Source organism: Patagioenas fasciata, chromosome 3, assembly GCF_037038585.1.
Source record: "Patagioenas fasciata isolate bPatFas1 chromosome 3, bPatFas1.hap1, whole genome shotgun sequence".
Taxonomy (NCBI): Eukaryota; Metazoa; Chordata; class Aves; order Columbiformes; family Columbidae; genus Patagioenas; species Patagioenas fasciata.
In genome coordinates, this window is record NC_092522.1 from 29,390,880 (window position 1) to 29,534,338 (window position 143,459).

The 143,459-nt window shown below is 40.8% G+C and overlaps 4 protein-coding genes and 1 long non-coding RNA gene across 14 annotated transcripts; 3 read left to right on the forward strand and 2 right to left on the reverse strand.

Moving 5' to 3' along the window:
* Positions 1-5,910: 5,910 nt before the first annotated feature.
* Positions 5,911-8,165, reverse strand: LOC139827675 (uncharacterized). Its single transcript, XM_071807276.1, has 3 exons — positions 8,111-8,165; positions 7,277-7,865; positions 5,911-6,929 (listed from the first exon to the last, which is right to left on the reverse strand). Exons 1-3 carry the CDS (start codon positions 8,163-8,165, stop codon positions 6,872-6,874), a joined length of 702 nt encoding a protein of 233 aa, XP_071663377.1. The 3' UTR covers positions 5,911-6,871.
* LPGAT1 (lysophosphatidylglycerol acyltransferase 1) lies at positions 7,465-74,768 on the forward strand. Its single transcript, XM_065833845.2, has 9 exons — positions 7,465-7,581; positions 7,896-8,061; positions 8,425-8,683; positions 37,161-37,279; positions 43,995-44,090; positions 47,142-47,415; positions 55,476-55,602; positions 64,689-64,795; positions 70,003-74,768. Exons 3-9 carry the CDS (start codon positions 8,446-8,448, stop codon positions 70,152-70,154), a joined length of 1,113 nt encoding a protein of 370 aa, XP_065689917.1. The 5' UTR covers positions 7,465-7,581; positions 7,896-8,061; positions 8,425-8,445; the 3' UTR covers positions 70,155-74,768.
* Positions 74,769-82,029: 7,261 nt separating this feature from the next.
* LOC136099848 (uncharacterized) lies at positions 82,030-104,869 on the reverse strand. 9 transcript variants are annotated; one of them, XR_011738209.1, is made up of 8 exons: positions 104,694-104,869; positions 102,791-102,837; positions 102,368-102,462; positions 98,906-99,370; positions 90,451-90,513; positions 88,066-88,205; positions 84,627-84,723; positions 82,030-84,300 (listed from the first exon to the last, which is right to left on the reverse strand). It is a non-coding gene; the product is annotated as an uncharacterized lncRNA (long non-coding RNA). The 9 variants fall into 9 exon arrangements; XR_011738203.1 differs by having other exon boundaries at positions 104,530-104,869; XR_011738207.1 differs by lacking the exon at positions 102,791-102,837.
* Positions 104,870-104,981: 112 nt separating this feature from the next.
* Positions 104,982-113,230, forward strand: NEK2 (NIMA related kinase 2). Of its 2 annotated transcripts, none has more exons than XM_065834440.2 (9): positions 104,982-105,152; positions 105,798-106,015; positions 107,129-107,366; positions 108,069-108,151; positions 108,397-108,523; positions 109,301-109,520; positions 110,497-110,551; positions 110,634-110,704; positions 112,566-113,230. In XM_065834440.2, exons 1-9 carry the CDS (start codon positions 105,057-105,059, stop codon positions 112,787-112,789), a joined length of 1,332 nt encoding a protein of 443 aa, XP_065690512.1. In that variant the 5' UTR covers positions 104,982-105,056; the 3' UTR covers positions 112,790-113,230. The 2 variants fall into 2 exon arrangements, with proteins under 2 accessions (XP_065690512.1, XP_071662106.1); XM_071806005.1 differs by lacking the exon at positions 104,982-105,152 and adding an exon at positions 105,195-105,281.
* Positions 113,231-132,657: 19,427 nt separating this feature from the next.
* SLC30A1 (solute carrier family 30 member 1) lies at positions 132,658-140,227 on the forward strand. The gene is made up of 2 exons (XM_065835610.2): positions 132,658-133,488; positions 136,844-140,227. The coding sequence occupies exons 1-2, from the start codon at positions 132,858-132,860 to the stop codon at positions 137,752-137,754; spliced, it is 1,542 nt and encodes a 513-aa protein (XP_065691682.1). The 5' UTR covers positions 132,658-132,857; the 3' UTR covers positions 137,755-140,227.
* The last annotated feature ends 3,232 nt before the right edge of the window (positions 140,228-143,459 follow it).

Consider the following 143,459-nt stretch of genomic DNA (forward strand, 5'->3'; position numbering starts at 1 on the left):
CAGAACACTTTAGCAGATGCTTGAAAGTGTTTTTTCTTTCCCCTTGTATCACTTCTGTGTAGTAAAGGGAGTCTTTCATTTAGAGTTTCTGTTGGGTTTTTATGTTTTTCAACCATTTTTTTCCTAAAGACATAGTAGATGAATAAATCTAAGCAAAAGTAGCATTAGTTATGTCTTGATCATTTTGAAACTTTCATTTTGTTTCCCTTTGCCTTTTGTTATGAGTGTTAGGCTGAGCAAATCAAGCTATGTAATCCCCCGTGGTCTGCCTGGGTTCATCCACGCCCTGAGGATTGCTTTTCTTAGCCACAGTTTAAAATGGTCTAACAGCTTTTATTACATTTTATTAAGTTGGAATGCATCAATAGCACTAACGAAAAACAACTGTGGTATTTTAGGAAGAACAATTTCCACCACAGTGGACATGCCAGCCAATGGAGCTTTTGGGCAGCGCTTGACTATGGCATTGGAATTACGGAGTATTTGTCCCTTACAAACATGTTTGTGCTGTGGCACAGACTTAAGGAAACTGGTCTTGGGGGTCTCTAGTAAGAAGTACATAAAAGCATTACTCTCATATCTCTGGATTAAAATTTCTCTTTGATTGATGGCGACTGTTGCTTAAGTGTTTGCTGCTGGATAGTACAAACCAGGATGAAGTGGCCTACCTTGGATTTACTGTGAGGAGGACGGGAAAGGGCCTTCTTGTTGATGCCAGTTACGTAACGTGGCAGTTGTAATGCAGCCTCCTCCCCTCTGCTCCCTCTGATTCACCCTGGGACTGTCCCTGGTTTAGGATGATAAACTTAATGTGAAACTGCAACTAAGATGCGTAAAGGTGTTCTGGAATTCAGCTTCCTCCTACATCTTTCATTCTGGAGAGGGGAAAAAAAAAGAAAAAGCAGGCTACCTTTTAATTCCTAACTAATAGTGTTGTCTAATTTAATTAATGATTACTGATTAACCAATGCCAACAATAGCTTTAACTGAATTTTACCCAAAGAAATGATTAATTGCTGTAAACAACAGACAACAGTACTTTACTACAGTCAGCAGAGACAGCAATAGTGTTTCTCAGGCATGAAACAAGCAGGTAGTGAGATTGCAGAGGATGTGGGTGAGCATGGCTTAAATGTGCATTACAATGTGACTTCTCCTTTTAGATTTCCCAGTGTTGCACTATTTCTTCACTTGGCTTCAGCTTGTGCAAAAACTGCATAACTTGCTTGCAGCATGGACATACTCATCATTACATTCTTTCAGTAACCAAGTTAAACATAGTAACCAAGTTAAACATAGTCTTGAGAAAGCAAAGCTGCATATGACATCATAAGACAAGGAGTTTGTATGCTGTGGTAAATGGCACTACATTGCGGGAGGGAAGATGAGGGGTGGGTTTAATAGACCTTGGTCCTGAACAAATTTCAGTGATGGTATTTATTGTACAATACCTACTTCCTAGAAATGCTCAGTGGACCTTGGATCGGACCTGATTAGTTTGTTCCCAGTTCCTCAGTCAGCTGAAGTGGAATAGATCTTTGCACTTCGCACAGTGCTGTTCGAAGTCACCAGAATTCAGCACATGGACAACTACATTACCCCACAGAGGCAGCTGTCATTGTTACATTGGACTATTTACTTCCTTTTTCAACTAGAAAAACATCACTTTTCAGCAATAAGTATTTATTTTGGTCTCTTGTTGTATTTGCAGTTTGATCTACAAACATTGACTGGATGTCGATAAGAGTTTACCAAAACCCAAGTCAGTCAGGCTGGTAAATGTTGACTGAAAATGAACTTGAATGAGTTTGAAGAAAATAGGGGCTTCATCTGAGGACTGACCTCACAGCATGTGATCTTTATGATCAGGACCATGCAGTGTAGTGCTTAATTTGCCAGTACCAATAGAGAAAAATATTAGAGATTAATTCACTGCAGTCGAGTCCCTGTTTTTACTACTTTTTTTTTTTTTTTTTGTAAATGGCTAATTGCCAAACAGTGTAACAGCTAGAAAATGTTAGGAACCCCATCTGCCTGAAAACAGGTTGGCTTCATCTTTGTACTACACTTCCATACACAAACTTTATGGGCTTACAAAAATTGTGCATAGTGCAAGCTTTCAGTCATCATTGCCTGAAGTAATATGATTCTGTAGATATGACTGAACTAAATCAATGTGTTGTAGATAAAAGATTTCATAACCAAGCTGACACAGAGGTTAAAGATTCAGTAAGAAGTTGGCATGAAGTCTAGAGCTCCTTTCTTTCAACAAAAACCCAAATGAGCCCTGGACAAACTAAAAGCAAAAGTTAACCCTGAGCTCAAACTTACCTTGGTGACAGTGGTGTTAATGGGTGAAAAACACCCATGTAACTGAGATGAGAACCCAGCTTTGTTGTGCTCTATTTAAGCCACCCATTGATTGACACACACAGTATGGCAGAAACCCATTACATACAGTAGAAATGAAAGTGTCGCTCATTGACCGTCTGGCTGCGTTGTGGTATATCCCTTATCCATCTTTAATAAGTGGTCTCTGTCCAAGACTCTGGTTTAATTTTAATGAGAAACTAAACACCTCAAAACATCTGAATTATTCAGCTCACAGTTACAGGTGTTGATATGGAAAAATGTATTATGGTAAGAAATGGTATTGTACTATCAGGAACAACAGCTCTTGTCCTGTTGGGAGATATACCTGTATATACATCTCTCTCTATATAGATATACGGTGACTGTGACATTGAGAGTCACATCAAAATGTGTATTTTGTTGAAACAAAGAGTCACAAATCTGAGACTCAAGGCATTGTCCCTCTATAGTTAATACTAAATTCTTGCTTATCTTATAATCTTAAGAAAATTGTAGCCAGGAAAGGGAACCTCAGGTTAACTTCTGCATGTTTAAAGAGATTGAAATTTTTGGTCATGCTTGTGACATATTTTCTCTGAGGCCCATAGTATTTAACACAAAAGAAAATTTAGGCCCTCATCCAAGATCTTAAAATACTAGAAAAAAATGAGCAAAAATGAGAACCCTGTATGCTAGAACTGTAGGAACTGGCAAGAGCAAGTTGTTTGCAGCTGGCTGGTCTTGAGGAGGGATACTGCATGTGGGATCTGGAGGGGTGGGTGAGGAACAGGAGCTCCTGTCAGCTAAAGCCTTTTTACATAAATACAGGAATGTAACAATGCCACAATTTACTTCAATTTTAACAGTTCCTTCATGTTACCTTAAGTGTCCTTAAAAGAATTAAGATGAAAATGCAACTATAAAAGCATCTTGGACCAAAAGCCTGATAACATTTCCCAGAGAAAAATCAGAAAATAAAAATAGCCTGGTTTTTGCATTTGGTGTATAATGAATGGATGTGAGTCTTCGAAAGAAACATGTTTCTACAAAATTACTGACAGTAGAGCTTTTAAAAACCGTGGCCTGCTGTTGGTTGAGGGAAAGGACCTAAGAACAGCTCGCCACTGCAGATCAAGGGACTTGAACAAACATCTTGCCTCTATTCCTCCTGAGGTACATTTGGGCAGGGATGGAGTGACTGATGGTGTCCTTTACATTTAAGAATTTACTTGGAGAATGGAGATGGTTTTGCCTCTCATACAGAGAATATAATAGAAGCTATTGTTATAGAATTTTTTGGAAGGTTTAATTGTTGGGTTATTTTGTTTGGGTGTGTTTTGGTGTTGTGTGTGTGGTGTTTTTTGGGTTTTGTGTGGTGTTGGCAGGGTTATTTTTGTTTGTTTTGGTTTTTTGTTTGTTTTTGTTTGTTTGTTTTTGTGGTTTTGTTGTTCTTTGTTGCTGTGTGTTTTTTTTTTCTTTTCCTTTTTCCCCCAATTCTTTTCCCTTCTTTCTTTATTGCAGCCTATGGTAAACATAGTTGTTAAATTCTTCTTGATGCTTCTTTAAATGTTTATTTTTACAAATCCAAGGCTAGCTGCTTAATTCACTCAAGATGGCTTCTGGATTTATGCTCCCTTGAGTGTATGCCCTATTTCATGTTATGCAGCTTCGAGCAGTCTGTCCTCTGCACATGCTCCCATCTTTGTAGTTTCTCATGGCAATTTTCTCTACTTTCATCTTTTCTGTCATGCTATTTTTTAATAAAGTTTTATACAATTTCCCAAGAAGCAAGTTGCTCTTTTTGAGAAGTTGGAAACAGTAGTTATTTTCTGCTCTGTAAAATTTCTGAGATTTCTCAGGCTATTTTCTTGTCCCTTCTGTCTGTATGACAGACCTTTGTGATTTTTAATGGCAATTTTGGTTTTAGTGTCATGAGCACGAGTGCATCTTCCTAACCCCTTTTGTCTCCAGCCACACGGCACCTGTGACTTCATTTTGCTACAAGGAAAGCAAGCAGGCAGATATCATTGAAACTGATTGGGACAAATGAGAACTTTTTTCTTTCTTAATCTTCGACCCAGACAGAGGTTCAAAAGCATTTCAAAACTTGCAGTTTCTAAGCTCCAGAAACACACCTTTTAGCTGTTTTGGTGTTTACAGCTTTGAACCTGGATTTCATGATGGTTTTCCATGCCTCTGTGACTTGTGGACTACTTGAACGTGCAACGCATTCCCTCCTCGCAGCTACGCTTGGAGGCAGCGCTAATGCTACGGCAAAGTTGGAATGCAAATACGTGGCACTGAGCGGTTCTGTGGGAGAATGACAGTAGCTAATCACCCAGAGACAAACATTATCTGCTTCAAAAGTCTTTCAAGGAGTTGATGACTAAAACCTGACTTGAATCTTGGAGCCAGATCCAACCTGCATGAATTGAGAATCTTCCAGACTGTGCAGGTCCCATGCAGTAATCTATGTGCTGTTAGGATAACTTTTTCAAGTAACTGATTATATCAGATGTGTTTATTACTGTGTAACATCCCCACCTCAGTAATAACATGTTTTTAGGCAGGAATAAGTCTAACCTCCTTTTTCTTTTTGATCTATAGGGTTTTTTTTTTTTTGGAGGTGAATGGAAGACAACTCCACTATTTAATTATCTGCCCCAGCAATCCTTGACATCACTTAATCACTTAATATTACCCATGCTAGTATCAGTATCTACAGTTAATAAGCACATTAAAATGTATTATTACAATGATCACTAGGGACATCCCTGTCATTATTCCCATGGGGCTGAAAAGACATAGTTACGGGGGGTAATCACTAAAAAAATCTATAAACTTTAGAGAAATTGTTAAAAAGGCCATAAACCGACAGTCACTTTTATTAATCTCTTGCCTTTTTTTGCCTTTATAATAGTAAAATGACAAACATATATAATGAAATTTCATGAAGCTCAGAGATTAATGAGGAACTGCAACAGTTATTGACCAAAGTAAGAAAGAAAAAAATCTACTGCTTAGTTGTTTCCTTCTTTTTGTTTGCAGTAATGGCATATTTTAGATATATACATATATATATATATATATATATGTATGCACACCTGTATGTGTTACTTTATACTAGAAAGGATTCTTCAGAGGCTCAGGCTGGGTGTCATACAGCAGGCTTCTCAAGATGTGTAAGGGGTATTTCATTGTGCACACTTCCTAGGACTTGGGTTGTCCATGGGAAGGCCAGGAAATGAGGAATAGGGGTGGGTCTTTCCTACCAGCTCATTCAGCAAAATGCTAAACCACAGCTTCCGAAGCTGTAAGGCACTCACTCTGACAAAGAATGCTTTGTATGCCTGCTTCCCCACGTGCGATTCCTTTCTGCAATATAAATTGCCTAATTCATTAGTTGTCTAACATAATTTCTGAAATCCCTCATTTTTATGCATCAGATTTAAGAATATCATTCCAAATTGTACAGTGAGAATAAAATCAAGAGGTACCAAATTTTATAAAAATCACATATTATTCCAAGGTGAAAAATTATAATTAATCGAGGCTTCGTTTTGCTGTTGGGATGTAAACATTAAAATGTAATTTTAATAATGGCCTCAAAATTGACTTTCTTTTACCTGAGGATTTTGGAGCAAAATTTTGCTGCAAGTCCAAGTGTATGTCTGGAGTTGTTTGCATGAGATATTGAAAAAAAAAAAAAAAAAAAAAAAAAGATGGTAACACTTCAAAACAGCTCAAACTGATTCCATAATGATTACTAAGTGCAACTGTCAGATTTAACCTAGTAATAAAAATAACATAGAAAAACACTCTGACTTGGAAACACTTACGCAAGATATGTCCATTTTGTCAAGGAAGTCAACAGTTTTGTTTTGGTTTGTTTTGCTCAAATAGAACACGATGGCATTATCTGGTTGTTCGCATTTCTAGATTCTCAAATGAAATTTATCTGCAATAACAACTTTGTTTTCTTCCTGGAATGGAGGTTGGGATTTAATTTTGTTGACTGTACAGTCATCTCAGAAGACTCATTGTCTAGGAAACAGTGGACTAGCTTTACACATGGTGTGGTTTGTGTGCGAAAGTGATATGTTTTGCTGTCTAAGTATTACAATTTGAAAACAGACCACTTTTTTTTCCAGCACAGAAGACCTTTTAGCATGTCTCCTTCTTTAACTGTTGTTGTTCTTTAGCTGCTTCTATTCCTTAAGAACTCAAACCAAGTCAAAATCACTTGCGTGATCCATTCTGCTCAGTGTAGATGCTATAGAGGTTGAACTAAGCTGCAGAAGCTGGCCCTGGTGAGTCCGGGGAGGGCTGGCAGTGCTCTTCCAAGGCCTGGACAGGAGTTACATAGACAACAGGAGCAGGTTTGTGTCTGACAGGCGGAGTGAGAGGCAACAGTGCTGTGTAGCTGCAGGGGATGTCAGAGTCACCCAGAATGCTGCAATTCCTCACCCTGGAGAGGTTTTGTGGGGGTGCAGGTTGTTTGGAGGGGGCTGTGGAGTCACTACTGTAGATAGCTCATCTCTGCAGAGGTTCTCTGTAAGTAGAAACGGTGTTTCTGGCTGTAGGAGAGGGATGAGAGAGACGGAAAAAGCTGGTGAAGTTGAAATACAAAAAGCACGTGAAAGGGACTTGTGGCTACAGAGATGAAAAAAAATGTGGTGTTGTTATCTGGGCCAGATGACTGTTTCTAGTGGTGCCGAGGGGGCCTGTGATGGAGTCCCCCCTTTCCCCAACTTCAACCAAAACCGCTGCGAAGGGGGATTAGAGCGGTAGGTGGTAAAAGCGAGGCGGGGGGGCGGGCCGTGCTGCTCCTCGGCCGTCGCGGCCTCTGGGGCGCGAGCAGAAGCCTCGGGGCGCCGCCGTAGGGGCAGCCCCTGCTTCACCCTCCCCAGCGGAACGACCTTACCCTGCGGGCCGCTTTCGGGAGGCGCTCCCGAGAGCCGGGGGAGCTGCCGGAGCCGCCAGCCGGGCGGTGGGGCCCACTCTGCTGAGCGCTGCCGGGCGTGTGTGAGGGGGCGGGGGGCGCAGCCGCCCGCGCTCTCCGGCGGGGGGCGGCGCTCGCTGCAGCGCCAGCCCCGCTTCTGGGCTGCGAGCGGGCGGGCAGGCGGTCACGGCGGACACGCAGCCGACGGGGGCGGGGGGCGCGGCCTCAGCGGCCGGCATGAACCCCCGGCGGCCCGCGCTGTTCGCCGCGGGGACGGAGGCGCTGAGGTACAGACCCCCACCCCCAACAGGTGCAGGGTCCTCCCGCGGCGCTCGCCTGTCCCTGTGGGGCCGGGGCTCGCCGCGGTCCCGCCTGCGGAGCGCCGAGCCGAGCGGGTAGAGGGGAAGGGTGAGGGTGAGGGAAGGGTGAGGGTGAGGGAAGGGAGGAGCGAAGCAGGGGTGCCAGGCCCGGTCCAGCTTGGCCACCGGCGCGGGAGAACCGTGGTGAACCCGTGGCCTGCGCCTGCCCGCCCGGCCCGGCGCTCCCGCCTCCCCGCCCGCCAGCCCCCGCGCTCACGCCGCCCGCCCCCCTCTCTCCGCAGGGAGCCGCAGGGCGAGTAGCGCTGCCGCGGCCGGGCCAGCCACCTCCGGGTCCATGCACCGCTGGCAGCCGCTGCCGCCAGCCGGGACTGCTGCTGCCGCCGCTGCCGGGCCCAGCTCCCCCAGCCCCGCCGCAGCTTCCGTCGCCGCTCCGCCGCCCTGCCGGAGGTGAGTCCCGCGGCCGGGCCCGCCGCCGGCCGCTCTCCTCAACGCCGACCGCGGGTGTCGGGTTCTGTCAGCCGCTCCGAGGCGGCGGGAGAGACCACCGGCATCCGCCTCAGCGCCCGCGACCTTTTTAGGGGGAAGATGAAGGCCGGCTGGGACGCGTCTGTGCCCTCTCATGGGAGCTGCGGGCAGGGAGCCTGGGGAGGGGAGGCGGCTCCGTTCAGGCCGCTTCCTTCGTGCCCCCTGGAGCGGGGTTCGTTTCCTTCCCCGGTGACCAACGGCGGGGGCAGGGGTGGGCGGGCACCGTCACCGCGCCCCGTCCCGCCCGGGGAGCGCTACCTGTGCCTTGTGCTTCTCTCCCCGCAGGACCGTCCCGCTGTGAAGAGAATGGCCATGACCCTGGAGCAGGCCCAGCAGGTGGGCTACACCTGTCTGAAAGCACTCCTCAGGTTCGCTTTTATGGTGGCCAATAACCTGGTTGCTATTCCGTCCTACGTCTTGTATTTAATTATGCTGCAGCCTCTCCGAATGCTGGACAGTAAAAGCTTCTGGTATATCGAAGGAGTATTATTTAAATGGCTTTTGGCTATGGTGGCTTCCTGGGGCTGGTGGGCAGGATATACAGGTAAGAATATCTTATTAATTTAAAATGTACAAATGCTAAGATGTAAATAAGTGTTAAAACACATCTGTGTTAGTATGGGAACATGTAGGGGAATAAGTAAATATAGTGGATATTTTGGATGTTTTTCTTTTGGGTTTTGTATACAAATGCTTTGTAGTTCTGGATTGAGGTGCTGAATATACTGTGCTGAATTTTTTGAAATTGTAGGTACAAACCTATTATGTGTGAAGTAAAATTTTCTCAAGCAGCATTTTGTCATAGTTTGATCAGAAGTATTACTTTTCTGTAGTATCCTAATCACTTTGTCTGGGTGTTAGATGAAAAAGATACATCTCCTCAAAACAGAGCTGATTTGCACTGTGTATGTAGGTGATAGCACCAAAATTTTTTTATTAAGTTTACGCCTCTCTAAATGATCTCCACTTGAAACTATCGGGACACAAGGCTAGGAAGTTTGACATGAAGCTCTTGTCAGAAGAGTAGAGCTTCTGTTCCGTGCCACAGTGTCTGCCTTTTCTGCTGCTTCAGAATAGAGGGAACCTCTTTCACACAAATAGTGATAACACAATGTTTCTCGACTGTATGGCTCTTCATTACTGTTAGCAGAGCTAATTACAGAATCTGTAGGGTTTTACCCATCAGTGTGCTTGTTTTGCAGTTATTATTGAACTTATTTTTGCTTGCTAGTGTTCATGGGCTCATCAAGGTGATGGACTGCACTGAATTATAAAGGAAGGCTGTGGTCTTGTCCTCAAATGCACTGATTTTCATCCTGGCTACTGCACTGTGTGCAAGAAAACAGCCATCAATTCTTTGTATGTGCTTAGACCTTGAAAAGGGGAGGGAATGAATCTACTGAGTGCAAAATACGAACAGCCCTTCTAAAATTCTTTCCCTCTCTTCTGCCCAGGCTGCACCTGCAGGTCTTGTCCACATAAAGATAAAAAGGAATCGCAGCACACAGCTCTGGAGTCTGCACAGACTCCAAATTAGTCAGAAAGTCAGTGATGACCCAGATGGAGTGCTCTTTTTGTTAGGCTACAAGAGCAGAAGCCACTGTAATAATGTCCGTTTTGGTACCCTGTCGTGTGCCTTTCTGAGATGCACAAAGTTTCTCTGGATCCTCTAGGTGAGCTTCCAGTTCATCTTAAGGGGATGGTGGCAGCAGCAAGCTAGATTCTGGTCTGTTGGGCTAGAACTGTCGCAGCGTTGTGCTGCTTCAAAGTTGCCTTGCCTGCTACAGCTCAAGCTTTTCCAGATGCGCTGTTTTAAAAATCTTTGTTTATATTTGCTCATTAAAAGAAGTCCACATAGTATTGGCAGTGGCAGGTATATTTTTTGAAGTCTGCTTTATGCCCTAAAGCACAAAGGCCTCCCAGAAGGGAGGATTGACTTCCAACGTGTCATGTGTATTATTAATTGGCAATTGCGAAGTTTATGGGCATAATGGTAATATTAAAGTCATATAGCATGTGATGCCGGGGATTCGTTGTGTATATTGAACATGCTAGTTAAAATTAAACCATTGTCACATGAGGATATGGTTGTCAATTTTTTTGGAAAGCAGTTTCCTTGGGATAGCTCTACTGCTGACTGCAGAACTGTGTGGTTTCTTTTGCCTGTTGCTTGGAAAGTGGTCTTAGCATGACCTGCATATCCTACAGTCTTCCTGAAGCATCTGCTGATTGGTGTTGCTGATGTATCTTGACAATTTGAAAACTTTTGTTTTACAATTTTGAAATGTCTGAGTATGTTTTTCTGAAATATAATTTACAAGTAGCTACATGGAAGTGTTTTCTAGTATGGTGTATGGGTAAGGGGGCCCTTTTCACTTTTCACTATGAAGCATGGCTTTTTTTGGGGGGAGTATTTTAAGCAGACGCTTTTACAAAGTCGGAGCTTAAATATATTCTGATATGAAGGCATTAACATGTCTATACTGAAAGCTACAAAATAGGAAGGACAGCTTATTTTTTGTCCTTTCTTTCTTAACCCTCATAAGCACTCACCACCACATTCAGGACAAACCTGGAAAGTGTATCTTTCTGGCTTTAATATGCTCGGGCAGAATAATTTATGTGTCTGTTTCCAGACTGATAGATTTATAAAAGACTGTCGCTAGGTCCCCTCTTCTTTTAGAGTACATCATAACTAATTCAGGACTGGAATACTACTTTATTATAGTTGGTGTCTAAGACCTGCAGTGGTGCATCTGAAAGAGCCATTGCAGAACAATTCTTCTGTTTGCAATTCCAAAAACTAAGTCAGAGATAGGCTTCAATATGTTCCATCTTTGCAAAAGTAAATACAAGAAAATAGGTATGTATGAGTTCTTTGAGAAGATTAAGGATTTTTCTTTTGAATAGCAGAGCAGTTGGTGAGTTGGTTTGTTTTTCTTCTTGATTGAGAGGGTAACCAGCTAAACAAGTTTACTTGCCTTTTAATTGGATGTAGCGTTCTGCAGTTGTGTTGAAGGTGTGTTTCAGTTTTAAAATGTATTTACTTTTTCCCCTTCCCAGCTTGGATCATCTGTTGAGCAAGAAGTGACATAAACGATGTGTAATTAGGGACTTAAACTCAGCCTGCAAAGTAGATTCAGGGCAGACATTTTTTTCCTGTGTAAGTTTGTATGTAATGTGTATGAGAGAACTCAACACCAAATGAAGAAATAAGGTGAGTGCTAGGTTTTCTTTCTGGGCTTTGCTGCTGTTGTGTAATTGTTGGCATATTTTATTGAATAAAGCTGGAAGAGCTGAGGAGAACTTATGAACTAGGTCTGCCCTTCTCCCCACCCACGCGTAAACCTGTGTTTTAGTGCTAGGATCCTAGAGGATTTGTCACAGAAAGTACATGATCAGTGTCTATATCAGCAGCTTTAATCTATGCTTTTTGATAAACGTAGGTGTTTCTGTTCGCAGATCCACTTGGTGTTATGTAAAGACAAGTATATAACTGGACAAGCAAAATAAAGGAAGGAACAGAAAGAGAAATTGTAAAGGTCACTCCCCCTAATCCTTTTATTCTTAAGATGCAAGTATGAGAGAGAAGTTGGGTATAATTGGTTGCCTTTGATTTTTTGAAGGGCAGAGTATGATAAATATCTGTGGTGTTCTCTTGAACTTCATAGCGTTTCTTATGAAAAGGGAAACCGAGTGTCTTATGAAGAACATTCAGGTAGTCTCGCAATGTTATTTTATTTTATATTCTTTTAGAAAGGCCGCCTTCTAATTCTTCTTAGCCTTTTTCTTTTTTTTAAGGCTTATTGTATAAACATATTGCTGTCCTTGTAGGAGCTGTTCACTTAGGACGCTCAGAATCTGCGTATTAGTGTGATTTGAAAGGCACCTTCACCTAACACTTCTAAATATTTTCCTGCATTTGTTGGAAGATGTGTTCTAAAAAAAGCAAACTCGAGAGTGCTTGATCCTTTGTTGGCAAGTACATTTTTCTCTGTGTAATATAATTCGTGATTTAATATAAAAGTAAACCAAAAACCACTAAGAAGTGCAGTAGATGTAATGGGAGGGAGATGGAACGTATCTGTGGTGGTGAATTTCTGATTACCTCCTGCTCTCCTATAATACTGGTTTAAAGCAACCATCTTCTAGATTTCGACTTCTTTGGGCAAGTAACTATTTCAGACTAAAGTTTAATATTCCTTTATATAATCAGGTTGCGGGAGAAAAGCTTGTGTTTCTAAAATGTGCTCAGACAAACCATTTTGTTGTCTCCTGCTGTTTGAATGCAGAGGTTAGCGTTAGCCCGTGATAGTGTCGTTGCGGTTTTGGAATTACAAGTCTCTCTGACAGCAGAGTAATCAGTTAGCAGTGCAGTCGCAATAAGTGACGGTGCTGGTCTTGTGCTTTGCTCTGCTCGACAGAGCCGGGTGCTGTGGGGAGCAGTGATTTGTACCCAATCTGTACTTCTGGCTGGGGCAGGGGGGCAGCTGGTGGAGGATGAGTGTCCTCTGCCTGCAGGAACCCTCAGTGCTCTTCTGCCTCTCAGAGCACCAGGGCAGAGAAGTGTTGCATGTGGTCACTGAGGTTGTGTGCATCTTGGGAGGGGGTTTCCTTGAGAGTTCTGCTTGGAGTGTTTTATCCTTCAGCAATGAAAAGAACAATTTGACAAAACCTTCTGTTTCAGGCTCTTGCCAATATGCACAATCTTGCAATGATGTTGGATGGGTTGGTGGGCTGATGAAAGGGAGAGTAATACACCTCTGTTACCACACATGGAAAAGTCTTAGTGCTGTGAGTATGCTTGCTGCTATAATGATGTACTGGTTAATAAAAAGCAAACTAATCCTATGGTATTGTTGGTTACTTTTCTGTGTCAGTTGGGAAGGTGACATTTAAATAGTGTCTGTAAGAATATTCTGGTTTTGTCAAATGAGGAGAATTTCTCTTTCTTCCTTCTTTTTTAATCAGCCAAGAAGAGTAAAATTGAGATTTGGAGTTTTAGTTGTGTCCTCCCTCCTCTTCCCTCAAGTGATTTAAAATTTATTGGCTGATTTGTACGTATGTTAAAGTAGAGACCACTCTATATTTTTTTCAGCAGTTATAAACTATTTTTTTGCCCGTCTAATTCAAAATCTTCTTTGCTTCCATTTTACCACTCAACAACCTCAACTCCTTTAATCTTCTTAGAACGTGAATATTTTTGTCTTCCAGAACTCTAAAAGATAGAGGTGGAGTTGCTGTGACAACACTTGCTCAGTGCAGACAGTGTGCGCTGTCTGCACTGCTTCTCATGACGAGTCGGCCCCTCTCCTCGGGCAGGAAGTACAGCAGATGAGATAAAGTAAATTTTTTACCCCAAATAAGGCAGGAGGTGTTACTTCAGGAGACCTACTGTGCATCTAACCCTGCCATTGTTTTCTACCCTCCTCTCTTCTTGCAGTATGATTTTAACTGGCAATATTTTGGTTTTGGAGACTGCTCACCGCTGAGGACTGAACAGGGAGAGTTGTGGGGGACGAGGTCATGATTTTGAGGTCAGACAGTGTATGAAATGGAGAAGCAAAATTGTTCTTGCTTTATGTTTTATTTGAATGTGTGAAAATACCTTATGTGACTCGGTAGATTAGGATAGCAGCGTACCCCACGGAACCTTTTCGTTTACACTATGCCTCTGTGTTGAGTTTCCAGATAATCCCTGATTTAAATGCTGATTTCTCTGATGCATATGATTTATGTGTAGGTTATGTTGAGATCAAACTGGGATCTTTGGATTTATTTTGCTGTTTGTAAGAGGAAGTTTGTGTGTAATTTGTGAACTGTCTTGATAAGAAAAGGTGAATGAACTGGGGACATTGGAGCTGTTTCTACCATGGCCTCAGAGCCAAGGTTCAATGTGCCTTTGCATAAGAGGAGGTAAGGAGTCAGTGAGCTTACTGTCAACTTTGTGCAGGTGATGTGTCTGTTTGTAAAGAGTGCTGTACAGTGACCTTTGTCCTATTGTAATAATAACATGTAAAATCACACCAGGAAATTCCCATCTCTTATTTTTGGAAAATTATTTATAGGCTTTACCATACTTCTTTGTAGTTCACGTAGTGTCAGCAACATGTCAAAAGCATCAAAGCTTGTCTTTTGTTTTCCTATTGTATCATTTAACTGTGAAGGATCATTCCAGAAGATTAGGTACTCAAATGCTCTCTGAATTATATTTTTTGAAAGCTGCTGCCTTCTGGAAGAAAACTTTGAGTAAAAGCACACATTGTTGGAGCTTTTTTGGTAGTGATTTTTTTGTTGTTGTTTGTTGCTATTTACATACGTTGTTTTTTATTTCCTGCTCCCAGAGTAGGTTAGACTCTGCTCTTATTTCACCTACTCTGAATAATACAAAAACAGTTGCAAGCGCACCAAATCAGTCATGTCTGCCTAAGGATAGTAAAGATGAAATTATTGAGGAATACCTATACAGAAAGGTGTGATTATTAATATTTATTTTAAGCCCAGGAATGGCTGTGGGATGCTTCTGAATTAACTTACATGCAAACAGTCAAATGAAGACAAAGTTTTGGGAACTCTGGGTTCTTTTCCTGGTTATGGCTGAGTTTGCTATTTTTAGAGGGTGTTTTTATCCCTCCTAGGTCTTCTGGGCCTTTGTTTTCAGTGTATCTATTCACACTGGTCATCTTACTTCTCCCTTCATTGCTGGTTGAGTACCTGAAAGGATGTGACTAAGAATACCTGAAAGATGTGTCTGTGTTCACTGTACCTTTTCTTATTCTTTTTTCTTGATGGTAGGCTATTAGGAACAGTCTGAAATAACTGCAGGAAGGCTTTTATCTAGCTCCGATTTGGAGAAGCAAAATCTTAGGGAGCTAAATTATTTGTCCGCAAATTCTTTGCAGAGTGTATGAAGGACGAATCTTTTTTCTGCTTCAACAGTGTGATCATGTCTGTATTGGAATGTGTCAGAGATGGTGCCTTTGTGTCAGAGATGCAATTTCTCATTCTCATTTTGTATAACTGTTCCAAAGCATAGAAATTTTAGAGCTTTTCAAGAAAACGGGAGAAAAAATTGGATGTTTAATGTGGACAAAACCTATTTTCTCTGTCATTTTGTTCTGAGCAATTACTTTTTTAGAATGAATCTGGAAACAAATGAACAGAATATATTCCTTTCCCTTTCTCTGTCAAGTGTGTGTGAGGAATGAAGAAGTCTTGCCAAAGGTTAGTTTGGCAAGGTTTTAAGTTGCTGAAAACAAGATCTTAAAAATGGTAGAGTTGTGCAACCTTAATTAGGCAGGGCAGTTAGTAAATCCTTTATGGAATATAAGCTTAGTGGTGTAACTTTCTAGTGTTAACTGAGCCAAAATACAGCTCCAAGATATGTAATCTGCTTGCTTTTATTAGAGTGGAATATAAACTCTAATGCTTAAGATGACATGTTAAACGCGGGATTGCGTAGGCATGTAGTTGTGCTGCTGTTGCAGTCACCACAGCCGAGATTATAGTCTGGCTATTTGTATATGCAGTTACTGAAATAAATAAGGCTCATGTGTTTGCATTCCTGAAAACGTTCCGTGACATCAGTGAGGTATTCTGCATATGAGACTGTATTTTTTTGTATTTTTCTTTTTTCTTTTTCTCCACAAGCATTTCAGGCAGGGAATGCCGCTGAAGAAAACCAGTCCCAGCCTTCCAGACTCATCCTAGCACCGCTGCTTTAGTTCTGTTGGCCAGATATTTCAATGATTGTGTGATCAATCACAATCACGACTGTGATCCATACTAAAACTACCCACCCACTTTTTTTGCTGGGTGACTTACAAAACACACCGAGTCCCTAACGCATTTCATTTTTCCTGTGTGGTGAAAGATGAAGATGGGAACAAGGAAGGAACTGCATCTTTTGGTTGGAAGTACCAGCTTTAAAGTATTTGTTGAACTACTGCTTATGACCCTAATTCAAGAGAACAGCCCTGTGCAGGATAGGGTTCTACTATGTGAATAAAATGACAGTGAAGTTAAGTGAACTTCGTCACCTTTTCTTACTGATTTGTTAACTGGTTAGTGTTGTTTAGACTGGAAAAGTGCCTTCTGCAAAGTTCCTTTGGAGAAGAAACCTAAGTGTAGGGCGAGAACAAAGGGTTATCATAAACTGAAAACTGGTTGATAAAAGAAGAAAAAGACCAGTGTTCATTTTGATGAAAGCTTAGCAGTGGGGTTGCTCTGAAGTTTTGTGTGCGTACTGTCTGAATTTATCAGCTACGGAGACAATTTCAAGGAACTTCAGAAGTACTTGAGCGGTATGAATAGCCAACAAAGTGCAGAAGTTGTTCAGCATTGAACAGTCCAAAGTAATAAACATTTACGTAAAGTAGCAGTTTAGGAAATAGATTAGTATCAGGGTGGAGAGCTTAGGGAAAGTTTTGGCTCAGTGCACAACTACACCTTCTGTTCTAAAATACATAAAGAACAGGATGGAGTATAATACTAAAAATATCAGTGGTTTGACTTCACACTTTGCTGGTTTTGTCTCAGTTGTTTTAAAGCTATTGAAGAATCCAGAAGGGCTCTAAGAGTGTCAGCAACTTCATTAGTGCAAGCTGAAATCAAATCAGAACAATTTCAGTCCCAACTGAACTTGCATGGGAACTGAATTGGACCACTCAGTGGTTCTGTTTCCTGGACAGAATAGAGCAGAAGAGATGCAATGTCCCCCTGCCTCTGTGTAAAGAAAATGGGGGATGGGGACTTTTAGTGTCAATGAAAGGTAGAAAATTGAAGTCTTCAAGACGTAGTAAGACAGGGGGTTTGTTTGATTGTTGTTTTTTTTCTTAAATATTTTCATTATGTCTTTACACAAATATTTACAGGCTAGTTCCAATGGTGTTATTTCTTTTGAGTCATATAATCTGAAAACTTCTTGTTTAAGTAGTCTAATGGTTTAAACTAGCTTAGAGATTCACCTCTGTTTTGTAATTTAAGTAAAGGGGGAGAGGAAAGATTAATAGCTTTATTACTGCATCTCACTTATGTAGAACTAAAAATAGAAATGGTGTTCTAAGAGCAAGGGCCAGTGCTGCTGCTGTTTGGGAGAACGTAGGTTCTGGAAAGTTGAATCATTAGCACAACATCATAAGTGCTTGTGGATGTGGGGGTTTTTTTTGGTGGCAAAAAGGAGGATTTTGTCTGAGATTTTTTTAAAAATTTTGTTTCATTTTTTTTTCTAGTATCCTAAAGTTAGAAGAATGTGCAGTTTCTGTGAAAGTCCACAGTGTCTGTGTTTGCTTGCCAAGAACTGGGGAGAAAATATTAAGAGTACCTTTTTTTGGTTAATTTAAACATCAGTTATGTTTCAGTGTGGTGGGCTCTTGAACACCAATTTAATGTAATTTGATGACTTAAATGTGACAGTGTGTTAAGCATCGTTTCCTGATGGAATTAAGATACTCATTTAACATCTATTCTTTCTCTCACCCCTCCCACACTTCTGATTTGCGTCCTTGCAAATTTGTCTGCGATTGACCAGATGGTTCAAATTTCCGACATAATGCTGTTCTCATGAGGTTTGTGAAAACTGGCAGCTGAGCGGAGGAGAGACCCAAGTTAGTGCCTCAGCTGAGGGTAGTGCAGGCAGATTTAGGCATTGTATGTCTTGTTTGACGTCTGCTGCACCTCCAACCAGTTTTGGGTTTGCCACAGTGCTGGCATATCTTGTCCAGCCTGTTGAGGAAAAGAAGGTTAGACAACAAGAAGTTTTAGGGAAACCAGGCTTTGTTATTTCTGCTGCTTCTAGAGTAACATGTTCATCTGGCAGTGGCAGATGGTGTGTGAAGCAGCGTCCTTTCTTTTAGATGATGTTTAGTCCACCTTGCTGATCATAGCCTTTTAGATCCAACAGACATATGCAGACAACTGTTTAGCCTTAATATAAGGAAAAAGGATAAGATGGTAAAAGAATTTAAAGTATTGTATTTTTGTAATATGACTTTCTACCATGTATATAAACCAGGAATTGGCATAGCCTCCTGAAAGGAGGACTGGAAGGTCATCAACCTGACTGAAACTCTCAGGAAAGGCCAGTGATGCTCAGATTACTGTAGGCAGGGCAGAGCCAAGGAGAAAGTAAGTCATGAATCTGACCCATGGACATGTAGAAACATGAGGTTGGAGGTGTATTTGAGTGTATTTGGGGAGACTTGCGAGAGAGCGGTGGTGTGGGTGGTAAGCAGCATGAGAGTCTGTCAAGAAGGGTTCTGTAGCACTCTGCAGCACGTGTGAAGACATTATGTTAGAAAGGTGGCCTCTTGAGGTTTGTACCTGAACCTGGTCTATTTTGATATGCATAAATATATATAGATGGCCTGGCAAAACTCCAAGTCCAGTAACTGCCAGTTTCCTTTCCAAATATATTCTTCCTTCAGATCGATTTTCATTTCCTGTGCTTGTCTCTGGCATAGAATTCAGTTGTTGTTCCTCTTAGCAACAGCTTTACTTGGAAATAAATATAATTGTAGCCTGTGTATACACTAATATAGCATGAAAGATCTATAAAGTTCAGTTTACATTTGTTAAAATGCTTTCAGATGCATGTACAGTTAATATAGATGTCTGTTGAGCCTCTTACATGTAGTGGATTACATGAAAACAAACAGATGAATTTTTTTTGTATTTGAGACTATTCTATTTGTATCATCAAACCTTAATACTTTGGTCTTCTCACCTAGTAACGTAGGAAAGGAATGTGACAACAGCAAGGCCTTTGCCCAGGTAATTCTGTTGTCTTAGATGTACTTAAAGATCATTTGATCCCTACCTTGGGCTTCTGGAGCCTGACAAGATTTTTACAGGCTAGAGAAGCAGTTTTGTCCCTCATCTGTTTCAGAGAGAGAAAATACTGACACATGTAGTTCCCCCCGTCCCGTATTGCTTAAGTCCTTTGCGACTGTTTTAACAGCCTACTGAACTTTAAAAGCTAAAATGCAAAGCTGAGTTCACGTAACCACGAGTGGCGTCACTGTGCGTCACTGCAGGGAGTCTAGGGGCTATTTAGGTGGCTGCTGTGGTGAAGAAAGTACCGTCACAGGTGGCCTGCTGCATCCTTTTTCAGTCCCAGTACCACTCTTCCCTGATAACTGGCCAAAACAATGTAGTAAATCTGAGTGTCTGGTCATTCGCTGGGTTTGCTTTGGGGCAGGGTTTCTTTGAGCAAAGTACGGAGGATTTAGTTGGATAAGTAGAATTTGATGTTTGAAGTGTATTGACCAACCCTCTTAACTCTGTGTGAGTGCTAGGCTTTTGTAGCCTGAATAAATTTATTTTTGCCTAGTTTATGTCTGAGGAAACAATAATTTGTTACACTTTTGACAAGTGCTTTGTGAGTAGCTCACTTGTAGCCACAAATCGTGACAAGCTGCATGTAAAGTGCTAACAGTGCCTGTTGCTACCGACAGACTTAGGAGTATTTGCATTAATCATTTAATTGTAAAGTGGAATTTCGAGATTTGTAGTACCTTGCTGTATTTGAAATGGAGAAGTCTGTTTCCACAGTCCCTTTCACAACTCTTTTGTTCAGCCCCTTTACTGATGCTCTCCAGAGTAGTTGCTCTGCAGTGAAGTACTGTTTTTAATTGAAGTACTCTGAAATAGGTTCTTTTTTTTTTTTTTGTTCCCCCAGCATTTGTCTGCTGTCATTTTTACCATTTGTTCCCAACATATAGGAAAACTTTTTGATCTAAGGTGATCTTTTTTTTTCAAAAGGAGGAGGGAGAAGCCTCAATTACTGTCATTGCAGCAGCGTATTTCAAAATTGGGACCTGAATATTTCATTGAAGGGTGCATTGAATATTAGTCTATGCGCTGAGGAGGGGTAGGTATTGGAAACAGCGATTCAGAATGTTTGAATAAATTTGTTTGTATAAAGTCCAACCATTTTACATCAGTAAAAAGTACTACTGAAACCCCCAGTGAGACTGTCAGCTGCAAATCCAAGGTATTTTTTACAGTTGTTAGAAGGTGTAAGAGGATTATTTGTTTTGTAATAGTAACAGATGCCAGAGAACTAAACTTTTTTTAAAATGAGGAACAGTAGGCTTTCTGCTTTGAGGTACATCAGCTGGAATAGTTTAATGAGAGAGGCTGTTTTTTCCTGCAAATTGCTTCAGTTGTGACAGACTGAGAGTACCATTAAAGGCATCGCTTCTGATTTTATGATAATGAACTTCTGCTTACTGGCAACTTGAAATGTGGCCACACAATTCTTAAGAGTCACTGAACTGGTGTAAGATAACTGGGGGTAAATTTAAATATGATAAGGTGCTTTGGCTAGAATAATATACTGCATCATACCAGCAAAAGTACTCGCTTAAGTTCTCGGCTAGGGTTATTGTCATACACTTTCCAGCATGCTGTCCAGACTTTGACCTCTTGTTTTATTAATGGGACTTGCATAAACGGAAACATAAAACTGAATATAACAATTTTCTGTTATGTTAATCTGCGTTATTAGATTCTTATTGTTTTATGATTAAATTATTTGACTGGCAAATGGGTAACAACAGACGAGGAGAAGGCTGAAGTACTCAACTTTTTTGCCTCAGTCTTCACTGGCAAGCTCTCTTCCCACACCTCTCAAGTGGATGAATTGCAAGATAGGAACTGGGGGTGCAAAGTCCCTTCCACTGTAAGAGATGATCAGGTTCATGACCACCTGAGGAACCTGAACACAGATAAATCTATGGGACCTGATGAGATGCATCCCAGAATCCTGAGGGAATAGGCTGATGTGGTTGCCAAGCCAACCTCCATGGTATCTGAGAAGTCAAGACCGTCAGGTGAAGTGCCTGGTGACTGGAAAAACGGAAACATCACATCTGTTTTTAAAAAGAGTAGAAAGGAGGAACCCAGGAACTACCAACCTGTCAGCCTGAACTCTGTGCCTGAGAAGATCATGGAACAGATCCTCCCAGAAAGCTGTGCTAAGGCACATGGGGGACAGGGAGATGATTTGAGACGGCCAGCACAGCTTCACTGGGGGCAAGTCCTGCCTGGCCAGCCTCATGGCCTTCTACGATGGGGTGACTACGTAGTGGACAAAGAAAGAGCTACAGATGTTGTTTACCTGGACTTCTCTAAAGCCTTTGACGTGGTCCCGCACAACATCCTTCTCTCTAAATCAGAGATACAGAGTTGATGGGTGGACTGTTTGATGATGAGGAGTTGGTTGGATGGTCACATCCAGAGGGTAGTGGCCAATGGCTCAATGTCTGGGTGGGCACCTGTGCCAAGTGTTGTCCCTCAGGGGTCCGTATTGGGACTAGTACTGTTTAATAGCTTTACCAGTGGCACAGACAGTGGGATTGAGGGCACCCTCAGCAAGTTTAGAGATGACACCAAACTGAGTGGTGTGGTTCACACACCTGAGGGACGGGATGCCATCCAGAGGGACCTGGACAAGCTCGAGAAGTGGGGCCATATGAACTTCCTGAGGTTCAACAAGGCCAGGAGAGAGGTCCTGTACATGGGTCAGGGCAAACACCGATATCTGTACAGGCTGGGGGATGGAGGGATTGAGAGCAGCCCTGTGGAGAAGGACTTGGGGGTGCTGGTGGATGAAAGATCAGACATGATCTGGCAATGAGCGCTTGCAGCCCAGAGGTGATTCTGTCCTGCATCCAGCTGTGAAGTCCTCAGCACAGGAATGACATGGGCCTGTTGGGGGGTCAGAGGAGGCCACAAAAATGGTCAGAGGGCTGGAACAGCTCTGCTGTGAGGGCAGATGGAGAGAGTTGAGGTTGTTCAGCCTGGAGAAGAGAAGGCTCTGGGGAGACTTTATTGCGTCCTTTCAGTACTTGAAAGGGGCCTATGAGAAAGATGGGGATGGACATTTTAGCAGGGCCTGTTATGACAGGACAAAGGGTGGTGGTTTTAAACCAAAGGCTAGATGTGAGGAAGAAACTTTTTACACTGAGGGTGGTGAAACACTGGCCCAGGTTGCCCAGAGAGGTGGCAGATGCCCCATCCCTGGAAAGATTCAAGGCCAGGCTGGACGGGGCTCTGAGCAACCTGATCTAGTTGAAGATGTGCCTGCTCATGGCAGGGAAGTTGGGCTGGATGAGCTTTGAAGGTCACTTCCAACCCTGACTGTTCTATGATTCTGTTTTGGTTAAATTTGTGGTAACTGAATATAGTTTTCTCCCTGGCCTTTATAAAATCCATTATTTGAATAAAGTGAGCATAGTATCTAAAAAGTCCAGGGGAAAATGCTTTTACAGTTCTTGTTCATGTTATAACTTCTTTCTTTTAAAGGCTGTTGTTTGTAGCATGGGTGAGAAGTTTAACAAAGTCCTTTAAACCTAAGAGTGCAAACATTTAAGGCTTCTTTTAAAAGGTTTGTCTGTCTGCTTCCTTGCATCTGTATTCAGTTATTTTTTGATTCTTTGCATGCCTCTCATTATTAAGTTTTCCTCTCCACACTGCAACTTAAATGTCCAATGACTTGGTTCTCTTTTGTGGTAAATGGCAACACTAACCCACTGGAATGGGAGAATAGTCCAGAGGTTAATGGGGGAAGAAAGGATCACGCTGCAGCTGTTTGATTAGCAGGCAGGTTTAGTGCTCGAGGGTATACACTGAATACATATTTCTGTTCTTATGATCATTCAGGCACTCAGTAGCTCTGTTTTTACTATCCAGAGTTGAAGAGATTTAAATGGTCAGTGTCCTTCAAGTGGAAACAAGCTCCTCAGTTCTGAGGTCACTGTAGGGAGACAGTAAATAAATGGACAAAATGGCCTTTTGCCTTTCCCCTGTAGGCCATTTAACAGAGCTAATATAAAGTAAAAGGTTTTCCAAATACATCTGGCACTACTTTTATGTGGTGTTTATTTGCAGTGTGTCATGAGATGGGCTGAAAAACATCAGCTGTATAACCAGGCAGCATCAACTTAGGCAAGACCTAAAGAATATGAAGAGGTCACTGTGAGGTGACTGAGCTCGATTTAAATAAGCAGAAGGTAATGACCAGAACTGGGATAGAGTAATGGTCTTACTGCATTCAGAATCATGATTTTCAGTAATAGTATTATTAGTTTTCTTGACTTGAGCCTTCTTGCCAGCGATTAAATTAATGTGATTTGCTTCTGTTAGGAGGAAAAATTGAAGATGTGGTATTTTTTGAATCAGTATGACTTATTTAAAGGATCTATGCAAAACCATGTTTTTCTGATCCCAGTTGGATCTGAACACTGGGAAAATGGTTTCCTTACTCAGTAGTGGAATTGTGTTTGTTGAGTTTTTTTAACCTAGCACATCTTCTGAAAAGCACAGTCTTAATTCTTACCTGTAATCACTCTGGCAGCTTTTCTTCATATGTACCCTCTTGGCTGCACTCAGTCCTGCTGGTAGACCTATATAGTTGAACATTTGAGGGCTGATCAGACTTATTCACCGTGCTATTTAATTAGACTTGGTATGTAGGGAGAGATGAATGCAAACTCTCTCTTGGAGTTTTAGGCAAGTTCTACATCTTTTTTTTTAAAGAAAAAGTAATGTTTGCTCACTTCCAGCCCTGTTGCAGTTTTCTAATTCCTGTATTTGATAAACATCAAGGCACTTCAGGGAATTTCATGGGTACCAGAAAACCCTTTGATAGTTAGCTTTCTAGCCATGATAAAAGTGCACTAGAATAATGTGCTTTATCAACTTCCTGTGAGAAGTCGCTCTCCCTTTTGGTGCAATCCAGTGTTTTGCATTCTGCATATCTTTTACCTGAAAGAGCCTCTTGTACAACACTCTGAAAAGTTTATGGTCCCAAGATATACAGTAACTTAAACCTGGCAGTTAAAATGGAAATGAGACTTCCAGCTCGTGTCTTTTCATTGCTCTTTAGCCCCTCTAGTCCCTTGTGCAGTAGGTAGTAACTAAATTCTGTTGAGTTCTTCCACTGTCTCCAGGAAGGCTTGGTATTCCATGGCCTTGGGATATTTGTTGTAAGATTGCTGAATAGGTCATGTTATTTCTGCAACTGTTTTTTTGGGGGAAAAACGTCTGAAAAGCTTCTAGATGGTCTGTTTTCCTTGAAATGATATAGGAAGCTTGCAATCTACAAATCTTAAAAGGAGAGGAAATGGGTGTCTCTTCTGGGCAGGTTGGTTGCTACACTATACCAGCTCTTCAAAGCCATATTTTCAGCTTGCCTGACTTGGAAATCTAGACTAAGTAGAAGCAGAATCTTCCATATGGCTAGAACTGTGGCTTTCCAAATATCTCTTTTTTGTTTGGTTGGGGTTTTTTTAAAAGAGCTAAACAGCCATTTTTTTGCAGAATTTTGTTGTAATAGGGCTTGCTCCCTGTTAAATAACAGTGAAAAATGTGTGCAGTCTTTGTTGGTAGTTCATTTTGGTCAGCTCAACAGTTACCACAGAATATACTTAAAATTTCAAATCTTACATATCACCATCCAGAAGCAGTAAGGACTTAAATCTGTCTATTTTGAAAGCAAAAGATCTATTTATGATAATCTATTTTTCTTTTAATTCTTTATAGCCGTAAGATTCTGCTCATGTCTTATTCTGTTCATGAAACAAGTACGTATTTTTCCCAAATTACCTATTTGAAGGCATGCTTCTGCCTTGTGGATGCTTTTTTTTTTTTTTTCCCAGTGGGGTGTTTGTCCAGTTTCCTCAGTATTCATAATATCCTGAGCCACACTGTGTAGACTCTGTTTCTGTTGTACAGAGAAGAAAGTTTGGTTCCCAGTGGAAAGTCCTGTGGTGTTGCAGCGTGGCGTAAGCAGCCGAGTGGTTGAATGGAAACTACGGGAGCACTGTGGTCCTGCACTACGGCTTGTTGGGTGTTAGTCTGCTTGCGCCAGACCAACCAGTTCGTTTCTTGTGTTTTTTCTGTTTGTCTTTTGATCAGGATCCTCAGAGTTAAACCTGCTTTGCAGCCCCAGCTGTTCAGCTATTCCCCCTGCTTTGAAAGAGGTAGTCCTTTCTCTGAAGGAAACAGGACTGCTATTTCACAAGTCATTGGCTTTGCATAGACCATTACCCTAATGGGATTTTTCACACAGTTGGTTTGGATATACTGGGGGGTTTTTTGGTGTTGATTACACATTCTGAAAAGTATCCCATTACTTAGGGCTGTGAACAGGGTGTATTCTCTGGGCATTGTCTCCCCTGAAACCTGACTGGGAAGATCTGCTTTCATCCTGTACCTGTTAGCTTTTTAAGGCTCTATGGTATGGTAGCTCTACTTTTTGAGCCACCTTAACAGTTGAGGGAAGTGAAGAATCACGGAATCACAGAATGTTAGGGATTGGAAGGGACCTCGAAAGATCATCCAGTCCAATCCCCGTGACGGAGCAGGAACACCCAGATGAGGTTACACAGGAAGGCACTCAGGTGGGTTTTGAATGTCTCCAGAGAAGGAGACTCCACAACCTCCCTGGGCAGCCTGTTCCAGTGTTCTGTTACACACACTGAGAAGTAGTTTCTTCTCATATTCAAGTGGAACCTCTTGTGTTCCAGTTTGTACCCGTTGCCCCTTGTTCTGTCATTGGTTGTCACTGAGAAGAGCCTGGCTCCATCCTTGTGACACTCACCTTTACACATTTATAAACATTAATGAGGTCACCCCTCAGTCTCCTCTTCCCCAAGCTAAAGAGACCCAGCTCCCTCAGCCTTTCCTCATGAGGGAGATGCTCCACTCCCTTCATCATCTTTGTTGCCCTGCGCTGGACTCTCTCCAGCAGTTCCCTGTCCTTCTTGAACTGAGGGGCCCAGAACTGGACACAATATTCCAGGTATGGTCTCGACATGGCAGAGTAGAGGGGTGGAGAACCTCTGTCTCAACCTAGTAACCAAGAACCGTATGAATGATGCTTTGGCATGACAGGGGATTTCACATCTGGAAAGGCAAGCAACAGGATCAAATTAGTAATGCATACCGTTGACAGTGACTCAAAAGGAAATTGTAGTAGTAGTATTGTAGTTGGTGATACTGCCCCAGGTAGATTCTGCTGCCTAGATATTTGACTCTGGAAAGGCAGCTCAGGTTATTGTTATGATTTAGTACTTGAGCTGTGACAGAGGGTGTGCCTTCAGAGTGCTCTGTTGGGGAGAAAATATTTAATTTCTGTTCTCCAAACAAATCCAAAGCCCACAAAAAAATGAAAGAGCGTTAACCCTCTTCCTGCCTAAATAGTGGTTCTGTAGTGTCTGTGGCACATGGGTATGAAATTTTTATAACAAGGACATTTATTTTTCCCTTTTGTACTTAGGCTTATGGGGAAAAGGGGGTAGGGGGTGTGCATGTTTTTAATCTGTTCTTTAAAAGAACAGAATTCAATGTCTGCTATGTTCTAAAGACCACAGCATGCCTAACAAATTTGTCTGTTTTAAAAAGAAATTCATAGCTATTTTGAAGGTAACTTAGGTGACTCATGCTGGTTATGCTTTGCACATTGGGTCAACCAGGCTTTCCCAGCAGGTCTTCCACTGCAGCAGACCACAGTTCCATAAGGATTCATTCTGGTCAAACTGGTGCTTATTGCCCCATAATCCTGTCGTCCTCTGATAGCTCTGATTGTTCTGGCTTGCCACCCCCCCCCCCTTTTTCTTTTTTCACCAACACAGATGCTCATATGATGTTTCAGTGGCTCTTTGTTGCTTCTCAGCTATAAAAGAAACTTGCCTAAAATAGGAAAAATAAGGAATATCTTAGATAAAAATAGTAGGGGAAATAACTGAGGCCTTTACATGTTGGGTTTTTTAAAATTATTTACTTGTTACTACTCTAATCTCTAAGTTCTATGTTTTAAATAGATGTCAGTAGCTAAAACTGAGTGCAAAGTAGTAATTTGAATGTCTTGGTGTGTGAGTAACTAAAAGTAGCTCTATTTGAATGTAGCTGCTTGTATACTTCATGTTTGACATGCAGACAAAACAGTCTCCATAGAGTAGGTTACTTTGCCATAATATTTCATAATATAGCTGAAGATACAGATAAAGATATAAATGAAGATCTGAAGATCTCTGTCTTTGGATTAAGATCTCAAGACCTTATAGCAGTGAACATAATGGTTTGTTCTGATTAAAATGCATTGTTGCCTCAAGTTTGTGGTGTTGGTTACTGGTCCCACATTTTTGCCTGAGTCTGATGATCCCAGGTGAATCATATTCTGCTTCTTCCATATTAAGGTTTGAACTATCCTTCAAATTCATGTCTTTACTGCAGTTCTGCAGGAAAACCTTGCCAGTTCATATTTGCTACATGTGACTGTAAATGCTGTTCCTTCTCATGCCGCAGGATGAAATTGTAGCTTTTGTTGTACTTGAAGGTATCCACTAAAAAAGAATTCTGTTAACACAGTGTTTTTCCTCCTGGTGTCAGGCTGTAAATCACAGGATCACAAAATTGTTTAGGTTGGACGGGACCTCTGAGGGTCATACGGTTAACTCCCTGCTCAAAGCAAGATCAGTCAGAGCAGGTTGCCCAGGTCCATGTCCAGTCAGGTTTTGAATAGGTTCAAGGTTGAACACTCCACAGCCTCACTGTGCAACCTGTGCCAGTGTTTGACCAATCTTTAATCTTGTAATAAACTTTTTTTTTTTTCCTTTTTTCCCCTTGTGTTGGAGTGAAGTATCCTGTATTTCAATTTATGCCCATTGCCTCTCAGCCAGACTGTTTCCTGCAGTATCCAGTGACAGTCTAAGTGGTCTTTGCTCCTCTTCCTGCAGCCCCATCAGGTACTTAGATATGGGTAAGATTTCCACCCCAGCACCTTTTATTCTCCAGGCTGAGCAGTCTCAGCTCCCTTAGCCTCTCCTCATATAAAAGATGCTCTGGTCCCCTAGTAATCTTTGTTGGACTCATTCCGGTTAAGTCTGCATGTTACATTATACTGAGTCGTCCAGAACTGGACCCAGCCCTCCAGATGTGGCCTCCTCAGCGTGGAGCAGAGGGGAACGACCATGTCCGTCCACCTGCTGACAGTGCTTTTCCTAATGCAGCCCGGGATACTATTTGCCAGGCCACGAGGATGCATTTCTGGCTCGTGGTCAGCTTGATCCAGCAGGACCCCATGGCTATTCCTGCAGAGCTTCTTCCCAGGTGTGGGACTGGGCACTTCCCAGTGTTGAACCCCCTGAGTTTCTTCTTGGTTCGTTTCTCCAGCCTGTCTCACATCCCTCCAAATGGCAGCAAAACCATATGGCGTATCATCCACTACTCCCTCTTCTGCGTTCTCTGCAGGCTTGCCCCAAATTTGCAGAGGGTTCACTCTGTCTTACTGGTCAGGCTGCTAATGAGGGTGTTGAACAGCACTGGTTTCAGTATTGACCCTGGAGTACAGCCCTAGTAACTGACCTCCAGCTGGACTTCATGCTGCTGGAGGTGATGATTCTCTCTCCTGCAACTTTCTTTCTGAAAACTCAAGTCCCACTGTTGACATACTGGATTTCAGACTACCTTATCCCTTTTTTGTGCTATAAATGATATTTTTCCTCTTTCCTCCAATTTTATTTTTCATTCTTTTCAGAAATATATAGAGGGGAGGCCAGCCTCTAACTCGCTCTCACTTGAGCCCAGGAAGGAACTACTTCTGCAGCTTGAGAGATGAGAATTTTTGTGAAGATACCTGTAATTTTTAAAGGAGGGGAGCCATGGAGCTTATATTCAGTTGTTCCTGTTTGTCAGCTCTGTTCATGCTTGATTAGTTGCTCAGCAGTATTGATGGGGCAGATTAATATGGGTAAAGTACTGTAGTATCCTGCTGAGTTCAAGCTATTAAAAGTACAGCGCTGCAGCCAACTGTTCATTGCTTGCGAGGTTGATAAGGGTAACAATAATAGCAAACTGTATTTGTAGCATTTTGTAGTTACCCAGCTGCACTGGTATGTTTTTCAATGAGGAAAGAAACACTCTTTCCTCTTCTCACTGCTCTTCTGTGGTACTTAAACTTTTATGAAGAGAGGATTACTTGAATTGTTGTAATGGTGGTGTATTCTGAAATTCCTGTTTTGAAAGTAACTTTTTAATTCTAGGAAAGCCAATCTTTTTTAAATAAAACTATCGTACAGATGTAACTTTCTTTAAGATGTATTCTGCATTGTAGCCATGCTTTCAGTACTGTAGTTTCAGTACACAGTACACTGAATATGATTTTTGAAACTGTAGTATCACATTATGCGAATTTGATTTTGGCTTGCCTTCTTGTTAATAGTGAACATCAGTGTTAGGGGTGAAACTGCAAGAGTTTGACTCTTAGAGTTTAAAAAAAAAAAAAAACAACAGGAAAAGTTCTGTGGATTTAGTATATGAAGTAATGTACTTGAGTGGTGAGAATCCTTTCTCATTTGTTAAAGTCATCCTTGTAGAGAAAGAAGCTAAAATGTAGGGCCCACAGCCTTGTCTGACAAAAAGAGTCTCTCTGAGCAAATGCTGGACCCTTTTGCATTGACTGTGGTGTTTCCATAATTGTCGCTGGCCTGAGGCTGAATGACAGAAAGTGCAAACTGGTACCTTGGTGGTTGTTCTTAAAATTTTCTGATTTGTAATATCTGTCTAGGAAGCAATAGAACAGGACATTTTTTCATACAGGTGAATGTATGGCCCTGTGACTGTCAAAGCAGGTTTCTCAACGCATAAAATTTTGCAGTCTTATTAAGCTGTATAACAACTTAGCTGAGATCCTTCTATTCAGAGTCTCTTCAATGCTTGTTTTGTGGGAATATGTTTCTTTGCTGCTGTCAGTTAATGATGTTACAGCTTTTCAGTCATCCCCAGATTGTTTAGAAGCTTTTAACCTGCAAAAAACAAAAGTTTAAGTTATACCTCTTCTTGGTTTATGGTCATCTTAAAGACAGTCCTGTAAACTTTGTTTGATGATATTGGAAATACAATTTTGAACATAGAGTGACAGTGTGTGTTTCCACCATGTAACTAGGAATGACCAAAATGGTACTGAATCTGAAGTGCTACTTGTTCTGATGTTTCATTTCCTAAGTATATTTAAAAATGAAAAAAAAGTATTCTTTAATGGTGAGAAAAAATGGTGAGATTGGCCCATTGTTTTGCTTCTCCTTCTGCAGGATTCAAACAAACTGATCTATTTTTTTTTTTCTGGCCATTGTAACATCTGCAGTAGGTAAGGTATTAGAGCTTTGGGATATTAGTTCATGAGTGCATTGATCTTCCTATGAGTAGTTAATGTATTTTATCTGTCACCATGGAGGAATGTGCTATACAGCTTGCTCCTTCTGCAAGCAGTCTGACTCATGAGCTTGAGGTACTTCAGAAGAATTCCAGCACTCCATCCTGTTCTTCAGACTTGCAGTTGATTTTCTAATAATAGAAGCACCAGAACAGACAGTGGAATTGCTTCTCGACTGCTACAGTTTATTACCAGTATAGTCATGAAAGCTGACATCAGCTGCAGTCTTCACATTTCAGGGCCCTCATTTCCCTGTGTGGCTGTGAACACCACATCTCTTCTACCACTCTCTGGAAGCAGTAACCACCATATACAGGTGGCGTTCCAGTTTGGATGATCAGAGCTATCAGCTGTGGGACTTTAGTCCTTCTAGAATTCAAGCAGTGTTGTGACAGCAGCATAAAATAGCTGCTGGAGACCTCCAGCAAAATTTGGAGGATGTGTCCAGTGAAAGATGTGTTCTTGTGAGACTTAACTTATATTGGAATATCTTAAATATCTATGGTGATTATAGCTTGTGTATCCTGACAGAATTTGTTAACTTTAAAAGTTTTCTTATCATATAAACTGCTTGCCTAGCATAATTGTGAGAGGCAAAGCTCTTGAAATGGTATTGCTTGTACTGAAGTCAGTGGAAGAAGTTTGCTTCACTGAAGGTGGGCTGAGGTTTCGCTTTTATTGATTCTCAATCACATAGAGGTAAGAGGAGCCCTCTCTTCAGCCACAAGCATCATCTCTTGTGCCAGTGCATTATAGAACTCAAGCAAACTGTGCCCATGAGGTCTTGAACCTGCACTCCAGAAAAATGAATTGGTTTTTCAGAAGTAGTCACCACTAGGCCCTATTTCCAAAAAGAACTGCTGTGCTTTAGGAAAAATGTGGTTCTTGGGTTGGTTAGGAAGGTGAAGGACTTAGAACATCTCTGTTGTAATTGTGTCTTGTTTTTAATGCCTCTTACTGCCAGTTAATTGAAGTAAGAGTGTGGATTGACTTAGGGCATAAATATTGTGACTGCTGAAGTCCTCTTCTCCACAAAGCAGCTCTGTAAACTGCAGAGGGGAGAGAGTGTGAGCTGAAAAGGATGGAACTGAAAGCAAAAAGAAATGTGTTGTTTCCTGCAATGAAGTGTAGAGGGGTGCAAAATGGTTTATCACAGAAAAAAGAAGATGGTGACTGGGATATATTAAACCCAGCCTTGGTTTATTAACATGTACCGTAGGAACTATCTCTGTTGGCAGGCTTCTCTTCCCCAGCTGCTGCTGCTTCTCTGAGTTCTCTAGGATAAGCGTTTTTCTTGATGGAAATAAAAGGAAAAAGTTGTTGGTACAGATCAGTTTATTGTCATCACAAAAATCTGAATCAAGTTAGCTGTGAAAGGTGATTTTTTTTTTTTAATTTTGGTACAAAAATCTTGTTTGAAGCTGAGTTTTTACAACCTTAAGATGTGTATATTGTAATAGCTTTGAAGCTGACAATGCTTTTGTTAGTAAAGGTACATTCTTGAAAAGAAAAATAACAGGTTAATTGAAGCTGTGTTTAATGACATAGGCATGTTCTTTCCCTCCTTTTCTGGATTGTGCTTTTTATTGTTCCACCTGTGTATCTCGTGTGTACTTGAGACAAGATATGAAGGTTTCCTTGGAAGTATGAATTTTGGAAGGAAATGGTGGGATAGGCAGAGCTATTTTTCTCTTTCCAATGTGTCTGATTTTTTTACGGGTGTTTTGAAATACCTTCTAACCCTAAAATATGTGCTTTAAAAGTGTGAAAAATTAATTATATGCTGTTTTGCTTAGTCCATGGTTTGTTGTGCCTTTTTTTTTTCCCCACTGGAGGCAACCAGTTCGCAGAGACAAATGCCTTTAACCTTTTTGTAAGGGGAAACAAACAAACCAAAACCTTCAGCATGTCTTCATCCGTGTTTATGTTGGTTTTTTTTAATGCAGTCTAGGCATGCTAAGTAATATTTAACCTCTGGCATCACTCCTGGGGTTTCTTAATGCCAGCTATCAAAGAATCCCGTCTATAAAGTAGTTTAACAACTGTACACAGCGGCTCTAGCTGAGACATGCTTTGATGAGCCATTTTTGAATAACTGTAAAGCAGAGTTTCAACTTGCCAGACACAAATGCTTGAGTGTGAGGTGGAATGTTTAATGCATAGAAACCTGGTTGTCATGAGTTACAGTCGCTACTGAACACCTAATAAAAGCGCTTCTCCTGTTAGAAAGCAGGGTGGCTTTTGATGAAGCAAAGGAAGCTGTCCATTAATACTGCTGTTTGTTACTAAAGGTTTCCAGGCAATTGGCAAAGGGTGGTTCTGTTCAAAGTACTGCCAACCTGCAGCTTCTTGGAACAGGTTTTCTTAAAGTCTTGCCTCATGTATGCAAGTGGTTACAGGTGATCAGAAGAAAAGTAAACTGAAGGCTGGGAAGTTCTTGAGTAAAAGTTCTTAACTTCTCCAGTTTCTAGAGGAAGTTGTGAATATTGTGTGTAGATTCAAAGCTAAATAGCAAATAAAGTGGATATACAAATCAAGTATACGTTCACATAAATCATAACTTTCAGGTGATTTACCTAAGTGCTTTACGGGTTTGGGGTTTTTAATGATTGTGATCAGAACACTTAAAGATTTTCCTTGACCTTGCCAAAAAGTATAAGTCTTTTAATGTTTTTTATTTATTTATGAGATTAATATGGTAGGTTTTAGATTTGAATGATGCTAGTGTTGGAATTGCATCTGGTTTCTTCACTAACCATTTCTTAATGGCTGTTGAAATTTCTGGCAGGAGGCTTTCATTTTTTTTTTCCTCTTTCCAATTCAGTGGAGAAATAAGAAGTTAAAACTCAATACATTTTTATATAATAATCCCAGGCATTTATTAGAATTCAAGTTAAGATGCCGATGACATTTATGCCAATTCTTATGGCACACAGTGTAGTGAAACTTCCAAAGTTCCTTAACTATAAGGAAGAAGAGATGGTAAAAAAAATCAGAACATTTTAGGTTTTAAAATGCAATATGTAAAATAAAGTAGTTAATATTAATTGCTAGGCAGCTTCACAGAACACTAGACCGCCATTCTTGCCAGGTATATTCAAAAGTATAAAAGAAATCTACTGAATTGTTAGTTAGCTGAGTAGTCATTTGCCCAGCCTAATGACATAATGCAATTAAAGAGCTTGAATATTTATTCATGACATTGCTTACATGCACAGAGTTACGTTAAGGGCATGATTACAAAACAGCCAAGTGTTCTAAGAACTCTCAGTAGCTATGTTTAGGTGTGTAATGGTTCAGTAAAAATGTGGAAAGAACTCTTACATTGCTTTTATTTTCTTCCTTACGCTCTGCAAGGATTAGATTGTAAAAAGCTCCCCTTGCAGCTCATTATATGAAATATTTTTTTGAGTTCTAGAGATTCATGTACATCTTGGACTTCTTGTTACAAGAGAAGGATAAATATCTCTCTGTCTTATGACACATGTAATTGCAAGTAGACTTGTCTTCATCCTTTCCTGGAGAAACTTTTTGCTTGCATCACTAAGTCACAAATGAAGTATCTCTTACAGCAAACCACCTCTGTCTCAGTCTTAAGGGTAAAAGATGTCATTACTAATCAGGGTTTCCAGATTTTCTTGGTACAGAGTTTGCCATGATTTCCAATTACCATGTTAAACTGATTTCATGCTCTTTCCTTCTTTTATATTATCTCACTATGTTAAGCTGCATTTGCAGAAATATAACTATTGAAGTCTGTAGACACAGAACCGGTATCCTTGTAAAATGCGCCCTGGCAATAGAAGGAAGCTGTGGAGGAACGTTTCCTGGTTTTCAGGCCTCTGAGTGACAAATATTTGTCTTTGAACTGTTTTTTTCTTTTGTTAGAGTGGAGCAAAGCAGTGTTCCTGGTTCTGCTGCCATGCAGCTGAGGTTTTGATTTGAATATTCCCAGCTGCAATGGAGGAATGTCAGAGCACAAGTACTTCTTAAAGCAAAAGGTGCTCCTTTTGAAAATTGCAGTGCAGTGAGAAAATTGAAGACAAGTTGGGATTAAAGGGACACTGTGAACTTAAAATTCTAGATATTTCAGGGGTTTTTTTCTTCTTTAGAAAACTGTGGTAATGGCAGTCATTTTTCTGCATGCTTTTCTGGTTTGCTGATCTGTTTCTGATCCAGAAATGCTCTGTGAAGGACTTGCACAAACTGATTCTTTTCTCCTTGATAATCAGGTCAATCAATTGACCATAAAGTGCTATTAAGCACAAGAGACAGCCTGATTGCCTGAGGAGAAGTGACCGAGTGAAAAGAAACTAGAGGACGTCCGTCCGGCTGAATCTCTGTGATTTAGTAACTTACTACCTGTCAGCTGAGCCACAGACATTGAGCTATTAGCCTGGCCAGCTGGTAGATAAAATGAATTTAGTAAATCAAAGAACAAAATCCAACTATTTTTACCTTGTATTTGGATTGGAATAAGAGAGCCCACCTGTTTACTGCTTCTCAGCTGAAACTTGTTAGTGTGTTGTAATCTGGTTGTGTGTTTTTACTCTCTGTTGTGTTTAACAAGAGTAGGTAAAATACTCTAGGTAACAGTAGGAGCTTTTTTCCTGTTTTTCTTTGCCCGGGGTCTCTCTGAAAGTTTCAGAATCAGTTGTTATTATTCACCTAGTTTGCTAAAATGTACTCTTTTCTAGCAAATTAAGCTTCAGAGTTCTCTTTAGTTGTTTTCAAGTGCACACTGTTTCTTATGGGTTACATTTTATTTTAATCCTTCCAAAAGTTAGATCTGTGAAAACTGAAGATTCAAAGTAGTTTATTTTTTAAATGCTTTGCTGTAGAAATCATTAGGAATATAAATTGATATGTTCTAGGGAAATACCTGTAGTAGTCAATTTTTTCTTTTAGTGATCTAGAAATGAAGTGTTTTTATTTTGAAATAATTAACTACTTGTGAGAAACCTTATTGTGTCAATACTTATTGTTTAGTACTTAGTTTTTATTACTTTTGGAAAGTTCAGTAGGACTATGGGTATATGGGATGCTTAATAAAGACAATGAAGTAAGAATTTAAAAATCAGCATGCAGTTGATTCATTTCCCTTTAAAACAATTCTCATTTCATCTTAAGTTTCTTGCGGGTACTGCCACAGGGTAGATTGGTGAAATACTTGCTAAGGAAGGTGCCCAGTCAGCTATGGCAACCATGTTCAGGCGTTTTCAGACTTACATGGAGTTTGAGGGGACATCAGAAGGAATTTGCAGGAGGGATAAAGGGGATCTTCCAAGTTTATATTGAGAAAAACAAGCAAGGATCTGTGCTTGGGGGAAAAGGAAGGAGGCTGAGCATTAGGGAATGAATAGTCCTCCCCACCTTTGTATCTCTAGTCTGTTTCTGTCTACTTGTGACCCAATACAGCATTTTATTTTTTTAACTTTGTGTTCAGGTCTCAATTCAGCACTGCTTTGGGAGCCGTGAGAAAGTAATAGAAGTGGCAATTTTCGAAGGTGTGGTGCTAATTGGATTTCTGCAAGGACATGAAAGTTCTGCATGGATTATTGCTTCTTGTCTTCAGTGTGTAGCCTCTTGCTTTTGCATCAGTTAAACCACTGCTTAAAAGACAGCAGTAATTAATTGTCTTGTGATGAGAGTTGTTCACTGACTGGAGACCTGTTAATAACAGTAATAAAGATTCAGTAGCGGAGGTGAAATATTTTCTTTGATGTCAGAAAGAAAATCCTAGTAAGAAGCACGTAAGAAATAAAACACAGAAAAATAATTGTATCCTGCACATGTGGGCAATGCATCTTACTTTTTCTTTCAAATTTGACAGAGCTCCTCTGCCTGCCCATCCTCTCCCTCACCCTGCACTGCAGTGAACGTCTCTTTTATCAACGAGGGCCGACTCCACTTGCTTGTCTCTTTGCCCCATATCAGCATTAGGTGTATTCTGGTCTTTGATTTACGGCAGACTTTTTCTAGTTTTCTGTCCCGTGTTCTTCTGTGGGAGGTAGTCTTCTCTTTCTCTATTTGGTTACTTTGTGATGATGGAACTAGCAATTTTAACTCCTTACGACAGCAAGTTTTTGGTGGTCAGTATAAATGTTGAGTGATTCAACAGCTGTAGCTTCCTCCTGACTTCATTCTTGCCACTGGAGTGTCTGGTTTCTGGTCTGCAAAATAGCAACTAATAGTTTCTGTCATCTGAGCAGCATTTTCTGAACTCACTTTCTTTCTTATAGCTAATTTGTTTACATTTGGATAGCTGAGTTGGCTTAATGTAGCATTTTAAACATCACGATCCAACTACAGATTTTTGGTTTTCTCTTGCTGGAGTAGTTTAATACTAGTAAGTGTAGAACTAAAACAAACTTGTGAACCTTAAAAAAACCCACAAAACCAAAAAGCTTTTTTGACAACATGATTTTTTTTTTTAAACTAATGAGGTGAGAGAATTGAATTTGAAAGCTGGGTCAGAGGCTTATGTAATTTTGAGACCTTAAATGTAGAATGGTGTAATGACACAAAAAGATCAATCTTGGTGCATATGTTCTGGTTGAATATTTTTTATTTTGTTCTTATTCTGCACGTGCAATTTAAGACGAAGCTGGATACCCTCTGCTTGGGAAAATGGTCTTGCTAATATTCCTTTCTCATGCTATGCGCCGGTTTAAATTGACATGTAGCGTGAAGGTTTCTTTATTATGATTGTCTGGGTGTGGGGTCTTCGGGGTTTTTGTTCTGATGACAGTAAAATTTCCATGTGGTCATTGTAAAATTTACCTTTTTTTCTTTTTTTTAATAGTAGTGGAATGGGGTGATGACGTTAAAGCACTGTCAGAAGATGAGGCCATGGTGCTGGTGAACCATCAAGCAACGGGTGACGTCTGCACTCTGATGATGTGCCTTCAGGACAAAGGCACGGTAGGCTACAGCCAGGGAGGGGGGCAGCCTCTGTGGCCTGGGATGCGCTTGCATCTGTGTGCTGTGTACTGATGACTGACTCTCCTGTGTTAATCCACCAAAAAATCCCAAGGCCCTGAATAGGAAACATTGTGTTTAGATTTGGTTTAATGTGACAGCCGGTAGCTTGGAGCTAGTTTTAGACTATAAATGTTGCCTTTGAAGGTCAAATACGGGCTGTGAGCCAGTGTGCATCCAGTCTAGGTTGACATAGAGGGTAACAGATCTCCTTGCACGTAATCATCTGCTTGACATTTTCCTCTCACCTTAGGCCCGTGCACGATTCATGCCAACTTTACTCAAGCCAACACAGCTCTAACTTCTTGGTTATGACTTCATTCCAGCACGGAATTTTTCTCAAAGTTAGAAGCAAGTAGTCTATGGGCTTTTGGTAGGAATTCTGAAACTGAAAGTCAGTTCCCTAAGAGGCCATGTCCAGCCTGAGGTGCCTAGCTAAGGTCAAAATTGCTTGAGCTCTTATTTCACAAACTCTTAAGCATTTCTTCTGGTGAGAAGTGCAACTGTTGTCAATTGTTTCATGTGTTGCTGTTCAGAAAATTCACATCTAGGGAGTGTGCTGCTGGAAACTAGAGTAAGGGATCTAAACAGGAAATTAAATTTATGAGCAAATCAGGAGGAAGGGGGTATGTATGGTTAGGCTACGAAGGGTGGGAGATGTACCAGGGAAACTGAAAAAATACACCAGCTGTGTCTGCTTTAGTGTTGTCTTCTTTCTTGCAACCTTAAGGTGAAGAAACAAGGAAAACAACTGCTTTTTGGTGTGTCTAAGTGTATGTAGGTTAATATAGATCGTGTATATGCTATATCTCTACCAGTGATTTAACATTTTTTACAAATTTTCCTAGATCCTATGACAGCCAAGCTGATTAAAAAAAAAAAAAAAAAAAAAGAGTAAAAGAACTCAAGCCAAACCCGAAAAAGAAAGTATGAAAATACTACTCCAGATTGGGCAGAGACTAATTTCTTTCTACTGTAGCCTAGAGAAGACTGTGTTTTAAAAGTACTTTTAATTGTTTTAATTTCTTTTGGATCTGAGGAAGTTAGATATATGTGGTATTCTGTGCTGTATCTCAATGAGAAGGGTGACAGAATAAAGACTCTTCAATTCCCTTCATCAAAATGATGCAAAGGACAATCTTGTGATAAAGATATGACTGTGAGGTTATAGTCCTGTGGATATGTATTGCATATAATCTTGACTATTCATGTCCCAGGTGTTTTAAATCTCACAGAGCTTCGTTGAATCATGCATGTAAATGTATATACAAATCTAAGCCATATTTATCCTGATTGGCTCCATAGCTAAGAAGTTTCAGGCAAGACACAGTAAGTTTCAGTGACTGTAGATGTTAAAAATGAAGGAAAACAATCTTCACCATGGAAACTGTTAGGTTTGTGGGTTTTCAGAACAGCAAAAAATCCTTAAAATCAGTATTTTTTGCCTTAAATAGTTGCAGTTACTGCTCTTGGAATAAGCATGCCTAGAGCCTAGTATGGCTTTAATGTTTTTAGCTAAGAAATTAAGAGTACAGGCTTCAGCATGCGCTTAAAATATAGCATGAGTAGAACTAGTGGCTAAAAATAATGAGAAAGATCACGGTAGTGTATCCTTGATAGAACTTGCTGCATCAGGTGTTTCTAAATAGCATGCTTCGTATTTCTCAACAGAAGAACAGAAGAGCATTGTCTTTGGGTGACTGTGAAACCACTGGAGGAAGGAAAAAAAAAAAAAACACACACAACACTATCTGTCCAAAAGAAATCATTATACAATAGACAACTGTATAAATTAGGCAATTTTCTTTAAATACAGTTTAAACCTAAGATGGAGTCCTTCACAGCTGTGATATTCATTTGTTAGTAACAAGATAGTAATTTCCAAGAATTGTTTCTATTTTGTAGGGGGGATGGGTAAGCTGCACTAATTCCTAAACACTTCTTACCACTCAGACAATACTTTTCAGCTCTCAAAGAACTTTGTGAAAGTGGAAGGCACCCTTCTGTTTCACGCAGAAGGGCACACAGAGAAGTGAAACCCCTCACTGTAGGTGGCACTGATGGTGCTGTGGCAGAACTAGGAAAAGACCTTACTTCTGTGGCAGTGTGAAGTGTCTTTTGCCAGCCAATAGGAACTGAAACCAGATGTAATCTGCAAGCACTTATTGCTTAATGCTGCTTTTTAATAGTCGGTAATTTAAGACATCAGAAGTGTTTGATTTAAAGTTCTGTGCTTTTCTGTGTAGTGAGGCACAATACTGAAATGTTCTTGCAACTGGACAATTTTTCCTACAGGCCATGTTGGGGTCTGTGATGGTGGGGGTATGTGTGTGTGTATATATATATATAAAAATTTTTTTTAGTGTTTTGTAAATTCTTACATACAAATGATAGTGTAGGCTATGTATTTTAAGCAAATTTAATCTGATTGAGCAGTAGGCTAAGAGACATAGGTTAAGATGTTTCTTGTCGTTCAGATGCACTTATGTGAATAAAGAGAACAGGATCTTTTATGATGGAAATAAAACTCCATTAAAAGTTATACTTTTAATGGGAGGACTGAACTGGTATTTTTTGACTAATACGTGTTACTGTAAGACAACCCACACAGAACAAGGTTTCAGCTGAATCTGAAGTGACCTAATTACACTTTTTATATAGTTCAAAAAATTGTTCAACTTTTTGAAAACAAGTGTTAAAACAAACTTAGTAAATTAGTTGAGGTCTCAAACATTAAAGGTTCTGTGTTTAACAAAGTGAAATAGTTTAAAATGTTGCTATTACTGCTTTCTAACTGGATTAGGCCTGATAAATGTGGCTATTTTTTATGATCTAGGGCAGAAAGCAGTGCCAGGAAGGGTACAGTGGAGAGAAAAAAGTAGAGCTTGCAGATGCTTGAGTGCCAGTTTCAAGATGTGTGTTCCCAGGTTTCATTGTTAAGTTTGAGCTGTTTGAAAGATGAAAATCAGCTATTCAGGCTGCTTTGTTATGAAATCTGTGTAGAGTGAAATGAAAGTGGGCCTGTGAATAGGATGCACCTAGATATTTTTTCTTTAATAAAACTCGTAAAAGCTTTTTCTACGTTCTTGAACTTAGTGGAGCAGGAAGGATAAAGCAAAAAGGACCTGAAACAGCATCCAAAAATTCTGTCCATAAACAACTATGATTCTGTGCTCAGACCACTTCTGAATGTCTTTGCTTAAACCTACTTGAAACCTGTGATGACTCGTCTGATAAGCATTGTTTTGTTCCTGAGGATACTAAATGGAAGAGTCACCACCATCATCTTGCAGTGTCCTCCGTTCTGCCCTTGCTAGCAGAACAGAATGAATATACATTAATCCAGTTTACCTTTTGATTGCAAACAAGATAACTGTGTTCTACTCTGAACTCCCCTGTTTTCATTTAATTTGTTAGAGTGTGTGTATATATTCATGAATTAATATACATAACAATACTTTTATTTTCTCTGGGTACTTCTTGCCATAGGCAGATTTGTAATCACTGAGCTCTGGAGTCTGCATCTTTGTAGCCTCCTTGCAGCAAACTGCTTGTATGTTTTGTCTTGTTTATAACTTGTATGTCACACTGATTGCATCCCTCCTCCTCACTCCTGAGGAATTCCAGGGATCCTAGTTAGAAGCTCTGTGTCACCTAAAAGATGGTGAGGTGGACTTCACACTCCGAACAGCAATGATCAGCTTTCAGGATAAAGCTACTGTCATCTAAGTGCCCATCTGGTACATGGCAAAAAAGTGGTGTGGGAGAAGCCCCCACATTGCTGAGCAATGTTCCTCTTCCAGAATTGCCATAGAACATCTAGAGACCAGTGTCTCCTCAGAAGACACGAAACTTTTCTTTTCAGGGAGGCAGATTATTAAGCTTCCTCATCTTCTCCAGTTGGCTTATCTTCTACTTGATATAACAGAACAAGATTTGGCAAAATGCCAAAGTAGTAGATGAACGCTGACAGCCATATGGGTACTGCTGTGGGCTGAACCATCATCCATGCAATTTTGGTGGTGTTTTTGTCAAAGGATATGGTTCCCTACACCATTTTGTTTCAGCTGATGTGCAGGCATGAACTTAGGATATAGTAGTGCCTTGAAGAGCTTTCTACTTTACTGAAATGAAAAGAATGCTAAGAAGAGATTTTACTTCAAGACCCTCTCTTTTATTTCACACAGGCCCAGGGACAGTTGTATGAGAAACCATTTCACCAATATTAGTCTCTAGTGGGGAGTTATATCTAGGATCTAATTTTTCTTTTATCACTCACAAGTGTGTCTTTGTTCCCTTGGGTGTGTAGCATCTTGTAAGAAATATGACTGGCAGACAGGCAAGGATACTAGAATGTCATAGAGAAGAAATGGATGCTTGTTTCTGAAGAAAGACTTTTTAATATCTTTAGGAGCTGCCCCTTTCTCTCACACATGGTTTCCTTTTCTGCTTCCAGTGATGCTAACGGGTCTAAAAACAGGTATTCTTGTATTGTCCAAGATCATCAACTAGAAAGTTTGCTGATATTAAGAAACCACAAAAGTTGAGGTCTTCCTGATATGCTCTTAGGCAAGGATAGGAAACTTCTAAACGTGACGTTCAAATTTTGCTGGGAAATGGGCTATGTGTCTAAGGCAATAAGGTGTCTTAAATGTTCTCTGGCAGGTGTGTTCTTGCAAGTGTGTTAAAACTTCACTTTGCTGAGTATCCAAGCACAGTTGTTTAGGGATAAGTAAAAGAAACAGGGTATGTGACAGTTACCTTTCTCCAAATATTATATAACCTAGGATTCATTTATAGCTTCTGTGGTCAAAAGGGAGAATAGGTAATCAGAGCACTCCAAGAGATACTTAGATTTCTTTGGAAGAAAGACTTACTGATACATGCAGGTCTAGATACAAATTGTGATTTATCAAGCTGCTTTTATGAAGCAGAATTCCTGCATGTAATATGAAACACTTCTGTCTACGAGTTCCGCACAGGCATATGAAGGTGTGAAAATGGTAAAAGCCACCATCTTTCACAGTATCAAACTATTTTGTTAGAAGCATTGTGGAAGGCATGGATGTGGATTCTATATATCACAGTTGCTGCGCAAGCCTCTGGTGTTTGGAGAGTAGTGTGGAGTACGCTTTAGCAGTAGATGGAGTCACCTAATACATGAACAATACACTGTTTTCTAGAGGAAGTCTTCATTTCATAGACTGCTTTCTTTCTGTCCTTGCCTCAAATTATGGATCTTGGATAACTGAAAGATGCCAAGCAGAAGGTGCCTGTTTAAGATTCAAAAAATTATCTTCTTACTAGCAGAGAAATGTCACGGTTCTCCGTATGCTTTTCTGGTAGTGATAGATGGAAGAGTACCGTGTTACATGACACTTAAGTTTCAGTGGACTTGCATCAGTCTTGGTGTGGCCTTATAACACAGGGAAGAATAAAGGTAGATGGCCTCGTATATGATTGACAGAATCTAGGAGACACCGGGTGTTCCAGTTTTGGAAAGCCAATTCCTACCCCTCTCAAAATCTACATGTAGGAGCTATAGAGGGGAGAGACTCTGTGAGAGAAGTAGCTTTTCCCTTCTGTACTCTTCGGGAGTGATTCTCCTATTTTTAATCTCAAAGGACTGAACAGCCATAGTATCTGCCTTCATTGTCCTACAAGAACTGATGGTCAAAGTGAATCTAATCGCTCAACTTCTGTCTTTACCTTTTCTTTGTGCTTCTTGGTCAGGACAAAGGGACATGGCTTAATGAAATTCTCTGGGATGCATGTGGCTACTCTGCAATGAAATAAATCGGTAACGGTATGGAGGCTGTACATAGGTCTCAGTGAATGCTGCTGTTCAAGGACAGAGTGAGCATGTGCACATCAGAAGCAGGAGAACAACATGATCTCACGGAATCACAGAATAGTTGGGGTTGGAAGGGACCTCTGGAGATCCTCTAGTCCAACCCACCTGCTAAAGCAGGTTCACCAGAGCAGATCACACAGGAATGCATCCAGGCAGGTTTTGAATGTCTCCAGAGAAGGAGACTCCACAACCTCTCTGGGCAGCCTGTTCCAGGGCTCTGGTTCCTTCAGAGTAATGAAGTTTCTCCTCATATTCAGATGGAACCTCCTGTGCTTCAGTCTGTGCCCCTCATCCTGTGGTTGGGCACCACTGAAAGGAGTCTGGTTCATCCTCTTGACATCCACCCCATCTCATCCCCAAAACTGCCAAGTACAAAAATAAATTAAGGAAGCACATTTTTGTTATAGACATAAAATAACTGGAGATTTCAAATACAGACCTCTGTTGTTTTGTGTACTTTAATAAACATTGAAAATTGTTTTAGTTTGCAACTGGCTTAAACTTGTGGTGGTACATCAATAAAAAGCAGCATTACATTACCTGTGTGAAAAGACAGAGTAGAAGGTACTCTAGCATATGGCTAATAGTGTAGAATTGTTTATTATATTACAAAAAGACAATCTGTTTAATCCTGCTCTTGAGGGAGAAGTGTAGCACCTGTGCTGCTTTATACTTTGGGTCATAAAGGGCTTTATTCCATGTATTTGCTTGTTTTATTGCTGTTGAGAGGGTGACAAGTTTGTGACCAGCATTTACATAATTCTCTGCAATTGATACTTACTAAACTTTTTTTTAACTTTGCAGGTTGTCCGTCAGATGATGTGGCTGATGGATCATATTTTTAAGTATACAAACTTTGGCATTGTGTCTCTAATCCATGGAGACTTCTTTATAAGACAGGTAAATGGAAACATGTAATGGTGCTTTGGTTTGTCCTTATATTTGGAACATTGTGGTGTTATGGGACTCACTCACTACCTTCTGGGTGATTTGCAGGATGAAATAACTCTGCTGTAATGTGTGTATTTGAGCAGAGCTTTGTTTTGAAACTACTTTGTTTCCAAGCTTGTTTTACTATTTGTCTAGACACAGGTGTTTATGGGACCTGGTTATGATGGGAGCCTTTTATGAGAGAGGTGTGTAAGCAAAGTTCCTGGGCAGTCCCCTTTGTCTCTCTGCTTCTGACTGCCTGTTGTTGGCACCTCTTTCCTTTCCTTAGTGACCTTGAAGCTGAGCAGTAAGCCCCGTTAGGTCACTGTTCTAACTGAATTTCTGATAAGGAGAAGCAGGACCACCCCTCTTGATGGTGACATGGTACAAGACCTGCATGGTGGTAGGCCTGTGTGAAGAGTAATCAATTGATTCTTGAAAGTTAGTTATTATTTGGGCATCAGGAAAGAACGTGTGTTGAGGCCAGCATCTCAAATGTTGAAGGAGTGAAAACCTCAGATTATTTCTTACAATTTGGGGGTTTTGTTTGGTAGCTGTTGATCAAAACTGCACTCTGAAAGTAAGAACTTAGCAGTACAATGGTAAGCATGAACCTGCTCTCAGTTATATGAACTGTGACATCCAGCATACGTGTTTCTTTCCTCTCCCTATTTTTTTGACTGGACTTAACGTATATGGGCAGCCAGAGAGAATTATGAATTTTCACTTTACAGAGAAAGAGAAGCTAATAAAGATAAATTAATACTTAATCACAGCTATGCACAGCTAAAGTGAGATTTCTTACTAAGGCCAGAGGCATGACTAGGAAGCCTCAGGCAAAATTAGGTAATAAAAGTCTCTAGAGATATACAATTGTATACTATTAGAGTATGGAAAGGAACAGTTTGACACTTGGTAAAATATAAAACTCTTTCAGTACTTAAAATTAACAAGATACACATTTTTGAGGTACAGGTGACTGTTAGCTTGTTAATTGTAGTTTCTGAATGTGGTGTTGCAATTCCAGTTAAAAAACCGAACCATTACTGAACTGCAAAAAGGAAAGCTTTTCCTCATTTTTGTCATCATGAGTATAAATATAAACCAATCAAAAATAAAATGTTTCTTGGATGTTAGTTAGCCTTTGGCTGTAGCAAAAATGCTTAAGGTGACTGAGTAATGATCCTTTGCCTAACTGTAGAAAGGCCCTAGTAATATTTGGATGAGCAAATGCTTCTTTTTTTTTTGCCTGTAAAATAATGTAATTTGATCATGGTGCAATACATCCTATTTGTTAAAAATGTACATTAACCTTTTGTTCATGTGCAGCACCATCAGCAGTTTTAGGAATGCTTCTGTGGTCTAGTAGAAGTTGACTAGTGTTTTCTGGTCTCCTGTTGAAGAGTTTACCGGCAACCAAGACTGTCAGTAGCTTGCCATATCAGCAATGCAAAGTGCACAGCATCCTAAAGAGCTTGCCAGCAGCCTGCTGCTACCCATTTAGTTTCCTTCAAAGAGAAGAAGGCTGAGCCCATCCCCTGTGATGGTGATCAACTGTGGTATTCAAGAATTGGTTGTATTAAGGAGCTGCTTCTGTATGATTTACATTCTCTTCGATCTGGAGAAATGTTAATTGTGTTTTGTCTTCCAGGATTCTTCAGTATTCCACTAGCCACAGTAGTTTTTAAACACTCCCCTCTTTCCCATTAGTCCAGTAGAGTTTTCTGATTGCAGCAGCATCTTAAACCTCACGGTATTTACTAAACTGCAATTTATCCACCAGTCATACTACTTAGGTTTGTTTAGGTATTGAAGAGTTCTAATATCTAACATGCAAAAAGTTTATTGTTTACTGTTCTTTCCTTAACTACTCTGCTATCCTGGAGTCCTGTGATCTGTTGAGAAAGGACTGGTTTAACTGAGAAACTTTTATATCACTCTTTAATTTCACTAATATGCGCTTTTTTCCTTCCCTTTCATGAGATAGGTTGGAAGTAATTGCAATAACGAGATTTCAAAATGTAGGAGAAACATTTTCACAAAATTAATCTTTAATAAAATATTGTTTCTCTTCATCTTCCACTCAACCCAACCCTTTCCCTCTTTCTCTCCCTGCCAAAAAAGAACAACCAACCACCAAACAGTGAAAGGTTCATGACAGTTTTGTTGATGTTTCTGAGAATTAAAATAATTTCTGCAGAAGAGAGCTTAAATTTTGGACTCCCATGTCTTTCGAGTTGCTTTGGAGCACTCAAAAATGCTAATTGATGTAAATTTCATTCCTGTGAAAATTTGAGTAGCTTGCTGTTGCTGTGCGCAGGGATGGGAAGAGAAGAGGTTGTTGTTGGAGATATCAAAGATATCTCTGCAGTAATTAAGGACAAAATTTACTGTCATCCGTGAAGAAGTCGTGCTAATATGTCAAAGAGGAGAAATGAATAAGTCATTTGAGCAACACAGGTTTGGGTGAAATCTGCAGTTCTGCTGCGGTAGCCCAGCTCAGGCTTGGTCTCGAGGTCCGTCTGATTCTGCTAGTACCTCTGCAGTTCTGATGCGGGATGGGGCTGGGGGCAGAGATGCGTAGAAGATGGTGTAAGTAAAGATACTTCTTGTCTTGCAGAGATTACTGGTGATACATAGACCTCAGAAATCATAGCTTGACCCCTAGACTGTGTTTGCAGAATTCAGTTTAGGAAATTTAACCCGGGACCCAATAACAACTAGAGAATTCTGCAAATACATCCTCCTGTTACGTGAAGTTCCCACTTACAGCCTGGACATCACTGTTGCAAAGAAGTTATCAAATCGGGAGCTTCTTCCTCAGTGTCAAAGGTTCTTTTTCAGCGTTTCTGTAAAGTGGCATTAACTCAGCCACCAGTAGTTACTCTGAGAACATTGTTTTTTTCTTCTCTTAGGGGCTTATTTGTATCTCTGAAAATAGAGAGATCTTAGAAATGTAATAATTGTCTCTTTAATGCTATCTCTTTTAAGCATTCGTTTTATTTACATAATGTTTTATAGGGAAGAACACACCGTGACCAGCAGCTTGTGTTACTCAAGGAGCATCTAGAAAAATATTACAGGAGCCGCAATCGGAAATGGATTGTTTTATTTCCAGAAGGTGGCTTTCTTAGGAAAAGGAGAGAAACGAGCCAGGCATTTGCCAAGAAAAACAATTTGCCATTTCTTAAACATGTCACCCTGCCGAGACTTGGGGCAACGCAAGTAATTCTGAAAACGCTTGTAGCACCACAAGAAAATGGAACTCCAGCAGGTAGAGACGCTGTGCTAAAAGGTAAAGACCACTTCACTCTTGTGGATAAAAAGCAAGTTGAATGTCCAAGATTTGAGTTAAGTGAAACTTCTTGTGTTGAATTGGTCTCTTTAAATGTCAACTACATCCATGATCATCATATTTATATAAATGTTTTGATATTTGCCTTTAGTTCCACTAAGTTTATTTTTTTATGTTGAGATACACAAAAAAGAAGACCTTAGTTTTAATTTGATTTAGTCTGCAGTGTGGCTGCACGAATGTTTGTCGTGGTACACGTGATAGTTAGAGTAGGTACTGGAATGGGCACCCAGAGTGGGCAAGAAGTCAGGCTGCTCCTTTCAGTATGATCACTGATTTACACTTGTTTATGGTCATATGAAACCATAGTAAAAGTATTTCTGGAAAATGGAAACTATGTTCAAGTTTAAAAGTTTCTTTGCATCCAATACTGTACACTTTGTTCCTTCACTTGAACTATTTTCTGTCAAGTTCAAACCTGTTCTTTACAGGTTTTTATGATGACTGTTCGCTTTATGCTGGAGTTAACTGTCACTGGCTAGATTTGAAGGATTTGTGTGACTGTTTGATATTGGAAGAGTTCTGAGGGAATAACAATATTCCTCCAGCATTATTGTTCTGGGACACCTGGAATGTTGGGGAGTGTGTAGCTGGGATATAAATAATGGCTGTAGTTACAGGAAATGGTGTTTTTAGTCTCTCAGTTTTTTAAATTAACTTTTTGGCATGTTCAGAGAGCGAGGTTAGATCTCATTTAACCTAGTTGTGGATTTCTGTTACTTATTACAGAAAAAATAGATTGGGGGCTTATGGTGTTTTGTCGCTAATGGGTGATGCTGGTATTTCCATAGCCAAATTATTATAACCATTTAGCAGTATGAACCAAAGATCCATCCTAATGAACCCACATATGCAGATGACTTTGGGTTTTTTCTGTGCTGAGGTTCACATTTCAGAGTTAGCAGGAACCCTCATACAGAAATTGCTTCCAGATTTTTAGTCTTGAAGTTAATCTTGTCAACATGTGAAATGAATGGAGATTATATTCTTGGAGAAGTCAAGGGAAGATTTTAAATGAACTGAAAATGAAGCTGTGGAATACATCAGAATATTTTCTTTCAGGCTACATTCAGAAAAGAAAGGCAGAAGAAAGCGTTGTTGTCTTAGAAGATTTTAGGTTTAAAATAGAAACAGAATACCCTAGTCCTTGTTAAAAGTTATTTTTTTTTTAAGGAGAAAAGTTTGGCCTGTTCCTGTTGTATTTTTTCCTGTCTCAAAGGCAAAAAAGTATGAGAAGTAAGAAGTTCCCAAACATGAATTACAGGCTGCTTAGGGTCTGGAAGGGGAACCAAAAGCGCTCATCAAATACCAATTTTATGTTTTCATACTCTTGGATTGCTATCAACTTAGCTGAAGATCAAACCCGACTTCTTATCTTTTTTTTTTTTTTTTTTTCTATGAGCAGCATTATTAAGACTCTGGAGAAACGAGCATTTGATAGTAGTTGACTTGATGGGGTACTAAAGTAAAGGAATTGTCTCAGAAATACAATGGAACCACATCTGTCCATCCTATTTAAAAGACTGAAGGAAAGATAAGTGGGCAAAAATAGGAGTAATGGATGTGAAAACATAAGAGGGATGAAAAAGAAAAGTGAAAGTAAATTTTATATGCTAGGAAAGAGTAATATTCGATACATACGAAGCTGAGGTGTTTTAAGTCCTCTCTTAAGCTCACAAAGATGCTTCTAGCATGGTAAAACTTCCCTTTCAGAGACATATGAAAGGTTAATTGTTGATTTATATCTTGTATAGAAGACTCTTCCTCTGATCTTCTGCCTCTCAAATGCATTTACTGTGCTCTTGCCTCTTCAGAAAATTTTTGAAGAATGTTGGTTCAGTTTATGAGATATAATTGTATATATTGCTAAGGTTATATTAGAAGCCTAACAAGTTAGTGATCATCTTTATGTTTTATCTCTTTTATCTTTCCCTTTTTTAACCACACAGCCTGTCTCGGTGGAATCAAACTTACCTGTATCCTCTTTAGGTTACCATTGTCAAGGTGCTGGAACTAGATGCTGGATATACAGTAAAGGTTTTGCTTGTGTCTTTGACAGAGATTGCGTGTAAACTTTTTGTACGGTACTACTGTACATTCTTTGCTTGGGGAGAGGCTTGTGTGTCAGCAGCATTGCACTTGAACTACATGGTTCACTGATGACATTTTTTCTCCGCGCCACTTCTTGTACTCTGTACTGTCTTATTTAACAGTGTTCCTGGTCTCCTGGGTTACCAAGTTAGTCAGCTTACTATAACAAGCTTTCTTCTCCATTATTTATCATTCTCTGAGTCTTTTTGTTACTGCCAAGCTTTGCTGGTAATGATGGGAGTTCATCTCCCTTGCACACTCAGTTTCAGTTAAATTGGATTATAGATTAGGAGTAACTCCTCCTCATCAAAAATTATGTCCCCTTGAAGTTTCCTGGGCAGTTATGTTGTGATGAGTCATGATACAGAGTCGCAGTGTCCTTGAGCGTTGTCATTTTCTTAGTTCTTAATTCATTTAAAGTGATTCTTGTAGCTTTTATACCATTCTGCTTTCTCAACTGAAAGGATGGATAATACTGGATGAAAAGGTGACAAACCAAGTTGCAAATGGTTGTTTCATCCTGTCACCTCCCCGCACCCCAGCCCACTGTCTTTTGTGCATCAAATGTCACTGAAGTGGTGGCCTTCAAATAGTAGTTCGAGAGTTGTACAACAGCAAAATGCTGTGTTGTCTGTGCTGCCTCTCTGAGGCCTCTGATTTCTGTCATCCTTTTAGTAGTGGTGGGTTTGTCTAGTGAAGTGTAAGGTTCAGTAGCCTTCCCAAAATTTCATTAGCTGTAATTATAACATTAGTATTCTTAATATCCAGTCCCATTTTCAGTTTATTTTTGTATTAGTTATTAATTTCCCACTGTTTATTACCTGATTCTTCCTCTGTAAAGTGACAGGAAGAACAAATGTTCCTGAGCTAGGTGACCAATACTATTTGATTATTTTTGTACTTAAACTGATCAGTTCCTTATAGGTTGCTTGTCCAAGGCAAGCAGCCTTGGTTTTCTTCATTTTCCAGCTGTTTTTCTTTCATGTTTGAAGTCCCAAGCACTAGCCTTCATCAGGGTGAAATTTAGCTTACTGCTGGTAAATACTAAATGAAATTACTAAATCAGTTGCTGTTCAATTTGACCAACATTGCACAATTTTATTCCTAAATAAATATGAGGGTGGAAAAAAAATAGGTTAAGTATTCCTATCGCTTGATGGCTTGAGTGCTTTTGAAGATGGAAAGTACAGCCAACGTAGTTAAGTGGTGTCTGTCCCTGAAAAAGATGGTTTAAGTTAATTCTGGTGTCTAATGAGAGCAGATGTGCTGTGCCCCCCCCAATGGAGTGCTGCTGCCAGCACCTCTGTTCCAGAAGGAGGTTTTAATATAGAATAGAAATATGAACAGCATAAAAATTCTTGGTGCAGCCATCATCACCTTAACCCTGAGGAGTGGATGGTTATTTTATGGTTTTGGTTTGTTTGTTTGTTTAATTTTTTGATGGAACACTTAATCTCTGACATAGTTGCAATTACATTGTTTCTTCACTTAAGAACTGATCATCTTGTGAGTTCTAGAACTAGCAAAATGTTCTCAGTGCTAAACAGCTGGCAGTTCAAAGGCCTTCGGGGCAATTGTTCACGGAAGATATGCATTCAAGAGCTTATTTTTGATCAGCCTTCTTCTACTGTGTTTTTTTAATTCTGCTTTTTTCTGCCATGCAGCAATTCTCTGTCTGATGAGAGGTTGCTATGAGCTTGGTTAGAACCACATTGAAATCTTATCTTACTGTTTTCAAATAGAGCACAGTACATTGAATTCTGATGCTTTTTCTCAGAGAAATTCAATTTTCCCTTCTGCAGAGCTGGACACTGGGCTTCATAATAGATTTTTTTTTTTTTTAATCGAACTTTTTGATTTGCTGTTATATGAGGAATGTGACTTGAATAACACGCAGGAAGGCTTTTTCTTTTATCCTTGAAAAGGAGCTTCTTGTTGGTGGCTTTATTCCAGGTGATTTGTTACGGAGAGATTTTGGGATAATGAGTTAGACATTCAGTCTGCGAACTGATCTTTGGGAAAACAGTTAGTTTTAAGGTCAGTGGTCCAGCTGATCACACAAGGACAAGTAGAGGACGAAAATGCATTGCTGTGCAGGGGCAGGCAACAGCCTCTTTTGGCTGCGCTTAGAGTAATGTAAGTGTTCAGGAAACCACACCTGAATACTGGTAAAGGCTGGTAAATACTTTTTTTTTCGAGCGGAAGGTGCTGTCCTCAGGTTCACGCCTGGCTGTGCATTCTTTTCCACTCCAGATACGATCCAGCAGCATCGCAGCACCCAAAGCTGGGTTGGAGGTGCTGCTTTCCTGCTCAAACCTGGCTTGGAAAATTACCTTTTTTCTCAGTGGTGGACGCTGACTGCTGGTGCGTTTCAAGAGTCCTGCATGTGGTCAAATCCAGATTTTAGCATTAATTGAGAGTAACCTGGGAGAGAACATAGAAGGGACTAAGAGAAGCTCTGAACTGCAGTAAATTTGTGATTGTAGGCAGTCAAGTATATGCAGTGAGAGGACCGTAGAGCACGATGGAGCACTGAATGTCTTGAAGATGCTGATGGTAAGTTACTTCATAACTAAACATAAAGCAACTTACTGAATCCACAGCCAGAATAAAAATAAGGAAGAAAATAATTATGAAAACTCGCTTCTGCTGGTGATTTAAAAAAAAAAAAAAAAAATGTTAGGAGGCCATTTAATTTATTTTTTTTAGGCCTGAAAGCAGCATCCTTGGGCTTGCTGAGGCCCTACCCCTTTGTCTTGTGTGCAGTTTTCTGTTTCTTTTCCTCAGGATCTGTTAGAACTTCGTGGATTTAAAATGAAGAAGCTCATGGGCAGGGCACAGCACTGGATAACCCTCCAAATAAGGACAGCAAGATTAATTTCAAAATTTAATTTTGTAAAATCCTTGTTGACTTAGGCTTTTTTGGCAGTGTGAGATCTTGGGTTATTATGTAAGGTTTCTTTTAAACCAGAGCATGCAGAAATTTGTCTGTGACTGTGATTTGGGAGTAGGTCTTGGTAACTGCACGTTGAGCAGTGCTAAGGCTCTCTTGCTCGAAAGGAGCATCTGTGGAGGCTGGAGTTATCTTCAGTGTTATTGGTTTTTTAACCTGGAGTTCCTAGTGGGCTGTCAGAGGCAGGTTTTTCTCCCCACTCCTGCCCTGGAAGGCATTTGAGACGAGGTTGGAGCTGGTCTGAGGAATCCTTGCAGCAGCTTTGCTCCACAGAAACAGAATGTAGGAAATCAGCATGGAAGAGGACTGCAGGAGTCTTCTCGTAATGAAGTTTGAACCATTATCCGCTTGAAAGTACAGCTTGAAGTACAAGTTAAATGTTTAATGAATGATTTTAAAACATTTTACTGTAAATAATAAGATAATGAGCCTGTATTTATCTGGCACTTTTTAAGTGTAATTAATGATCTTTGTTGCTTACTGTCTCAGATGATTTACTTGTCTTTGTCCATTCTTACTTTACTTCTGGGAAAATAATAAATTGAATGGCCTTGTTCCAAAATCCATTTCTAAATGAATACTTCTGTGGATTTACTATTCATTTTATATTGGCTTTTTTCTAATACATTGCTACTTTTAAAATTAAAGACTCTAGTTAGTGCTTTTCTTGAGAGACTTGACAGACTGGCAAACATGGAGCCTCTGATGGGACTTCGTGTTCCCATTTCACTTGTCTGTCAGGGTTTTTAAATACTGTATTTCCAGAAGGTGACACTGTGCATGTTTCAGCTTGACCTGTGTAGCTTGTACTTAGTCAAATTTTGGGATAGTACATTTCATGCTACTAATAATTCATAACATAAATATTAGGAAATACTGGCTAGTCATATTCATTACTGTATATGCATTTGTAATGAAGCAGTACAACTCCATTGTTGAGTAGACACCATGAAAACACAAGCTGATGGTTAAAATACATGATAGATATATGTGATAGTGTTGCTGTAATTGTCTTCTCTCAAATTAAGTGCAAATTAAATGAAATGAAACGCAGGTAGAAACTCACAAGTCAGTCCTTGCACGTTTGTTCTCCTTGGTGTTAGTAACTGTTTTTTAGGGTGTGCCTTGGGCTGTGTGTTGCAGGTTTCTTCATGTGTGTCGTAGCTCTTCTCTAAAATTAGAGTGGTGATTCTGGGCAAGACCAAACATCTCTCTAGCCCAACATCTTGTCTGTGACTCTCAGTGGATGTCAGAGGAAGCATGTGCCAGGAAGATGTGCCAGGGGAGGTTCAGGTTGGACATGAGGAAAAGGTTCTTCACCCAGAGGGTGGTGGACACTGGAACAGGCTCCCCAGGGAGGTGTCATAGCCCCAGGCCTGAAGAGACTGGACAACACCCTCAGACACATGGTGTGAACTGTGGGGTTGTCCTATGTAGGGACAGGAGGTGGACTCGATCCTTGTGGGTCCCTTCCAACTCAGGACATTCTATGATTCTATGTGAACACAGCAAACATGCATCATGCTTCTCCTGGACGCTCTCCCAGCTTCTCTTTTCAGCATGGTGGGTTTCTGCCGTTTAGTTAACCTTCCAACCGATTTCTTCCATGTAGTTGTCCCATTTCCTTTTGAACCCAGCTCTTGGCATCCTTGACATCCTTTGGCAAGGAGTTCCCCACAGTTTTATTCCCATCTGCACAAAGAATCATTTCTCTCTGTTTGCTTTGAAAACTTTTCCTCTTGGCTTCGTTTTTGATACATCTGTTCTTGTATGGAGAAAGGTGGTGAACAGTCCATCCCTGTGCACGTTCTTCAGCCTGTATCATATTTCCTTCATAGCTGTCTCAGCTGCAGGCTTGAAGAGTCTTACACTTTGTGCTAAGACCTCAGACCTCTTAGACACTTCTGGCAACAGGTGGCTGTTTTTAATAGTCAACTTTGTAAATGCTTTAAGATATTGCTGGCTATGATGTAAGCATATTACTATATTAGTGTATTAAGCATTAAGTAAGCATATTACTATAGTAGCCTGAACATAACGTGCCCTCAGATAGAAGGCAGCTCCAGTTCCACAGAACAGATATAAAATTGACAAGCTAAACTCGAAGTGTCCCCTTGGCTGCGTGCCCCTCCATCCTGATTTGCTTTCCAGATACACTGCTCTCCTTCTTTGCAAACCTGTGAGTTGAAGACATGCCAGAGAGAGGTCATGACTAGGTTGATATCTTGATCTTGACTATTGCTGGTAGTAACCTGTGTTCAGATTTAAATTGGAGTCTCCTGAATAAGCTTCATAGCAAATATTTTCTCCTTCCTTTGATCCTTTTCTCAGTTTCTAAATATGCCAAGCAGCACATGAACATGTGCTGGTATCAGTCTTTCTAGGACCTTGTGGGTGCAATCTCCTCTCCGTTGTAAAAACTGACTGTTCTGTTGGTTGCTTCTTTGCCTTTAATACACAATGTTACATATTTCCTCTTTATCCTGTAACTCACATTTTTAAGAACCTCTGAGGGATCTGCATGGCTGTGGCTTCATCAGTGAGCTGCAACTGCAAGCTCTAATGAAGGCCCAGTTGTAAATGCGCTTGAAGTGCAGACCAAGAAAACTGGATTTTTTTATTTTTGAAGTTTTCCTTTTGGTGAATGATGGGAATTACCTAACTTTTGGGCCAATGTCTTATGTATCTATACTCAGACCCAGTGAGTGAATTTGTTCTGTTCTGTGTACTATAATATGTAGGAACTACAGAAATAACCGTGAAAGTAAAATCTTGGTCTAGCTAAAGTGTGTAGGAGTATGTCTATATTCTGTAACAAAATCTGGAATTGATTTTTGGCTGTCTTATTTTATTTGTGCCTCATACCTCATGAAATTATATAAAAATGAAATAACAATCAAATAAGTGATGTGCACTTTCTGATTACTTCTAATACCATGTTTCTTTTTGTTTCTAGAGAGCAAATCAAAAGGCCTCCAGTGGGTGATAGATACAACCATTGCGTATCCCAAAGGTGACCCTATAGACATCCAAACTTGGATTCTTGGCTACCGACAACCAACAGTTACACATGTACATTACAGGTAGGAAATAAACCTACTCTTACATTGAGCTAAAATATTAAAAAACAAGTGTTCACGAATGAGTAACATCATGTTTCAGGATATGGGAAGTCATTAGCAATGTCTTTTTTAACGTGCATCTCACACAGGTGGGCAACTCATTATCTAAACACAACACAGTTTCATCTTGAAAAGTTCTGTGATCATTCCATATCTTAGCACATGTAAGTTTTTGCCTGATGTCCTGTGGTTTAATATAGTTATGGGGAATATATTTGATGGCTAGGTCTTCTTTTCCACTTTAATGTTAAGGTGCTGGTAAACCCAACCTGACTTTTCTCTATTTTTTAATAATGACAACAAATTAAAAATCACTATATTATTAAATAACAACTTTCTGACAAAGAAATGTCGGCTGTTTCACTCACAGCATACTGTTAATAGTTGAACAGAGCAACGTTCTGGAAATAGTAGCAAATCCCATTGACACCTGGGATGGGATACAATTAAAACTTTTCTCCTCAGCAGCTTTGTCTCAAGACCTAGTCTAATGGAGAGAGAAGCTGTGTTTTGCTTTTGGTTTGCAGTTAATTGCAAGTTTGAAATCTCTAGAAACATTTTAACAATTTTCCTATATCAAATAAGTTGATCGTGTTTTATCCCAAAGTTGCGTTATTTTGGTTTAATCCCCTTTTGCTGATTTGGGGAGCTTTTAGACTTTTATAGTGAGCTTTCAGATATCCTTGTGTGGATCCCCTGGGTGGCAGTTTAACTGGGAATGACTTTCCCCAGCGTCAGCGCTGTGTCAGTGCTGTGTGGTGCAGAGGACAGGCTGCTCGCTGGAGCTCCTCATCACAGCCAATTCATAAATCTGTCCCCTGCTTTTTATAGAAGTCTGCCTTCAGGTTTTTCTGAAGGTGAACATGCTTACATGCTAATTGATGTAAGATCTATCTATTGTGCTTTATTGAGGTCACCTTGGTACTCTCTTAGATCTCTGGGATAATTGCAAGTTGAATGTATTTAGAATTTTACTAAAGAGTATTTCCAAAAATACGTCCTTTAAAAAAGAAAGTTATCTTAAGTTTGAATTAACTTCCTGCTTCTAAATATGTATATTCAAAACCTATTTTTGAGCACGAGTCCGAAGATGATGTAACCTTCCTTGCATTGAACTTGAATGCTACAGTTCTGGTAGTACTTAAAATTCTATGGAAAAAATACTAGAAATTGTTTATTGTTGGGCGTAAGTTTGTTTTCTTCCGGAGGGTCTAGATCACTGGTTTAGACAGGGGCAAGCCTCTCTGAGTTTTTTTGTTTTGTTTTGTTTTTAAATAACCTCTAGTTGTTACGGCTGACCCTGTAAAAATGTTCAAAGTATGTCCCAAATGGAAAGTAACACAGTGGGATGCCTCTGAAGGCTGAGAGGTGAATGCAATACCTCTGAAATGAGAACTGAGTGTCTTGCCTTTAGCTGGGGCTTTGGCCCAGTACTTTGCAGGTCTGGTTAATTCTCAGACTGGCACGTCAGGTTCAGCCACGTGTCCTGCAAGGGCTTTAGTTGGGTGCAAAGCGGTGATTCTTAGAGACGTGTTTAACCCAAGCCCATGGCTGTGGCAGCGGTACAGGAAGACACCCGATCCCACAGAGAAGAAATATGCAGTGGCTGAACGTGTCCTGGGCACATCTGGGTCGCTTTTTCAGTAGGAGCTGATGGAGCTGATGAACTTGCTTAATAGCATTTTTCATCTGCTTGTACTTGGACTTCTACAATTTCCAATGACACAATATACATTTAACTGTTCTTGAAGGTGGCAGCGGGGGCCACCTCCTTTTTGCGTGTGTTAAGGTCTCCCCCCGGTGCTTTTCAGGGGTGCCCCTGCTCCCCATGTCCTGCTGGTGCTGGATCAGTGGTTCCTCAGTGCTGTTCTCCATGACCCATGATTTTACTGAGCTTTCTCATGTCCTGCCTTTGCTGCTCCCGTTCCCCTCCCAGCCCAACGAGTCTCCACCTGATGTTTCCTTACAGAAAAGTCTTTCCCTCATCTTGTTACTTTTGTCGGCGCCTTTTCTGATTCTGCTCTAGCTAGTTTGTGCGTTGAGTGACATCCTGAATTTCCCACAGTGGTTTCAGGATTGCTGACCGAGTAACAACAGCTCATCTTAGAGGCTGTGGCAGTGTACGTGTAGCTGCTGGTGCTCTTTCTTGCCCTGGTGCTCATTGCTTTGCATTTACTGGTATTTAAATTCATCTCCATCTATTGTCAGGACCTTCTACAACTCTTCTCTTTGACTACCCAGAATAATTCCATACCAAAAAAGGTCATATCACTTTTGTATCCTTTTTTTCCAGATCTAGCATATCATCTGCCTTTGATAGGCTAAGACCTTTCAATGTGTCTAGAATCAGACCTGTAGTTTGGAATTAATACAGTGAATTTTCACCTTCAGTGGTTTTGACAGTAAAATTTCTTTTTAGATGTTTTTCTGTGGCTTTAAAATATTATTCTGTTATAGGTAAAAGATATATTTATCCATGGCATGATTAGCAGAGAGCAACTGAACAGCATGTGTACATGAATTAATTCATGTTGCATCATCCTTGTCAATTGCTTATACAGAGTTTTTCCTGCTGAATTCCCTTCTGGGCATTACAGCAGTTGATTATTTCTATTTTTTTTTCCCCAGATCACCTGATTTTACTCATTAGGTGTTATTATTTTAGCAGAATGTTGTAATGTGATGGGCACCTTCATGGATTTGACAGCTGTAAGTCGTGTATTGATGATTTTACCAGAGCTGCTGATACCTCTGAGAACCTGTAAAGATGGAGTATGTGAGGATGGTGGACAGGGAAGAGTAGGGGACAGCTGTTTTCTCCCAAAATGTTTCTGGTGTTAAAGAAAACCTCACAGCTCTGGCTTGGTGCTGGTTAAACAGGGTATGCTACAAACAGCTGCCCTGCATGACCAACCAGCTGATATTTGCCACATCAGCCTCCTTCCTCTCATCCCTGGTGCTTCTGTTTGGCGATGCGGAGCAACCTTTCAATGTGCTGGAAAGTCTGCTGGGAGATTTCTGTGCTCCCTGAGGGCTGGTCAGGCTGCAGGGCAGCGGGTGACACTCCAGACCTGTGCAGCTGTACGGCTTGACTAGGAAACTCCTTTAGGTTCATCTTCCATGTGGAGACCAAAACCTTGCTGTAACAGAGCCATTTAGGATATTGGGGAATGCTGGTGCTTATTCTTCAGGTCACAAATCTGAGGTGGTTCCTCATTAATTCTTAATTTTTATAATAATTAGGTATTAACTGCTCTTAATAGTGTAGGCAAGGATTAAATCAGTGTCCAAGGTTTGAAAAAGCCAGTGCTGTGCTGAGCCCCCAGATGGCCCTTGTAAACCTGGTGCATTTCTTTAACTCTTTGAAATAAACCCAGTTGGCAAAGGAAGACACAAGGTAAAGTGGACTTCATCTTTAAAAAGACGGAAATGTCAGAAATGTCTTACAAAACTGGAAAATGTGAAAGGTATTTCTGGTTTTCTGCATTTGACATAGATATCTTCTGAAATTTTTAGGAGATTTATATCACGTGTGTCTGGACTGTTGTTATTTCCCACTTTTCATTTCGGGCAATACAATTTTGCTCGTTGCTTGCAATTTGGAATGTCTTGGGAGATTACATTTGAAATAAATTTCAAGGGTAATTTTGAAATAACTGGGGAGAGAGTTCTGCATGAGTCTGTGGGCTCTGGTGCGCTAGTTTCTCATGTACCATTTCTTTTAACTGAGTTATAGGAAAAATAATTACAAAGCCCCCTTAGTAAAAGTAAACAATATCTTTGACCAGATGCCATATCTGCTCTATGAGAGGAGAATAAGGATTTAAATGTGCTTTTTCCATCTTGGAATAATCCGGAGTGAAGAAGCAATGTATGACAGCAGTGGGGGGAAAAGCCACGTTTTCTGTGCTGCTGCGGTGGCTGCGGAGCCTCTTGGTGCTCAGCCGGCACTTTCTGCCCTTCCCCTTGGTCACAAGCCCTTCCTGCCTTATGATCGTTCAGATCTAGTGGTTTCCTTTTCTCATAGCCTGGCCTTTTACTGCAGGATTACTTCGCTTTCATCCTACTTAGGGAGCAACAGAGGAGTGTAGAGGACACAGCAGCTTTATGTTTTCATTTTGGATGCTTTTCTAGCTGATGGAAATGACAGAGAAGGTTCAGTTTAATCCAGTAATCTTTTTTGTTCGAAAGCTCAATTTTGATGATGAGTTGAAGCTTGCTTTTCAAACCTGAGTTTTCTGTACAAATGACATGTTTTTCAGGAGTTCATAATTAGGCTAAGTTGTGGCCTGGTTTTCCTCAGCATGTCAAAAGAAACTTCCCTAGAAAAAAGGACAGTTAGCAAGTTTCAGACTCTTCAAGACACAAAGGTGTGAGAATTTACCCTTTTATCTATAAAATAATTTTTTGCCCCCGACAGACTTGTCTCAAAACTCGTTGGGAAGTGCTGAAAAACTAGGTTTGCTCTCAGAAACATAATACTCAAGGAAAACGTCCAATTAACTTCCAGGATTTTTGGGGCAGATTTCAATCCATCTGTTAAAGCACTAAGCACCAAAACAAACAAACGAGCTGGAAGGTGCAAAGCGTCTCTCACTAGAGGCATTACTGTGAGACCTGCCTTTTAATGACTCCATTGGAAGGGATGGTGTGCTCTCCTCAGAATGGTTTAGCTTTATGCTTGGGTTATTTTGTGATGTGCATTGACCATAAACCCAGATTCACTGGAGTTACACTCAGCAGAAATTAGCCAAGTGTTTTGGTGTCTGTATTTCCCCACAATGAGTTGAGTTTTGGGATTATTTTTTTTTATTTTACACCAGCCACTTCTTTAGTCTGACTGACTTAGTTTCTCAGCTGGTCTCCAAGTTTCTCTAACAATAAGATTTCGCATGTGGTGCAGTTCTGTTGTCAAAACCCAAAAGTTAAAAACCCTGGGTATGAGGTTTGTTCGATGCTTAACTTCCTCTTACAGCTGTTTTTGTTCTGTGCTGCCATTGGAACGAGCTTTCAACTACTGAGGAAGGTCTTTTTTTGTGTGTCTATATTAATATTTACTGAAGCAAACTAGACTCGTGGCTATAAATAAGGTGGAATGCGTTGTGGTTGCTGAATGAGTTTTGCAGAAGCGCCTATGAAGGGCATCCAGTTTGGCAATATATTTTAATGTGCTTTTTTGTGCAAGTGATTTATTTTTGGTCATGCCTGTGATCTAACAACCACCTCTATCATACTTTATTTGCTGTTTCAATGACTCTTTAAATAAACAATATTATGATTTAGAAACAAATAGGGGTAATAAAAATCTTTAATTCATGGTAGGACAGATGATGAAAGGCAATTAGTACTTTAAGGTGGTATCTATGAACTTTAGAATTATAATACAGAATTAGAGGCTGTTTCTCCAATAAGGACCATTTAAAAGTGATTAAATGTTTCAGAAAATGCCGTATTTCTGAAATTTATTTGGTCTCTTTTGAGAAATGGCTTACCAGTAGGTAAGTGTCCATGATTTCTTATGTATGCCAACATGTCTTTGGCAGTTACATCTCCTTTTTTTGAAAACCCCCTCTTCTCTCCTGGCCTATCATTAATGCCAATATATCCTGGTTTGGGACACAGACACATTTAGAGTGGTTTAGGTGAAGCTGCCGTCCCTTGGTCAGCTCTGTGGAGTGTCCTGTGGCTGTTGTCACCTGGCAGCTGCAGACAGGTCATCTCCAGCTGGCAGGTTTTGCGTCATTGCGGAGGCTATTGCAGGCTGCCGTCAGAGTACACCTCTACTTCCACCACCACTTCTAGCTTCAGGGTGCGGCTTATGGTGGCACAAGTTTTACTGATGTTTAGCCCCCTGCCCACCTCCCCCTGATGACAGCCAAGTAGCTGGTCCCTTGGGAAGAAGTAAAAGGAGGCGGTATTTCCATTCTGCTTGGATTTTCTCATCAAATTATCTTATTAAATTCCTTGTTTTTCACGCCAGGGACAAAGACACTTATTTTCATGCCATTTGAGGTTAGTTTTGTCCAAAAGCCAGGAAGATTTGAGTGCCCAAGAGAATCTAGAATCTTCAGATATAACATGTTGACTTCATTCCTTGTCAGGACAGTTTATGTGGTGATAACATTTTAGTTTCCTGAGGAGATGAGCAAACTTAGCTTTCAGTGGCATTCCTGATGCTGGAAGCACAAAGGTGGGGTAGAGCCAAGATGGTGCTTGTGCTGCAAACACATTGATGTTCATGTATCTCGTTGCAAAGAATAAACTGTGTCCTGCATCTTTTAACACTTGACCTGGCAGACCTCGCTGCTCCTGGTCAGCGATGACCCTGCTCCAGTTAAAGGAGTGGTTTCCAGCCATTATTTTGGACCATCTGCGTAGAGACCTTTGTATCAGTAGACCTTCCCAGTTACCTTTCCTGAACCCAGTCTCCTTAAAGAGGGTCTTCTTTTAAAACTCAGGTGCCAGCTGAGCCATCTGATGGGCAGAGAACGATGAGAGTGACAGTACGTTTAGTATAAATGCAGGGGGGGTTATTTTCACTTTATCTACTACAGGAAGGGATTGTTCCACAGTTTAGGGATCGTTTTTAAAAACCTTTCTTCTCTAATTTAGCTCAGCCATTAATAAGAATGTTCCACATGTAAAAACAACTCTGGATAATCTGAAAATATGTTTGAAAATGCTTCTAAATACATGAGCACTTAGCATTGCTAAATTGTGGCAGCCAGTGTAGAGTTACAGGAAAACCGGTTGTTTTCAACTCTGCATTAATATTAATTCAAAATGGGTGTAACAGTGATTGCTTCTTAAACTTTTAAGAAGCAGAGCTTATATCCAGAGATTCAAGTATTCTGGTACCATATGGATTCCTGCAAGAACCTGGATGGATGCAAGCAGGAAAGTGGCATCCTGCGTTCCATTAGTCTCTCACAATATTGGTATCACTTACGCTACTCCATCAAAGTACCGGCTCATAAATCATTTTTAACGAGGATCTTGTAAGGTCTTGTGATAATATTTTCAGACTAGAAAGTACACTCTTGGAAAAATACCAGGTTTAACTGTGGGTTATAGAGCTGTTATGTGTTAGGTAGCTGAGCAGTGAACTTGGAGGTGAAGAATATCTACAGCTCACAATGGAAACGGCGTGTGAGGCCAGGTAACCTGAGACTGCTGTCCTGAGCCCACACGCGCCTTCTGCCCGTCCTGAACCATCTTCAGCCTTGCGTAAGCAAGCATCTGTCCTTCAGACACAGGCTGTGAAACACAATATTCCGTTGCCGAGTCCTTTTATCTCTTCGCAGCAGATAGGCAGAAGAGAGTAAAAATAGTGCTTGGCACCTCGGTTGTGTTCGGGGACAGAGAGTTAAGTCTTTCTTAGTCTTATGCTCTCAACAAAAATGGTCCTTTCTCTGTGGGTGTGTATTTTACTTGCCTCTGTGTAGTTTACTTTTAATCTGCTGTACAATGTCTGACTTCAAGATAAAGTAGTTCTTTATTATCTGTCTTCATCATTGTTCTTAATACGCACACTGAGGAGCTGAGCTATTTACTGGACCACAAGCTATTTCGTATTTTACCTGATATAACGGCTGCTTGTTTCTGGTTACTGAGCAAGGAGAACTCTGCAGCGTGAGAAAGATGCAGATAGAATCGCTACAAAGACTACAGAAATATCTTGAGTTTGTGTTGATGCCGTAGTTGGTAAATAGAACTGTTCATCTCCTTATATTGTTCTCTCTATATACCAGAGCACTATTATTTTTAATTCACTTATTAGCGTAATGTTTTGCTGCTTTTCTCCTCCACTTACGACTTACTTTTCCTTGTGTCAAACTGAAAGGAGGAGGTACAAATGACTTGGCAACAACACAAGCAAAGATGTTGAAAACAGTGACAAAAGCATTCTTCAGAAGTGTCTTATTTCTGTAGTCTGACATTCCCATATCTGTTCAGACAGTCCCCACATGATCGTGGTGTTACATCAGGTTCTTTTCAGTATAATCGGCCAAGACCAATGTTGAAAATGAAACGAAAAATCCACTAATGAACATAGAAGTCTGGCGCAGCTGGCGGGGTAAACGGGAGCTCATGGGAAAAGAGAAACCTACAGTAAAGCTCTTACGTTTCAGAGGATGAATTTTTCTGGCTGGCCCTGATGCACAAATCTCTTCTGCATTGGCCTCCCAGTGAAACGTAGTGGATATATAAGTTCCTGTATATGTTAAAAGGAATTTAGAGTCTACTGAGGAGATCTCACAATTACTGTAAGACTTGAAATTTTATTTAAATTTTTTTAAAAAAATACAGTGAGGTATGGTGAGCTATTTGGGGCTTTCTGTATGTGTATACCTCAGTGAATTCTGCCCTGGATATCTGATTTTCTAAGTAGACCTCGTATTTAGCGTAGAAGTACCAAAACATTGGTCATTCTTCCATTGGGGTTTTGAAAATGGAGCAGGAATATTGGAATACACTTACTTACACGGTCAGTTCTCAGTGTAAAACTTGCCTTAGAAATTTCAGACAAAGCTGCTGGCATCCTTTGAAAAGCACAGAAGACTCATTTTCTGGGATACAGAAGAGCTGTTGGTACTTAGCGATGTCTTTGTGTAGCTTCTGTCTGCTGGAGAACTGTTTCTTCAAAACTGTGGCTGAACCTTCTCAGTCTTTTATTTCTTTTGGTTTCAATGTGTACACTTCATTGCTTCTTGGTTTGCGTTTTTTTTTAAGGATAGTAATATAGTGTGGTGGTGTTATATTTAAAAAAAAAAAACCACAGCAACTTAGTAGCTTTTATCACATGCTGTAGTACAGCACAATAATGCCAACATCATCTGTGTGCCGCTGGCTGATGACCTGGAATATTCCAGTTTTGTATCTTTAATACCGATGCGATCAGTGAATGGGAGCGAGAATGAACCATGCAGTCAGATTCATACCAAAAGTCTTGTTCTCTATGTTTTGGCTGGGGCAGAAGAGAAGAGTTTTGTTCTTCACATACAGAATGCATTTCCTGGGGTTCATTATGTTTGTTTCTTTGATAGGATTTTTCCAGTTAAAGATGTACCTGCAGAGCCTGAAGCTCTTACACACTGGCTATATCAGCGATTCATTGAAAAGGAAGATCTCCTGACACATTTCTATGAAACAGGTAGGATGGTATCTAGCAAAGAGAACTGTGCTTTGTTACTGCTTTTTTTACAAGGATCTCCAAAAGATTTAAGAACACATATATATTCTTCACACAATACATAATAATAATAATTCATCCAGTAGAATTATTAATACTTTTTATGTGGCAAAAAGGTAGTATAAGAAATTATCTAGGAAAGGTAAATTACCCAGGTAGCATGAGAATATGGTCATGTTTAGGAGTTGGTACATTCAAAACAGATCTAAGGAAATCCTCTTTTTTTCTGCAATAACATATAGTTCAGCCATGAAACTTGCTCCTACAGGATTTCATTGGGTTAGAATAGTTTAGTAAGATTCAAAGATTATTCAGAGCTTATGTTCAGTTTGGAGGGAATATAAAACCTTCAGGATTTAAAACGAGCAAGTTCTTGACTAAAAGGGATTAAGACTCTTCTGTGAGGCGGGTTATTTTATCTGCCAAGCACAGCTATTTAGGATGTTCCTCTGGCACTTGTACTGGTAGAGAAGACAGGTCTAAGTAGCCTGGAGGCCTGATTCAAAACCAAAGTCCTCTTCTGTTTCCTGTCAGGCTAAAGAGCAAGTTGCTTTGATTGGAAGGATTCGTAAGAATTACTTACGTAGCTGAAAGTCTGGAGTCTCGATGTGCAGCGCTGTGCTGTCAGTCCTGGCCTCCTGGCTGTGAGGTGCTGCGGGTCACTTCCATCATCACGGACTTGCAATGCTAATGGATCAGAGGAGTGTAAATAAATTTAGGGCATTAATAACATTGCTGTAGGCTGGCAAATGGGATTTAAAGTATCAGGTAAATACTTTGAAGTTATATCTGGGGAGGTGTTTCCTTTGGGCTCTTTATTTTCCATCCAGTTGTCGATACTGAAGTTTGTCATCTGCCCTCCAGCGGAAGCGTGTGTGTGTGTGTGTGTGTGTGTGTGTGTGTGTGTGTGTGTGTGTGTGTTCAGAATACAAAACAGAGGAATTCATCATAATAAAAAAGGAAAAGAAAATCCAGAGAAGAAAAAATAGTTTTATTTAGACATACGGGAAAGGAAGTTTATCAAACATAGACGGAGTAGGAAGACTCCACATGAAATAATGCAGCTTGTCTCTGAAAAAAAAAATAATCTCTACATTAGCAAGCATCACTGTTTTTGAAGGGGGAAAAACATTCAGTCTCTCAAATCAACTGAGTTTATTATTCCAAAGTGACTGTTAAACAAAGACACTACTTCAAGTAGATGATTTATTTCAAAGACTGATTTAATTTGGTTTTGAGCACTTAATTTATCAATTGTAGTGCTTGAAAAGATTGATAGATTTCTGTAACAACCTGGAGCTGTATTTTGGTTTATGAAATCCTGCTGCCGCCCAGCCGTCATTGATGGCCAAAGTCAGGCTCTGCTGTAGAAATTGCATCCAAATGCATATATTGGACTTTATTAGACAAATAACTTTGTGGAAGTCTTTAAAAATACAAGTGTAGTCATCAGGATGCCAAGAACTCTTGTTATTGAGATGTTATTTCACAAATGCCATTAAAATACCTCATACCCAAAAAATCTAACTAGATCAGAAGTTCAGAGAGGATAATGAATATAATCAGGTTTATTCATTGAAATGTGCTTCCAAAATAGGCTAATTGCTTATAATTTGCCAGTGTAATCAGTATGAATTAATAAGACATGTTTTAAATGTAAATGCTATGACATAGGACCTTATTAGGCATAAATTGGCATAATTTAAAGTCACTACCATTTATACCAGTTGAGGTTTGTTGGTTTACTGCAGAAGTGCTGTTGGTGTTTTTGGAAACCTCCTGGAAAAGCCCTGAGGCCTAATTTGAGGGGAAGCCCGGAGGCTGCTCCAGAGCCGGTTTCCTGTTGACCTGTTACCTTGTCCCAACTTGGTCTGGTTTTAGGGCTTAAGGCTGTTTCAGCATTTTATTTTTTGTAATACTCACTGCTTAGGAACTTGTCTCAGTTCATAAAGGTTACTTCATAAAGCTGGAGTAACATTTAATGCTCCTTGAAACTTCAAAAGTTTGTATTGACAGTGTCATTGGTAGGAATACATTCTTTTGGCATATTTTTATTTTGGAACAGGAAGAACCAAAGCCTAAACCAGCTTTTTCCTTTTTGCTCTATTCCTAAGCGTTAAGGACTTAAATAGATCTGAGAAAATCTGTAATACCTCTTAAAAACAAACAAACAAAAAGTATCTGTCTAAAATTTGAGTATGAAACTGTCCCATCCTTTCTTACAGGTGCATTTTACACATTTGATTTATAAAATTATAACCACTTACAGTTAATATCCTCAAGTCTAAGCAACACCAGGACTCCTGTTTTAGCAGCTAGTAGAAAGTTTGTGTTATCCTGAAGCAGGATAAGCTCAAACACTGTGGTAACACAAATGAGATGACATTTACCAGGACAAAGGGACTCTGAGAATTATTTTAAAAAACCCTAGAAATAATTGCACACTGGAGTCGTCATGCTCCTCATTCACTCTCATCATAAGCCAACTGGTGTGATGCAACTAACAAAGTGAGCAATGTCATCACCCAGGGCACCAGGAGGGGGGTTTCACTGATGTTACGGGAGTACCCTAGTTATTGTACCAATCCGAAACCTCATCTGGAAATTCTGTGTCGAGATAACAGAATCATAGAATGTCCTGAGTTGGAAGGGACCCACAAGGATCACTGAGTCCAACTGCTGTCCCTGCACAGGACAACCCCACAGTTCACACCATGTGTCTGAGGGCTTGTCCAGTCTCTTCTTGAACACTGTCAGGCGTGGGGCCATGACTCCTCCCTGGGGAGCCTGTTCCAGTGTCCACCACCCTCTGGGTGAAGAACCTTTTCCTAATGTCCAACCTAAACCTCCCCTGGCACATCTTCCTGCCATTCCCTTGTGTTCTCTCACTGGTCACAGAAGAGTTCAGCACCTGCCCCTCCTCCTCCCCTTGTGAGGAAGCTGTAGCCGCCATGAGGTCTCCCCTCAGGCTCCTCTACCCCAGGCTGAACAAACCCAGTGACTTTAGCTGCTCCTCATACGCTTCCCTTCCAAACCCTTCACCAACTTTGTGTCCCTCTTCTGGACACTCTCCAGTAGCTTAATATCTTTTTTTATCCTGTGTTGCCCAGACCTGCACCCAGTGCTCCAGGTGAGGCCGCACCAGTGCAGAGCAGAGCAGGACATGGCAATGCTGTGCTGGATGCACCCAGGACACGGGTCCCTCTTGGCTGCCAGGGACACTGCTGGCTCATGTTCAACTTGCTGTCAACCAGAACCCCCAGATCCCTCTCTGCAGAGCTGCTTTCCAGCATCTTGTCCCCCAGTCTGAATGTATAGCCAGAGTTGCCATGTCCCGGGTGCAAAATCCAGCACTTGCCCCTGTAGAACTTCATGCGATTGGTGATTGCTTCATTCTGCAGTTTGTCCATTTACTAGAACCCTTTGAGCCTGGCCCATCAGTCAATTCCTCACCCACTGCACTGTGTGTTTACCCAGCTGTGTGTTGAACATGTTGTCCAGGAGAATACTGTGAGAAACAGTATCAGAGGCTTTACTGAAATCCAAAAAGATCCATCATCCCCATTCAAGAAATAGGAATTGAATTGGGAAGAGTGACAGATAATGGGTACCAGGATGGTTGAGGGGAAGGAGGAGTCGTTTCTGTGAAGGCCAACTACAAGTGCTAGGCTTGTCTCAGCGAGGAAAGGGAAGGAGCGTTTTCTCTGTAAGGCACAAGTTGCCTTAGGAGAGGAGGGAGGGTGAAGAGACAGCGGCTGTTAATGCCAAGGAGAAAGAAGTTATTTAAACCAAGGTCACTGATGGTTCTGGAAAACAAATGGACCATGGAAGAACAAATGCAGTGCCAAGTGGACAAAGAGGAGCTGAGGAGCTTAGCAGTGAGAATGGCTCAGGAATAAATGGTGTGGTAAATCTGCCCACTTGTGAAAATACGTCTCAGTGAGGAGGATGGGACTCGGCAAGTTGGTGTTTTGAGTTTGTTGTTTTTTGTTTTGTTTTGTTTTGTTTTTTTCTGTTTGTTGGTTTGGGTTTTTTTTAATTTAAGAGCATTCATACAGGAAGAAAAGCTTTGTCTTAAATGCTTGATTGCAATTCCTCCAGTGATTGCAAATGCAAAGCACAGAGATAAGTATCTGATGGTATCTAATTGCCCAAATTATGAGGTTTCTGAGATGCAGAACTGGCTCTGCTGTCTCTTTACTCTTTGAATCATTCACCTCTTGTTCTTCTGTGAGTAGCTGTGACTCCATAATGCTGCAGCAAGTACATCATCTTCTCTGGTATATTCAGTGTTTTTATACCCACTGCTCAGGATTATAGCAACAGCAACAACAAAGTGGTTTGTATCATCTAGGCTTTGTGCATTTCAGTAAAATGTAATGCAAATTATTTAACATGCTGATGTAAATATATGCCAACGATTTGCTTATGATCATAAAGCTTTGATGTATTCAGACACGTGCAATTTAGTGTTTTAAGTCAGAAAAGGTCAAAATAGGGAAATTTAGGGGTTTTTTTAATCATGTCAGGTGAATCTCCTGCCAGTCTGTCTCATCTAAAGAGATGTTTCAAAAGAAGTCTTTCCCCAAAACTGAATAATGAATTACAGTGCTTCCTTAGTCTATATAATTGACTGAGCAATGAATGTTCAAACAACATATGAAAATTATTGTTAAAAAAAAAGTATGTGTAGATGTATATAAAGATTCAAGAGGAACCTTGAGAGTTTATGTGTATTGACTCTTCACAGTATACAAAATCATTACCAAACTGCTGTAAAGTTTAATATGGAGTCCATTCAAGTTGATCATACAGACATTAACATAACTTCGAAATTAATACAGAAAACTTAGGTGACAGTCGGATCTCCCTGCAAAGGTTGAGGATGGCTGCTTTTAAGAAATGCTTTGAAGTTGATGCTTAAAGTTTATATCATAATGAAATAATAATTGTTCTTAATAATAAAGCAAAAGTTTGTTTTGGTTTTATTTTTAATGAAGATAACTGATAATGCTGCAGAATCTTTTGAAAATGTAACAGCATAATACAGAAGTAACCAATTGTTTGTGGGTGCTGTGGGTGGGACGAACAGCAGTGGTAAAGAATTGCGCATTAAGACTATCGTTCCTGCTGCAGAAGCATTAAATGTGTTTTCTTTTCTCTTTTAGGAGCTTTTCCTCCACTGCAGGGTCAAACAAAAGCTATTTCTCGGGAGATGACCCTCAGTAACCTGTGGCTAGTCGGCATACAATCACTTGCGTTTTTGTCAGGCGGTATGTGGTACTGCATCTTTCAGTATTTTTATCATTGCCTGTTTTAAAAGTGGAATGGGACCTGAGGACACAATGGGAATCCAGGCTCTTGCAAGTGAGTATCATGTTGTATGTGCAAATGTGAATATGCAAGAGTAAAGGAAAATACTGGACAGACTCTTACTTCTCTTTGGGGAAATTTTAAACTCCACTAAACGTGAAGATCAGCAACATAGTGACCTGATGATGTATTATTTTAAGAATTGTCTGTATTTTTAAAAAAATGTATACTCTCATCCACACTTAAGCAAATTCAGCATTTGGACAAAAGGTGCAATCGTTCATCCACCGTAGAAGAATGTCTGTGACAAGAAAGCTCTGTCACCACAAGTATTTCTTGGCATTGTAGTTAGAGCTCAGACAGCTCAGCAACTTGTCTCTTCAGTAGTCTGTACAACGTTGGTGTGGTAGAGATTCCTCATTTGCACAAACTTGTACTTTATTGCAACTTATTGTGCTGGAGTCAAAGATACTCGGCAGAGCTGGTGGCGGTATCTTTGCGGCTATGCACTCAGCAGCTGCTGTATTAGACACATCGATCTAAAACCAAGACCCAAATAAGATCCAGCATCAGGTGTGTTTTGTGAGGAATTGGTCCTCAAAAATGTGTCGCAGCATCATAGTGTGATTAAAAGCTGCCCCCATCCGACGAATCAGCCCATCCCTGCTGTGGTCTTAACCATCATCTTTGTGAATTCTGTGTGCTACCAGCATCTCACGTTATGAGGAAACTTGGAAAATAGAAAGTCACTTGATTTATTTTCCCTTCTGTTCAGAATGCATCTCAATGATCGTTGTCGGTTTTCAAAATGCACTTTTAAAGGTGAAAATACAGTGAAGGAAAGACATAAGACTTAGAGAATGGGGGAAAGCTTTATTTGTGAGGCACTGGAAGCCAGAGCAATTCTAGCTGTTTCTGAAGGTCTGATGGTGCTGCTGGTGATTTTTAGCCACCTTTGTATTTTGTATTCTGCAGTCCAACCAAGGTGACCTTGGAGTGGTTTATAGAGGCCTTTTTCTCCCCACTAGTTGCAACAGTGTTAAATATAGGCGGGGGAGAGTTTAAATAATCCAATGCCAACCATCTTAATGTTTTTCTAAGGAGTGATAGAAGATAAACTAGTTTCTTAAAAATTAAAAATAGGTATAATTGCTATCTTAAATCTGTAGGAAGACGCTACTGCAAACAAACAAACAAAAAGAATGGTAAATACTCTGAATAAATAACTACATGGAGGGCAGTATTAATAATTAGCTCTCCACTGTGCTGACATCTTACTGGAAGAAGGATGAGTTGAATTTAAAGGCAAACTGGAGTAGAAGACATTTCAGATGTGTACCATAGGATACTTTTGAAAGGATGTGGATGACGTACAGTCTTCTGGCAGGTCTAGTTGGCATCGTGTTTATGTGATTATACACAGATTTGAGAGAGCTGTTCCTAAAATAAAACTAATCTCTCTAAATACAGGCAGGATAGCCAGAACTTCGGATGTTGGCATACTGCCTTTTACAGAGTAATTTTACTGAGAACAAAATAAGCCCTCAGTAGTTTTGGCTCGGAGTTAGCAGTATTGATCCCCTTTCTCTCTCCCGCTCCTGCTACATGAATCGTGGTGGATGCTGTGCAGAATACAAAACTCAGTTCCCTTTGCAGGAAGAGCTAAGAGCACACCAAAATAGGAGGCAATGCCAGTTTCCCCAACTTAATGGCAAAATACCTAGGTAAATATGGCAATGCTGTCTCCCTGAAAGTAGCAGATTTATCCTCAGGTAGCTCAGTGGGGATGGTTGCAAAGTGATGCTCTGCAGTAAGTTCCACTGAACTATGAGGCCCCTCATTGACTTAGAAGAACCATGGCAGCTGGGAGGCAGAAGAGGGTGGTTGCCCACAGCTTCATCTTTTAGGTAAGATACTGTTTCTGAATCCCACCTCTTTCCACCCAGTCACACACCTGAATTCTGGTGCAACATAAAATCCATTTTGGAAGAGGCATGCCCCGACAGGGAGGCAGTCTTGGGAGGATTTTATTTTTTCTCCCGTTGCTCTTGCTGAAGTACAGCTGATGGAATGAATGTATTTAATCTGCCAGTTTACAGGAGGGTGTTGGGGCAGCCCAGCACCATCACCGTGTAAGTGGTTATGTCTGCAGCACGTGGGCGTAAACAGACTCTCCAAACTGCAAAATGCGGATGAGAAGCTCTCATTTCTGTTCTCCACCAGGTGGCTTGATCAGAGCCACAGAGATGCCCACAGTACAGCTGGTTTTATTTTGAGCTGGGACAGACTGGAGTGATATAAAAAGGGAAGTTTTGTATAAGCAGAAGATTGCACAGCAGTAGCTTCCATCAGGAGGTTGTTCTTTGTAGACCCTGTGAACTCCATGTCAGGGCACACTGTTTTTTCAAATGCAGTATATATTTTTTTTTCCAGTGGGTTGCAGTCAATAGCGAGTGTTCACATGCTGCCTAAAGAAATTAGTAATGCGCAATAATGTTTCAGATAATCATTTGATTTATCTGGTCCTGTTCATTTTCACTTTGTTCCTCCGTAGTTCTTAACTATTGTGAGATGTTTGTTTTTGAGCACTGATTGTTGTTTTGGTAGGGTGAGTAAATAGTTTTAGCTCTTGGGCTTCTTTCCTGCCTGCACTGGACAATGTGAAGAGCCCTACGTCGTGTCTCCTCACAGCTGAGGAGCTGTAGGTGACAGTGGAATGGACCTCTTGTTAAGAAACTCTGAAGTACCCTCCCAGCATGAACTTAGACGCTGCTTCATGAAAGAGAACAAATTGGATAAAAGAAGTTTTTCTATTAAGGGAAAAACATTAAAAGTATACAACATATAGGAAATTCTGTGCTAAAAATGCCATGCTGGTCAAGACTGTTTGGAGCTTAGCAGGCGAGTTTGTAAAACCTGAATTCCTGTTGGTTGCGGTTCGGTTCTGCCTTCTGGCCGGTGTTGGGGCTGCAGCGAGCACTTTGCTGCGATGCCCGTGGGCTTCCTCTTCAGAGTTCCAAATGCATTTGAAAGAAGATGGTGTTAATGAACCGTACAGTTGATCACAAAATGGTTAGTTAATATAACTTTGAATTTATATTAGGAGAAATGTAATAGAAGAATGTAGAAAGTGATACAGAATGAAAAATGACAGAAGAAATGCTCGCCAAAAGCTGTTGTGTACAGTAGTGAGAACACACCAATTTTAAGTGTATTGCCAGGGTTGCACACAAACCATCTGTACGTTTCTATGTTTAATTGTTCACAAACAAGTTGTTACAATTTAAACGATGCAAGTCTTAATGGTTTAGCATTACCGCTCTTGAAATCGCGTTACACGATGCATATCTGCCCATTCACAATGAGCAGTGGTTTTTTCAGTGCCCTTTGGCGCCTTCCCTGCAGGTTCTCTCGTATTTTCTGTGTGGTTCTGTCAAGCTTCTCAACAATGATGTCTCTTGCAGGAGGGATTTTTTTTTTAAGTTGTTCTCATCAGATTTCAAAAAGCAAGATTTCCATTTGCCGTGCTCACTGGCAAACTAAAAGCTTCCTTTTCCCTCTTCCCTCCCCCAGCATCAAAAATAAGATGCATCTTATTGCAGTAAAAATAAAATGATCACTGTGGTACTGTTCATTAGTCACTTGTTTTGCAAATGATGTAACTGATTTTTTTCTGTCCGACACTGCCATAAAGTGCTGTTAACTTTTTTCACCTGTTTGTACACGATAATACAGATACCGAACACTGTGTGTGACAGGATTCAACTGCTCCACTTTGCCTTGACATAAAATTTTGGGACCAAAGGTACTTAAAACTGGGATTTCCAAATCATGTGAGCGAGGTTGAATGCATTCTCTTGACAGTCAGCTGGAGATTTTGTGGTGATCTGCTACAATCACACAAAATAATTGTACACCTGGGGTACTGTGTTGTTTGGAAATAATGGAGCCATATGAAATAAAGGGTTATTTTGCAAAATTGCATATTTGATAGTTTTACACTCTTTTTTTTCAAAACAATTGGAAGAGCAAATGGAAACTGTACTCTGGTTTAAAATGTCTGCATACATTATGAACACTTCTGAGCAGCTTCATTTTTGCTGTAAAAACTGTAGACTGCCTGGCTATGATACAAAAAAAGAGTCTTTTAAAGGATTCTATGCATTTTAAAGTTAAACCTTTATCATTCATTATCATTGGATAATGAAGTAATGATACACTGACTGTCCTATTAAAGTGAGTTAGTTCCTTAAAATTACTCTACAATGGTGTTCATTTTGTATGATAAAATTCGTTTTCGTGATACCAGTTTTATCTCCAATCTTCTCCTTCCCTCCTGTGTTACCTGCATTTTTGTTTTGTTTGATAAAATGGATGTAGAAGCCTGTAGTGATCCTCAGTGATTTTGCAAAGGGCTGATTGCATTGGGAGTTATTTTACTGAATTTGTTTCATTGGATTTTTTTAATCAGATTTTTCCAACAGCCAAGATGTCTTTCAGAAATATAGACAGACACCAGAAGCAGCATTTCTTTACAGAGTTTATTAGGGGTCTTTTCCTTTTCTTTTTGTTTTGGGGGTGCATGTGTGTCAAAAATAAAGTTCATCTTTTTTCAAGTTCACTTCATGTGCTTCTAGTCCTTAGTAGACAAGATTATTTTCTTTGGTTATATTTATTATGCTTATATCCAGTAGACATACAGTCTCTATTGTGCTTACCATAAACACAACAAATAGTAAAATAACACTTCAGTTCACCGTACAGCTGCAGTGTTCATCTGTGAGAGATACCGTATGCTGCTTTATAGAGCTCTCGTCAGGAAGGACACAGAGACGAATGTTTGTATGCCGGCGGCAGTAAGGGGAGGAGCAGCGCAGCAGGGACGAGGGGGGGAAGCAGCTTCTGCCGCCCTCGCTCGCTCCAGCATCTGCTGGAAACTTTGCCAGCGCTCAGGCTGCAGCGTTTCTCCGCGGGGGGCTGCGCAGCCATGATCCCCCCACAGCCTCTGAGAGATGAGGGTGCCGAGAGCAGAAGCTGGGCCACCATCAACCGCAGATTGTCGCCGTCCCAGAAGGGCGTCAGTCCAGCCTTCTCCTGGGCAAGGCTGTCCTCATTTTGTAGATACATGCATTTGTTTCAGCGTGGTCTGTTTTTAAACAACTCCAGCTAGGCAGAGCAGTAATTTCATGGCCCCACCGGCTCATGCTCTCAGCTCTGTGTCACCTTCCATCTTCACTGCTGATACGTGATACCGCAATGTACAACAAAGGGAAAAGGAACGCCTTGGAGTGTCGTCAGGCATCTTGCACAACTTCCAAAACAGTGCCATGGTTGTAGTTACATCTACCTCTCTTTGTTTCCCTTCTGGGTTTTGTCTCGTGTTGCCATGTGGTGTTTTTCTGTGAGAAGTGGGGGGGAATCGGGGAGGGGGAGGGAGAAAAGTGGGGGGAAGACTTGAAATACAAATTTAAGACACTGGTGGGGGATCCAGTGCTTACCAGCTGTGTTGTCATATTGAAAAAGCCATTGTTTTTAATTCCTGCCTAGTATGAAATGTTTGTTTTTAAAAATCCTTCCTGCTGGAAAGAAAAATGTATTTTTAAAAGGAAAAAGAAAAATCCCTCTTTTGGCTATGAGAATGTCAGCTGTATGAGTTGTGACCATATCATGACATGCTGATCAGATATAAATAAATTTTTATCTCTCAGGACTCTGTCTTGTATTTTTACTTTTCTGGTAACTGTCACAGGTTTGCCAAAAGGATTCACTGCATTTTTAGGTATCCCTAATTTCAGCTGAGGCACTAAATAAAAAAGGTATGTGAATGCCATGTGTGCACACTCTGCTTTACAAAGAAACATCTCTTGTTGATGTAAAAAAATAAAAGTAATTCATCCAGTGCAATGTACTGAAAGGCTTTTGCTGCAGGTTAGTTCAGGGCATGGGAGAGTTGCTGCAGTCAGGTGCCAGTTCGTGGTGTTTCTCTCCCTCCTTCTCCCAGCTGCAGTGAGCTTCAAAAACGCAGAGAGCACCTCACTTTCTACCCGATTGTAAGTGGGCGCCTTCTTTTAAATGAAGCTGCAGGGTAATGGGTAGAGCTGTGAGAATGGGGCTCACAGCGGGCCGGGGCTCTGAAGTGTGGGCAAAAACGGGCGCCCAAGGTGCTGGGACACGTCGTGTCCTGTAGGTACCTCTACTTTTGAGATCACAGTAGCTCCTTCTGTAAAAAAATTCCTGTCAGTATCTTTATATAGATAGAATCCGTTAGTATGTAAATTTTCCATATATCCTTAAGTTCTCTGTGAAATAAGGAAGAGGTCTCTTCAGTTGGTTGTCAGTCTGGGTTTGTACCGAGTTAGTTGGTTAGTTTGATTGAGACTTCTCCATGAGGTTGGAGAAGCAATACATCCGAAACTTCAGAGCAGCTAGTGCAGCTCAATAAAGGTGCTTGCATTTTTACTGAAAAAGTTGTAGAATTTCTTGTAACTGATACTACTTCACAAGTCTTAAAGGCTGACAGGAATGGATGGGTTGATGCATGAGCATTAAAGCTGGCAAGGAGCTTGCTGAATTGTCATGTATGGATTTTTTGGAAAAGTGGGACAGTTCGAAGAAAGTGGATGTTGTGACAGTGATAAATAAGATAAAACTCCGGGTGTATGCAGTGAGTTAATAATAACCTTACATCAGTACGGCCAGTCAGTGCGGCTTTGAGGAAAAGCAACAATGCCTTTGCTAAGCAAAACTACAGGATTAAACTTGATGAGGTGACAAATATGGCTGAGTATTGTGTGACAGAATATAGTCGAGGTTTTGTAATCTCACTTGAGAATTTGAAGGAGAAACGGGGAAAAAAGGAGGTAAATTTATATTAGATCACCTTTGAAGAGAAAGATTTCCATTTGTGGTTAACTAGTGTAATTCTGTAGATCTGTTCAGAAATGTACAATATTTGCGTAAGTGATATGAAATAAAATACAAATTTTTGTTCTACCAATTTGTTGTTTATTAGTCAGTGAGTAGTCCAAATCACTTAGTAAAAACTGTGTGTGACAATAAGCAAAAGGAAGGTCATCTTAGCCCCAAGGAACAGATGAACAGTCTATGAGGAAGACAAATTATCCCAGAAGGCAATGACACTGAAAAGAGCTGCGAAACTCTGGCAACGGATGGTTGAATATGAGTTTTTATTGTAAATAAATACATGTGCATAAATAAAAGGGCAGATCTGAGCCTTTGAACAGATACCGGGAGAGAAGCTGAGGGCAGTAGGATTTCTGTTTGAAGCATTAGTGGGACTGTATGTTGAATATTGACTCAAAATGGCTGGAATTGCAGAATGCCCTGGGTTGGAAGGGCTAGGCAGCATAGAAAAGTTTCTAACCCAGTCTTTCCCTCCTCACAGTGTCCCTGTTTCTAGGTTAGGCATGGCTGGTTGACTTTGAGTTGAAAAATGCTGCTGTGGTGAGGTTTTCTTCAGCCCTGAGGGGTGGCTGCTGCTCACTGCTCCTCCAGCTGGCTGGTGAAACCACACACCCCCAGCTCTGGGCAATGCCGGCTCTCTAACTCATCTGCTTCTTACACCCTGGACCTTTTTTCCTCTTGCCCAGCAATCTTGGTTGCTTTTTAGGGAAGAATCGTTCCCCTTCACCTGCTGGCTCTCGCCTCAGAAGCAGCAGACTCCATCACACAAGAGGTTTGAAGCTGAAACTTCAGATTTGGGTGCAATGACGGGAGCGTATCTGCTGGTTGACTTCGGTCACACCCTCACCCACCACCAGCAAGTCCGGCCAGCAAGCCCCTTTCTTTTTTCTTGCATGTGTCTCCGTTCCTGAGGAGGAGGCGATGGGTGCTGCAGCGCTGTGAAAACCCCAGCCTCACAGTGCTTTTCCCCATGGTGAAGCTGCCGGATTTTCTTCTCCCTTCACACTTCAGAAAACGCTGAAGATGTTGCTGCTGTTGTTCTTGTTGCACTCTCTTATCTCTGTATTTCTCTTGGGCTGACACACTGGGTCCTCATTAGCATGTATTTCAAGGGGAGAAACCCAGACCTAGTAGGTAAGGGTGCACCTGCATAAGTGCACAAGATGTTCTGCATCCTTCCAAAAAATACAGAAAACTCCCTCCACTGGACACGACAGTAATTTTCCTGCATTGAAAATGCCAGACTTAAAATCCATAGAACAGAATTGATTGCTTGGTTGTTGGTGTTTGGGGTTTTTTTGCTGTTGCTTCGACTAAATACTCCCTTGCAGCTGGTAAAAGTAGGGAATGTTTTTAGTGAGGTGCTCTACTCTGGTACACCACACCGATGCCTTAGGGGGGCTGTGCTTGACAAGCACCCTTTTAAGAGCCTTCAGAGCTGAACCTCATTTGCTGTGATTAGGGTGGGGTTGTTTTTCCAGGAAGTTTCTTAGCTAAAACTGATGACAAAAATAAGTATAAATACTATTTTAATAGATCAGTAGAGTCTTCAAACTAAGTTCTGTTAATTGTCCCCAAGCTTGCAGTAATATTTGCTGAAACAGTGTTGATTACCCAGTGCTGGATTCATTTCTAGCATTTTTTTTTCTCCCACTTCTGTTTATTCCATTATTGGGTATTGATTCCTTCATCACTTAAAGTTGTAGCTGATGGGTTTTGTTACTCCAGCCATGGCCTAATAAGGTATGGTATGTGTTTGATGTTTGCAAGATACTTGTTATCTAACCTTTATAACTAGGGGTCAAGGACAGCAAGAAGAACTTTTTCAAATACATAGCAGATAAAACTAATACCAGAGGCAATGTAGGCCCACTGATGAATGAGGTGGGTGCCCTGGTGGCAGAAGACACAGAGAAGGCAGAATTGCTGAATGCCAATGCTGCCTTTGTCTCTGTCTACTCTGCTGGAGGCTGTCCTGGGGAGCCCTGTACCCCTGAGACACCGGATGAAGCCAGGTCAATGGAGGAGTTTGCTTTAGTCGATGAGGACTGGGTTAGGGAGCAATTAAATAGTCTGGACATCCATAAATCCATGGGTCCAGATGGGATGCATCCGCGGGTGCTGAGGGAGCTGGCTGAAGTCATTGCTAGACCGCTATCCATCATCTTTGCCAGGTCTTGGGAAACGGGAGAGGTGCCCGAGGATTGGAGGAAAGCAAATGTCACTCCAGTCTTCAAAAAGGGCAAGAAGGAGGACCCGGGTAATTATAGACCGGTCAGCCTCACCTCTGTCCCTGGGAAAGCAATGGAACAGCTTATCCTTGGTGTCATCTCAAGGCACATCAGGGATAAGAGGGTCATTAGGGGCAGTCAGCATGGCTTTACCAAGGGGAAGTCATGCTTGACCAACCTCATAGCCTTTTATGAGAATGTAACAAGGTGGATGGATGATGGCAGAGCGGTGGATGTGGTCTACCTTGACTTCAGTAAAGCCTTTGACACAGTCCCTCACAGCATCCTCACAGCTAAATTGAGGAGGTGTGGTCTAGACAATAGAGTAGTGAGGTGGGTTGCAAACTGGCTTAAAGAGAGAAGCCAGAGAATGGTGGTCAGTGGTGCGGAGTCCAGTTGGAGGCCAGTATCTAGTGGAGTGCCTCAGGGGTCAGTACTGGGGCCAATATTATTTAATATATTCATTAGCGATTTAGACGAGGGAATTGAGTGCACTGTCAGCAAGTTCACTGATGACACTAAGCTGGGAGGAGTGGCTGACTCGCCAGAAGGCTGTGCTGCCATCCAGCGGGACCTGGACAGGCTGGAGAGTTGGGCGGGGGATAACCTGATGGAATTTAACAAGGGAAAGTGTAGAGTCCTGCATCTGGGCAGGAACAACCCCAGGTTCCAGTATAGGTTGGGAAATTACGTATTAGAGAGCAGTGTAGGGGAAAGGGACCTGGGGGTCCTGGTGGACAACAGGATGACCATGAGCCAGCACTGTGCCCTTGTGGCCAGGAAGGCCAATGGCATCCTCGGGTGTATTACGAGGAGGGTGGTCAGTAGATCGAGAGAGGTCCTCCTTCCCCTCTACTCCGCCCTGGTGAGACCCCATCTGGAATATTGTGTCCAGTTCTGGGCCCCTCAGTTCAAGAAGGACAAGGACAGAGGGTCCAGCGCAGGGCAACAAAGATGATTAAGGGAGTGGAGCATCTCCCTTATGAAGAAAGGCTGAGGGAGGTGGGTCTCTTTAGTTTGGACAAGAGGAGACTGAGGGGTGACCTTATTAATGTTTATAAATATATAAAGGGTGAGTGCTGTGAGAATGGAGCCAGGCTCTTCTCAGTGGCAAACAATGATAGGACAAGGAGTAATGGGATCAAGCTGGAACACAAGAGGTTTCACTTAAACTTGAGAAAAAACTTATTCTCAGTGAGGGTGCCAGAGCACTGGAACAGGCTGCCCAGGGAGGTTGTGGAGTCTCCCTCCCTGGAGACATTCAAAGCCCGCCTGGACACCTTCCTGTGTGACCTCACCTAGGCGTTCCTGCTCCAGCAGGGGGATTCGACTAGATGATCTTTCGAGGTCCCTTCCAATCCCAAACATACTGTGATACTGTGAATATTTTATAGACATCAAAGCATTTGCTAAGCAGACAGAAGACAGTGTGTGGGAGGACAACCTCTAAGGGCTCCCTGTAACACCAACTACCATGTGCCCTTTACACAAGTCTCTCAGATGTGCTGAGAGAAGGATCTAGATCAAGATTGATTTTTAGCAGTAGTTCTTGAATAAACCATTTTTCCCCCCGAAATGAAGGTATACCACCTCGTGGCCGAAGAGACCCCAGACAGAGCCAATTAAAGCCACAAAGGTGATCTGGGAAAAACTTACTTTAGTGGAAGAAGAAAGTGTAGTGTGCTTAGTTTACCCAAGGGAAAGTAAAATACAATTCTATTATGTACAAATACTGGGCAGGTACTGCTGGTCGTGGACTCCAGGCTGGAAGAAAATATTTAAAAGGCAGCAGTTTGGTGCAGAATGTAGCCAAGTTAAGAATGAGGGAGTGAAAATAGCCCCAACTTGGATATGTGTTTGGTTCTCCATCCCTCAAGTCTTGAAATCAAAACCATTGTCTTAAATATTTTATTACAGAGCTGAAACAGAAGTAGGTACTGTTTAGCCTAATGACAGCGGGAGGTTGTGACCTACGTTATGCAGGTAACTACACTAGATAGTTGTCATTTGGTCTGAAAGCCTATGGAACTTGAAATTTTAGTAGTAGCTAGCTGGCCAGTTCTTTTTTTAGGCCTTTAACTTCTCAACACAATGTTTCCATTTTCTGCTTCAGGCTTGCAAAGACCCTGATTCTGCAAGAAACAGCAACAAATAAAATACTTATTTTTCAGACTACTCAATATATTATTTTCACGTTTGGAATAACTATTAAAATGCCTTCCTAGCGAACCAGGCCCCAGTTATGTCTGAGCCATTATCCTCACACCCAGAAGAGCCAGGACAAGTGCCTCAGGGAAAATTGTAAGGATCCCTGGAGTGGACAAGCATTGAACAACCTTGCTATATATCACAATTTTCTTCCTGACCCTTCCATTAGACGCTGGCTTATTTCCTGGCCCACTGAAATTTATACCCTATTTTGTTTTCCTTTTAGTTTGCCTCCTCAGTGCCAGTTTTCTTTTGTTGTCCTGATGCATTTTGGGGCTTGAGGAGGACTCATCAGTCCTGGACATCATTTACAATCTCTTTGAAGAGTTCACTTTGTTTCAGGAAAAGCTTAATTCATTAAAATTGATCTGTCTTTGCATTGGTTGTTTTTTCCCTCCTGTGTTATGAGAGGTTTAAACCAAAAAATCCCTGATGTATCTATTTTTCTCTGCCTTTCCTGATTCTATATACCTCTGTCAGTCTACCATTGTTAGCAAACGAAACACATAACCACAGACGTAGTTATATGCGGTGCTTTTATTTCAGCGCTGGGAAGCCAGGGGTTCACACTCAAAGCTGGTTTCAACAACTGTTTCAAACTCCACTACATTTATACCATTTGGTCACATACATATTCATTAGGTTTACAACGTATGTGTTGCGTATTCATTAGATTGCACAACTATTTCACAATCTCAATTACCACATCTTGGAACTACTCTAAGCATGCGCAGTGTCCTCTGGTGGTCGTTTAGGTGGTCTTCAGGATGAAGTAAGTAGGCTTCTTCACTCGTGTCCTTTTCACCTCTTGTCACAGCACATGCGCACTATCCATATGTTCATTATAAAATCATGTGAGATTCTTGGATGCACATCCTACACTTTCAAGATAAGATAAGGACTACCTTTCAGCTCTCTATTCTCAAACTAAGATAAGAACTTGAATACAACCTGCAAAGCTTCAAGATGAGGTAAGAATCTTGGACGTAGTTTACAAAACTGAGTACGGCTTACAAAAAAACAGTTCAACTGTAACACCATGACTGAGGATTTCTCTGAATTATTTAAATTTCCATTCTCAATCTGATAGATCCATCACCTGCATAGTTAGGTTCCTTCTCCTTTTTATTTTAACATTCAGAGAATTGATGGTCCTATCAGTATGATTTATTTAAATACTTATTTAAATACAGCTTGATGGTGAGAGGATTAGATTTATTAATGGATTTACAATTAGTAATTTCCTGACTCCAGTGAAACATCTATAAATCAAGCAGTAAATATGTTAGCAGCTACAGCAAAAAAAGAAATCTACTGCCAATAGTTTTTAATTTCCTGCACAAAAATGCACACATTTCACTTTACTGCACCGTGAAGCAGATCAAAAAGATAAAGCTGTTCTATAAGGTTAAGTCAACAAATGGGGCCTTCATTCTAGTCTGTCTTTAAAAAACAAAACAACACTCAAATGAGGTGAAGTTCAATAAGCATCTGCCTTTGTCTCCCTGAAATCTTTGAGACCCAAGCAGTTGTTTAGGAAAAACAACATGCTGCTCTGGGGAATGGCTCTGTCTCCCTAAAGGATCTATGAAAAGCTGGCCTCTGGTTTTTATTTGTGGCCCTTTAATTTATTATATGAAAATAAATCCAAAATATTCGACTAAGCCAAAGGGTGAGGATGTGGAAGAGCTATGTACTGCTATGCAAAAAGCTCTTGACCTTTATTTTCCGGTTTGCATGTATCTCTCTGGTACCTTGTTGTGTAAGGAGGTATTATATATATGCTGTGTATGGTAACGCAGGCAGCACAGCAAACCTGAGTGTATTAAGGGTAGATATCTCAAGGTCAGAAATGCCAGTTGCACTAATTAGTTCAATCCTGACTAAGAACAGTTGCATGACTTTATTTTTAATGAGCACAAGGATTATGGGAATTTAGATAGAACAATAATCTATTTTTATCTCGTATTTTGTAAGCTCAGAAGATGAGTCAGGAATAAGCTGTGTAGTAAGAAAGGCCAGAGCCATGACTAAATGAACAAAACTGCAGGAACACAAAGTTCCTTGCTTCACAGAGCTGCCTGGAAGTGTCCAGGTGATGGTAATAACCCTTACTTGATACGAAAAGTATGTGTTACAAGATAAAGGTAATGTACAAGCATGGCACCTACCTAGGAAATTCAGTATGACTGGGTTTTTTGTTTGTTTTGTGGGATATTTTGGTTTGGTTTTTGGGGTTTGTTTGTTGATTTGTTTTATAATATTTCAGTGTTTCCAAGTCAGAAGGGAGAGAAAACACATTTTGCTAACAGTTAATTAGACTCATTTCTTCTGATTGCTGCATCATCTGCTATTGAAGGTTAAGAAGGCTAAAACTTTAAAAAAAAAAAAAAAAAGGAGCTGTAGAAAACTGCAGCTTTTCAACTGATGGGTCTTCTTCTATGTCATAATCTGGCTAAATGTTTTAACTTCATCAGGGATTCTTTAAAGACTACAGGCTGAAAGTAAACCAGAACAAACTCAAACAAGAAGGCTTCTGTGCCTAAACCTGACAAGTGAATACGTTGTGTTGCAACTGAGAATCCATTTCTGGCTCTTTGTAATATGTCCTCTCATGCTTGAGGTTGCATTGATTTTTAATTAAGATTCTTATGATTTTAAATTAATTACTAAATAATTTTAAAGCATTGTGCTTTTGTGAAGGAGCTGAATTGTTGTTAATGCAAAATGCTTTATATTACAGCTGTATCTTCCAGAATCAGGATGCAAGATAGTACATAGACTTTCTTCCTAGAAAAAAACCCCATGTATTTCAATTAAAAAACAAAAGAGGGGGAAATAAAAGAAATAAACCCACCCCACATTTCTTTGAAATTGGAGCCTGTGTTCTTAGATCACTGCTGTCAATACACACCTCGAAGATAAAATTGGGTGTCAGTTACCCCAGAAGTGTTACTGTGGTGATAACTGTAGTTAAGACCAAGTTAATGAGCAAGCAGTAAGGTCTGTGCAGGAGCCTTAGCTATGTGTTTTCATAAAGACTAGGAGCTGACTTACATGCTTATGCAAAATCTATGTTCTCTGTATGGAAAGGCTCCGCAAGGAGACTGACTTACTCTCTTTCCTGTCTTGTGCACTGACAGCCAGTGATTCAATCAAATATCAAAGATGGTTTCTCCTTTTTGCCAGGAAGAGATTTGCATTTCTGAAAAGCTGGAGGCAGAAAAAAAGTCAAATCAGTGGAAAAGACAAAAGAATTTTATACATTTTGAGGAATGGGAAAGGGGACTCATAACTTTTAAGGGATCATTAAATCTCATTCAGAAAAGGACAAGGATAGAAAGCTAGCTTGCTTCTTCCACCTGGGGCCTCTCTTCAAATGCAGCCTGGCCCAGAAAATGTACACTAGGTTAAGTGGATAAGCCCAGCATCTACAGTTTGTTGGCTTAATATCTGCCCTAGAATGTTTTCAGGAAGGAGTTCAGAAAAGTAAACTGTGACTCTTTCTCCTGTCCTTATAAACCTTTATAAAACTTTGCAGTTTTCACACTTAATTTACTTTTATCCCTACCTGACCCAAGTTACGTGTGTTTTTAGGATGGCTAGCTCTCATGAGGGCACCATCTCCATGGATATGTGATTTTAAAAACTGGAGCACTCCGGTAGGTCCCTGTATTCCAGCACATTTTTCCAGGGGCTTGCAAGATAATGAAGTGCACCCCCACTATGCTACATGAGCTGCTTGAATCATTTGCAATACTAGCATTGGTGTGGCCAAACTATTTTCTGGTGATTAATCTTGGTTGGGAAAGCAGGGTGAATCCTGGTAGCCTACAAGGATTTATAATAACAGTTAGTAAATTAGTCTTTTTTATAAATTACTTTTTTTCAGATAAGACATAGGCCAGGATTTTGCCTATATCAGAATGTGGCATTAATCTCAGCAAAAGTTAAACTGTGTCTGATTTGAATTGTGATGCTCTTGCCTCAGTCAACCAAATCTCCATGGTGCTAAAACCAGGGTGGTTTAACATTTGGATTGCTATTTCATGCCCAGGATCCTCGTTTAGTTTGAAAACAAGCAGCTTAAGAGCATATGGAGAAACTAAAGTTTAGCATGAAGGATAAAATTATGGTTTCAGCTGTGCACAAGGCTGTGGTCCACTTGCTGGCTATTGTTTGTTCTTTGTACTCCAAACAAATAGTTGCTACAAACATATTTGCACAGGCCAACCTGCAGGAAAGTCTTGACTTTTGGCAAAGTCTACAACTTCTTTGAGATTATAATTGTCTCTGCTAAACACTTCCTAAATGTAAAATCCTTCCAGAAATTATCTGCTGCAGTTAGAGAGAAACCTGCTATTTCTGTCTAAGTTTCATTTGGAGGCTGGAGAAGGTTTCTAAAAGAAAAGCTAATAGCCACCAGCTGCACCTGGATCACTCGAGACCTTAGTGTCTGAATGACAGTATTGCCACCCCTGCTATGGCTCTGCAGAGGCTGTTACCTCAGTCCTTCAGGACACTCAGTCTCATTCTTCCAACTTGCATCACCAATGGAAGTTTCTAGTACTGAAATGTTAGAGTCCTTCATCCTCGCCAAAAGAAGAAGTATAAATAAGAGGATGATAACATCTGTGCTGAGATTTTGGACTGGACATACTTGTTCTTTTAAAAGATCTGGTTACTGTCATGTCTGGCGATGCAGCAGCTTACTAATTACATTTTGTTACATTATGTTCACCTGATCTGCAGTAGATACCAGGTATTTGCTAAACTAACTCTGAACCAGATTTACTAGGAAGGCCTGGGCTGCTGTGTCACTGGTTTAGCACCTGTACTGCTTGCTGTGCTGTCCCAAATAGGAATTTCTCAGACCAACAGCTGTGGGGTCTTGAGCCTGTGCTCAAGCAGTGGCTGAGAGATTTTACAATAAATGTTTCAGCTAAATAGCCAACAAGAAGCTGCTCTCTTATTAGCCTTACTTTCCCCCTGTCCTCATGCCATCCCAGACCTGAGGAAGAACTCTGATGACAATGTTCTCTCTGGATTTTTAGCAAAGTAGCAGCTCATATTTATGCTTCACATAACGAGAAAACTCACTTATTTCAGGACTGCACCATAGAACACAGACAGTGAAGAGGTGGGAAGGTACTTCTGTTTGGCCATGTGATAAACCTACAAGACTTAGAAGTATAGCTAGAGATTTAAATTTGCTTTAACTTTTGCATAAAACTGGAAGTTTTGCGGTAAGTGCAAGTGTGGCCAAATTAAAAAGAAGAGTGGTATTTACAGCTGCTTAAAGTGATGAATAAACATTATGTAAAGGACACATTATGGTTTTGCACTGTACTGGGAAGTCTTTTCTTCCAGCTTTATAAAACATTAATTTTTATGTTTTTATTTTAAGTCATTAGGAATCTAGGACTAGCATTAGTTGTGTATAGAGCAAATGTTTGGGCTAGCAAATGTATTGAGGTTTAATTCCTGTTTTATATTGTGTAGTGGCTTTTTCTCAACAAAAGATGTGTCAGGGAGGGAATGAATTTGAAAGTAAATGCCCAAGGCTGAAGCTGGGCCACCTGCTTGTCTAACTTGAGTGAGTGAGATGCCCTGTGGAAGAGTACTGCTCAGTCTCTCAAACCAAGTCGAGTCTACATCACTGTGTGATGTTTAAAACATGATTTGTGATCAGTTCCCAGTGACATGTGCAGTCAGTCAAAAGCAGCCTCTGCTGGTAGCAGTGCCTCTCTGATCTACAGTACGGGCTCGCCCCAGGTTCCCCAATGGAGGGGAACACTGAGGTCTTAATTCATGGTCTGAATTATCTGGGGCAGATGAAGAGCTCACTACTGCACCTTTCTGTTTCTCTGCTGGTGAGTTTTGGGCCTGTCCTATGCAGGGACAGAAGTTGGACTTGATGATCCTTATGGGTCCCTTCCAAATCAGGACATTCTATGATTCTACATTTAAAAGTTGTAGATGGGCAATATGTTACGTTCAGAATGTGGTGTAAAGATTTAAATGGGCCCTGATTTTGGTTTGTATTAACACAATGGCACAAGAGCTGAGGCAGCAGAGGGCTGACTAATAGTGCTTGTCAGATCTTGCTGCACTGGTCTGAGAGGTTACCAAACACAGAGCTAGAGGAGGAGAAAAAAGTTCAGGGAAGAATAAAAACAGACTTTAGGAGAAAGGCCTGGTCAGCTCACCACTGAAGACGAGGTTATAGGACAAATACTCAGTATTCACCTTTATGAGGGTTGGTTGCCTATTCAGCAGCAAATTAAAAGTTCTACCATGCCCTCTTTTGAACTGTTCCTTGCTAGGGGACCCATGGTATTTGTATTACAATGTGTCTCTTCCTGCCTTTTACTCTGTTCTGATATAAGTGCTTGACTTCTAGCTTGTTCTTTCCAAAAATCTGAAGAAAAATAATTACTTGACTGAAGCAGTTGATTTGAATGTAGGAGATAGGAAGCAGCTTTGTAGAAATAATTATGTACCATCTTACAATGGTTTAGTTAAACTGGCTCAAGCATGTGCAAGCACACGTACTTTGCTCTGAAACACAGCTCCCGCTGCAGGTCTCCAAATGCGCCAGTGATATTGTAAGTAGCACCTCTCTACTTGAACTGGTGCTGCTGTGCAGCTCTGCCTGGAGATCAGTCTCTCCCTTTTCTCTCCTGCATCTATTCCTGCAGAAAGAACACCCTGAGTTAAAAGCTATTATAATTGTAAAATAGCCTGCTCTGACAAATTGTATCAAGCTTTGAAAACAGATTAGCATAACCAAACAGAGATGATCACATTCCTACTTTTAGGAAGAATGAGAACGATGTCTTAAGAAAACCAGGTCACCCGCTCCTTGGGCCCATTTTCATGGGGGTGTCTGTTGATATCTCTGATCCAATGTGTTCACAGGAATGCTGATCCCTACAAACGTCTGCCTCTCATCCTTCTTGACTAACGCACGTGATCAGATCCTGTGGGTGAAGCACTGTTACGTAATTGTGCTTGTGTTGCAGACACTGAACCTCCCGTGACATAACAGATCCTGTACTAAAGACAGAAGCAGCTTTATCCTGAGTATTATTGCCAATGTGAACAAACCTAAAAACGAGCAGATGCACTGCTGCTACATGCAATGCCATGTCACTGGGCCATTAATAATCTTCAATTTTAAAAACATATACTGTTTAATCTGTTCATTGAGAGAAAACAGATCTTTGGGTTCTGAAGATTTTGTAGTTTAACATCTGTGGTGTTATAAAGTCAGTGTAAGATGCACATGAAGCAACATATTTTGACCTTGACTACTCAGACCTAAATTATTCAACCCTTATGGTTATTATGAAAGGTGTCAGGTCCTCTGATGTCTACTAATTAATTAAAAATGAAAATGTTCCAAATTTGTCTGAAACCTCGGAACACTTAGTGTACCAGCGGAGAGAAAGAGATTAAAAATGTGGAAGGGAGAGAGAAGAAAATGAAGGGCCCAATTCAGAATACTCTTGATTTTGACACTGAAACATTGGAGGCCATTTCAAATATTTGAAACAACACATGAAACCTTGTGGTTGGTCCACTGGGCTGGCACTGGAAGAGACTTGAAAGCCGTGCCCCTCTGGCCTACCAAGTGACTTTGCCTCCCTGTGCTTTTGAGTTCTGCACTGAAAAACACTGACAAAATCCTTATGTCCACCTAAAGCAAAACTAGCTATTTTCTGCCAGTACAATATGCTGAATTAGCTTCAGGAGGAATCAAACAAACACCAGACTCCATGATCCTGTCTGAAGTGAAACTACAGAGGCTGAGTAACAGGTTGGTGTTACCCGTTGGATGGGACCAATATGACTTTCACCTCAGAAACACAGGACTACCAACTCCATTTCACGAGAGGTTTAATCTGGATCCAGCACCTTGTGGTATGTCTTCTAGGCTTCCTCTTCCCTTGGTGCATGTCCCATGCAACCACAAACTGCGTACTCAGATCTTCTGGACACTGATACCTTATTTTCACTCAAAATTACAAATTATCTTACTCTGATGATCACTCCAGTACACCAGTACTATTCAGTCAATGAATATTAGAGGACATTGCTATTTTTTACAAGTAGTTGAATCACAGACAGCTAAAGCAGCAATCTTCACCTGAATTTTTCATTTAAAAAATGAAACCTTTCACAGAGCTGACTAAGCTGTCTGTGTGAGCCAACAGGCAACAGGATTGATTGATTGATTGATTGATTGATTGATTGATTGATTGATTGATTTCACAGGGACTGTGCAGAATTCAGCGATCTGTACCACTGAGAAGCACAGAGCAAATGGTCACACTGCTACTGAAGTTACTGAACTAAAGCTGAGGATTCAGTGCAGGCCAGCTGACACTAATCAGAAGAATTTGGAACCAATTCTCATTAATTGGGGATCACATGATAACTATATGGTATGGTTTTCCATTAAAGATATTAGGAAAGGCCTATTGAGAAAATGTATTTTACTAGACTGAATAATAAAAGATACTGTTTCTTCCTGCAACTCTGCTTGAGTCATATCCATGTAGTTGCAATGATCTATAAAAAGTTAAGAATCCATTTTTAGATTCTTTGACACAATATATAGCAGCAAAGCAAGCATGAAGCTTCCAGAAAGTGTGCTGCAGGCTATGTCTAAGCTGAACATGTAAGGAAGTGATTGAAAGGCAATTTCTAACAGACACATCAATGTAAGAGAAACAAGACATTATAGTGGTTTGTACCCCCAAAAGTTTGCGACAAAAGTCTAACATCCATTTAAATTGTACCCTTGCTCTAAAATGAATCATTACTTATATCCAGCTGGACACACCAACGTATCACTTAACCTTCATACACAACATTTGTACATTGACCGACATTAATTGAGATAATAAACACCTCTACTGCTATGGCACTTACCCAGTAACACTGCTTCCTTTCGGCACACATACAGCTGCAGGTCTTCCTGGCTCTCCCTGTTAGCTTAGAATAAAGCATTCTCATAAAAAATCCTGAACTTTCCTATGAGCTTCCTGTCAATGCTAACTTCGTAAGAACAAATGCACTACGCTATAATTCTCCTGAAGGGTAAGCTGTATTAAAATAATTATTGGGACTGTCTGCACTTAGCCAGGGCAAAGAACAGGGTGCTTCTTGTACTTTTACCTATACTTCTATCATCAGCCTGTGGCTTAATGGAATACTGATCTTAAGGCTGAAAAGCTAGATTCAATTGTAACAAAGGACAGCTCTAAAATTATGCTCACTTTATATTTTCAAGGCATTAGAACTGTAGGTTACCCATAGTTGACATTTGTCAAGACGAAATTTACAGACAAAATTATGTTCTCTATCCACTTCATCATATTAGCAATTTGCAATAAAATATGCTATCGGAATGTTGGATTATCCACAAACCAAAAGGTTTTAAAATCTAGAATGATTATAATATCACATTATTGAATGCTTATCTAAGACACGCAAAAGGATTCATCCCTGTCATGACAACATAGGGAAATTACCTTTCAAACATGAAAATGCCTTTAGAGTATCATATTACATTTTATTGCCATAAACCAGAAGGTTGTCTGGGGGGTTTTCACGTTGCATTTCCATCCCACACATTAGGGATGGGAGAAAAATCCTCAGTTTCCTAAGAAGATATGATTTTTGAGGCTGATCCATCTGTTGTTACCCTGCTCCATAGCTTTCAGGTCTACTGGCCATTCTCAGTTGTGTTTAAATAATACAGAAGTTTCAAATATGATTCTAAGAGGGTTTTTTACTGAAAAATTGATAGCTGTATGGAGGGCAGACTCCCCAGCTTAATGAGAAAAAAAAATCAGGCAGAATACAGGCATTTGCTAGAACCTGGCCATTTTATATAAACTGGCTGGCCTGTGGATGGCTGCACAGTAATTGCAGTATGTGCTGTCTGTGCCAGTGGGCATTTCAGGGGAACATGCAGCAGAGTTTGGGAGACAAAGAACTCGAATCTATAGGAATCCAGCAATCGTTGGCCCTCCTGCTCATGAAAGAGCTTGAGAGAATTTATCTTCTGCGTTTCTTTGAGGAATAGTTCTTGGTTTGTGCAATAAATTCGCACAGGATAAAAGCATGAGAATGTTAATTATGAAAGCATCTTGCTCTTCTACGCTACAACCAATCAAAAGAGCAAAATCTTGACCACTACCTGTGTGCTGTGACGTTGGTAGCAGAGCTCATCTCATTCCAGAGGAACACAAGTGACGCAGCCACGGTGCCTGAATTGCCTGTGGCCACACAGGAAAACCAGCAGGGTGGGTTTAGATAAAAACATGCCTCACAGTTTTTAACCACAACACGTGGATAACTGGCCTTCCTGTTGTCCTCGTTCAAAGGAAAGGAACGACTTAAACCTGGAGCTAGGTGGTTGTATTCAGGTTGTAGCCTACTGAAATACTCGCTACCTGCAAGTAGCAGAGACGTTACTCATTAGACCAAGTAGGCAAGTCTGTTATTCTTGTAGAAGTTATATTTAGAAAGCCCCCCTGAAATAATCTTGTTTCCTGAAGCTGTATAAATGTAACTACAGTCCTAAAATTACATTCGGCCCTTTGAAGGCAACCGCCAGGCTGATGTGGGCCCTGGTGAAAATGAGTTTGACACCCCTGCCCATGGACATTCATTATTTCAGGACTTTGCCCTCATTCTCACAGTTGCAAGACCTGAATTATTGTGTATACATAAATAAATCACATCATTGTAGATAGGGAGAAGATCCACTGATACTGTGTAGGGATTGTAGCCAGTAATGTCTGGTGTTATGACTACATCGGCCTCAACACTATTCATTGTGCATTGATACCAGTGCTAGAAAGAAAGGAATTGTGCATATTTTAAATTTAACCTCTACTGGTTTTCCTAGCTATGTACACAGAACGCATCCTTTTACCACCAGTTTGTTTTGCGCATTGTTAGTGGAAAAAGAGCCAGAAAGAAAATAAAATGTTCTACAGTTTCCTAATCGAAACAGCCTTAGATGTCCTATGATTTGAGCAAGGTGTTGGACCATGTGACCTCCAAAAACCCCTTCCAGCCAAAATCAGTCTATGATTCTATGCTGGTCTCCTGTTTAGAAGAAAGTGACACTTCCCATGGATCGGTGTGTGTTATGCACTTTGTAGCCCCATGCTGATTGTTTTCTATCTCCAAGTTAGAGTTGCAGTTTTGTGGGACTTTAGGGCTCTTGCACCCACAGAGGCCATCAAGTCCAAAGCGTTTGTTCTGCCTAGACAGTAATGTATATGAGTATGCATTGTATATGGGGTTGTCTGCTGTTCAGAGATTCCTTGTAACACCAAAACTTGTGAGTGGGGGTGGGGAGGGGGGTGAAATGAGGACAGGATGACAATGTTCATAGCAGAAATACCTCACAGTAATAGTTGCCATCTCCATTACTGTCAAATTAATTCTGAATTGTTGCCCATCATACATTGTTTAGCTTGAGGGAAGTGAAATGGTGGCTTTGCGTCCATGGCAGAAATGAGTAGTTCAGCCCTCTGAGCACCCTTGCAGAGTGGTGAAGGAAACGTCAAATATCATTTGGTCACAGAGCAATTTTGAAGTCCTCTGAGGAACAGTCCTGTGCTATACACTTTATCTCCGCTACATACATAGAATAGAGAAACAGAGGGAGCTTTTCATTTAGGAAGTATTAGCTTTCAGACAAAGCTGGGGACATTTGGAGTTGAGGCTATATTTGGACTGAGACTTCAGTTTTACAGACCACATCTGCACTTTCAAGCAGCTCTACTTCCATTTGAGAGCAGAAATGAGCAGCAGATGTGGCAACAGACTGAAACTCAGCATTAGCAGGTACAATTTCTGTATCAACAATTAATTGTCAATTAATGTGACACTAGGCAGGTCCATGGCACTATCAGCACTCCTCTAACGCAGCACAGTGAGAATCAGTTCAGCAAACCTACTGGTCCAAACTGTCTCAATATTTAAACTCTTAGACAAAATCCAGGCATACACTTAAGCACTCTGATAAGTGAGACTGCATGACAATGAATGTTAAGTATTTCAATAAATGAAAGAACACCTCTTTAGATGCCTAGCTAAAATTAAAATGCCCAAAGAGGCTTATTTCTACATTTGTAGTGTATATAAAGGAAAATATGATCATATGCTGAAGAGAAAACAAGGGAAACTGATCCCTCTGTAGACCTTAATCAGTTTTTCCCTGGATGTCTCTCTGTCAAGTTGCTGGTTCATTTAAGTTTTTTCTACCCTCATTTGAAGATCTACACAATCTCAGATCATCCAGGTTACCAAACTGAAATTTGGTGGGAACAATATGGAAAGAGAAAACAGGAAAATGCAGCACAAATCTTGTCTTTAAGAGTCAGTTAGAGGTCTTGAGAGAGAAGCTAATGGTGCTGAATGCATTTAATATGATGGTCTTGTCTAGAAAGCACTATGAAGCTGAGTGCTACCAGTACCTTAATACCAAAACTAAGGAGGGTGAGATAATGGTTAGGCCTTCTGGTCTATGATGCTACTGGTGTACTGTACTGAGAGAACTAAATGTTTAAAAGTTATATGCTTGGTGTGATTACACAAAACCTGGATTATTCTCTAGGGTCAAGCAAGTGTTATTGTTTCTTAAGACTTCATAGATTAATGGTCATCCTTCATCTTGCAAAGTGACCTTAAAATTGCAGTCTAAAAGGAACTTAGAATTATGATGACAGTCTGCACTACTTATTCTGTGCGCAAGTAGGTACAAGTAGTTTGCTACATATGCATTCTATATGCCCGGCTAAAAACAATGCAAGATTATCAGCAGGAGCTGGTGAGAAAACAGCTAATGGGAGCCCAGGTGCAACCAGTAAGGTCACTTCAAAGATACAGCAATCCCTGTAACTTGTGGCAGGGAGTTTAGAGACCCAGGGTTTGCCCTCTTCCCTGGGCTCACAGTGGTGGCTCCCTGGCTCCCTGTGGCCAGAGGGAGAATCACTTCTTCTGTGGCAAGCAACTCTGGTGAAGATTCTATTTGTGGTATCTCTTTCACATAACTCTAGGAGGTGGCTTTATAACTTTTGGCTGTTAAATGCTTCAGTCTATTCCATATAAAGCTTTGAAGCGTGACTAATTAATATGATAATCGCCTCTAGCAGAGAACACATTAACTGCCTGAACTCTCAGGACTTAGAAAATCAGAGAGAACAAGTTGGAATATGCTGAGAAATTGAATTAGTAGATTCTCAGGATGGCAGCCAGTAAGGGACATCATGCAGTCATGTGTGGCAAAGGATGAGCTCCGTGCCCTGGGGGCCCAGGCAAAACTGCTGTCTTCTCTGGGATTACACCAAGTGGGCACTTCCCTGAGGACAAAAGAGAATGAGCTCTGGAGCCCTCTGGAGCCCTGTATTTATTCAAACTAATATTCTGTGAATCAAATGATCTAATTACCTAAGCATGCATTTGACCACAAGAATGTTATGTTATTTTTAGCAAACATTGCAAACCTACATCAGGGTTGCTTCTTTTTTCTCACTGAAACTCTGCATCTATTGTCTACAAAATTGCCCGTTTTTTCTGATTTAAATAATCAGTAACCTGTGTGGCTGTTCTTGAATTTTGATTCTCAGAGCCTGTTATATCTCTTAATCCTTTTTAATGAAAAGATAGGCCTTTCATACAAAGACAGACAGAAATAATCAGGCTCTTCGAAACAAGTTGTAACCAACAACACAGGTATAAGTAAAGTTTTCTTTCTGTTTTCAAGTAGAAAAAGAGAGGGCAATTACAGATCAGCGTGATGCACAAAAACACATCCCAATCTGTATTTTTATTACTGATTTCCAGGCTTCAGGCTAAGCTTGAGATGATACTGAAATCACCAAAATGGAAACAAATAATCTAGTCTCAGGTTCTGAGCTTCAGCTCCTCCAAAACTGAATGAGGTATTGTAGAAATCAGACTTCACATTCAGAGAGAGAAAGTCTCAGTGGCCTTAAGTATTTGTCTGTTGCTCACTACAATTGTTATCATCTTAATTTTGCAGACTTGTGGACTGTGGGCTGTTTGAGGTGTCATCAGCCACTACTCTAAACTTTCTTTTGTATTTAGCCACTAACAATATATTGCCCTACTGTGTAACATCGCTACAATATTTTGTCTCATTTGCAGTTTCCAGGAGGAGGATGACAATCTGGAAGAAAAAAAATCAAGGGCTGCACAGATGGTTCTGTAACAGCTGATACATAGCTGTGGTTGTTGATGAGTATTTTGGAGGTGGCAAACAGCAAGGGCAAAGAATTACTGCCAGCATTTAAAGGGACTCTGACAGGTCACAAAATAATCCTGATGAAAGAAATGCTTAAAAAAATTTTCCAGCACTGAGGTTGCTTAAATGGGAATACATTCCCCAAAAGACAGGGACAACTCTCTCCCTTTTATTGTTTCATTTTTTAATCTTTTTTCCTTCCTTTTTTCTTTTTTTTTCCTTTCTTCTCTTTTTTTTTTTTTTCTTCTTTAAGACAATTTAAACCTGTGCTATGCAGTAGCTTTCAGAAAATGTGACCCTGGGGCAAAAATCTCTTAAGTGTCTTGCACACGCTGTTTGCTGTGTGCTACTGTGAAGAATTACAGAATTAACTTCTGTTGTAACATGCCATGTGCAGCATCTTGTAGGAAGGAGCTCAGGTTGTGACAATAAGAACCATGGTTCCTATCAAGTTGACTCTTGACAAGAGTACCAGTCACACATCACTGCAAAGTGCAGAAGGGGCTGACTAGGGAGACTGTTTGCCACAGAAGGCAGGTCTTCAGGGTCCTTCATTAAGAGTCCTGAGAGGCACCATGAGGCCAAATCCATCTGCTTAGTGACTCTGTTCATGCCCAGGAGTGCTCCTGGGTCAAGGCCCAGTCAGTCAGACTGGGACTGCAAGACATAAGTATGACCAGCAGCTGAGGACGGTGGCCAGGGCATCAGCACATCCGTGGCAGAGGCTCAGGAGCCTGCAGCTACCTGGAGTGTTACACAGCCATAGTCTGAGCCCGCAGATTGCACCTGTTTGCTACACTGCGTATAAAAACTCAGCCATGCAACTGTCCCATTTCCTATTGCAGTGCGTCTCAACAGCAGCAGGAGGGAAGCCATGTCCCACCTGGACATGCTAAACAGCCAGACCATCCCAGATTATTGGATGTATGACTGGACAGTTGTTGTGAAAGATGGAGCATGGTTTCAGTCTTGGATATGTGTGAAAAAAGTGAAGTTTGTGTAACTTCAACATGAGAACCTAGGACCTGGTTTACACATACGATGCCTCAACAGCTTGGAGGATTTCATGATGGCCCTTGGGGTCTTTCGGGTAGGTGAGTAATTCCATCAACTTTCATCTGTCTTGGGAGGAGATGGAGGAGTTCCTCCTTAGAAACAATCTCTGAACTCTGAGACAACATTAGAAGTGGGAGTGAAACACTGGTGAGTTGCTTTTCATATTTCTCACTCAGCAGTGGGTTTAGCACGATTTGACAAACAGACACGATTCTGAGATAATGCTCTCAAACATTACGCAATGAATGACAAGGACTGATGTTGGTTTAGGATGCTGTCTTAAGAGCAATTCCTCACTCCAAACTTCACAGTCATTCCTGGTGCATTTAGCCTCTTTAGACAGTTCTGCTCTTTTTACAGGCGCTGTTGCTTTCTTTGAGGGCCCACTCCATGCATAGACAATTGAAGCACAGCCATCTGCCAACTATTGGAAATATGTCCCTATTAGACACTTTACTTAAGTGCTCTGAGCTGCCTCTAATTTCTGATGGTGTAGTCCAGCCTTTCCAGGAAAGTCTGACAATAGATATTTTTATCTGGCTATAAAACTACCCTGTGCTGCAATGACTTTTTCCTGCCCTTGTGGTCTGTTACAGGGCTGAGGGCAAATAATCCTACTGAACAGGTAATCCCCTGGAAAGTGATATCAGCCTTGAGTAGAGACCTTTAATGCAGCAGGTTCTCCTTCTGGTCCCAGATATTTCCAGGTAGCTTTTGACATTTTCTGTTGTTGGATTTGCTGAGTGCCAAAATAATTTTCCTCTGAACATGACATGAACAGCTTCACTGACCTGGAAAATAACAACCTATTTCTTCTCTCCTACTTGAAAGATTAACCTTGAACTTCTGATGCCTGCAACCAGCAGCTAAGTCTCACTGTTTGGCAAGTTGTGGTGGGTAGCGTAAGTCACACTGCTGTAACCCTAGTGCTGAGCCTGCTTGATGCCCATGGCTGTACAGAAACTGCAAAAGTTCTCCCGTCTATGATCAAGGTATCCTTAGCTCACTCACTGAAGAATGACAGCATTCTGAGCTTGATTTCCCAGTCCTGGCCTCATACCTCTTCTCTGCAGTGAGCTTAATCTATGCCTAGGCGACACATAGGTATGGGCTCTGAGAGGCTAAAGCAGGCTGTTGCTACAGTATGGTATTCAGGATCACGGATGACTTACAGAAAAGTCAACTACACTGTATTGGAGAATCCTACATTAAGAGGCTGTGCTGGTTTTAAGAAACAGCCTGACTGACTCCCACTGAAAGCAACCAAATTTTTGGTTGCACACGAAAAATACATACTTTTGTTTTGAAGTGCTTCTTCTCAAAATATTTCTGTATAAACAAAATCTGAAGAGCAGGACAAGACATCATAAACCAGTATCAGTCCTGCAATATCTGGCTTCCTGTCTTCTCCAATTAACCTGAATGTATTATGTCTATCTTTTCAATAGTAAGTAGCACTCAGGACTTGGTGCTCCCTAGGCAAGAGTTCATATTGATGTTATTAAGCCTCTTCATGAAAGTCTCCTACAGTAATAAGGCTTAAAAATTGTGAGGAAAAAAGTGGCCCCACCTTGCTCTTTAAAGACTTATGTCTAACCAGTATATTTGTTGGTTGTTTCAAATGAGGACAACTGAAAATATTTAAATATATTTGAGCATGAAAACAAAATTTGTTAAACTGATCTGTCAGGTGCCAAATGTTCTACAGGCATCTAAAACAGATGCGCCCTGCCTCACCCGAAGGATATGCTGAGGCAGTGAGCTCTTTAGAGAGTTATATTCAGTCACGTTATTTCCCCTCTGTTATTTCTACTGATCACAGTGGGTCTCTCCTGCAAGCCTCACTGCCTACCTCTTGCTTTCTCATACAGTTTAAGACAGAAACGTGTTCCCATCTGGTCTAACTTCCTGAGTAGAAGATTTCAACCTGCTACTATGGAGAGAAATTAATAATCTCTATATGGTTAAACTACATATTTCAAAAAGAAAGATCTGATTTGTAAACATAAAAACATAAAAAATCAGAGAATTTCTGCTCACCTTAGTTGTCTGCTCCTAAGGTTATTTGCTCTCTCAGCTGAAAATGTGCACCTTTTCCTCTGATTTGTCTGACTTAATCTTCAAAAAATGAGTTTATGTTACACCTTTCTCCATTAGTGTACAGAGCTTTTAAATATCAGGCATTTTCTCCACGTGAAAGCACTTATTCACTATAATCTTATTGTAATATATGTAGGACTGGATTTCAGTTTGGTTTCAGAATAATACATGACAGGTTAAAAAAACATGTAGTTCAGTAAGCAGTGGAGCTAATGAAGTTTGTTTTCCTGTGGATTTGTATCTCACAGTTGCATTCTCTGGTGCCTCAAGAGCACACATCAGTCAAAGGTTTTCCTGGCAGTGAACCTATTCATCATCATCATCCATGTGGATCCTCTGGTTAAATAATGCAGGTGAGCAATTTAGGATGTTTCTTCCCTCTCTGCTGAGTTATTGTCTTGGATTCTGTAGGAGGGAAGGGATACAGACACTGATAGAAACATATTGGTAATATTGGGGAACAGTTAAGTTCTATTTCCATAAAGACCCAGACAAAAAAATCAGTTCTATGCAAAGTAAACACTGCCTTTTAAACCTTTGCAGTGGAAAATGCCACTCCAGATGGTTGCATTTGAACTGTCTTGGTTTTAACTACTTTTTTTTGTTGTTGTTATCACCATTGGGAAACCCGTTTATGAGGATCCCCACTAAATCAATGGGTGTTAGAGTTGCTCCAAAATTCAGATCTTTCCTGTTGAAAATCAGGCAGCCAGTTTCTTGTAACTTGAGAGTAGAGATACTAGGGAGTTCTTTACTATATAGTACCACAATATTTGCCTTCTGCCAAAAATTTCTGTCTCCCCATCCTCTACTCCAACCACATGGCCTTTTTTCCTTAACAGTCAATTACATCAGATATAACTGATATTCTTGGCACAGGAATTTATTCATAAAGGATTGTTATGAGGTTTCTGCATGTTTCTACAAGAGGCTAGAGTATGTCATGTAGTTGTACTGTCAAGAGTTCCAGCAGTGACAGGTGCCACCTATTAAAACACTGCTACAACTGTTTATGGATCTTGCTTCATGGAAAATACTGTGTCTAACCCATCTATCTAATGCCTTTGTAACCTTTGACATTACAAAATCTGAATGTATATTATGGGCAGTTCCCAAATAAGACTAGGCATTGTAATTTGATATCAGTATGATCTGCAAACTGATTTCTTAGATACCTGCTAGAAAAAAAAAAAATACCTGAAGCAGGTAATGAGCTTGTAATAGATAACTACAGTTTCCTCCATTTACTACTAAATAAGCAAAATGTAGGACTGGTGAGGACTAAACTCTGCCTTTATCTAAACAGAATAGGAATAGGGTTGGCACTGTGTCTCTGCTGACAGGCAGTTCTAAAATTTGGTGAGTGCATGCTTTAGCCAACAGAAGCGTGGTGAGAAGGGAGCTGGAGAGAGCTTGGCTGCACTCCAAGCTTAAAAGCTGAGTTATCAAGACTTTGCAAAAGTGGTTTGTGTCATTAAAGAATGCCCCAAGGTATACTGAAGCCTTCCACTTGAAGGCTCTGCTGCCTGTCTTTCCAGGCATGGTGCGTGGCTTGTAAGGCAGGACATACTTGGCAGCAACTGCACGCTATCTTACTGCCTTACTACCTTCTGAGTGTACAGAAAGGTAACAGATTCAGATTAAACCTGAACTGCATGACATTTTGCAGGTGCAATGACCTGGGAGAGAATTTGGAAGAGATTTTGCAATCATTACTAGTGATTTCACTTCAATGTTTAATGCGATTTCTGTGCATTTTTCTTGTACAGGAGAAACAAAGCAGAGGAAAACCTACTCTTTTTATGGCTAGCATGGTTCTATACACATGGGGGTTTGGAGAAATAGTGACTGGCCTGGTAATGAAAATATCTGTGATAATAATGGTGCGTTTACATCTGGTGATGACTGTACTTGAAAACGTTTCTCTCAATATATCTGAAGGGACTGTAAGTACAAATAAACTCATGAAAAAACATTTGAGACTGACCGTTCCACACTAAGAAACCCTAAAATTGCTTTTTTAAAAATTAGGCAGCTCGAGTCAGAAAAAGATGTATTTATTGTATCACTTAAAGTTTTTTTTGTCAAATATTTTGAGAGGTACTACCTACAAGAAGGTCAGTACACCACCTCCCTTTCAAAAGAGAAGAAATTGAGGCATAGATCCTAAACTTGCTTGCTTTCCTAGGAATGAATTAGTAAGTGAGCCCAGAGGAGAAATCAGATTGTCATACTAGAGTTCTTGCTTAGAGACAATTCCAATTCTTCAAATTTTGATGAATTTAGGATTTAAGATTACTCAGGAATTTCACTTTTAAAGTTCTATGCATCTCAAAAAATCAGTCTCTTAATCAGTGGTCTCAAAGATCAATTCAAGCACTTTCTGTTCTTAGGGTAAATGAATACTATTTTGAAAACTAGCACGTATATGAAGACATAATAGGCTGTTAGTTTCATTTCAAGAAACAGAGCTAAGTAACTACATACTTTCAAAATGTCCAGTCATGTATTTAAATATTTCTTTACAGAATACAGGGAATGGATAAAACAAATCTGGAGCTAGTAGAATATATATGCTCCCCTTTCTCTATGCAAAAACGTCTTTTCTATTCTCCTCAGTCTCCTCCTCATTAATTCCCATACTGTTAGCTTTTTGCTTGTTTTTCACTCCTTCATGTAAAATCTTAGCCTGCTGCTGAATTTATTTCATGTGGGTTTATGTTTTCCACATTTTAATGGTTTGTAATGCAAAAGCATAAAGGTGCAGCTGCTGCAGCAAACTCCCTTACTGAACCTCATCTGCTGCACACATTGCTTTTGGAGTCTAGCTTGGCTTTGAAGCCTAACATTAGATAAAATGAAAAGTAGCATGGTCTTACGCACTATAATTAATGCTTCTAAATTTTATTCTGTCCTGTCCACAGCTGTGTTGTGCAGATTTTCTTCAATGAACACATTCTTTGTTTCCCTCCCAAACCAGCAAGGGAAAAATACTAGGAAATTTTACCCTCTGGTACTTTTCAGATGGTGCTTCTAATATCTCAGCATTTTTTATGTTTTTGATAATCCTAGATACACATTTTGACAGTCAGCAACTAGAAAAATGGAAAAAAAATGGAGTAATCTGTGTACAGTAATCTGGGTAAATGTAAAATTCTTGTGCATGAGCCAAATGAGAGAAGGTGGAAAAAAACCCCAAACAATGTGCACGAAGACATGTTAGGACAAATGCGACAGAATATTAACAAAAACAACCAACCAACTAAAACAACACCACCACTAACAAACCAAACAACTACTTATGTGGTGAAAATGAACTAAAATAAACCACTCATGTTTCAGTCACTCCAATATTTAGAATTCCTCTTGTTGTAATTTAAAAGTGTTTTTAAGATCTCTTACCTTGCTAATATCAGATAAACAATTCCTCCTTTTTTGCTGGAAGACTCTGACACATTTCTGAGATCCTGGAATATGATTTTACATGTCTTTCACCTCTGAGGAGAAAAGACAAGATTTTTCTCAGATATTTTTCTAATTATTTTTATAAAGTGCATTCATTTTTCATTATTCATTCTCTGTGTTTATTTTCAGTAGTTTTCCCATTGAGCTTCTCTTCTGTTTCTCAACCTGCACTTCCATAAAATTTTCTCTGGTTGGCTAACAAAATGTTGCCAGAAACGTAATTTAATTTGCTACGGTACTTTAAAATACTTCATTGCTATTAATCTGCATAATTATACTGAGCTGAGCTCCCACAGCAAGTGCTACTTATTTCCATGTGCAAAAGAAGAAAATATCTAAGAGAAATATTAAATTACCTACCATATTATTTATCTTCAGCATGTAAGATTTTGCCAGATAACTAGGCCCTGGAATAAAGGAAAAGGTATTCCTTACAGGACAAATGACAGATGTCACCAAAATTGCCAGACTTTGGCAGTCAGCTACAGAAGATTTTTGTCTGTGTGGGTATGTAAATTTGGAAAAATTATTAGTGAGATTTGATGCAAAATAAAGCAGAATAAAATATTAGAAGGAATACAAAAAACAGATTATTGAAAACTGCTTGGTAGCTTTCAAAGACCTGAACTCAACATATATGTTTTCAAGACTAGAAATCTAACAGTTGCTCCTGAACTAGAGATCAGAGTTGAAAACACAATATATGGCAAAAGGGGCCCCCATTTCAAACTTCATATCTATTTTTGGAACCATTGGACTCTGGGTTCTCTTATATAGCCAGTGCAAAGATCAGACAGAAAGAAAACGGAGTGCCTGCTGAAAATTTTAATGACCACTTTTAGAAATGCCCTTTTCTCAAAATCACCAAGCTCTTAAAAAATAAATATAATTGTAAGTAAAATGACTGTGCTACTGGTTTTTGGAGCATGACATTTTGACATTTTTCTGATTCAAACCAACATCTCTAAAGAGAATTTCAAGATAGTCCCTAGAAAAAACACGGTGTTGAAAACCTGCTCTATTTCTTCTGAAATAGAAAAACTCCCATTGATAACAGTGGGAACGCATTATGACCTTTTGCTAATTAGAAAGTACAGAAGTCTCAAATGGAGATATTTGAAACTTGAAGCTCATGGCCTGAATAGTATGTACTGTACTTTTGGTCATTTTTTGCATAATGCCATAGCTTATTTACTATGCTAATGGTGTATGTGAGGGTTTTCTTTTAATAGGAATGAGCAATTTACAACACCCTGTTACTCAGTAACAAAACTGACATTACACTGTATAATTTATTTGCTTGTTTTTCCCTGTAGTGAATAGACATTACCTTCAGATAGAAAGCTACAGGATTTTTATAATGGAGATCAGGAGCTTTTGTGCCCCCTGGTGATCAAAGACTAAGAATATAAGAATATGCCATAAATACTTAGTAATAGTGTGCTACAATTCTTTGCTGAAGAACTAGGAGCTCTTGTTTCAGTAACTGCCACTTTCACACAGAGAGATTAAACTGAATCCAGAGCTGCACTTTGATATCACTCCAGAATGATCCTATATGATGCTGGAAAATACACTACACGTTTCTTAAAAGCTCTGTTATCCTGTATGTTGTGGTGTCATTTAGCTTAATTTAATGTAACCATAATAATTACTGGTTTGACTTTTGGATATGGACCCACGCATTCCTGTTTTCAAATTTACATTTTAAGTCATTTTCTTGTTTGTTTTCAAAAGCTGTTTATGTATGGTGTAACACAGGTGATCACTTATGGTGTAACAGTAAAGCTGCCATGACTTCTGGGGTTTTTAAGAATAATTTATTGAAGAATCATTAAGACTTGTCCTCATTGATTTTAAAAGGCAATTTTCCAGGGGGGTGGGGAAAAAAAAAAAAAAAAAAGTGTATTATTTTAAATAGCTTGAGGGGTCTGTTTTAAACACTTCTAACACTTCACAATATTAAAAGCCCCTTCATTAAGTTCTTTTAATTTTTTATTGTTCAACAGACTTAAGTATTTCGGCAAAGGGAATCATTAATAGTTATTTCTATGGGAAAAAATATGTCTCATCCTGAGGACTACGTTACTGATTTGTACCTCCAGGCACGATGCGGCGGCTGCCTGCGCTGACAGGGAGAGAGGAACCCCACAAGTCTTTCTGCTGGCAATATCAGAGCTTGTTCACCACAGAATACCGGACCGAAAGGGATTCAAAAGCTGCCGAACTCGCGGAACGCCGAGAGACCACGTTAGGGCCTCACCCGGTCTGCGGGGAAGCACGGACACCCGCTGTCCGCCTCGCTCTAGGGAATCGCTCGGGAAGCGGGCTGCTCGCCTCCGGGGCGCCTCCGGGGCGTCCCCGGCTGCGGTGCCCGGCCCCAGGGCTGAGGGCAGCCCGGGCGCGACGCAGCGCAGCTCTCACGATGTCTCCCTGACGCCACCACCCGGGGGGTTATAACGGCTGCGAAGTAAGGAACTGCTGTTTACGGCGGCGTAGCCAATGGAAAACCAGGGCGCATGGGTGGAGCTGCGGAAACCGGCCAATGGGAGGGAGGAGCGGTGCGTTTAAACGGCGCGGTTGGGGAAAACAGGGTCTGTGCGGCCGCTGCGTCGCTTATGTCGCCATGCCCGGCCGCGCAGACGACTACGATGTGCTGGTCACCATCGGCACCGGTTCCTACGGCAAGTGCCGCATGGTCCGCCGCAAGGCTGACGGCAAGGTGAGGCGGGGCGGTCTAGGCATGGCAGCGTGCCGTTGAGGCCGCTTCCAGCTGCGTGCGGGCGGCTTTCCCGGAAACGCGAGTGGCTTTGAGAGCCCCTATTTCCCCCTGCAGAACTCTGTCTCGTCTGTAAGTCATTAAGTTTTTCAGTTCAAGAAGGACAGGGAACTGCTCGAGAGAGTCCAGCGCAGAGCCATGAAGGTGATTAAGGGAGTGAAGCATCTCCCTTATGAGGAAAGGCTGAGGGAGCTGGGGCTCTTCAGCATGGCGGAGACTGAGGGGTGACCTCATTAATGTTTACAAATATGTGAAGGGTGAGTCTCACCAGGATGGAACCAGGCTCTTCTCCGTGAAAACCAATGATAGGGCAAGGGGTAGAAACTGGAACACAGGAGATTGCACTTAAATATGAAAATAAGCTAATTCTCGGTGATGATAACAGAGCACTGGAACAGGCTGCCCAGGGAGGTTGTGCAGTCTCCTTTGGAGACATTCAAAACCCACCTGGGCACATTCCTGTGTAAACTCATCTAGGTGTTCCTGCTCTGGCGTGGGGCTGGACTAGATTTTCTTTCGAGGTCCCTTCCAATCCCTAACATTCTGTGATTCTGTGAAGTTTTTGTTTTGTTTATTTTCCCTCCCTAGATCTTGGTATGGAAGGAGCTTGATTATGGCTTGATGACAGAGGCAGAGAAACAAATGCTTGTTTCAGAAGTGAATTTGCTTCGCGAGCTGAGGCATCCAAATATCGTCCGGTATTATGATCGGATCATTGACAGAAGCAGCACAACCCTGTACATAGTGATGGAGTACTGCGATGGGGGTGACCTGGCTACCCTGATTGCAAAGTGCACCAAAGAAAGGCATGTGAAAACTGTTAATGGCAAGTCTGGAGTGTCTAGTATGAAGTATCTCAGCTGGTCAAAAGAAAAGTTAAACATATATCTTAACTTCTGAACAACTTTTGAATCTAATTCTTTAGATCAAACAGCTTTTCTGAAATGTGAAAGGTTTTGTACAAAATTATAACACCTATGGGAATTGTCCTGATGAGTGCACCAACTGATTGGATGTTTATGTCCAAATAGTAAAAAAACTGAGCTCTCTTATGAGGCAGAAGCTGGTGAAGGATTTTTGGATGCAATGCTAGGCATGGGGTTGAAAATGTAAACCAGGAAGTCCTAGTTCTTGCATACAGGCAGTTTTATCTGTGGGTTCTTCTGACTTGCCCATTAGTAAAGCCACTTGTACCCTATTTTTCATTAGAACACTGAAATACATGAAAAAGTTATTTTGAACATTATGTTAATAGCTGGTTTATGTCTATAAAGCTTGTGGAGACATCAAGTTGATAAGACATCACCTTGGTCTAATCTTCGACTTAGCAGCCTATTTATTAAGTATATATAATATCAGTTTTCATATTCTTATGTTAAATAAGTACGTGACACCACATGTGTTATTTTGAGAATAGTCTAAAATGGTACTGCAGCTGCCCGCGGATATCAGTGTTTTCATTTAAGGACAGTTATATTAAAAATTAGGCCTGTCTTGACTCTGTATGTTGCTCATTGTAAACAGCTGGCAACATACTGTTGTCATACCTGATCAAAGTGACAGATCCCATCACAAAAGCATCAGATGGATGTTTGTGTTTGTAAGTAATGGGAATGCTATGTATATACTAGACTCTTGAAAAGAGGAAGGAAATATTACAGAGATTGTGCAACAAAAGTCCTAAATGTCTGAATGTTTGCCAACAAATTTAGAGTGTTTTGTTCTTTGTTATAATTTCAATTTTAAAATTGACATGTTAGATACCTGTTGATGTTAGTCTTCTATAAAGGTGCTAAGGTTGATTCAGTGATGTTTTATAACAGTAGTATTAAAAAAGTTATAGAACTAAAACTGCCAGCAACTACTTAAGCTAACATATGCCTAGAGAATACATTTGTTAAATAATGTATTTTTTTCAGGAGTCACTTGGAAGAAAGCTTTGTTCTCAGAGTATTGACTCAATTGACACTGGCCCTGAAAGAATGTCACAGGCGAAGTGATGGTGGAGTCACTGTGCACCGTGACCTAAAACCAGCAAATGTCTTTCTAGACAGCAAGCAGAATGTGAAACTTGGAGATTTTGGACTGGCTAGAATATTGCACCATGACACCAGCTTTGCCAAAACATTTGTTGGAACTCCATATTATATGTCTCCAGTAAGACCTCTCTTTTGTGCCTTATCTTCCCTTTTGTTCCTCTAAGGTCTGGTTTCTGCAGTGTTGGTCTCAGAGTCCACAAATGTTTGACAGGTTTTAATGAAGAGTTACTAGTATTAAATGAAGGTGACTTTTCTCATAGAGTCCATATCTTCTGGAGATAACTGCAAAACAATGTTATTTTCATCCCTTTCTTCCCCACACTGTCACTGCCTTCTACGTAAAGTTGCTCTTCGCTATGTCAGTTTTGATATGTATGTTCTTGGAATATTAGAGACATGTTGGAGTATGTTGTTCCTGAAAAGGAATAGGGAAGATAGAGCGCTTTTATGTTTCATAGGATTAACGTAAAGAGCTTACTAAATTACCTCTTGGTGATAGGACTTCAATTTGTAGTGGAAATGGGCAAGAATGATTTGTTTCCTTGATGTGGTGCGTTTTGTGTGAGAAAGATGAACACTGACTGAAATACGGAGTTGTATTGACTGAAGATTGTTGCAGCACTCCAGTCTTCTACAGTGTAGTACTGCCTTAACTTCTTAAAATCCTGGTAGTAAGAGTAGCTGTGGGGATTAATTCAGATGGAATCTTAAAAGTAACTCCAATAAGTAATGGTTTAGTTCAGGTTCGAATGGTAGCTGATTATCCTGCAATAGTAGAAGTGTCTTAATTAATAAACTTAAGATTGTTCTCTTTCTTTAGGAACAAATGAACCACATGTCATACAATGAAAAATCTGACATCTGGTCTCTAGGATGTCTCCTGTATGAATTGTGTGCTCTCTTGTAAGTATAGTAGTGTGGTAATGAAAGTGGAAACATAGCTGTTAATGCATGTATGATTAAATTTTATGTAGATGAAAGCTTAACTATTTCAGATATTAGTCTTAGATTTCTATTTCTGTATTGGTCTTGACATTAGGTAATCTAAAACAAACCTTTGACTGTAGCTTTTTTCTGAGTCTGATACTTTAATGAAAATGAGTCCTGTAAAACTAGTGAAAGAATCCAAGAAAAATGTTGTTCTTCAGGCCACCGTTTAGAGCTTACAACCAAAAGGAGTTGGCAGAAAAGATAAGGGAAGGGAAGTTCAGACGAATACCATATCGTTACTCGGAGCAGTTGAATGAACTTATCAAAGAGATGCTGAACGTAAAGGTAAGAACCAATTACCAATTTTTCTACCTATAATCTGAATTAATACTGAAATACTAGTTTTCCTTCTAAATTATGATACAAGCTGATCTGAAGTAGTGCTTCTTATCACCTTGTCACTGGCAATATCACTTGTAGGGAAGGAAGGAAGGAATTGAGCTTTGAGTCCACTAAACAGAGGCAGAAGCTCAAGTGTTACGCCAGATTCACAGGATGCAAGAAGGCTGCCTCAGTATTGGCTTATGCAAAATTTCTTGATAGTATGTTTAACAAGGTCTTATAACTGCGGGGTTAAAATTATTCCAGTGTATTTGGAAGTGGGAAGGAATTGTTTTGTCTTCATTTTGGATTTTACTTTGTGGCTAATGTATAGTTTGCTCCCATGGCTGGCATGCAGGTTTTAATGCATGGGACAACAAAGCTGTAACAAGGACCTAAGTCTCCAACAGGAATGGATCCTTCAGGACTCAGATGAGAGGTGGAGATGCAGAGTGTTAGCTTCACAACTTACTGACAATTGCCTCTGTAGGCTCACCACCCTATTCTAGCTCTGGAAGGAGTGGGTACCTGGGTTACGGGAGCCAGACTTGCAGCTTCTGGAGTTGAAGGCTGATAACAGCCTCCTTACTCAGTTTTTGTCATCTGGTTGTGCTGCCCCTTCCTAACTCCATTTTTCTGCAGCTTTTTAGCTGGTCTCCATCTGTGGTGGGTCTTGCTTGGGAATCCTTGGCCTTAATGTTTCTCAGTTACAGAGGAAACCTGTTGATGTCTTTCCTTTAGGATTATTGCCGGCCTTCTGTTGAAGATATTCTGCAGCACCCCTTGATAGCAGACTTGGTGACAGAACAACAAAGACAAAATTCTGACAAGAGAGGCCAGAGATCATGTGAGCCAGAAAGGCTGCAGCATTCAGATGCTGCAGTGAATGAGCTGAAATGGAAGGAACAACAATTACAGGAGCGAGAACAAGCCATTAAAGAGAGAGAACAACGTTTGGAGCGTATGATATTCCACTTTGGGAAGGGGATGGCAATGGTATTCTGATTTAAAAGAAGTGTGGAGGAAGGAAAGACAGACAGTTTTCAAAGCCCTCCCTTTAATGCATTAGAATTTCGTACTCCTGCATTCACTGATAGAATTCTGTCTAAAGACTAAACCAAGGATGGGCTTACTCATCTGTACTAGTTCTTGTTTTAAGTTACTAAGATATAACTGGCAGTTTGGATGTAGAAGTTTGATTTGTTAAGATTATTAAGCATAAGTGGCAATTAGGAAAATATACAGGAAGATAGGGTCTGAGTATATTGTTCCACACTGTGCAGTGTCAGTTGCTTTTCGCCTGCTCTACCTAATGTAACATTGGTTATACTAACGTGTAACCTAAGGCAAGCCTGATGTTGGAGAGAAATATACTTGAGTAAACAGTCAGCCACTTCTATAGAAGCTGCACCCTACAGGTAGCTTGCCTGTGAAACTGTTTAGATGGCTGGTCCTCAGGTATTAGGACTTCCTGCCCACATAAAATACCTCTTTGCATATTCAGTAGGCACTCTAATACAGATTTTAACCATATATATTGTTTTCTGAGCCTGAATAACAGCTGCCGCTGTAAATGTGGTGTTTGGTCATAATTGAATTATAGTATCTGGTATGTAAGTATTTATTCAGATCTGGCATTGTGTGTGCCATGAGTTAATGCACAGAATAGAAAGCTGTTATAGCTTCATTGTTGCAGATAAGGCAGAGTTTGAGGTGGTGGGAGAAAAAGGCATGTCTGGCATTTCAGGGTCCTTGTCCAGTGCTTTACTGCTACAAAGCAGTTGTCTTGCTTTGTTCAGAGCTATAGAAGCAGAAATATGGGTGCATCTGACAGGCTATTACTGGTGTCTTTTTCTGCAAGAAAATCTATCCTTCACAATCACTCCAACTTTAACATTCATGTATTAACACTGCATACTACCAATTTCTACTTCCAGAGAGAGAACGGGAACTCTGTGTTCGAGAGAGACTGGCAGAGGACAAACTTGCTAGGTATCTTACTAACCTATAATTACCTAGATCAGAAACTCTATAGTGTTACAACAAAAAACTTAAACTTCTCTTTTCAAAACAGAGCTGAAAACTTGATGAAGAACTGCAATCTACACAAACAGCAGAGGACATTATCTTGTGTGGATGGTCCAGGTATGAGAATATACAAGAAGCCACTTGTACTGACAAATGTAGGCTGGTATGACCAGAAGATTGCCCCTGATGGTCAGCATATTCTACCTGGTCCTATTGTAGTGATAAAAACCCAAATTACATCCACGTGGTTTAGAAAAGACTCTGTATTTTCTACTTTGCAAAGAGATGTCGTGAATGATGCTTAGCCATGAGTATGAGTGACCCCTGTCAGCACTGCAGTCTTGTGCTGTTTTGAAAATTAGGTTCTTGCTGTAAGCTAAGGGAAGTACTGATTTGTAACCCAAACTTTCTCAGAGCTGCACTCATTTGACTTATGGGTGTCTTTTTATAGACCTTTGATTTAGTTAATTTTAATAAAATTGAACATGTCTAATCACTTAAACTTTAGTTCAACTTAGAAAAACTTCAAGGTGGGAAATAATATTTGTTGCAAGTGACCTACCCATGACTGGTGTATCGTATAAGCTCTGAAGAATACAAACTGCTATTATTGTACTCCAGTTTAAGTCACTAGGAAAAAATAATTTCAAAATGTACTATAATACTTTCTGACTACCTTTAGTCCAGTCTGTTTTACAGTAGTTATTGCCCTATAAGTATTTGAGCCTCACCAATGTAAGAGGTAGTACCATCTGTTCACTGAACCCAACCTTCATAGTAAAAATGATTTGAGGATCTAAATCTGTTTTGAAATATTGGTGGAATATTAAATGGCTGGGTCCCAAGTACTAATCTAGATCAAAGAAATGTGCACACCATTTAACATGCAGCAACAGTGACTTCATTTAGTTTTGGTCAGATGAATAAAGATAAGCATGGCACTGCCTCTAATACAAATAGAACTGAAATTGCAATTTTTAATTTTCAAGAAATGCTTATCACAGCACAAAAGAACACAAGTAAAATGCTGCCAGAAGTCAGTGATACTTCAGCCATTTCTAGCATTTCTGTAAATTTTTGAGAATTCCACTTGTCTTTCAACATCTTACCTGACTTCGATACATTGAAGAATATAAAATAAAGAATAAACTTGCCTTAGCCTTGCTAGTTGTTCTTCTAGCACTGAATGACTGAAGGTAAATAAGCTTCAACACTTACTTCTGTTCTCTTTTGTATCTTCCCCCCGTTAAACAATATTTTGACCTTAACAGGGGTATTAATTTTTGGAGATGGGTGAAACCACTTTGAGTAATTAATACCTCAAGACAGACAATGCAGAAAAGTGATTATATTTATTAAAAGACTGACCACATCTTGCAATACCTGTAGATTACTTGATTAATCATTTGTCCCAATGTTTGACACTCTTCCACTTAATTCCATGATAGTCTTGCAATACTGCTTCTAAAATTATCTTCAGATATTGCTGTGTTTTTCACAACTGGACTGCATCTCACATTTTTTAGATTCCCCAATTTCTCATCAGTCAGTGCTGTGGTTTACTTCACCTTAAAATGTAATACCCAATATGCTGTTTTCTGAGACAGTGTCCTAGACCCTACCCTATTTTTGCAGGAATTTTCTGATTCTTAGGGAAGGATTTAATGTTAAAACAGATACAGCTCACTAATATGACACTACTAAATGCTGAGATATTCACTAGCCTCTTCAGTTTGGCTCTTCTTCTTTTATACTTATTGCATCCTTGCTTTAGTTTAGTAAACTGAAAATTGAGGCTTGTTTTCAATTTTTCTTCTGTAAATGGAAATGAATTGTTGCTATGAAAGGAAATGCATTTAATTAGTTGGCTTAAAGCCCTAGGTATATAATAAAATGGGTGACAGGGTTAAAAGACATAAGCTAAGCAATAAATGCTGCAAGATGCACTAATTCAGTACTTATTTTTGTGTTTCTTAAGAGAATGCACTCCTCCCCCTTTCTACAACCAAGAAGAAAGTACATTTTGGTGGAAGTGAAAAGAATGCTGTGCCACCTGCTAATTTGGAAAACCATCCCCTTCCAAAAGGGAAATGCTCTGATCTCAAAAAACGTCTATATGCTGCAAATCTACGGGCTCAAGCACTGTCTGAACTGGAAAAAAACTATCAACTAAAGAGCAGGCAGATCTTGGGCATGCGCTGAAACCATAGCATAGATGTACAGTATTTAACTTTTTACAGTTGATTAATGTATAAGAAGATATTTGTGACTCCTGCTTTAAAGTTGGAACCTACTAAAAATATATTTTAACAGTTGTTATATAAACTTAATCTATGACAGGTTTTTCATGATAAAGGCATAAGAAATTGTTAGGAAAACAGGTAGTTTTGATACCAAGCTAGACGAGCTGAATGATTGTATTAGTAAAGAAAAAAATCTTGGTCCTGCTTCTGTTTGCCATACTTTGCTCTTCTGAAAATGTATAGAATGAATATTGTAAAACAGATTTTTTATTTTTAATCTGTTGTGAAGAACTTTTTGATGAAAAATGTACAGACTTGCAATCTATATTTTAAAAAGATGCTGTATGTAATGTACAGTACTTGATTAAAGAAGTATTGATATTTTGTATATGTTGAAGAACAGTGGCTTTCTGTCTGTGCATGTAAATATTTTTTTAACTACTGAAAGAGCAAAAAGAGATTCTGTGCTCTCCATACTAATTAGGTGACCTATCAAAGCAGGTTACTTTTAGTTTAATGTCTTTGACTAATGAGTGGGGTGGGTCAGTTTGTCATAATTGCTGAGTTTATACTTCTTACTGTCTGGACAGCTGAATGGCTTGTCCATCAGCTCCTGAAAGGCCCACTTCAGGGCACAGCATTTGATATAACACCTTTGGTTTGCCTCAAAACTGTGTTATAAACTGATGCCCTGGGACTGCTGTCCTGGATGGGACACCATCCAGGGTATCAGCACCTGTGTTTTGGGAATGGGCAATTGTACTTCAAACAGCGAATCCTTATTTTTTTGGTGCTTATGACATATCTCCATCTTTCCCTTCACAATTTGCTGCCAGAGTAGGAGTTGCTCATTTAAGGTGATGTAAGTTTAATTAACTGACTCAGACTCATTAATTTAAAAAATCCTTTGGAACTCTAATGTCTGACATGTATTTTATATAGCTTTTCTGTCTCTGGGTTGAAATGCTGCAAAACACACATTCTTAGAAAAGAGCTGATTTTAAAGAGTTTCATTTACTTATTGGGCCATGAATATTATCTAAGGAGGTATTCTAGGTGCTTTTTGCTCAAAAAAAAGATAATTTATTTGAAATGTCAATTTCATTTGGTGTGTTTCCTGATTGACACTGAACAACAGTTCTACTCTAGCACTTTATTAACCACCCTACAGGGTTTATCATATTTGCCAGCACAGTAGTTCTGATTTTCACCACAGCCTTTCCTTAAAAGAACTAGAATGTGAGTATTTGGTTTGCCAGTCTAAAACTACTATGATTCTGATGGTCCTTACCTAGCACCAGGTGTGGCTGAAATATTTGGCAGAGTACCTGTGCCATACAGATCAGCGCAACTTTCCTGCTGCATTCTTTCATACTAGGCTCCTTACGCATCTTTGGAGGGTGAATCCCTACTTTCTCACCATGTTTGTATATTCAGATTTCTCTGTTCTCTGGCCCAACTAGAAGATCTGCAACGCAGTTCTACTGGCCTTCATGAGGATCTTTATTGTATAGCCCATAAAGTAGCAAAGGGTAGAACATGCAGTAGTGTTAATCTAATCTGAAAAAAATATGTAGGTTGCAAGAATTTCATTGTGTGCTTTGTTATCCTCAAAATGCAGGTACCAGTCAGTGAAAGGAAGAAACCAAGCAACCAAGAAAATAAAGTAGTAACTAATAATTTGGGAAAGACAGTATTGTGAAAGGGCTGGTGTTTGCAGATACTTCGCTTTCAACAAGACCAAACTAAGAAAACGGCGCAAGAGGATTTTTTTTTTTTTTTTCTTAGAACATAGAGATGGAACAAATAATTTCTGTATTTAAAAGTAAAATACCTTCAGAGCACTGCCTGCAGCTTTCCTCTTCCTTTAATTCTACACTGACCTCGAGATGGCACTGTTGCCCTGTAATTGTTGGGAATTTCCTTCAGCCTACTAATACACTCATACATTTCAGATCAGATGTAAATATTTTTTTACATGTTTTGTTTCAGAAAATTGTAAGTCTTTTACTGCAAGATACTGATTTTATTAGGCTATAGAGGCATTAGTACTTATTGGTGCAATTAATTGCAATTATCTCAGATTTGCAATTCAGCATGTTTTATGTGTGTTTTATATAAATAGTTCAGTCTAGTCTTAGTTAACAGTTACACTATTAGGAATAAGAAATGCTATGGAGAGTGCAAACTCTATCAATCACAATGAGAACAGCTTAAGTTACAGCTGTAGCACTGAGCTGCTTCAGCTGCTTTATTCACAATGTCTCATTGAGGTATTATCACTTGAATATGATAAATTCCGTGTCTCTTGAGGTTTTTGAAATAAGAACTTCCTATCAGTATGTGTCAAACATAGGGGAAGGCATTCCGGACATGGTCCCTCATTCTCTCTTAAGATTTGTGCTAGGGAATCCTGAAACTCACATTTACATACAAAGGCATAATTGTTTTTGCCAGACCACATGGGTGGCATTGGAATCACATTCAAGATGTAATTTTCAAGTTTATTCAGGAAAATAAATAGGCCATTTAGGGGAATAGTGACTGCTTACAGAGTGTTTGCAGAAACATTGCCATCATGCTGATAGATATATTTATCTCTTCAAAGTGAAGGTAAATTTGTACATATGTATATAGTACATCTTAAGCCTTACAGGATGACAATAATGCTGTACACTGTTGAATGCAGTGCAATAATTTCATTAATGTTTAACGCGGATATGAGGAATTTTAACAATATACATAGTTGTGGGCACACATATGACACATAGAAGTTACAGGAGTTTCACATGCGTAGAACATAATTTAGCTCAAGGATAGTTTGGAGGGAAAGTTGCATGGTCTTTGAAAAATACAGACCAGATCCCTGATTTTCAGTCTTTGTGTGTGACCTTGATCAAGTCCCTGTCCTGGGCATTAAGTTCCCATCTGTGACAGCTTATCACAGGGGTCTGCTCAGGGACTGCACAGGGACACCATCCAGTCTGTCTGCAATTTGGGCAGAATTCTGGTGGCAGTGGTGCAACCACTTCGGTCTCCAACTTTGGGCAGTTGTGCATGTACTAGAAACAGATTTTACTGCGAAAATAGCAGCGAGCTACCAAAGGAATTTATTTAATGATTAGCCTGGTCATCTGTCCCCTCTGCAGCCAGTTGACCAGGCCATTCCATGTGACTACAGCACTTAAACGGTGAGAAAGTGCTGGCTAGCTGGGCAGATAAAATGCTTAAAGGAAATCAGCTTAAACACAGCAGACCATCAATCTTCTTCCTAAACATAAATATCAATAGGTCATTTAATCCATCCTATATAATTGAACTGGTGGAGAGAGAAATCCCTCTGGAACAACTACTTATAAAACACTTTATCTTATGGAATTTCACATTTTTGCCTTTACTGCCAGCAAGTAACCCAGGAGGAAGTGATCTGGCCCTAATAATGGCACAAGCTGTTTCACAGGTGCTCGCTGCAATAATCACTCTCCTGCAGCTTCCCAAGTAGGGTCTGAGAAAGAGTGCGGAGAAACAGCTCCCTGCCATTACTCTTGTCTTCACCCAAAAAGAAGAGATTGCTCCTTACTTATGCTGCTCATCATCCTACTGCCTGTGTGTACTTCTTGCTGTGCTGACAGAGATGAATTCCATTTCCTGGCAAAAAAATGCTTCTAGCATTTGTGGTCTAAAATACAGTTGGAGGTGGCAATGGTACAGTGACAGCCTTTGGGCTGTGTCTTTGTCTTATTCTTCCCTTGTGAAACTTGTGTGAAACCAGAACCACCCTATAAAGTTGGTGTACAGGGTGTAGAAGCCGGAGCCTGCCCTGGGACCTGCTGAATAAGCATTTCAGCACTGGGGAAGACTTTGGCCTAATTAAGGCTACATAAAGTATAACCTACATTGGGTGTTAGAAGTGAGTTTTATTTATATATTTACCTTAAAAGTTAGCTAAAAGTTAAATATTAATCTTTACAACTTTAAAAAGCTCCACAGACTGATAGCATTAAAGTCACTTACTGTTGTACTGCTTTTCTGTTTATTTGTGCTTTCAGCCAGATCAGCAACACTGAGAAGTTACTATACTAGAGGTAACAGCACCTTTATCTGACACATTATTTTGAAGGCAAAGTGCACTTCTGAGTCTCAGCTGCCATGAAAGGTTGAATCTTTGTTGGAAAAACAAATCCTTTCTAGTCTACAAAATGGACTCATGCCAGAGTTTTATGATACAGAGGGAAAAGAAAGGCTACGGAGATACCTAGAATTAGCTAGCTACAGATAGTCTGATTTTTCAATGTAGGTTCTTTCCAGGTAAGAAAACATAACATATTTAGGAAATTGTTAGCTCATTAACTTTCATTTTTGACTAGTTTAATTTTTGTTGGATGATGCTAGTTGCTGGGCTACCTGGTTTGAGCAGAGGTTATTTATGGGCCCAGTTATTACTGCATTGTTCTCTACTGTGAATATATTATTGCTCTCAATGCATCATGCCTCCTTCCTTGGCAACTGCAACTCTGACTTGGACATGACATCCCGTGAGTAATAACCAATAATGCAGCTTCCGCTATCAACTTTCATATGTACTTTTTTAGTGGTAAAATTAATGCAACATGCAGATTTATGAGGAATATGGCAGGTACTTAAAAGGTGCTTGAATACTTGGCTAGAGCTAGTAACTTTTTCAATTATTCATACAAATTTGAAAACTTTTTTATTCGCAAGGATAGCTGCTAAAGACTTCTTTACTGTTTAATCAGCTCTTTTAGCAGGTCCTGCTCTTGCAAGGCCAGCAGAAGCAAGTGTATGCATAATGCAAATATTTTGCTCATGTTTGTTCCGTCAAAGTCTCAAGGACACAACAGAAGCCCAGTAAAACCAATGACAAGCTTTCCTTCAGATTCAGTGAACCCTTGGCTTGACTTCAACTTCATTAGCATTAGACAGACTAGACATTTGTAAATACTTACACTTGTTTGCTATTTGGGGAGGAAGATCATTGCAAAAGGCACAGCAGGAACAAACAGCTCATCTTCCCCAACAGAAATGAAGGCAAGCCACTTTGGGTAGAGCTCTTGAACTTGGCTTCTACCAAATCAGATTTTTCTTGAAGAGAGTTTGCATCAATAGCCATCTGGCAAGCTTGGGTATTGCACAAACCTCTCTGGAGTTGTACATAGTATTAGGGAACAGTGAATGCATTTTTTTTTCTTCTGCTCATAATGTGTTTTATCATCCAATTGCAAACAGAAGCAATATTATCTATCTGACCTCTCAGCTCTTCCTAGACCACCGGGGAGTGACCCCAAAGCTAGATGGCTATTTAGGTCACCCAGGAAGTTTAGAAAATCCTTCTTGACAGATACAAGGGTTAAAGTCACTGAGTGACTTGAGTGTTAATTGCCATGTAAAGTCTTTTCTGACAACTACTAATCAATCTTTAGATGCCAATAGAGAAAGATAATATGGACTTTCTGAGACCTGGATGATAACATAAGCAAAGCCATCAGGGCAAATGACAGATAATGATTTCCTGGGAGGTGAAGCAAATTCCTCCTATGGCAATGATCCACATAATTAGCTTGTCCTGGATTATAAGTACTTTGTGGTTGCAAATAAAAGCAGGAGGAAGCATTACCATTAAAGAAAATGATATCATCAAGGAAGTATTCAGTTGATTGGCAAAATAACATATTTTTATGAGAATTATCACAGACTTGCCTTTAGGGCACATTTTAAATATTTCTCCCCAAGTGAACTGAAAGCCTGGAAAATCCCACCACTGTGCCAGTTTCTGGAGGGACAAGTGTGATCAGAGAACTGCTGCTGTATCATTCAGTCAAAGCGACCTGTTTGGGGCCTCACTCTCATCAGACGTAAGATCATTTTTCACCCATCTTCATTCAGTCAGCTTCAGCAACGTGATGGGCACAGATCAACGATGTGATGGATACAGGTGGGCAACCAAGAATGTATCACTAGATCTCTGTGTGAGATGCAACAAGTAAAATTCCCTGCTCTACATTTCCCTCTCTTTTTCAAAGCAGATTTCCTGTCTCAGTGCTTGAGGTTTCAAGATGAAACTGGAGACTAGAGGGGGACCTTACGTCTGTGCAAAGCCCCATTCCGTGCAGCCCCACGTGTTATCAAAAGGGGAAAGGTCATGAAACTGTGTTTTCTAGTCACTGATCTTAAGTAATGGAGTGAGATCTAGACCCTGCATTGCTTAAGTTCAGGGAATTTCTCCAGGCAGAGCCCTAGAAGCCATGTTTCAGAGGCTTAGAATGGAATTTGTGTATGAACAACCACAGCCTTCACTTGTGCATGTTTTTAGCCTCCTTTCATGTTCATTTTGCCATCTTACTTTCTGGCTAAATGAATCTTGTAACTGCTGCTAATTTGCACTTGCTGCTGGCTTGGCTGTGGGTGCAGATCAGACAGTTCAGTGTTGGCAAGAAGCAGTGAGTTAATCACAGCCTTGGAAGCATGGTCTCTGCTTGTGCTCCAGGAAATGAGCTCAACTGAATGGCAGAGCCCAGCCAGGGAGCTCAGCCTTGGGTTTGTGCCAGGCAGGAACCATGAGCTTTGTTTTCAAATCTGGCTCCGCAATAACTTCTTACATAAAATCATAGACCCTGGCTCTAATTGACCAGATGGTCTGATGGCCACTTGCTTTTTTAATCCTATTTTTTTTTTTTTACAGTTTTGATTCCATCTTCAAAGCCACTTTCTGGAACTCGCTACAGAGGTCAATTCTAAGCTCAGCATTACTGCAAAGATTTGCAGTGTTTGTAAGTGGCCTGCCATATCCACATTGCCTCAGTTGCATGGAAAACTTCTTGTCAGAAATGAGAGTTGCTTCTAAAGGCTTGCTCCACGTCCTGCCCCTGCACCCCTTACCAAGCTGTTTCTCCACATCTTCAGCTTGGGCAAACAGCCAACTTTTTTTTTTTTTTTTTTAATAATCACGTTCATAACATGAGATTGAAGAAATTACTATGCTGTAGTGGAGTACTTCCAGATCTGTACATGCTGAATGATGCTATTTAACCCTTCATAACTTTGGAGTTATTAGTGGACATGCAAAGATGTACTGTACGTTACCGACTGGCATTGGTAAAAAGTTGGAGAAAAGCTGTGTATGTTTTGCATGGATTTATTATTGTTATTATCATATAAACATGTACTACCAAAGCTGCTGTCAGCTTTAGTCCTAATTCAGTATCCCACAATATCGGGCTTTGAATGAATAGTTTTTAGTGATCCTAGTAAAATCACCAGTTGTCCTCTTAGAGAAAATCACAAGCATCAACAAGAAAAGCATTGAATAAAATAAAATCTTTGCAATGGTAAGGACAACTTTCAGTCTATGGAAACACAGAATTGTCCTTTACTCTTCTTTTTACTAACCAAACACAAAACAATTAGCCCCTTCCCCCATTCACAGACTCATTTTCCCTTGTGACTCAGCCTGGAAGAATGGTGGCTGCTCACTTCTTTGATGCCAGGGGAAATACTTATCATGCTGTAAATCATTCTGTCCTGTTTCAGCCTCAGCAGCACTGAGAAACGACGTGTACCCTTTCTCAGCACCTCCCAGCGTCGCATATCCCTAACCTCACACAACACATTTAAGACCTCTGACTACCAGTGAAGTCCCTTCCTGCCTTTGATAAACAATAAATAAGAATAAATGCATGAAAAGAATACTAGACATTTCTCATCTCGGGATTTATTCTAAGGAAACTCGTATTTGGAACTTGCATCACCTGGCATTGAGGTTTTTGGCTTAAGGATGTAGCTAGTAAAAAAAACCCACGCTGATACATTGTTGGGTCCTGTTGTGTCCTATGTGGTCCTTCACAACACAGCAATGCAGTCCACTAGGTAAGCAGTAAATCTCTCCATGGCAACTTCTGCCTTTCTAATTCTATTAATTAATTTAACATCAGCCTTCTGACTGACAGCCCAGTAGCCTGACTTTCTCTCTTCACAGGAGAGGAAGTTCACTCTGAATTAAGAGGGTGAGACTGTCTACATGCGCTTGGTGTTCTGCGTTCTCATCAAGGTTGCTTAGATTTGTGTCACTCTTGCTTATTCGTTTTAGAAAGTGGTCACTTCTTCGAAAGAGGGGAAAGACAATTTTAGGTAACTTTATATAGATTACTGAGGACGTATCAGATGATAATATTTGATATCTTTCTCTCTTTTTTAATTTTCTCTGAGCTAATCCTCCTTTGGTATGGGAGTGAGAGTGGCTGTTTAAATAACAGTAGTTTATTTACAGTTAATTGGGGTTTCAATGTCATTTGTCTTGGATGGTAGAAATATTAACAGTAATTCAACATTGTTGGAATCAAAGGATTTCCATGTAATTTATTTTGCAAGATATCTGTTATGAAGGAGAATTCTCATTGAGGACCCATTTCACAATCACTCCTTCCTCTGCGAGTTATGGGAAAACTTTTAGCAAAATTTGAACCACAAAGTGGAATAAAAAGTCCATTGACCCTCCTCAGCTGTTGTTTTAGGGTCATCTCTTTGCAGTATATTACCTCTAGATTTTATCCTGTATTGATCCTCGTTAATGTTTGATTTTTCTATTTCCGAAACGTTCTCAATATCTGGACCTGAGTGATGGTGGCTGGTCTTGCCAGAAGACGTGGGCAGCCATGGGACAACCAGACTGTAGAGTTAAGATACTAGGAAATGAGACAGCTTCCCCATGACCCAAAACCTTTCCATCACTGCTGACTAGATTTCAAAAAGACACTATGCACTTTAGGTAGGAGTCTTTGTGAGAATCTCCGAGTCAGAGTTTGAAGTCATATCAATGCTACAGCTCCTAATGATCAACCTTTGAGCAACAACTTGAGAACTTGTCTTTGAGATTATCAGTAAATTTTTCTTCCATCTCCCTTAGAACATCTGTGAAGGACTGGGGTTTCTTAAAGAAAGCTGTGTTTTTTGGCAAAATACATCCCAATAAGAACTGTCTTACTAAAAACTCCAGATAAATGCTGAGCATTTCCCTTGCTGATATGTCTTTTATGTCTCAGGCCTGGGTGACCTCAGAAGGATGATAGTGTGGGTGCTCAGCAGCTCTGGGAGACATCTGCCATACATCAGATGCTGATGAACTGAGAGGTTTGCAAACAACCCAGGAAAGTTGCTGAAGCATGCAAAGCTAGGACAAGATTATCAGGCTTTGTCCTTCCACTGTAAATGCCCAGTGGGAGCCATTGATGCTATTGTGGCCTGGGTTGCATACAAAGTCCTGTCTTTTTGATTTAGAGTGTTTATTTGTTTCCAAACCTCTTTCCCCACCATCTCTCATTTCTGCTCTCTCTGGGGATAATTTAGGGGAATAAAGCCACATGAGTAGAACACCCACCCAGCAAAAACACTTGAGGACAGACTTTAAATTGAGAAAGCGTTTTATTACTTCCTGAAGAACAATGCTTTTCTAAAGTGATACCCTTATGTCTATTATAAATAATGTATCTTATTAATAAGTCCATTTTAGCTATGGAGAAACCTGCCCCCACTGTCCAACAATCAAGTGAGGCTGGCAGAAGGAAGCAAGAATTTTGAATTTAGTAAAAATGAATAACTCTGCCTATTTTTTCCCCCTCTTACTGTCTTTGCTCCATCTTGTCTGTCTCCTCCATTTCCTTTGTAATTTTTGGTGACACTCTGTTGTTCTGGTGGTGGTTTCTTTTTGCGGTGTTTTTGTGCATGTGTGGGGGTTGTTTTGTTTGCTTGTTTTTGTTTTGTTGTTTTAAAGGAACAAATACAGCCCAGGATATTACACTGCTTGTTTGACCACTGTACTAGTCTCCAGCACTTGGCAGCCAACTGTGTCTTCCCATGATTTAGGAAAGCAGGAATCTTTGCTCTTAACCTTCCTCCTGAACTGCATGCATTCTGTGTGTATACGTGTGGACTAAACTGATACCTCTAATAATCACTCAGAGGGAAGATGATCGCATTTGTAATTGCCAAGATTGTGTGCAAATAGATGCCTGTGCACATTTTATGTTACAGTTGTGGTCATTTGAAATTTTCCAAACTGAGACCATCTTGGAAATGCGACTACTTCCCCTTTCCACTTCAAAAGCAACAGCCCTGAGGACTGTTAAGAGGGCTGGAGAACTTGCTGATGTCACTCAGATTGTCAGGGGAAGCAGATAGCACAGAAATGAGCATGCTAAATGCAGGCCAGTATTTACCTTGGGTATCTGGATATTCTTTTGATGTAAAAGGAGTATTGTACTCTCCTTAGTGCTTTGCTGTAAAAGCATTTTCTTCAGCAGTAAAACCAAAAAAGCAGGTTTAATTATTAGCTGCTTTGTCACCTCGGTGGCTTCAGCAGGCTGGGTGCAGGCTTTGCAGATCATGGCACTCAGGCACACCCAGAGGCTGTGCAGGCAGTCTTGAAAGGACAAGCAGCAGGTGACCATTCCTCTCTGAAGGCTCCATCTCTCCCAGATAAACAGCTGTGCAGGAATGAGGTAAGGAGTGGGTCGCAGCACTGCTGCTCCTGTCAGCTCGCTGCAGGCCAGAGGGTCTCCAAGCACATGTGTACTATCCGGCCGGCCCAGAGGGATGGATATGTGCAGGGTTCCCTTGCTGGGTGGAGCAGATAATAAACATCAAACCCAGCTGCCTCCAAGTCTGGTGTTACACTGGGACATGTCAGTCAGAGGACAGGGCACTGAGCTCCAAGCTCAGTAGCCAGTTGCACTCTGCCCAAGTCAAGGAGCACTGAAGGCTGAGCTCCTGGCTGGGGACTAGAATGGCACAGCTCTGCTTGCAGCCCCCTTTGCTGCCCATGGCCCTGCCTTTCGGGCAGCCCTCAGGAGGCTGAACGTGATATGGGATCAACACTCGCTTGTTCACCTGTGGCTGGGTTAGGTGGCATGCAAACTGTTGGGTTTTGGCTGCCAAAGAGGGATGTCCATGTGCAAGGACCTGTATTATTGCCTCAACCAGCACAAGCAGGCTGAGTGACACAGTCACAGCAGGTGAAAGGGAAACTAAGGAGGTCAGAGGACACTGTGGTATGTGGGGCTAGGATGAATCACCCCAATAAAGAGAAAAGTCCGTGCTACGTGCCCTGGTAGGACATGCTTGTCCATGTAGCCCTGCCAGGCTGCCCTGACTGCCAGGAAAGCATCACATATGACCATGGTGAATTATGATGGCAGAGATCAAGCAGCTCCTCTTCTCCTTCCCGTAACCCTTCCCAACCTACATGCTGCCACACCAACCATTTCAGGAGGGCACACACATGTGCACACCCAATTCCTTGTTCACCCACACAGAGTGTCCAGGCGGGCAATCCACTGGTGTGGTTGCATCCCACAGAGGACTGTGTCAGCCCAGCCTGTTACGTCTCCTTGTGAAAACGTGAATGCATGAACACTATCAGCTGCCTTTCTGTGCACTTATAGGCTGCAATCAAGCCTCCAGGAACCTGAAATAACATGTGGGAAACATTTTTCCCATTTAGGATTAAACATAAAGATATTTGGTATCGTTATTAACAAGCATAGAAGCTCTGAAGACTATCTTGACAAAGATCTACTAATTCATTGATTTTTAAGAGTTAGTGTCTCTATATGTACTTTGATAGTGCACCACAGTGATATAAAATGCACACACCAGTGCATTAACAATGCCAGTGTGCTGTGATGCTGTTAATCAAATGAGCATATATTTTGCTTATTTATATATTCCTCTTTTTCCAAGAAGAATATCTTCCTATAGGGAAATTTCCAAGGAACAGATAGGCTCTGGTTTACCTAATTCGCAAAGGCACAAGGTATGCCCATTATATGTGGCTAATAAAAGGCTGAATAAACATATTCCTATATGTCTAGTTGGCACTGTTCACAATCCTAAGGTTATACAGAGTTCAACTGCAGGGTTTTTTGCACAAGAGCTTGACATAGAGTAGGAAAAAGACCTTTATCCCCACTGTTAACTAACCAGATAATATACATTGTTAGTCAATAAGGGAGACGAAGCATGTATTTCACAAACAGATTACTTGGAAACTTGATGGGTGAGTCCTTCGTGGGATGGCCATGGGAACTGCTGTATTTAATGTTTGCTTTGTCATCTTAGCACTGGTAGAAATGGGTTTCCTCCACTGTCTTTGCAGCTATTGTGGCTCATGATTTAATCCACACATGCTGATGTGAAATTTGTTTTCCCAAACATGCAGACAGAAACATCTGGCTAGATATAAAGCAGGTCAACACCAACAAAGCTTTCAAGCAGCAAAGTTCACAGTTGCTATTTTGCTAGGCAAAAGACCATTTGTAATAACTATATAGAATTATTAACAGCTTGTAAGAGATTTAGATGAAGGTTTTTGTAAACTCATGCCTGAAGTGAGGCTCCTCTGTACTTAATCACCTACATAAATGACCTGCTTTCCAAAGGCAGCCACCATTCCTGTTTGCCTCTGAAGGAACTGTTGGCTGCCCAGGACTGATTAAATCAAAATATCTCCCCTATGCCTGCAAATTTTGGCTTGGAGACACAGCTTTGAACATTACATTTCTAGTGTATTGGTACAAGCATTAGCACTAGCAGGAAAGCCCACTGAATTCTACTCTACCTTCTGACATTATTCAGTTTGAGGCATTAAAGAACTCACTTAACTCATGTTTTAATGCATGAATAAGAAAAACTCTTGTCTTATACTGGACAGAACTAACACTTGAAGGCAGGAGTCGTCTCATTAGCTGTTGACTTAATCTTTGATATCTTCGCACCAGGCTTTCTTTATAGTCAATGGACAGAAATGAGCACTCTAAGGATGAGATTCATCTAATCAATTACATGCTGCTGTAGGAGGAGATAAACCACACTGCAGGCTCCCGCTGACAAGGCTGATTAAATCTCCACTGACTCTAAAGGAAGACTCATGATTTGAAGATGTTTGTGTCAGCTACCAGTTCCCAGGCTTGAATCCCTCCCTTATTGTCCAGTTGAGACTGTGGTTTCATGATCAGCATCAGCAACTATGGGCTGTTGCCAGTATACAGTCACACACTTTTCCCTGCCCTGATCACACGGTCCTATGTGTCAGCTCTAGCAATCCTGCAGCCCTAGGTAAATAGGATTAACTTGCTGAACTGGCTGAAAACTAATGCTGAAGAAAAAGAATTTGGTTTTGGTTGCATGGGCAGAGAGAGCTGATGCCTCTCATGGCATCACATGCCCTAATTGCTAGATTTGAGGCCCGGTTAGGGGCAGAAATGTCATTTCTGAAAGGTGAATGTGACTGTCCTTTTTGGCACCAACTTTTAGTTGGACTGGCTTAAGTTGACCACAAAATGGCCTTCGGTAAATGCAGTTATGAAAATTAATAGATCCAGTTACAGTACATAAGTCAACATGTTTATTCTTACTGACTTGGGATATGATCTGACAAACATTAAACACAACTGATCTCTGAAAAAAAAGAGGTGATGAGACACAGCACAGACCTCCATGTCACCACCCCTATGTGAAGGCCATGTTTGGTGCCTAGGAAAAGGAGCAGCGTCCAGCAGGTCTCAGAGCTGGGATCGCACTATGTTCCAAATCACAGCATCATCCCTGAGGAGAGGCAATATTAAATGATCAGGACTGAAAAAAAAATGCTGCTTCTACTTTGGGCAAAGATGCTTTTCAAATAGGTCTCAAAATGGTTATCTGCAGAAGCTGTTTACGGTGGTTGCAAAGTTGCTTTTAGCAGATATCATTCATCATATGACATCATTGACTAGAAAGATGTCTTTCTAAATATCTGCAGCTTAGAAAGGGCAGTCTTTGTCATGAGCTTGGCTAACAGCTGATCAACAGATATCAACAGGACCTACAGACTTAAACAGGATTCTAACAAATGTACTTCAAGCAGCATAACAAACAGTGTTTTTCCACAGATACATCCATTTGTGTAACAATAGGACCTTCACCCATCTCAAGCTGATACAGTTAATATCTAATACGTAAACGGTAAAATAACGAGCACGCTTTAGCTCATAAGGACTTCACATGAAAAATACTTCACATCATCAAGATAGACATGTGCAGTTCTTGCCTGGTGTGTGTTGTGGGCAGCACAAGCAGCAGGGATGCGTGGGGAGACACCAGGTGTCCCTGGGCTACCTACTGAGGACCAGCCTGAGGCTGCTCTGCAGACTAGACTTGCTGGCGCTGGGTCAGAGCCTGTAAATGCCTGTTCCACAGGGGTCTGCATACTCCAGCATGCCCTACAAGTCCTGTCCCACCTGGCAGATTGCTGTGCTGCAGGCAGGCCCGTCTTGCAGTGCAGGAACGATAGGATGTGCCATATCGCCTGCTCATGTTCTTGGAACAGCAGGAACCACCCCATTAGCTCTGTGCATACCAAGCCAGTGTGACAGCTTTTCCTTCCAGTTTGCCTGGGGATCTTCCTCTCCTGAGCCAATACTACTCTTCTACTAAGTTCTCATGTTGTCTAGTTTGGTCCCTGGAACTGAAATCACGAATTTGTCTTGGAGCTCCAGGAGATGTGAAGGTGTATCAACAGGGCCCCGTTTATCAGGGAAAAATGTGCCACCAAAGGGCATTCTTTGGCAGTGTTGCACAGAGGTGTCCTGCAGCCTCACATGATTCAAAACTGCACTTGCTGAACTAGTTTTGAACTGACTTTTCAAATGCCAGAGCATGCACGTTTATGAGCTCCTTACAGCATTAGCTGTTCTTGTAGAGATTTCTAGGGACCTACCTTGAAGGACCTGAGTGACCTTCTTCCAGCAGGAGATCTTTAGAAATCCTATACCAATGAAATCCGGCATCCTATACTCACAGCAGAAATCCCTGCTCCAAAATAACCAACTTTGACACCAGAAAACACTGTATGTTCCCTGAGAGGGCCTGAAATTGTAGGTAGGTGGAGCAGGCACCACAGCAACTAGCTGTAACAGTGATTCTGTCCTCAGTAAATACCCATTGATTCATCAATACTCATTGGCACAGGTCCCAGAGAATTGGCTTAGACTAGAGGTTGTGATCTCATCTGTTTTCTAAAGATAATAAAAGGCAGAGAGCTTAACAATATGATTTACTAAAAATGCTCTACAAAGGATAATTTATTTCAGTAAAAATTAAAAATGTTACCAACCAATCAGCTACAAAGGCATTTTTTCACTCCATGAATTCCATATTTACAAAATTTTCCCATTCCGGTTGAATCACTGTAACTGTCTTTCCAGCAGAGAGCTGCACTGTGTGCAAAATTGAGTAACATCACATTTTCTTCCGACTTTTTTCCTTTAATGATTAATATGGTAAACAGGTAATTTTTCTAGGAGGATCCACTTGAGCATTGGCTGAATAAGGTATTAAACCTAACTAATACCTTATTAATAGTATTTACTTCACAGCTGATTAGAGCAACAATTTCGCCTGCCTACTTGTGAATTTTAAGAAAATTCTTGTTGTATCAGAAGCAGACAAAGTGGCAACCAAAGCAGCAGGAAATGCTTTTGAGTCCCCTGAAAAACAAACAAACAAAACACGCACATTCACAAAAGCAGTTATAGATTGGCTGCACAGTTCATTGTGCCAGGAGTTGTTAAGCAGTTACAGGCTGTCAGCTGCCATTGGATCAAATGAATGGCTTGACAGTAAGAAAGCAAAGTAACTAACCGAGAAGGGAAAGATCAAAACTGGACATAAGAAAGGCATACTTTAAAAACAGTTGTTTCTTTATTAGGGAAAAAATATTTTGTAAGGGAAAGAAGTGTTCTAATCTGCTTTGCAAGGTTCAGAAATATAGAGGATAATATACTGAACCCCTCAACTTGTCTGGAGTTCTGCCACTGACTTCCAAAGAGCCCAGATTTCACAGACACAGTAACTGGGCTGAAGAAATCCGTTTCGTCATTTCCTATCTTAATGCCACTTAGAGCTACAGTGTTTCCTCATAGGTCACAAACAAAAGCATGTAAGCACATGTTTAACTCACCTCTGTTCAAAGAAGGCCTTGTAATTAACAGCAAACACATTTAAGTCCTTTCCTTGATAAAGCTGCTTTCCTGAATCAGGATATAACCGTGAATTTGACGTAGAGCTATGTGAACAGTAATACTCACTTCTCACTTGTATTGTTTTTCATTACAAGGAACAAATTTGTTTATGTAGGTAACTGGACAGTGAACGCTTCTGTTCACTGTGGTGTTGCTGGCTGGATTTAATTTGACAAAACCTTGTAAGGACAGCTCCCAGAGAGCGACACCGCCTGCAAGAAACTCAGCCTGAGATGAACACTGACAGCCTTGAAGTGGAACAGACAGATGGAGTCATGTTTGCCAGAGTCCCACAAGCCTTTATTAAAAGCAGACAGGTCTGATGACTGCACAGAAAGGGAATAAGTTAGGTGTTAAAAGGAGGCAGTGTGCTCTGTCATACGGGACTCCATTAGCAGTTTAAAGACACAGTTACACCTTTTCCAAGTGGAAAGGCACAGAGTGATAAAGAGCTCTCCATGGCTGAGCTCTTGCACTTGCAAAGTTGCGCAAAAATTCAAACGAAAAAGTAATGACTTTATTTACTTCACAAACATGCTGAGTAATAGTGAATCTCCCTACCAAAGTCCTACTCTTCCCACAGTGCTCAGTTGACCTACGAGCTCAGCAGCACTCGGAGCGAAACATTTTACCTCAGAACAGGAAACAAGCTGCAAGTTTCTGCTTAGCCTTTTACTATCTTGTCCCCAGTTCTGGGGTGGTATGAAGCTGCATACCTGGGATTCAGAATTACTTTTCCCCTCAGAACACAGAGCATTTACGGTAAGTAAACAGCTTTGGAGAGTGGTCCTTCCACATGTGCGGTCCGGAAGCTGAGCTGAGAAGAATTGGGTGAGTCACAAACAATGCCTGGAAGCTTAAGAAAACAACAAAAGGGCAAAAAAAGGCAAAAAACCTGGAGTCCTCCCTACTTTGAAGACACAGTATTCTCCTCAAAAGCATAAGCACGAACAAAATGTTCTCCCGTAACAAATCATTTAAGGCTGTATTAGGTACCTTTATCAGCCACCTTCCTATTACTCTTAAAAAGTATAATGTTCCCAGATGGACAGCCCTAAATTTAGGAACTCTCCGTGTTTCTCTTGCATGCTGATGTGTGGCAATACAATAGAAAAGCCTGGGAACAGCAGCATAGAGCATACTAGTTTATAGGGAAGAGCCTGGGGAAGAGCAACATGAACTCTTGTGTGGTCCAGCTGCTGGTCTATGCCTGACATGTTCGGCAATGGGACTGGGCTGCCGCAGGGGATTATTCATCAACATCCCTGTATTTGAGGTGGATGAAGAAAACAGTGGCTGCTGGGGCATGTAGGACACCCAGCCATTTCTGTTGGGGAGCAGTGGAAGGCCTGCAGAACCATTATGGCTTCCCACCTGGGAAGAAACCATGCCCTCCCACTCTCCTGAGGTGCATGGTCCATGTCTTGTGGCTTTTGGCTCCAAGTGGAATTCAGTATTTAACGTGGTAGAGTAGCAAGAAAGGCTATCCCTGGCCAAGGGCAGGATCAAGAACATGCCATCCTGTAAGGGGGAGACTGCAGCAAACTGACCAGTTGTGCAGTATCCTTGAGCAGATTAGGGGATCTTGTGGTGGAAAAACATTAAAAGATCATTAATTGATCTAGATATTGTTTAAATACCAAGAAGGAAGCCAAAAAAACTATAATTCACCTCTTGTAAGTCACACAAAGCTCTTGACACAGTTTATGTTCAATGCCGATTAAGTTTTTTCATAAGGGTGGTACTGATACTGATATCCTGTTTATTTCACTCGGGAGGTGACCGAGTACTTTTAATCAAGAATACTACGATGACATTACAGACACAACCAACTAACACTCAGTTCCAGGAATTCCTGAAATCCAGCCAGTGAGAGACACTAAAATCCTTGCCCTCCCTTCCTTTCTAGCTGAATTCCATTGGAGTAACACCAGCCTCTGTAAAATAATAACTTGTCCCACCTGCAGGAATTGCAAAAGATTTGAGCTGTGCTAGTTTATTTGATCCATATATCCTAAATTTGGGTAATTCTTTCGTATTAACTAATGGCCTTGTGTGGGGGTGAGGAGGAGAGAACATGGGCATGTGTTTCGGTGTAATTGCTGGTCAGCTTCCTGATTATTTACAACATCTTATTAAGTGATATCATGATATATGGGAAGCCAAGTAGATGAGGAGAATGTTATAGCAATCTTAATTACCGACTCTCTTAGAGTACTCTTGATGATGGTCATCAAAGCATTACATATGGTTTCCTATCACTAAACTAAAAACATAGCAAACCTAGATTTTGAGATATGGACAATCTCACAGAAAACAGGGTTCAGGGTCACAGGTCAGTACAGCAGTGCCTGTGGTGCCCAAGACGCGTCTGTAACATAGAGAACATGACACTGTAGCATAAGTGAAGAAGAGGGGATGGAATGCACAGATTAGAGAAACATGGTAGCCAGATGTGGAGTCGCTGTAACTGCTGAGCTCAGGGGAAGCTTGTCTTGAACAACTGGTCTGTCATGCTTGTTGGCAGCGCTTTTCTTGTGGAAGCGTGAACATTTGTCATTTTACTAATTAAATGAGAGTGGCTGTCCAACTCCAGCTGTCGGAAACCCTTGTACAGGCTCTGAATCAGGATCCTTTGGGGATCTCCAAGTAAAGCAACAGGCTTTTGCATTTTTGCTAGATCTTCCTTTTCAGGCCTTTGATTTTCTTATTGCCTCTATACATTCACACATGCAGCTACACCTCCATAGCTACAACAATAACTATGGCTATTTGTTCCCTCTCCATCTTCCACTCATGGAATAAATATTCTTAGACACTCTCACTGCCACGTGTTTTGGCGCCCTGGATCGCAGATGGCAAAGTAACAGGGCAAATCTGTCTTTTTTTAATTTATTTTCCCTTTTATTTCCTTTTCTAACTACAACAAATTTTATAAAACTAATTGTATCTAGGGACCGACTTTTTAGCAGCCGTTGGTAGCTGGAAAACGTGCCCACCGATTTGCCGGCGGGGGAGGGTGCACAGTTGTCGGGCTGCTCGCTGGCTCCTTGCCCCTCTCCCGGCAGGCAGGAGCGGAGGGGCTGTGGCCGCTGCTGCAGCTGCACGGCGGGCTCGCCGCTTTTCCGCGCCTGTAGCCCAGCGGGCACCAAACACCGTCCAGTCCGAGCCTGGGCTCCAGCACGGACAGAGGCGAGAGGGCGGGCGGGCCGGACTCGGGAGGCGGCGAGCGCTGACTCTAATGGACCCCGCGTGACGCAACCGAGGCCCCCCGCCCGATGCGTGACGTCACAGCTACCCTCCCACCCCCACCCGCGCGAACCCCCGGCGTGGCTCGGCCCTCCGCGCTTTTCCCGCCCACCCCGGCCCGCAGGGGAAGCCCCTCCCCCAAGCGCGCGCCGGGCCGGGGCCGTGTGAAGCGGCACCTTTTGCACGAGTCCCGCTCGCCGCGGGGCGGGAACTTGGAGAGCGGCGGGCGGGGCGATGTGGGGAGAAAGCCGACGGGATCGGCCAATCGAAGCCGCCGGTCCCGAAACGTCACGTGTAACCCCGCCCCCCTCCTCCGGCACGACCCGGCGGGGCGAGGCGGCCACTGCCAATGGGCGGGGCCAAGGAGGCGGGGCCGTCTGTCGCGAGGGCGCACTGGCCAATAGCCAGCGAGGTGGGGGGCGGGGATAGGCGGGCCCCGCCGAGCGGGGGGGCGGCCGCCAATAGGACGCGGGCGGGGGGGTGTGGCCGTGCCGGCTCGGGTTCCGTGTGGAAAGAGTGAGGGGGCTCGGGTGCAAAGTTTGCTCGCCCAGCGCTTGCGGAGGGAGCGGCGGTGGCCGGGCCGCTGGCGGCGGAGAGGGGACCGCGCTCGCCCTCGGGGCTCCGCCGCACCCGCGGGCCGCTCGTCGCGCCAAGCATCGGCCACTCTCCTCGCGCCTCCGCCGGGCTGGCAGCCGCTGCCCCGGCGCGATGTGCGGGGGGATGGCGGCGAAGGGACCGGGCGGGCCGCGGTGGTGGCAGAACCGGCGGGCGCGGCTGCTGTGCATGCTGGCGCTCACCTTCCTCTTCTTTGTGGTGGAGGTGGTGGTGAGCCGGGTCACGTCGTCGCTGGCCATGCTCTCCGACTCCTTCCACATGCTCTCCGATGTCATGGCCCTGGTCGTGGCGCTGGTGGCCGTGCGCTTCGCCCAGCGCACCCGCGCCACCAAGAAGAACACCTTCGGGTGGGTGCGGGCCGAGGTGATGGGTGCCCTCGTCAACGCCGTCTTCCTCACCGCCCTCTGCTTCACCATACTGCTGGAGGCCATCGAGCGCTTCACGGAGCCCCATGAGATCCAGCAGCCGCTGGTGGTCATCGGCGTGGGGGTGGCGGGGCTCATCATCAACCTTCTGGGGCTCTGCCTCTTCAACCACCATGGTGTCGGGGGCCATGGCCATTCCCACGGCCACGGGCACTCACACAGCGGCAGGCGGCACTCCCGCAGCGGCCCCAAGCCTGAGCAGCCCCCTGGGGATGGCGAAGCTGCGCTGCACCGGGAGGAGACCAGCACCTTAGTGGAGAACTGCAGCAGCTCCAACGGGGTCAGCCAGGAGAAGCTGGGTAAGTCCTGTGATGCTTCTGTCCCGTCCCAGAACAGAGGTGTCGGGAAAGCAGGAGAGGGCCCTTCCTCGGGGAGGGTAGTGGGCATCCTGGTTCCATTTGGTGCAGGCTTCGTGGGGACCACCATGCTTCCTCCTGGGGAAGAGGCAAGAAACTTTCTTAGCCGTGCTCTTGGGCACATGGGCCGTTGCGCCTCTGCCTCACACCTTTCCTTCAAGTGCTAAAAGGAGCACCCTAAGTTGTGTGTTTGTCTTGCAGACAGGTCAGGGTGTGAAAGAGTCGTAGGGTAAAGCAGTTTGCCTTGGAAAAAGTTGGTGCTGGTAGAGAAGGCACATGACAAGTGTTTTTTGCCTAGCGACACAAGCTGTCACAAGACATTGCCCTAATGCCATCTGAACTGGCTGCACATCAAACAGAGTGCAGCTCGACACCTTGGTCTTGACAGCTGGATCTCTCCTTTTGGTCAGTTATTAGCTATCTGAGAAGCTAATTTCCATCTGAATGTAACACACTGAAGTATATTCCATTGCAATAATGTTGCACTTCTTCCTGACCTCCCTATTAAGAGGAAGAAGTCTTGGAAATTACCAATCAGAACTGTGGAAGTCGTGCAGTAGGAACTAAATGTGGAGCTTACTGGTGTCAGAGTACATGTGTGGTTTCTTTGAGTTAGTTTTCTTTAGCTTTCTAAAGCATCCACCCTCCCACTCACTTGCACATAGGGATAAATTTAAAGTCTTCCCTTCCCAATTGTGATTGAACTGTCTGTTTTGTGGGAGGGAATTTCTTAGTGTTTTGGGGGTTTTTTTGGTGGATCCAAAAGCCTAGAGAGTTTATCCTGAAGTCTCTAGCAGCTAGCAGAGTGAAAGGTGCGGAATTGTCACTTTTTTGCTTTAATCATATGGCATCCCTGTTACCAGGGGGAAGGGACTTTTGTCTTCAGAACCCATGTCTCTCCTTCATTTTCATCAGGGCAACAGCAGGACACCACTGTTTTATCTTAAATTGAGCTTTAACTGAGCAGAGTGAACTTTGCTACAGTTGTGGGTTTTTTTGTGGTCAGAGGTTCCAATATACATTCGAGAAACTTAGCAGTCTCCCTCTCTCTTTCTCATGTTTTGATTCCATGTTGTTTTTGAAAAGACAGGTTTTGCAAGAGGACAGGAAAGTTGGTCTGAATGTATTACACCATTTTCTTGACCACATAATAAGCTCTTAATATTGGTTTAGTCCCAACAAACGTATCCTAATAATTACGTTTCAAACAAGGTAATATTCCCTTAACTGTTGATCTACTGGATATCTTGGCTTATGAATTGTTTTTGCGTGGTGAGACTTCAGTTGTGCTTTTAGCCAAGTTTTGAGACTAGTTCTGGACTAAAAGATTAACTTATAGCATGGATTAAAATGTATACTTTTCTGACCTAAGTTGTCTGAAATTTCTCATGGATGTCCTTCTAGCAACAAAAAATAATTGGTTGTGGGTATTTTGGTGGGGCATAATTTTGGTCACAGTGAAACTTTGAAGCAAGTTTGTGTTTCCTTCTGTGCCCTGTCATGATTATGTAAGGAATGGAGTTATTAATAGTTTACCCACAGAAATGTTACAGGTAAAGGTGCTCAGAGACTTCCGAGGAGCGGTAAGATGTGTAGGTGAAGACTAGAGAAATGACTTGAGAGTGCTGCTTTGCCTTCACTAGAAATTACAGAACAGGACAGACCCTGATTTCCTTAGATGGGAGTGGAAAGCTAGTGATAGCCTTAGAGGCTAGTCTTACACATGTATCACTGTGCATACACTTTATGTAAAGTAATCAGTTCAGAGTTAAATTTAAATTATCATATTTCAAATTGACACGTCTTACCAATTTGCCACTAAAAAAAAATATCTCAAGAGCTTTCTGGAACCGTGTTTCCTGTTAGCCACCCTTAGAGGTAGGTCTGCTGACTTTCCAAATCTTCTTTGTTCTGAGTACTTGGTATGCAGCAGAGTGTCAGAAAAGCTCCTCTTTCCTTGCTTTCATTGTGGACCCTGAGGTCTGAACTCTGTAACCTGAGATATTTTCCTCTAATTTATTGATTTCTCTGGAAGTTTACAGGCCACATATTCCATAATTCTTAGAGGTTGTGTGGAAAATGTAGCTGGAGCTTTAGGACAGAAGGGTGATGCATGAGGTAATGAGCCTGGGGCTTGGAACTGACCTGCTCAGACACCTCTGTGGGAGCCCACCGCTTCTTCAGAGAGGAGAGAACTTAGAGACACTTTGTGATTACAGAATCGCAGTCATGAGAGCAGGGTGGCAGAAGCGGCAGGTCGTACTAACATGTTCACGTTTACAAAGCTCTGAACTGAATAAGCATGGAAGCAGCAAGAGCCCCTTGTTTCAGTTTGTCAGGCCAGTGGCCAGTGCCTGTTACATTTCTTTAATATTGGAAGTTTTCTGTCCAAAGAAGAACTTCTGAAGAAAAGTAATAATGTTAATAATGTAAAATACTTTCAATTTTGAACACTGGAAAAAATTTTATTTCAAAAAACATTATTTGTAATGATCTGTATTCTTATAATAGCTAGTTAGCTGTGATGGAGCGGAAATATCACAGGCATTTTTGACAAAGGAGGACACTAAAATCTTCATTAATGCATTGCAAGGTCCATGACATATGGCTTTGGGCATCAACAGCTATATGTCACTTAACAGTTGTATGTTATTTTAAAAAAAGTACTAAAAATATGATTTTCGTGTATTCTGAAATATATATAACACTAGTTTATAGCCTTTGAGAGCTTTAGTGATAACTTACACTGTCCTGTCATCAATACTGCTGATAAATTCTGTGTTTTAGACCTAAAAACTCATCTCATTGTATCTCACAGTTCTGGACAGTCCTATGGTTTAAGAGAGATTTTAGCAATGTGATTAGCCTTCTGGCTGTTCAAAAGAGGGAACAAAAGTAAGTTACTTAGCTACTTAACCAGCTTTTTAATATATCCTCTGTAATTTTGCATTTTGCTTAAGAAATGAACAGTGAGTGGTCAAATGGTTAAACAGCTGGAAAATGTGAAAACAGCTTTTCAGTAAAATAAATTCAGACATTGCCATCTTCATACTTTACCACTTCATACCTTTAAGCTTCATGTAGAAATGATCAACTTGTATGCTATTTAGATCACTTACTGGGACACCTGAATATTCTTAGCCAGAGAAAATGTTGCCAAGTGATATGGGTGGAGTTGTGTGGTTTTCAGTTTTGTACTTAATGTGGCAAGCTTAATGTTGGTTATTATTTTATGTGGAATTATAGTAATGTGTAGTATTATAGCATATGCCTAATTATTTTACTGTTTTCTTGTCAGGTGATATGAAAGATGACATGACTGACCTACAAGTGAATGGGAATGCTGGTCATTATCCTGTGGATGTAGCAGAGGTTGAAGAAGACTCCAGTGCGCAGCTTAACATGCGTGGAGTTTTTCTGCATGTTTTTGGAGATGCCTTAGGTTCAGTAATTGTGGTAGTGAATGCCTTTCTCTTTTATGGGTTGTGGAATCCATGCCCCAAAGATGGGCCCTGCTTTAATCCGTGTGTCAATGACCACTGCACGGAAAACGCTACTTTATCCCAAACGCTTGGCAGAGGAAACAATTCTGAGCAAGAGAGCATTACGGTGGCTGGTCCATGCTGGTTGCTATATTTAGATCCCGTCCTTTGTTTGATTATGGTTTGCATACTCCTTTACACAACTTACCCGTTACTTAGAGAGTCAGCCCTTATACTTCTACAGACTGTTCCCAAACAAATAGATGTTCATTCTTTGAACTCAAAATTACGTACCCTTGAAGGAGTTGAAGCAGTCCATGAATTACACATTTGGCAGCTGGCAGGCAGTAGGATCATTGGGACTGCACACATAAAGTGTCCTGACCCTTCCACATATATGATGGTGGCAAAGCGCATCAAAGAGATCTTTCATGACGAAGGGATTCACGCGACTACCATTCAGCCTGAGTTTGCCAGCGTTGGCTCTGAATCAGGAAGAGGGAAATGCGAGTTTCCTTGCAGGACCCAGTGTGCTTTGAAGCAGTGTTGCGGAGCAGGAGAAGATAGTACTGCAAAGAAGACAGAAAAATCTTCATCACTTAGTATTTCTTGTTCAGAAGTTGTCGTTGAAATTGCGAAAACCAGGAGGACTAAGTCAGAGGCCGTCCCTTCAGTTAAGCTAGAGGCAAACACGGATCAAAATGAGCAGTTTGAATCATCTTTGTAACTCCCCAAATGGTGCTACCTGAATTTTGGTGACTTCAACAACAACTATATTGCCAGAGGAAGAGACAGACGTTTGAAATGCAATTTTGCTAAGTAATGTAATTGCTGAAGTACTTGTTCTTGTCATATTGCTAAATCTAGAATGCTTGTTTTAAAGAACATAATGTCACTGTCATGATACAATGTATTTGTGTTGACTTTGTCCTGAGACAGGCAGAAAGTGCACCGATGCTGTAACAACTTCAGAAAACCAATTGCAACATTTCAGCAGAGACACTTTCTGCTGTGTTCCAAATAAAAATATATTTTTCCAGTGAAGAGGTGTTAGAGGAATAAGCATGTAGGAACTCAATTTGTGTTACAGATTTCTTGGACCTCCTCTTTCCTTTAATATTTGATTTGTAGATATTTTAATATATTGTTTATTTAGAAGCTCTAAGGAAACCAAAGTTCATAGAACATTTTAAAATATATAACTACTTAAAACTGGAAACCACTTTGCAGTTTCACCTATTTTTCTTAAACCTATATAATAATAAATGTGAAGGCTTTTCTAATGAATTTATCATATAGCATATTTTGAAGAGAACATCATGTGATTGTTAGAGACTGACCCCACTCTTTCAGATAAGGTAGCAAGGTAATTAAAATCTACTGCTTGTGAAAAGTATCAGATGTGAAAGGGTTTTTTTCTATCAGAATGGAAGTTCAAGCTACTGTATACTGCTCTGGGATCAAGATATGAGACTGGCCGATAAAGTGATGCATACTTTCCTATTTTTTGGATTTTCTGGTGTTTTTCCTAAATTCCAAGTTGTATCTGGTCATAAAAGTCTTGACTCACAGTGCTATGAATGAAAAACTGGAGCTTCTTTTTTAACTGATGCTCAGTTTGCTAAGATAAAAGAATTACTTATTTGTGCTCTGTCAGGGAAACTCTGCCAAGCACTGACACTATAACTTGTGCTTTTGAAGTAGCCTCTGTAACAATTCAGTGGCGCGTTTTGCTTGTAGTCGTGTGTCTGTAAGCACTTGCAGTGACTGCAGTCCTGCTCCCCGCGGTGTCCCCAGGAGCCTTCCACTGACTTGTGAGGAAATGGGGCAGGGAGCAGGATTTCATTCGCAGTATATTTCACACTTCGAGATGTTTACGTATGACATAATTTCATTTATATTAAATATTCAAATCTGTGGTTTGAAATGTTAACTCAGTTAATTGACAACTGGCTCTAAAGCTGTTACAGTATGCTACCAACTTACACCATATCAGAGGAGAGAGTGGCCTATGGACTCTGAATTTGGCAGAGGCTAGATAAGAATTGAAGATAAAACATACAAGGAATCTAATATAAAACCCTGACCCTTTTGATCCACAGTCAAGTTAGGTATGGGAAATGTCTTGTGATTAAATCGACTGCTCCTGCGCTCAAAACTGGAAAACAGGTCGAATCTTCCATTGTTTGCTCTATGACTCTGGACGTGATAAACGCTCTGCCTCAGTTTCCCTGTCTTAGAATGGGGATAATACCTACCTCACAGGGGTGTTGTGAGGCTTAACTCTTGTGTGAAGCGCTCTGAGATCTGTTACTGGAAGGCACTAGAAGGAGTACAAGATACTAAATTACGTGGTATTTACTCCTTCTGCAAATGAATTGCAATACCTAGGCACAACAGAGGAACTGAGGATAGTTTTGGCCTTATGAAATTCTTTAATGCTGTGGTTTTCAGGCTTTTAACAGTATTTAAGTATAGATTTTTTTTTTTTTTTAAGAATATTTTGTTAGTGAAGGGAATGTAGCTTTGCCTCCAGATGCAGAACGCCTCACTAGTTTGCATTTCTAATGCGTGTCTCGTATGATAATTGCTCCTAAGTAGTTCAAAATAATCTGCTGCTCGTCCGACCTCCGGGTCGTGTCAGTGGTCTTCCCCAATGTCTTAGCAGAGCATTGCAGTCAACTCTCGATTATCCATGGGTGGATTACCAGGGTTGTGTATTAACCCTGCAGTCTACAGGCCCAGACTAGCTCTGTGTCGTATACCAATGCGTTGGCCGAATGCTGTGTGCCAAAGCACTGGTCCAGTTTCACGTGAGCCCCCTCTCGCAGAGTGTGTTGGCTTGGGCACAGCCCAGCACCCTGCAGTTATTAATATTTCGCTTCGTGACTCCTTGGATATGTCCACGAGAAGCTGCAGGGTGTGGATGGGTTGGTTCAACTTTGCGCTCGCTTCATTTGCCTTTTTCTGTGTTTACGCTTGTTGTATAGTCTCATAAACTAACTTAAATATGTTAATATAGTATTTATATATGTTTTTGTTTTGTCTGAATTATCTTAACTCTTTCTCCTGTTACCTGTATATGATCTAGAGTTGACTGTTAAATGAGATCTTGTAATGAGACTACATTTGCAAAATATGCTACCACTGCTAGTATACTACAAAGTATTAACCAAGTAAATTTTGAAATGAACAAAGTACTATTTTTTTTTTTAATGTGTATCTTTGCTTTTTATGGTAAACTTTCACTAATTATTTTACTTGCTAGTTTGAAATTTGTCTCAGTCATTAGTATGAATTATTGAGGTCCTGCTGTATATCACTGATGCACCATAGAACTACTGCTCTTTAGTTTATCTTAAAAAACAAACAAACAAAACAAACCCAAGACAAACCATAGTAGCACTGAGAAGCCTGACTTCTTTCTCTCCTGTTGCTCTTACAAAAATAGAGCAGCTGTTACGTCTTGACAGTTGCCACCATTGGTTAACAGTCTCATTAAATGCATCTGAGTAGATGGAGTTGGAGTCACTAATGCCATTGTAACTATTTAATCTTTTTTTTTGTGTGCCAGAAGTCATATTTTTCTATTTCTGTGTCCATTGCAGGCAATGGCTACCTTAAAAGACAAAAAGCTCTCCCCCACGTTATTTTTATTATTAGGACAGGGTACAGATGTGATGATGATGCTGGTGCTGGGGGCAGAAGGGGGAGTTGCGTGGCCTCCCTGTTGTGTGCTGTGTTGCATGTGCAGCACCAGCTGGTGTTAATGGGGCCTTGTTAGTCTCTTTAGCCCTCAACGGTAAATTCCCAGAAAGCATAGTCAGGTCAAGGTGGTGGCTGTACAGCAGCAGGAACACAGTTTTTGTGTTTATTCTGTCTGCGTGAGACCTGACTGTAGCCTGCTAGGTTGTGATATAGCTTGATTATTTTTTTTAACCTAAACTATTTGTGGTTTCACAGACTTGGTTTGTTCTGAAGATCACAGTTCCAAAATACTGGGAGCATTCAAAAACACTGCACAGTCTCTTTTCTTTTTTTTCCACAAAGCATGCAACTAGTGAATCTAATGTAAGTGAACGCTGCAGCGGTGGGGAGCTAATTGTATTGTGTATCACATTCCTGAATTTTTAAAATAAAAAAACGTGGAACACTGATTTTAAGGAAAAAAAACGTTTGTATTTCAGTGTCTAGATTATTTATGCTTCTGATTATTCTGATTAAACATGTCATCATAGGGTAAAGTATTTCACACTTAGTACATGTCTCAACCAGAAACATGCTATTTTAGAATCACTTCTTAGATTATATCCGCAACTTAGGGTGCAGTGCAGAACTAATTCAGACACTCAGTGGGCGAGCTACAGTACTGTGAAGCTTTACTTTTTAGCAGAGTAAATTTCTTCTGTGGAACTCCTTATAATTTTAGCTCAATTGCATTCAACATCCACTCTGGGCTTTTGGTAATATCTGTTATTGCTGCATCATGGTATTTGGTATGGCCATACAGATAGTTGTATAAAAGACAAAACCAGCCCCAACTTGTGACTCCCCAAAAGTCATGGCAAGGGCTCAGTCCTGTGAATTTTTGTATTCATGAATAGTTTCATGGGGCTGACGAGTAGTTACTTGCATACGAGGAATTACTTGCAGGAGGGAGTCCAAAGCTTCTGCCAATACAGCCTGGCTTTTGAAGAACAGCTGAAAGTACCTAGATTGTATGGCTGTATTAACATCAGGAGTACTGTGGTGTTTCCAAGTTTGCTGCAGAAATACTATCAGTTTATTATAAGCTTAGTTCCAGGGTTTATTTCTTTTCCCCATTCTCCAAAAAGAAGGAAAGAAAAAAACCAAACAGAGTGTCCTAAGACTTGTTAACAAGTTTAGCTAAACTGGCGTTGCTGTGTGCTTCTGAATTTGGGCCATCTGAGTTTATTAAATGCTGCCTAGTGCAGTCTGGGCAGGAGGGATAAAGATTCTTGCCATTCTCTTTCCCCTGCCCCCTGCTTTGACTGCACTTTCTAATCTCTTCAGCTATGGAGAGACCAGGGGGGATGGAAGGGGTGAATTTTGTGGCTGATATTCAGAGTTCCACATGGAGGGAATGGGAAATACTGCTAACTATATTTAAAAGCATATAAATATGCTCTGGCTATTTTAGTTTCACAGCACAGCATCAGTTACACCCTTTTTAGATATGCGTTTAAGTTGTTCGGCTCTGTAGTAACTTCATTTTTTCCTTTCGCTACTGGACAGAAAGCGATGGATGCACCATTTACCTGAGCAAAAGCCAGTCTTGAGAATTTTCCAAATCAAATGTAGCTTTGCTGATAACAGGAGGTCTGATTATTCCTTATGACCTTTGTTTCATGTGGTTAGCTGCCTGTGAGGTTCAGTACCATGTTTTAGCAGGCTTACATTTGTATTTTTTTTGCATCCACCATATTATCTAAGTAGTTGAAGAGTAAAACCACAATACTGAAAAATATCTTTTATCTACATGTCTTCAAAAAAACACATGGGATTAATTTGGCTTCTTCTTTTTTGGTTCTGGATCCAGTTTCTGAGCAATGTTAAAATATAGTTTACATAGTTAGTGTTCATTGATGATATTTCTTTTTGCCTTCTTTTAAATTTTTTTTTTTTTAATTAAGTATCAAGTAATGAGAAAATAAATGGAGCTCTTGAATGTCAAATACTTTTAGTCAGGATATCTTCCTCAGTTCAGTTCTGGGAAGAAATTTGACAAGTAGAAATGCGCTTTCACCGTCTCCCAGAACCTCAGAAACAAGTACAAAGAGCACAAGTAGAAGAGGAGGTTAACAAATGGTTTGTAAAGGGATGGCCTATGACTGTCTGGATTCCAGGTGCAATTAAAAGAATAGTTGCCCAGTTCTAGTATCATGTGAATAATTAATTATGCAAAATTCTTTTTTCTTTTTTTTTTTTTTCCTAAGACAGCCTTTGAAAAGAATAAGAAAAATCTTCTTGTCTTGTTAATTGGCCATGGTTAAGTATCTAACAAAAGGCAGTCTTCGTAATAGACACCTGTAGTGTTTGATGTCCAAGCCTTTGGAAGATAGCTGCTGTAGAGCAGAACATGCTTTGGTGTTTTTCAGCTTAATTTGTTTGAATTCAGAAACACTGCAGTTTGTGAAATTTGTTGGGAGAAAAGTACTGACTGCAGAAAAAACATACCGCTGCCAGCAACAATACTGAGGAGGGCAGGATCTTTACTAATATCTGTCCTGAGCTGTTCAGGAACTTGCAGTGATGAGTTTGTTTTGAAGCCCTTCAGCGCTGCAACTTCAGCAGCTCCTTTTTCCTGCTTCAAGAGGGAAAAGTGATTCCATATTATGAGTTATATGTGCAGGAGGATATGTTCGGTTGTACTGTAAGCATTGCACATGAGCTTGAGTTTTGCCATTTTCC

Coding starts and splice junctions, on each gene's coding strand:
- LOC139827675 (XM_071807276.1), bottom strand. CDS start 8,165: ATGCCGGTGGTCTCTCCCGCCGCCTCGGAGCGGCTGACAGAACCCGAC. Junction 7,866..8,110: donor GACAGAACCCGACACCCGCG/GTCGGCGTTGAG, acceptor GGGCGGCGTGAG/CGCGGGGGCTGGCGGGCGGG. Junction 6,930..7,276: donor TCCCGAAAGCGGCCCGCAGG/GTAAGGTCGTTC, acceptor CCTCTCCTACAG/CCAGAAACACCGTTTCTACT.
- LPGAT1 (XM_065833845.2), top strand. CDS start 8,446: ATGGCCATGACCCTGGAGCAGGCCCAGCAGGTGGGCTACACCTGTCTG. Junction 47,416..55,475: donor TAGAGACGCTGTGCTAAAAG/GTAAAGACCACT, acceptor TTTTGTTTCTAG/AGAGCAAATCAAAAGGCCTC. Junction 64,796..70,002: donor GACACATTTCTATGAAACAG/GTAGGATGGTAT, acceptor TTTCTCTTTTAG/GAGCTTTTCCTCCACTGCAG.
- NEK2 (XM_065834440.2), top strand. CDS start 105,057: ATGCCCGGCCGCGCAGACGACTACGATGTGCTGGTCACCATCGGCACC. Junction 106,016..107,128: donor GCAAAGTGCACCAAAGAAAG/GCATGTGAAAAC, acceptor TATTTTTTTCAG/GAGTCACTTGGAAGAAAGCT. Junction 109,521..110,496: donor GAGAGAACAACGTTTGGAGC/GTATGATATTCC, acceptor TTCTACTTCCAG/AGAGAGAACGGGAACTCTGT.
- SLC30A1 (XM_065835610.2), top strand. CDS start 132,858: ATGTGCGGGGGGATGGCGGCGAAGGGACCGGGCGGGCCGCGGTGGTGG. Junction 133,489..136,843: donor GGTCAGCCAGGAGAAGCTGG/GTAAGTCCTGTG, acceptor TTTTCTTGTCAG/GTGATATGAAAGATGACATG.